The 142,312-nt window shown below is 39.1% G+C and overlaps 1 protein-coding gene across 1 annotated transcript; it reads left to right on the forward strand.

Annotated features, from left to right (window-relative positions):
- Positions 1–48,465: 48,465 nt before the first annotated feature.
- Positions 48,466–113,949, forward strand: LOC128662332 (vitelline membrane outer layer protein 1). The gene is made up of 3 exons (XM_053716134.1): positions 48,466–48,653; positions 72,074–72,186; positions 113,574–113,949. Exons 1-3 carry the CDS (start codon positions 48,489–48,491, stop codon positions 113,860–113,862), a joined length of 567 nt encoding a protein of 188 aa, XP_053572109.1. The 5' UTR covers positions 48,466–48,488; the 3' UTR covers positions 113,863–113,949.
- The last annotated feature ends 28,363 nt before the right edge of the window (positions 113,950–142,312 follow it).

Below are 142,312 nucleotides of genomic sequence, written 5' to 3' on the forward strand. Positions count from 1 at the left end.
ACTACAATAACTAATGTACAGGACAAAATGAATTCAGCATTAAAAAACATCCACAAAGCCATGCACAAACAGGACAAATTGTGGTGGAATCACCATTTTTTTGAAAAGTACCTTGAGCATAAACTTATACCTAGAGGCTTACGGATCCAACTTTTCCCGGCATTTGAATTTCGAAATCCTAGTTATAGCACCGAATGGGAAGAAGCACTCAGCGAGTGTTCCGTTAAACTAATGAAGATTTTAATAAAACATGATAAGTCAGAATATGACTTACTGGAAACGGAAATACAAAAACAAAATCAGATGCTGAAGGAGTTTGAAACAAATAAAGATTTCGAAAATATGTACAATAAATACCAACAAGAACTGGAAAAATATGAACAGGAAATCAAACAAACAAAACAAGGGAAACTAAGCAGAGACAAATCTGATTATGAAAATAAAAAGGTATACAAGTGGAAAAGAAAAACTAACACCAATTCGAACAGACAATCACGAGTAAATGTGATTCAAAGCGACATCTCAGATACAGAAGGTGAGGAATCTGAAAATACTGATACAGAAGGTGAACCGGGTACATCAACTTCGATCTCAAACACACTACCTAATCGAAATAAACGGAAGAATTTTTTAGAGGACAATGCCTCTTCAGAATTAAGCACACCAGAAGAGGCAGGAGGAAAAACAAAAAGACAGATGAGAAGCCGCTCACAGAACAGAAACAAAAAACAGGGACAAACTCCGTACCGGAGACCGCCGAGCCCATTCTCTCAAATCAAGATGAAACAATGAGGATAATTAATTTATCTGATAAAACTTTAACCATTCATCACAAGAATGTACTTTCAAAGGGTTTGTCCTTTTGTCCTACACCAACGATGGACAAATTTGATATAATTAAAGACCTACAACTATTCTTGCGAAAACTAACTCTCAAAAGACTATACAACAAAACGGCAGATCCTTCCAATACAGATGATTGGACAGAGGAAGAACAGAACTGCCTTGAAACCTTGGAAGAATTGTTAAAAGAAAATGAACCTGCCAAACAAAAACTATGGAGAGAGAGAATCACAAACAAATCCAAATACATGCCAAAATCACAGGACTGTCCCCAAATAGAGGTCTTTAACCAATTAGTCTGTTCTAAGATAATGAAAATGGAAGAAGTCCAGACACCAAAGAATTTAACAAAACAAGAACAAAAAGCTTTGGCAGAAATGAAAAAATGGGATGATGTCATCATTAGAAACTCTGACAAAGGCGGTAACGTAGTGATCTGGCCTGTCACACTATACCTCCATGAAGCAGAATCACAATTAAATGATAAAACCTGTTATCAAAAATTAAATTACAATCCAACACATGAGTATCTATTAAAATACAACAAATTAATAGACTCTGCCAAAAAACAAAAAATCATAACATCTAAAGAGCACTCCTTTCTAAAAAATTCTGAACCAACAACTCCAACCTTCTATCTCATTCCGAAAGTGCATAAGAACATCAAACGCCCTCCTGGACGCCCAATCATTTCAGGAATAAACAGCATTACAGAAAAGGCGAGCCAGTACGTTGATTTTAGACTCAGGGAATACTTACCACAACTGAGTTCTTATGTACAGGATACCAGAGATGTCCTAAACCACCTATTAAATATCCAGGTAACTTCTTCCACTTGGTTAGTGACTGCAGACGTTGAGTCGCTTTATACCTGCATTCGTCACAATCTGGGTTTACAAGCAATAGATTATTTTTTGAAGATGGGTTCCGAAGAAAATATGGAACATGATAAATTCATTCTTGAATTATTAAACTTTGTCTTGACCCATAACTCATTCACATTCAACCATCAATTCTATTTGCAAATCCGCGGAACAGCCATGGGGACTGCCTGTGCTCCCACATATGCCAACCTATTTTTGGGTTGGTGGGAGCAGAGTACAGTCTTTTCTGATACCAATGACAAATTTTTACAGCACATACCATTATGGCTGCGGTATATTGATGATGTGCTGTTCCTCTGGGAAGGTTCAAAGTTTGAACTAGATGCATTCCTCAAAGTGTTAAACAACAATAAATTTAACATTAAATTAACTCATGAAGCTGATCAAAAATCAATTACCTTCTTAGACCTTTTGATAACCAAAGACGAACAAGGAAACCTATCCACAGATGTACATCGGAAAAAAACAGCGACAAACAGTCTTTTACAAAGTGCTAGTGCACACGCACCTAATACCATAAGAGCACTCCCGACTGGAGAATTCCTACGAATGCGAAGAAACTGCTCAAATGAATCCAACTATAACCAAAGAGCAAAGGAATTAAAAGAAAGACTAATGATACGTGGGTATAGTAAAAGGTCTATCAAAAAGGCAGAATTTAGGGCGAGGAAGACAGAAAGAACCACCCTACTCGAAACCAAACCCAAAAAATCAGACAACAAAGTCAGATTTATAACCACCTACAACCCAAATTCCAAAGCTGTCACAAATGTGATTAATGAGCATTGGCATATTCTAAAATCAGACCCAATCTTGGGAAAGCTACTGGATAATAGAGTACAGGTGGGCTATAGACGAACTAAAAATCTAAAAGACCTGGTGAGTCCAAGCCATTTCCAAGGCCCAAAAACCAGAAATGCCCTTAAACCAGGTACATACAAATGTGGTACATGTAGTACCTGCAGCTTCATGTTGAAAATCGATACTGTCACTGATAGATTTGACAAAAAGCATAAAATCAACAAACACATCAATTGTCACACTGAAGGGGTAATCTATGCCCTTCAATGCAAATGTAAGAAATACTATGTTGGAATGACATCAAGAAAAATAAGAACCCGTCTTCAGGAGCACCTGAGGAATATTAAAAACGCTGACAAAGACCTCGAAGAAGGTAAAAAAATCACTTCAGTGGCTAGACACTTTCTGAAGCACCACCAATCTAAACAAAATGAAGTGAAATGTTTTGGTCTCCAGAAAATTTCTCTAGGTATACGGGGAGGTGATCTGGAGACAAAACTATTACAAGCAGAAACAAAATGGATATTTCTGCTAAACAGTGTCCAACCACACGGACTTAACGAAAATAACAATTTCAGCTCCTTCCTTTAAGAGGCAACTTAAAAGAACCCTTTTAAAAAATAGGGTAGAGCTTAATAATAAGAAATATACACAGCTAAACTTTAATAATATTACATAAGTTTCCTGTATTAATTAGACCTGCCTGTTTATGGTAGATGATAAAAGATAAACTCACACTAGTAGAAATTATAACTAGCAGTTATGTGGTATGACATAGTCCAGGTGGAAACAACAGGGCTACAGTAGATCAATAAATATAACATATAGGATGGCTAAAGCCATAATCAATTGAGACTATGAAGTTTCAAAAATATAATTCACCATAAGAAAATATAATCACCAAAATTAGGATCAGTTATCAGTTGATAGCAGTGTGATTTACTGTGAAACAAATCAGTGAGATATGTATTTACTGAAAAATCACTGATACATGTATATATGATTTTGGATATCTCTATCAAAAATCATCAAACTTCCACTTGTTTTTCACAAGACACTTGTTTCAATTGTGATCCTCTTTTTCACTCTCCTCTTTTTCCCTTTTCATATCCTGCACAAATTGACACTTAGTGACAATACTGTCACCACTTTTCAGGTCTCCATCACTATTATCACCTCACCGTCATTTATATTAAATAATACACATTTAATACATTTTCTAATTATTCCCTTAGGATATTATAAGACTGAGGTTTTCTTTTAGCACAGGACCCGAATTTATTTATGGTTCATCAATAGACCTATTCACCTCACATCAGTCAACACCTATTCACCTCACACCAGTCAACACTCACCAAAATTCTGAATTTAATTTAATAGTAGTTCATATCAATATTAAAGCTAAGTACACAAATATACTTTTACACAGTGGTTAATAACTATTTCACATCCAGTGTTATGAATAGAATATACATATCACTTCACAATGAATTTACATGTTAACAAAGAATATATAACACGTTACAATCAGTTCACTTATTGGAATAACAAATAAGTGATCTGCGATATACATCTGTTATCTTAAATCCTATATTAAGCCTTAAATTATAAAAACAACATCTAATGAAAAATAATTTTTTCTTGTCATATCATGAACATGATACTGTTAATATGTCTGTTATAATGATAATAATTAATTCACATAGCCCTCCATAAACTTGAAATAATCTAGTGTTAGGAACCCAGGAGAACTGAAAATGTAAATATTTCCTACTTCGTTTTAATCCGTGTTACAAACCTATGTGATCTAATGAAAGAGGATAAGATTTGACCAAATCAGCGGTCAATAGTTGTCTCTCAAAAAACTACATTACCCAGAATCCTTTGAGGACACATGCTATGACATCAGCACGCGAGGTCCAATCAACCCCCCATGAGGCGGAGCTAACCATTTACCGGGTTTATAAGGCGTATGCAAACAGTGCAATCGCGATAACCCTTTGACAAAGCCGTGTTAGACGGCGAAACATGTTAGGGAGTTAGGGAAATGGTGAGGAGTCATTGCGAACTCCTGTGTTTTAGATGCTAACTTGGTATGGTGCTATTAGGGTAATTCTGCATTTTACTAAGGCTATGTATGGATATCATAATTAACTAAACAGGGGTTTCTCTAGATATTAGAGACTGGCTCTGAATACTACACAAATAGGCTACCTTCTGTTCTCAAGCCCCGGTTGGGAGCGTAAATATTCTAACGGTCACTGAAAATTTAAAGATCAGGAAAGCGCCAAATTGCATGTAAACAAGTATCGGGTACCACCCGCTGGTGTAAGCTGGCAATATACTTAATCTATGCCGTTACAATATCATAAGGTATTAACCAAACAATACTCTTGATAAGTCAGAAGCAAGATACATATATCCAGTAAAGCATATAACAAAAAGTGGATAGTCACAGCCAGCTCAAATTTGAAGGCTAAACAATTTATATAACAAATCATATGTCAATTAAAATAATGACAACTGAGATGCGCAAATTTGTAAAGTGATAAGTTGAAACACCTAAACACTTATTTGCAAAAACTGATTTAACTGTTTAGTAAAACTCTCATATGAAGCAATGTTATCACAGAGCGCATGTACCTTCTCAAACAGCTCATTTTCAAAATATCTATACAGTCGTTAATTAGCAATATTTTCGTAACTGTTGGTGAATAAAAACTGAACTGTTGAAAAAGTGTTATATGAATTAAGTCTTAAAATATATATTCTAAGTCCGGCTGACTGATACAGAAAAATGTAAAATATGCACTGTCAATATAAAAGCTAAGATTCTCAATGCAACAAATGTTCACACAAACACAGTTGAACGAATCATAGTACAAACCTAACAGGTATTCTTACACTAACTTAAGTGGGATCTCTATTTCTGATCTAACCACATTATAGCAACCTAAGGGGTGTAATGTAATAAATGATCATTTTGCTACATAACGGAATTTTAAATCTTACAAGTGTATCTGGTAGTTAAAATTACAAAATCGAATCTCTAGTCATAAATAAATATAACCACTTTCTGATTTAACCACATTATAGCAACCCAAGTGGTGCAACCCAATAAAGAATTTTGGTATACGATACTGTAATATACCCAAATGCAAATTAGCATATATCAGTAGGGCAGATACAGAAGTGACTGTTATTAAGATCCACATAACTAGTGTTTCGATACATTATTGTTGCTATACTCCACACTTCAGTTATTAAATCTGTTATAGTAGTGAATCCGAGGATACAGTATATCCAGTAGGAAGTAACAGTGGACAATTGCTGCACATATTTTAGACATATCATTTGGGTATCGAATCAGGCTATATACTCATCATTGACCAGTTCCAAATTCGTGAGAATATACTATCCCCTGTTAGTTATATTTACACTCATAATCCGCCTAGGAGGAGTTAATTTTTTAGCAACCCTCGCAGCGGTCCTACAAGCCCAATACACTGTTTGTCCTATTTCAATTATAGCACCATCCAGGTTAAGTGTTTTTAATTTTTCTTGTTTTCCGCAAAAAATTTTTAGCACTGTGTAACTAATAAATGTTAAGTTTTAATTTAGCTTAGTGTTAGCATAATTGGAGACCAGTACTGTCTCTTTAACACTCTACCACATTAAGATCGAGATATATAATCATTTACTATTCTGCTCTTGAGTGCTATAAGTGTACCCCTTTTTTGGTGGTTATTCCTTTAACCACTTTTTGTTCTAAAATTTGTATTTAGTACACAGCACCATAGACTCTGTTATTAAGAAAAATTGACCTGGAATACACTCCAGAGTACAGTATTTTAAGAGATCTAGAGCATCTTTTCAATTCACACAAGTAGTGCCATTGGTTCTTCTTTTTTGTTCTATAGTGATATACAAACCTGGTATACAGGGTTCCCTACCAATAGAGCACACTTTTGAACTATTCTAAGAAATAAGAGATTATAATCAATTGTGGTTAAATTAGACAAACTCAGGTCTCCAAACCATAATGGCGTCCAAATGGGAGGCTGACAGACTATCCAGACAGCAAAAGAGAGAGGCTGACCTAAATGAGGTCTTTAAAAATCCTCAAACTACAATAACTAATGTACAGGACAAAATGAATTCAGCATTAAAAAACATCCACAAAGCCATGCACAAACAGGACAAATTGTGGTGGAATCACCATTTTTTTGAAAAGTACCTTGAGCATAAACTTATACCTAGAGGCTTACGGATCCAACTTTTCCCGGCATTTGAATTTCGAAATCCTAGTTATAGCACCGAATGGGAAGAAGCACTCAGCGAGTGTTCTGTTAAACTAATGAAGATTTTAATAAAACATGATAAGTCAGAATATGACTTACTGGAAACGGAAATACAAAAACAAAATCAGATGCTGAAGGAGTTTGAAACAAATAAAGATTTCGAAAATATGTACAATAAATACCAACAAGAACTGGAAAAATATGAACAGGAAATCAAACAAACAAAACAAGGGAAACTAAGCAGAGACAAATCTGATTATGAAAATAAAATGGTATACAAGTGGAAAAGAAAAACTAACACCAATTCGAACAGACAATCACGAGTAAATGTGATTCAAAGCGACATCTCAGATACAGAAGGTGAGGAATCTGAAAATACTGATACAGAAGGTGAACCGGGTACATCAACTTCGATCTCAAACACACTACCTAATCGAAATAAACGGAAGAATTTTTTAGAGGACAATGCCTCTTCAGAATTAAGCACACCAGAAGAGGCAGGAGGAAAAACAAAAAGACAGATGAGAAGCCGCTCACAGAACAGAAACAAAAAACAGGGACAAACTCCGTACCGGAGACCGCCGAGCCCATTCTCTCAAATCAAGATGAAACAATGAGGATAATTAATTTATCTGATAAAACTTTAACCATTCATCACAAGAATGTACTTTCAAAGGGTTTGTCCTTTTGTCCTACACCAACGATGGACAAATTTGATATAATTAAAGACCTACAACTATTCTTGCGAAAACTAACTCTCAAAAGACTATACAACAAAACGGCAGATCCTTCCAATACAGATGATTGGACAGAGGAAGAACAGAACTGCCTTGAAACCTTGGAAGAATTGTTAAAAGAAAATGAACCTGCCAAACAAAAACTATGGAGAGAGAGAATCACAAACAAATCCAAATACATGCCAAAATCACAGGACTGTCCCCAAATAGAGGTCTTTAACCAATTAGTCTGTTCTAAGATAATGAAAATGGAAGAAGTCCAGACACCAAAGAATTTAACAAAACAAGAACAAAAAGCTTTGGCAGAAATGAAAAAATGGGATGATGTCATCATTAGAAACTCTGACAAAGGCGGTAACGTAGTGATCTGGCCTGTCACACTATACCTCCATGAAGCAGAATCACAATTAAATGATAAAACCTGTTATCAAAAATTAAATTACAATCCAACACATGAGTATCTATTAAAATACAACAAATTAATAGACTCTGCCAAAAAACAAAAAATCATAACATCTAAAGAGCACTCCTTTCTAAAAAATTCTGAACCAACAACTCCAACCTTCTATCTCATTCCGAAAGTGCATAAGAACATCAAACGCCCTCCTGGACGCCCAATCATTTCAGGAATAAACAGCATTACAGAAAAGGCGAGCCAGTACGTTGATTTTAGACTCAGGGAATACTTACCACAACTGAGTTCTTATGTACAGGATACCAGAGATGTCCTAAACCACCTATTAAATATCCAGGTAACTTCTTCCACTTGGTTAGTGACTGCAGACGTTGAGTCGCTTTATACCTGCATTCGTCACAATCTGGGTTTACAAGCAATAGATTATTTTTTGAAGATGGGTTCCGAAGAAAATATGGAACATGATAAATTCATTCTTGAATTATTAAACTTTGTCTTAACCCATAACTCATTCACATTCAACCATCAATTCTATTTGCAAATCCGCGGAACAGCCATGGGGACTGCCTGTGCTCCCACATATGCCAACCTATTTTTGGGTTGGTGGGAGCAGAGTACAGTCTTTTCTGATACCAATGACAAATTTTTATAGCACATACCATTATGGCTGCGGTATATTGATGATGTGCTGTTCCTCTGGGAAGGTTCAAAGTTTGAACTAGATGCATTCCTCAAAGTGTTAAACAACAATAAATTTAACATTAAATTAACTCATGAAGCTGATCAAAAATCAATTACCTTCTTAGACCTTTTGATAACCAAAGACGAACAAGGAAACCTATCCACAGATGTACATCGGAAAAAAACAGCGACAAACAGTCTTTTACAAAGTGCTAGTGCACACGCACCTAATACCATAAGAGCACTCCCGACTGGAGAATTCCTACGAATGCGAAGAAACTGCTCAAATGAATCCAACTATAACCAAAGAGCAAAGGAATTAAAAGAAAGACTAATGATACGTGGGTATAGTAAAAGGTCTATCAAAAAGGCAGAATTTAGGGCGAGGAAGACAGAAAGAACCACCCTACTCGAAACCAAACCCAAAAAATCAGACAACAAAGTCAGATTTATAACCACCTACAACCCAAATTCCAAAGCTGTCACAAATGTGATTAATGAGCATTGGCATATTCTAAAATCAGACCCAATCTTGGGAAAGCTACTGGATAATAGAGTACAGGTGGGCTATAGACGAACTAAAAATCTAAAAGACCTGGTGAGTCCAAGCCATTTCCAAGGCCCAAAAACCAGAAATGCCCTTAAACCAGGTACATACAAATGTGGTACATGTAGTACCTGCAGCTTCATGTTGAAAATCGATACTGTCACTGATAGATTTGACAAAAAGCATAAAATCAACAAACACATCAATTGTCACACTGAAGGGGTAATCTATGCCCTTCAATGCAAATGTAAGAAATACTATGTTGGAATGACATCAAGAAAAAAAAGAACCCGTCTTCAGGAGCACCTGAGGAATATTAAAAACGCTGACAAAGACCTCGAAGAAGGTAAAAAAATCACTTCAGTGGCTAGACACTTTCTGAAGCACCACCAATCTAAACAAAATGAAGTGAAATGTTTTGGTCTCCAGAAAATTTCTCTAGGTATACGGGGAGGTGATCTGGAGACAAAACTATTACAAGCAGAAACAAAATGGATATTTCTGCTAAACAGTGTCCAACCACACGGACTTAACGAAAATAACAATTTCAGCTCCTTCCTTTAAGAGGCAACTTAAAAGAACCCTTTTAAAAAATAGGGTAGAGCTTAATAATAAGAAATATACACAGCTAAACTTTAATAATATTACATAAGTTTCCTGTATTAATTAGACCTGCCTGTTTATGGTAGATGATAAAAGATAAACTCACACTAGTAGAAATTATAACTAGCAGTTATGTGGTATGACATAGTCCAGGTGGAAACAACAGGGCTACAGTAGATCAATAAATATAACATATAGGATGGCTAAAGCCATAATCAATTGAGACTATGAAGTTTCAAAAATATAATTCACCATAAGAAAATATAATCACCAAAATTAGGATCAGTTATCAGTTGATAGCAGTGTGATTTACTGTGAAACAAATCAGTGAGATATGTATTTACTGAAAAATCACTGATACATGTATATATGATTTTGGATATCTCTATCAAAAATCATCAAACTTCCACTTGTTTTTCACAAGACACTTGTTTCAATTGTGATCCTCTTTTTCACTCTCCTCTTTTTCCCTTTTCATATCCTGCACAAATTGACACTTAGTGACAATACTGTCACCACTTTTCAGGTCTCCATCACTATTATCACCTCACCGTCATTTATATTAAATAATACACATTTAATACATTTTCTAATTATTCCCTTAGGATATTATAAGACTGAGGTTTTCTTTTAGCACAGGACCCGAATTTATTTATGGTTCATCAATAGACCTATTCACCTCACATCAGTCAACACCTATTCACCTCACACCAGTCAACACTCACCAAAATTCTGAATTTAATTTAATAGTAGTTCATATCAATATTAAAGCTAAGTACACAAATATACTTTTACACAGTGGTTAATAACTATTTCACATCCAGTGTTATGAATAGAATATACATATCACTTCACAATGAATTTACATGTTAACAAAGAATATATAACACGTTACAATCAGTTCACTTATTGGAATAACAAATAAGTGATCTGCGATATACATCTGTTATCTTAAATCCTATATTAAGCCTTAAATTATAAAAACAACATCTAATGAAAAATAATTTTTTCTTGTCATATCATGAACATGATACTGTTAATATGTCTGTTATAATGATAATAATTAATTCACATAGCCCTCCATAAACTTGAAATAATCTAGTGTTAGGAACCCAGGAGAACTGAAAATGTAAATATTTCCTACTTCGTTTTAATCCGTGTTACAAACCTATGTGATCTAATGAAAGAGGATAAGATTTGACCAAATCAGCGGTCAATAGTTGTCTCTCAAAAAACTACATTACCCAGAATCCTTTGAGGACACATGCTATGACATCAGCACGCGAGGTCCAATCAACCCCCCATGAGGCGGAGCTAACCATTTACCGGGTTTATAAGGCGTATGCAAACAGTGCAATCGCGATAACCCTTTGACAAAGCCGTGTTAGACGGCGAAACATGTTAGGGAGTTAGGGAAATGGTGAGGAGTCATTGCGAACTCCTGTGTTTTAGATGCTAACTTGGTATGGTGCTATTAGGGTAATTCTGCATTTTACTAAGGCTATGTATGGATATCATAATTAACTAAACAGGGGTTTCTCTAGATATTAGAGACTGGCTCTGAATACTACACAAATAGGCTACCTTCTGTTCTCAAGCCCCGGTTGGGAGCGTAAATATTCTAACGGTCACTGAAAATTTAAAGATCAGGAAAGCGCCAAATTGCATGTAAACAAGTATCGGGTACCACCCGCTGGTGTAAGCTGGCAATATACTTAATCTATGCCGTTACAATATCATAAGGTATTAACCAAACAATACTCTTGATAAGTCAGAAGCAAGATACATATATCCAGTAAAGCATATAACAAAAAGTGGATAGTCACAGCCAGCTCAAATTTGAAGGCTAAACAATTTATATAACAAATCATATGTCAATTAAAATAATGACAACTGAGATGCGCAAATTTGTAAAGTGATAAGTTGAAACACCTAAACACTTATTTGCAAAAACTGATTTAACTGTTTAGTAAAACTCTCATATGAAGCAACGTTATCACAGAGCGCATGTACCTTCTCAAACAGCTCATTTTCAAAATATCTATACAGTCGTTAATTAGCAATATTTTCGTAACTGTTGGTGAATAAAAACTGAACTGTTGAAAAAGTGTTATATGAATTAAGTCTTAAAATATATATTCTAAGTCCGGCTGACTGATACAGAAAAATGTAAAATATGCACTGTCAATATAAAAGCTAAGATTCTCAATGCAACAAATGTTCACACAAACACAGTTGAACGAATCATAGTACAAACCTAACAGGTATTCTTACACTAACTTAAGTGGGATCTCTATTTCTGATCTAACCACATTATAGCAACCTAAGGGGTGTAATGTAATAAATGATCATTTTGCTACATAACAGAATTTTAAATCTTACAAGTGTATCTGGTAGTTAAAATTACAAAATCGAATCTCTAGTCATAAATAAATATAACCACTTTCTGATTTAACCACATTATAGCAACCCAAGTGGTGCAACCCAATAAAGAATTTTGGTATACGATACTGTAATATACCCAAATGCAAATTAGCATATATCAGTAGGGCAGATACAGAAGTGACTGTTATTAAGATCCACATAACTAGTGTTTCGATACATTATTGTTGCTATACTCCACACTTCAGTTATTAAATCTGTTATAGTAGTGAATCCGAGGATACAGTATATCCAGTAGGAAGTAACAGTGGACAATTGCTGCACATATTTTAGACATATCATTTGGGTATCGAATCAGGCTATATACTCATCATTGACCAGTTCCAAATTCGTGAGAATATACTATCCCCTGTTAGTTATATTTACACTCATAATCCGCCTAGGAGGAGTTAATTTTTTAGCAACCCTCGCAGCGGTCCTACAAGCCCAATACACTGTTTGTCCTATTTCAATTATAGCACCATCCAGGTTAAGTGTTTTTAATTTTTCTTGTTTTCCGCAAAAATTTTTTAGCACTGTGTAACTAATAAATGTTAAGTTTTAATTTAGCTTAGTGTTAGCATAATTGGAGACCAGTACTGTCTCTTTAACACTCTACCACATTAAGATCGAGATATATAATCATTTACTATTCTGCTCTTGAGTGCTATAAGTGTACCCCTTTTTTGGTGGTTATTCCTTTAACCACTTTTTGTTCTAAAATTTGTATTTAGTACACAGCACCATAGACTCTGTTATTAAGAAAAATTGACCTGGAATACACTCCAGAGTACAGTATTTTAAGAGATCTAGAGCATCTTTTCAATTCACACAAGTAGTGCCATTGGTTCTTCTTTTTTGTTCTATAACAATTTTTTTTTATTTGATTGCATTTGGCGGTGAAATGGTGGCATTAAATATACCAAAATGGGCCTAGATCAATACTTTGGGTTGTCCACTACACTACACTTAAGCTAAAATTAACTCTACAAGCTCCCTACATGCTCCCTAATTAACCCCTTCACTGCTGGGCATAAAACACGTGTGGTGCGCAGTGGCATTTAGCAGCCTTCTAATTACCAAAAAGCAACGCCAAAGCCATATAAGTCTGCTATTTCTGAACAAAGGGGATCCCGGAGAAGCATTTACAACCATTTATGCCATAATTGCATAAGTTGTTTGCAAATAATTTCTGTGAGAAACCTAAAGTTTCTGAAAAAGTGAACAATTTTTTTTTATTTGATCGCATTTGGCGGGAAATGGTGGCATGAAATATACCAAAATGGGCCTAGATCAATACTTTAGGTTGTCTACTACACTACACTTAAGCTAAAATTAACTCTACAAGCTGCCTACATGCTCCCTAATTAACCCCTTCACTGCTGGGCATAAAACACGTGTGGTGCGCAGTGGCATTTAGCAGCCTTCTAATTACCAAAAAGCAACGCCAAAGCCATATAAGTCTGCTATAATGGCATGTCTGGCACACACTGTTGGGGCAAGTGTCCATCTGACCACTGATACCTGGTCTGCAAAGCATGGTCAGGGCAGGTATATCACCTACACTGCGCACTGTGAAGCGGGCGTAACCCTTACACGTAACCCTTACACTACCTGATCGATACAACATCATACCTGATGTTTTAAAGCACGTTATTCCAAACAATTTAGGAATGTTAGGTGATTTATGCCCTTTATGGATTAAAACCAGACTCTGCATCAACTATGTAATTTTCCATGGGAGTTTTGCCATGGATCCCCCTCCGGCATGCCACAGTCCAGGTGTTAGTGCCCTTGAAACAACTTTTCCATCACTATTGTGGCCAGAGTCCCTGTGGGTTTTAAAATTTGCCTGCCTATTGAAGTCTATGGCGGTTCGCCCGGTTCGCCGGTTCGCCAACTTTTGTGGAAGCTCGAGTTCTCCGTTTGCGAACCCAAATTTTTAAGTTCGGGACATAACTATCTAGGTATAATGCTTAGTATAAATCCATCACAATGGTACGCTCTTAATTTCCCCACTAATACTGTAAGACAAAATTAGAGAGTTGTATAAATTTACCTCTTTCCTTTTCAGCACAAATCACATTAATTAAAGTAGTTTTATTTCCCAAACTATTATATCTCCTTCAAAATTTGCCCCTCTTATTATCCAGGAAAGACATGTTTGTTTATTCATTTATGCTCCGAGTTTATATGGCAAGGCAAAAGACCACACGTATCTCTGATGAAACTATCTTTATGCAAAAGGGATGCTGGGATGGCTTTCTCGAATATTCGCTATTACAATTGAGCCACATTGTTTAAATTTGTGGTGGACTGGATCACTAAGAAGGAATATGTCACTTTTTGGCATATAGAATCAGATTTGTTTTTTCTATTTTACCTAAACGCAATTTTACATTGCCCTGTACCTAAACTGCCGTCCAATATTAATAATATGGTATAATTTGCCAATATTATTCGAGTTTGGATATTATTCGAGTTTGGCATAAAATGTGCTTAGAAGTGGGCTCTATACCATTTACCTCTATTTATTTACCTATCTCTGGGAATTCAGAGTTTTCAGCTGGACTACGTTCACTGACTTTTCAAGAAAGGAATAACCAAGGTCTTTCTTATATTATCCAGGTGCTTGAACCATTAACGTTTCATATGAAACCATTCTATCAGATAGTAGCAGAATATGGAATTTCAAGATCAGATTTTTTTGCTTATCTTCAACTACGTCATTAGAAGAAACAATTAAAGTCTATAAGAAAGGGAACTTTTCCATTTCCAAGTTGTATGCTACCCTTGTACGCTTTTTAGGACAGCAATAAATGAATGTTCTAGTACAAAAATGGAATAAGCTTTTCCCAGAGGTAAGAAAGATGATATTCAATTAAGCTTTTCATTGACCAAGAAAAAAAAAACCTCTAGTGCATGTAAAGAATCACAATTTAAATTAATGAACATGACATATATTACCCCACAAAAAATAATAAGATGGTACTCAATCGGGAATGTATGTTACAAATGTAGTGCCGATCAGGCGGATCTTCTACATTGCTTCTGGTGGTGTCCGAAGAAACGGCAGTTTTGACTGAAAATTTATTTTTTGCTTAACAAATTCCTAGACTTTCAGCTTAGGCTTAAATCCCAATACATTTTTTTTTCTTGTCAAACCAGATACAAAGCTTAAGAATATCCCTTTAATTAATACCGTAATTAAAATAGGACGTATTTTGATTTTAGAAAAATGGAAGGCTATAGCTGCACCCAATATTGCAGAGTTTGTCAAACGAATAGAAACACAAATGATAATAGAACAATATAATTTGCCAATTTTGAATAAGAAACAGATAGAACTTTTTTTTGCTAAATGGTTAAGGGTTATCCAAACATTGTCAATGGGAGCACAAAGACAAATGATTTCTCCCTTTCGTCAATCTGCTATTTAACTAAATATTCTTAATGATAATTTTCCAGTATGGGTCTAATTAGTTAAGACGCAACAAGCTTTGTGGTTTTTTGTTTTTTGTTGTTGTTTTTTTTCCCCTCCCGTCTTCTCGGTATATACTGGGTAAAGCCTGTCTTTAGTCCTTATTCATTCATAAGGTTATTTTGTACGATTTTAAATATGTATGGGGACTACATAAAGTTTGTGATATAATATGTACATGTGGTTTGTATAAGGCCAATTATTTTATATAAAATATGTACCTGAATTATAAGGTTACTGGCTTGATATGTGATATGGGAAATGTGATTTGATAAATGTAGCCAGAGTATCTAAGTTTGTTTAGCATGTAACAACCTCCAGGATTGGTTGGTTAGAGTGAAATTTGTCGGGATTACAGTATTGTGTTCATTTATTGTCTTTTCCTTTCTGTAATGAATTATTGTAAGAAAACATAATAAAAAGAAATTTAAAAAAAGTAGGCAATCCAAGGGATCAGCAGTTCAAGAGTTAAGCAGGAGAGTAACCAGTAAAAAGCAGAGTACAGCAACAATTAGGCAAAGTATCAGAAGTTCGGGGGTTAAACAGGAGAGTGGTCAGAGACAAGCAGAGTTCAGCAACATTTAGACAGTCTAATAATAAAGCAATAACACAGCAGTTCAGGAATAATAGCACCCAGGAAGCACAAGACTAACCTATACTTGGGCAATGTAAGTAAGGAAAGAAAGTACTTACATAGACCAAGGTTCGCACCAAGGGGAACGTCCAGGTATGTTCAGAGCGGTGGTGATGTCAGATCTAGTTCTCCCAGAGCACCACAGCGTCCATGGCAATGGGCCATGGCAACAGGAAGGAGCCGCCTGCATCCATGGCAATGGCCACAACGGAATGGAGCGGCATGACACAAACCAGCTAAACTTTAATTTATTAGTCTCTATCTGATTTAAATGAGTTTTTTTTTTTTTAGAAAAACAATACTTGCTTTAAGTTTTTAAGATGGTTTATTATTGATTTTCTTTTTATCAGGGAGGTAATTCCCCCAACATTCCAAGATATTAAATTTAACTTATTCAGTACTTAAGGATTGATACATTTGCAACCAAGAAAAAGAGGAGAGAGCAAAAAAAGCAAGCGAAAAGATATCCATATTAATACCAAACTTAAAGCTTCATACTATATTTTAAACCACGTTATCAGAGCTGTGTGCAAGAAGGAAACATCTAGGCCCCCATTACATATGCAGCGTCGCCCACAAAAGATTTTGGTATCACATATACGGCGTAACATAGAAGTTATGCTCGTATATTTCACCCGTCGGGCGTAGTTTTTCTACCCATAGACTAACAGAGAAAAGATGCGCAATTTGGTATCCAATATCCAGCGCAAGGACTTACGTGGCGAAAATGGAGAAATCTTACTCCATTTTCACCTTGCCATAAAAAGCAGCCGTAGCAAGCCTTGTGCTGAGTATGGGAGCACCGTAACTCCCTAAAATGCCTGCAAAAAAAAAACTAACACCTAACGCATGCACAATGTCTATCTACCTGTCAACCGCAATCCCCCACCGCAATAACTAATAAACTCTATTAACCCCTAAACCGCCATAACCCACAACGCAATAAACCTATTCTAGTATTAACCCCTAAACCGCCATAGCCCACATAGCCTATTAAATCTATTAACCCCTATCCTGGCCCCCTTACACCGCTGCCACTATAATAAAGTTATTAACCCCTAAACCTAAGTCTAACCCTAACACCCCATAACTTAATTTTTATTTAAATAAATCGAAATAATATTACTATTATTAACTAAAGTAGTCCTATTTAAAACTAAATACTTACCTGTAAAATAAACCCTAAGATAGCTACAATATAATTAATAATTACATTGTAGCTATTTTATTATTATTTTTATTATTATTATTCTTTATTTATAAAGCGCCAAGAGATTCCGTAGCGCTGTTCATAGGTAACAAATATAAAAGGACAGTACAATATGAGACACCAGACAAAATTTAACAAACAAATACAGGAGGAATTGGGAGCCCTGTTCCCGTGGGAACTTACAATCTAAATGGGTAGGAGGGTGAGAAACAGGAGGTGGGGACTGCAAAGGTGGGAATGATGTTAGTGTGAAGTTAGATGAGGGCAACTATTAGGCAAGTGGAATTCATTAGTTACTGATTTGGTGATAGGCTTCCCTGAACAAGAAGGTCTTTAGAGAGCGTTTAAAGGAGGAGAGGTTGGGGGAAAGTCTGACAGCTCGAGGAAGTGCGTTCCAGAGGGTTGGTGCCGCACAAGAGAAGTCCTGTAGTCTAGCATGAGAGGAGGTGATGGTAGAAGAGGCAAGGAGTAGATCGTTGTTGGATCTTAGGGGAAGGGCAGGAGTATATTTGTTGATGAGTGAGGACAGGTATGGGGGGGGGCTGCATTGGTAAGGGCTTTGTAGATCAGAGTAAGAATTTTGAATTTAATTCTGCTGTGAATGGGGAGCCAGTGAAGGGACTCACAGAGGGGTGCGGCAGATACAGAGCATCGGGAGAGGTGGATTAGCCTAGCAGAGGCATTTAGGATGGATTGAAGGGGGGAGAGGTGGGAGAGAGGAAGGCCAGTTAGTAGGTTGTTACAGTAGTCAAGCCAGGAAATTACTAGGGAATGGATTAGCTGTTTAGTAGTTTCAGCACTCAGAAAAGGACAAATTTTGGAGATATTGCGTAGGTGGTTGCGACAGGATGAAGAGAGCGATTGGATGTGGGGAATGAAGGACAGATTGGAGTCAAGTGTAACTCCTAGGCAGGAGGTGATGGGGAGATAGTGGTGTCACCGACAGTGATAGTAAAGTTAGAAACTAGAGTATAATTAGTTGGGGGGGTAAGAAGAAGCTCAGTCTTGGACATGTTGATTTTTAGGTGGTGAGAGGCCATCCAGGAAGAAATGCCAGATAAGCAGTCGCTGATGTGGGAAAGGACAGAAGGAGAGAGTGCAGGGGTGGATAGGTAGATCTGAGTATCATCAGCATAGAGGTGATAGTTGAAGCCATAGCTACTGATAAGTTTACCCAGTGAGGAAGTATAAATAGAGAAGAGTAGAGGGCCTAGAACAGAGCCTTGAGGTACTCCAACAGACAGAGGCAATGGAGAGGAGGAGTCGCCAGCAAATGAGACAGAAAATGACCTATTAGAGAGATAAGAGTGGATCCAGGAGAGGGCAATGTCACAGAGCCCAAGGGAGCTGAGAGTCTGTAGGAGGAGGGGATAGTCAACAGTTTCAAAGGCAGCAGACAGGTCAAGTAAAATAAGTATAGAATAGTGGCCATTGTTTTTAGCAGAAAGAAGATTGTTAGTAACCTTGGTGAGGGCAGTCTCAGTTGAGTGTTGTGGACGGAAGCCAGATTGCAGGGGGTCAAGCAATGAGTTGGAGGATAGGAAGTGTGTTAGGCGATCGAAAACTAGTTTTTCCAGGACTTTAGAAGCTAGTGGAAGTAGTGATATGGGGCGGTAGTTTGCAGGAGAATTGGGGTAGAGGGAGGGTTTTTTGAGGATGGGGGTGACCTTTGCATGTTTGAAGGATGATGGAAATGAACCAGTAGTAAGGGATCGGTTGAATTTGTGAGTAAGAGCTGGGGTGAGGGTAGAGGACAGAGAAGGTATTAGATGTGAAGGGATAGGGTCAAGGGGGCAGGTAGTGAGGTGTGAGGAAGATATAAGGGAACTCACTTCATTCTCAGTGGTTGGGGGGAAGGTACTGAGAGTGTTAGAGAGGGTGACCGGGGGCAGAGATGAAAGGTTGCAGTCTTGTGGTGGGATTTTAGGATTTATTTTTATTTTACAGGCAACTTTGTATTTATTTTAACTAGGTACAATAGCTATTAAATAGTTAATAACTATTTAATAGCTGCCTAGTTAAAATAATTACAAATTTGCATGTAAGATAAAAACCTAACCTAAGTTACACTAACTAACCTAAATAAATTAACTACAATTATCTAAAATTAAATACAATAAAATAAAATAAACTATAGTACAAAAAAACACTAAATTACAGAAAATAAAAAAAATTACAAGAAGTTTAAACTAATTACACCTAATCTAAGCCCCCTAATAAAATAAAAAGCCCCCCAAAATAATAAAATGCACTACCCTATACCACATTACAAATAGCCCTTAAAAGGGCTTTTTGCGGGGCATTGCCCCAAAGTAATCAGCTCTTTTACCTGAAAAAAAAGAAATACAACCCACCTACATTAAAACCCACCACCCACACACCCCTACTCTAAAACCCACCCAAACCCCCCTTAAAAAAACCTAACACTAACCCCCTGAAGATCACCCTACCTTGAGCCGTCTTCACCCAGCCGGGCCAAAGTCTTCATCCAATCCGGGCGATGATGTCCTCCATCCGGAAGAAGTCTTCATCCGATCGGGGCAGAAGAGGTCCTCCATCCGGCAGAAGTCTTCATCCAAGCGGCATCTTCTATCTTCTAACAAGGAGCGGCTCCATCTTCAAGACATCCAACGCAAAACATCCTTCTCGGCCGACGGACTAACGACAAATGAAGGTTCCTTTAAATGACGTCATCCAAGATGGCGTCCCTCGAATTCAAATTGGCTGATAGAATCCTATCAGCCAATTGGAATTAAGGTAGGAAAAATCCGATTGGCTGATTCAATCAGCCAATCAGATTGACCTTGCATTCTATTGGCTGTTCCGATCAGCCAATAGAATGCGAGGTCAATCCGATTGGCTGATTGGATCAGCCAATCGGATTGATCTTCAGGGGGTTAGTGTTAAGTTTTTTTAAGGGGGGTTTGGTTGGGTTTTAGAGAAGGGGTATGTGGGTGGTGGGTTTTAATGTTGCGGGGGGTTGCATTTCTTTTTTTTCAGGTAAAAAGCTGATTACTTTGGGGCAATGCCCCGCAAAAAGCCCTTTTAAGGGCTATTTGTAATGTAGTATAGGGTAGGGCATTTTATTATTTTGGGGGGCTTATTTATTTTATTAGGGGGCTTAGATTAGGTGTAATTAGTTTAAACTTCTTGTAATTTTTTTTATTTTCTGTAATTTAGTGTTAGTTTTTTTTGTACTATAGTTTATTTTATTTAATTGTATTTAATTTTAGGTAATTGTAGTTAATTTATTTAATTAATTTAATGATAGTGTAGTGTTAGGTATAATTGTAACTTAGGTTAGGTTTTATTTTACAGGTAAATTTGTAATTATTTTACCTAGGTAGCTATTAAATAGTTATTAACTATTTAATAGCTATTGTACCTAGTTAAAATAAATACAAAGTTGCCTGTAAAATAAAAATAAATCCTAAAATAGCTACAATGTAATTATTAATTATATTGTTGCTATCTTAGGGTTTATTTTACAGGTAAGTATTTAGTTTTAAATAGGAATACTTTAGTTAATAATAGTAATATTATTTAGATTTATTTAAATAATAATTAAGTTAGGGGGGTGTTAGGGTTCGACTTAAGTTTAGGGGTTAATAACTTTATTATAGTGGTGGCGGTGTAGGGGGGCAGGATAGGGGTTAATAGATTTAATAGGCTATGTGGGCTATGGCAGTTTAGGGGTTAATAATAGAATAGGTTTATTGCGGTGTGGGCTATGGCGGTTTAGGGGTTAATAATTAGGCTTATTTCGTTGTGGGGGGTTGTCGGTCTAGGGGTTAATAAATGTATTATTAGGAGTGAGAGGGGGATTGTGGATATAGGGGTATACATGTCGGGCTTTTTTAGGGAGGCGTTTTAGACAGTTACGGGAGATTTACAATTTTAGTTACTTTTATTAGGTGCCGGCAGTTTCTAAAATGCCGTAAGTCACTGGCGACTCCAGAAATTTCTACTTACGCTTATTTCTGGACATCGGTAGTAGTGATGTCGCGAACCTTAAAATTTCGTTTCGCGAATGGCGGACTCGAACTTCCGCTACTGTTCGCGAACCTGCGAACCGCCATTGACTTCAATAGGCAGGCGAACTTTAAAACCCACAAGGACTCTTTCTGGCCACAATAGTGATGGAAAAGTTGTTTCAAGGGGACTAACACCTGGACTGTGGCATGCCGGATGGGGATCCATGGCAAAACTCCCACGGAAAATTACATAGTTGATGCAGAGTCTGGTTTTAAGCCATAAAGTGCCTTAATTACCTAACATTCCTAAAAAAAAATTTGAATAACGTGCTTTAAAAATCAGGTATAACGTAGTATCGATCAGGTAGCGTAAGGGTTACGCCCGCTTCACAGTGACAGACCAAACTCCCCGTGTAACGCACCTCAAACAACTGCAAACAGTCCATTTGCACAACCACGAGTTAGATAGATTTGATAGTTAGATACATACATTACATAGATCAATAGATGCAATATACATATGATAGATACAAATTACATAGATCAATAGATGCAATGTACATTTGATGATAGATACGAATTACATAGATCAATCGATGCACTATACATTTGATAGATACGAATTACATAGATCAAAAGATGGAATATACATTTGATAGATACAAATTACATTGATCAATAAATGCAATTTATATTTGATAGATACGATTGATAGTTAGACAGATTTGATAGATAAATAGATAGATTTGATAGATATATGATTTCCCTGACAGAGTATAACAATAAGACATGCGGTCTGGGACCCGTGGTGTGTTAAGTAGTATTAGTCTTAGCAGTTTACTACCTGTTACTCCCCCTACCGGGGGAGGTCTATATGGCCTGCATTTTTGGAACAGGGAGATGGAAGAAGATGATTGGTCTGTCCTCCTACGTCAAATTTGGCCTAAACACAAGTGGCTGTCTCAAATCAGTCCGGCCACGAGATAGATAGATTTGATAGATAGATATACATAGATTGATAGTTAGATAGAATCGATAGAAGATAAATAGATCGATTTGATAGATATATAATTACCCTGACAAAGTATAATAATAAAACATGCGGTCTGGGACCCATGGTGTGTTAAGTAGTATTATTCTTAGCAGTTTACTACCTGTTACTCCCCCTATCGGGGGAGGTCTATATGGCCTGCATTTTTGGAACAGGGAGATGGAAGAAGATGATTGGTCTGTCCTCCTACGTCAAATTTGGCCTAAACACAAGTGGCTGTCTCAAATCAGTCCGGCCACGAGATAGATAGATTTGATACATAGATATACATAGATTGATAGTTAGATAGAATCGATAGAAGATAAATAGATCAATTTGATAGATATATAATTACCCTGGCAAAGTATAATAATAAAACATGCGGTAATAGTAATATTCTTAGCACTTCAATCCCTGTAACTCCCCCTATCGGGGGAGGTCTATATGGCCTGCATGATTACCCTGACAAATTATAACAACAAGACATGCGGTCTGGGACCCATGGTAACTAGGTTGTGTTATGTAGTACTATTCTTAGCACTTTAATCCCTGTAACTCCCCCTATCGGGGGAGGTATATACGGCCTGCCTGATTACCCTCACCAAATATAACAACAAGACATGTGGTCTGGGACCCATGGTAACTAGGTTGTGTTAAGTAGTACTATTTTTAGCACTTTAATCCCTGTAACTCCCCCTATCGGGGGAGGTCTATACGGCCTGCATGATTACCCTGACCAAATATAACAACAAGACATGCGGTCTGGGACCCATGGTAACTAGGTTGTGTTAAGTAGTACTATTCTTAGCACTTTAATCCCTGTAACTCCCCCTATCGGGGGAGGTCTATACGGCCTGCCTGAATACCCTGACCAAATATAACAACAAGACATGCGGCTGGGACCCATGGTAACAAGGTTGTGTTTATATTAGTACTATTCTTAGCACTTTAATCCCTGTAACTCCCCCTATCGGGGGAAATCTATATGGCCTGCCTGATTACCCTCACTAAATATAACAACAAGACATGCGGTCTGGGACCCATGGTAACTAGGTTGTGTTAAGTAGTACTATTCTTAGCACTTTAATCCCTGTAACTCCCCCTATCAGGGGAGGTCTACACGGCCTGCCTGATTACCCTCACCAAATATAACAACAAGACATGCGGTCTGGGACCCATGGTAACTAGGTTGTGTTTATATTAGTACTATTCTTAGCACTTTAATCCCTTTTACTCCCCCTATCGGGGGAGGTCTATACGGCCTGCCTGATTACCCTCACCAAATATAACAACAAGACATGCGGTCTGGGACCAATGGTAACTAGGTTGTGTTAAGTAGTACTATTCTTAGCACTTTAATCCCTGTAACTCCCCCTATCGGGGGAGGTCTATACGGCCTGCCTGATTACCCTCACCAAATATAACAACAAGACATGCGGTCTGGGACCCATGGTAACTAGGTTGTGTTAAGTAGTACTATTCTTAGCACTTTAATCCCTGTAACCCCCCCTATCGGGGGAGGTCTATACGGCCTGCCTGATTACCCTGACCAAATATAACAACAAGACATGCGGTCTGGGACCCATTGTAACTAGGTTGTGTTTATATTAGTACTATTCTTAGCACTTTAATCCCTGTAACTCCCCCTATCGGGGGAGGTCTATACGGCCTGCCTGATTACCCTGACCAAATATAACAACAAGACATGCGGCTGGGACCCATGGTAACAAGGTTGTGTTTATATTAGTACTATTCTTAGCACTTTAATCCCTGTAACTCCCCCTATCGGGGGAAATCTATATGGCCTGCCTGACTACCCTCACCAAATATAACAACAAGACATGCGGTCTGGGACCCATGGTAACTAGGTTGTGTTAAGTAGTACTATTCTTAGCACTTTAATCCCTGTAACTCCCCCTATCAGGGGAGGTCTATACGGCCTGCCTGATTACCCTCACCAAATATAACAACAAGACATGCGGTCTGGGACCCATGGTAACTAGGTTGTGTTTATATTAGTACTATTCTTAGCACTTTAATCCCTTTTACTCCCCCTATCGGGGGAGGTCTATACGGCCTGCCTGATTACCCTCACCAAATATAACAACAAGACATGCGGTCTGGGACCAATGGTAACTAGGTTGTGTTAAGTAGTACTATTCTTAGCACTTTAATCCCTGTAACTCCCCCAATCGGGGGAGGTCTATACGGCCTGCCTGATTACCCTCACCAAATATAACAACAAGACATGCGGTCTGGGACCCATGGTAACTAGGTTGTGTTAAGTAGTACTATTCTTAGCACTTTAATCCCTGTAACTCCCCCTATCGGGGGAGGTCTATACGGCCTGCCTGATTACCTTGACAAAATATAACAATAAGGCATGCGGTCTGAGACCCATGGTAACTAGGTTGTGTTAAGTAGTACTATTCTTAGCACTTTAATCCCTTTTACTCCCCCTATCGGGTGAGGTCTATATGGCCTACCCGATTACCCTGACAAAATATAACAACAAGACATGCAGCCTGGGACCCATGGTAAGGTTACTTCCTTTTGCACAATAGAGTACAGGTATGGCATCGATTTTAGGAACCCGGAGATAATTTTTAGGAACCGGGAGATGGAAAAAAATGCTTGGACACCCAGTACAGGTCGTTCTCCTTCAGCCTTTTTAGACGAGGGTCCAGGACCCTCAACAGAAACAACAGCATGAAACACCACATATGCCATCCTTTTGAACAATAGAGTACAGGTATGGCATCGATTTTAGGAACCCGGAGATAATTTTTATGAACCGGGAGATGGAAAAAGATGCTTGGACACCCAGTACAGCTCGTTCTCCTTCAGCCTTTTTAGACGAGGGTCCAGGACCCTCAACAGAAACAACAGCATGAAACACCACATATGCCATCCTTTTGCACAATAGATTACAGATATGGCATTGATTTTAGGAACCCGGAGATAATTTTTAGGAACCGGGAAATTGAACAAAAAACCATGCTTGGACACCCAGTACAGGTCGTTCTCCTTCAGCCTTTTTATACGATGGTCCACGACCCTCAACAGGCACAACAGCATGAAACACCACATATGACATCCTTTTGCACAATCGAGTACAGGTATGGCATCGTTTTTAGGAACCCATAGATAATTTTTCGGAACCGTGAGATGGAAAAAGATGCTTGGTCGGTCCTCCTACTTCAAATTTGGGGCACTGCACGTGCAATCTACTGTGCCACCAGATATGAGTGGTGTGTTAATGACTGAGTACTATTCTTAACAGTTTCATCACTGTTATGTGCCGTTTTTTGGTTTGGGTTTTGTAGCCACAGTGCAGCACCAGAGGCCAGAAAAATTAGGCATGTCCAAATGCCTGAAAAATTTGGTATTGTTGCAGCCGCTGCTGTAGCAGTGGCCAGAAAAATTGATGTTTGTAAAACAGGTAGAAAGTGCCCTAAAACCTTGGGGCTTGAACACTAGTTGTTGGCGGATAAGTCACGCAAGTCATCCTGCATTCTAAGAAAAAATACGCCAGCGTGTGTACCATTTGTAGCCCAAGGCAGCTCATCTCATCATCAGGCCTTTTTTACTCAAATGTATTGCCCAATGTCAGTCCCTTCGGGATCCATCCCTCATTCATTTTAATAAAGGTGAGATAATCAAGACTTTTTTGACCTAGGCGACTTCTCTTCTCAGTGACAAAACCTCCTGCTGCACTGAAGGTCCTTTCTGACAGGACACTTGAAGCGGGGCAGGCCAGAAGTTCGATTGCAAATTGGGATAGCTTAGGCCACAGGTCAAGCCTGCACACCCAGTAGTCAAGGGGTCCATCACTCCTCAGAGTCCAGAGATCCGCAGTTAATGCTAGGTAGTCTGCTACCTGTCGGTTGAGTCTTTCTCTGAGACTGGATCCGGAAAGGCTCTGGCGATGCATAGGAGTTAAAAAGGTCCGCATGTCCTCCATCAACAACACGTCAAGAAAGTGCCCTGTCTTTGCCGCCGTGGTCGTGGGAGGAGGAGGAGGATTACTTTCATCTAGTCCCCTGTTAGATTCCCGTTCTGCTGTGACATCACCCTTATACGCTGTGTAAAGCATAGTTTTTAATTTATTTTTTAACTGCTCCATCCTTTCCGACTTGTGGGAATTTGGTAACATTTCAGTCACTTTATGCTTATACCGGGGGTCTAGTAGCATGGACACCCAGTACAGGTCGTTCTCCTTCAGCTTTTTTATACGAAGGTCCCTCAACAGGCACGACAGCATGAAAGACCCCATTTGCACAAGGTTGGATGCCGAGCTACTTATGTCCCGTTCCTCGTCCTCAGTGATCTCACTGAAGGTATCGTCTTCCCCCCAGCCACGTACAACACCACGGGTACCAGATAGGTGACAACAACGAGCACCCTGGGATGCCTGTTGTGCTTGGTCTTCCTTCTCCTCCTCCTCAAAGCCACATTCCTCCTCTGACTCCTCTTCCTCACAATCCTCTTCCTGCGTTGCCGTAGGTCCAGCAAGCGATGCTGATAAGGCTGTTTCTGGTGGTGATGGACACCACAACTCTTCCTCTTCACGCTCATCTACGGCCTGATCCAGCACTCTTCGCAGGGCATGCTCCAGGAAGAAAACAAATGGTATGATGTCGCTGATGGTGCCTTCGGTGCGACTGACAAGGTTTGTCACCTCCTCAAAAGGACACATGAGCCTACAGGCATTGCGCATGAGCGTCCAGTAATTTGGCAAAAAAATCCCCAGCTCCCCAGAGGCTGTCCTAGCACCCCGGTCATACAAATACTCATTAACAGCTTTTTCTTGTTGGAGCAGGCGGACGAACATTAGGAGTGTTGAATTCCAACGTTTCGGGCTGTCGCAAATCAAGAGCCTCACTGGCAGGTTGTTTCAACGCTGGATATCGGACAAGTGCGCCATGGCCATGTAGGAACCCCTGAAATGGCCACACACCTTCCTGGCCTGCTTCAGGATGTCCTGTAAGTCTGGGTACTTATGCACAAAGCGTTGTACAATCAGATTACACACATGTGCCATGCACGGAACATGTGTCAACTTGCCCAATTTCAATGCCGCCACCAAATTACTTCCATTGTCAGAAACAACCTTGCCAATCTCCAGTTGGTGCGGAGTCAGCCACTGATCCACCTGTGCGTTCAGGGCGGACAGGAGTGCAGGTGCGGTGTGACTCTCGGCTTTCAAGCAAGTCAACCCCAAGACGGCGTGACACTGCCGTATCCGGGATGTTGAATAGTACCTGGGGAGCTGGGGGGTGCCGTTGATGTGGAGCAAGACGCAGCAGCAGAAGAGGACTCAGCCGAGGAAGAGGATGGAGTAGGAGGAGTAGAGGAGGTAGCAGCAGGCCTGCCTGCAAGTCGTGGCGGTGTCACCAACTCCTCTGGAGAGCCACGCATTCCATGCTTGGCAGCCGTCAGCAGGTTTACCCAATGCGCAGTGTAGGTGATATACCTGCCCTGACCATGCTTTGCAGACCAGCAATCAGTAGTCATATGGACCCTTGCCCCAACGCTGTGTGCCAGACATGCCATTACTTCCTTTCACACAATCGAGTACAGGTTTGGGATTGCCTTTTGTGAAAAGAAATTTCCGCCAGGTACCTTCCACTGCGGTGTCCCAATAGATACAAATTTTTTGAAAGCATCAGACTCCACCAGCTTGTATGGTAAAAGCTGGCGGGCTAAGAGTTCAGACAAGCCAGCTGTCAGACGCCGGGCAAGGGGGTGACTTTGGGAAATTGGCTTCTTACGCTGAAACATGTCCTTGACAGACTCCTGACTGTGGGCAGATGACCAGGAACTGCTACGTAAGAGAGACTGAGTGGAGGATGGTTGAGAGGGGGCAAGGAGGACAGCAGTGGTTGACGTGGCTGAAGATGCTGGACCAGGAGGAGGAGGGCGGCTTTGAGTTTGTGTGCTGCTTCCTCTAATGTGTTCTTCCCATCGGCGTTTGTGATGTGAGACCATGTGCCTTCACAAAGCAGTTGTACCTAGGTGGGTGTTGGACTTCCCACGACTCAGTTTCTTTTGGTTGCAAATGGCATCGCAAATGGCATCGCTGTTGTCAGAGGCAGACACACAAAAGAAATGCCACACTGCTGAGCTCTGCGATGACGGCATTCTGGTGGTGTCAACAGCATGCATTGATTGGCGTCGGCGTGCTGTCTGGCTAACCGCGGGTGCCGATGCATGCTGTCTGACTGTGCCACTAGCTCCTTGTGATGACCTCCCCCTGCTTCCAACTCGTCTCCTCCTCTCTGTCTCCCCATCTGAACTTTCCCCCTCTTCTTCTTCTCTTCTAGCGGGCACCCACGTGACATCCACGGACACATCATCATCAACCGCTTCACTTGTATCTGACACATCAACAAAAGAAGCAGCAGCGGGTACAACATCATCATCATCATCACACCGTACCTCCATGTCTGTAATGCTGCCTGACTGAGACATATCACTGTTATCTACATCCTCTGTCAATGATGGTTGCGCATCACTCATTTCTTCCAACTGATGTGTCAATAACTCCTCTGACAGATCAAGTGAAGCGGCTGTGGTGCTAGTGTTGGTGGTGGCAACAGGCGGGCGAGTGGCACTGGTCACTTGAGAGGTGCCCAAAGCACAGCTGGAGGTGGATGGTGCGTCAATGTTAGGACTAGGAGCGGAAGCTGTAGAAGATTGGGTGTCCTGTGTTAGCCATTCAACTAGGTCCTCCTCAGAACTTTTCGCGTCCCTGGCACCTGGCCTCTGAACAATGTGCATATTTGTAGGGTCTAAAGGAATCACAGCACCACGACCACGACGGCACCTGCGGGGTGGCCTGCCTCTGCCTGTCATTTTTTTAAAAAATGCACACTTACAATACTATTAAACAAATTATGAGTGGTGGCACTGGGAAAGTGGGCACAGTATACGCTTTGAGCCTGACACAAAAAAGCAGACTGATGTTTCAAAGTCAAAATTTTTTATTTTTTAAATATTAAAAGTACTGTGACAACAAATATGATTGGTGGCACTAGTTGGCTAGTGGGCCTGGCACACACGCTGGCAGGCAGGAAACTGCAATTCAATTGCACTAGCAGACTGATGATTCACAGTCAAAAAAGTTTTAATTTTAAATATTAACACTACTGTAATAACAAATATGATTGGTGGCACTAGTTGGCAAGTGGGCCTGGCACACACGCTGGCAGGCAGGCAACTGCAATTCAATTGCACTAGCAGACTGATGATTCACAGTCAAAAAAGTTTTTATTGTAAATATTTACACTACTGTTATAACAAATATGATTGGTGGCACTAGTTGGCAAGTGGGCCTGGCACACACGCTGGGAGGAAGGCAACTGCAATTAGATTACACTAGCTAACTGATGCTTCACAGTCAAAAAAGTTTTTTTTAAAAATATTTAAAATATTGTTATAACAAATATGATTGGTGGCACTAGTTGGCAAGTGGGCCTGGCACACACGCTGGCAGGCAGAAAACTGCAATTCAATTGCACTAGCAGACTGATGATTCACAGTCAAAAAAGTTTTAGTTTTAAATATTAACACTACTGTAATAACAAATATGATTGGTGGCACTAGTTGGCAAGTGGGCCTGGCGCACACGCTGGCAGGCAGGCAACTGCAATTCAATTGCACTAGCAGACTGATGATTCACAGCCAAAAAAGTTTTTATTTTAAATATTTACAATACTGTTATAACAAATTTGATTGGTGGCACTAGTTGGCTAGTGGGCCTGGCACACACGCTGGCAGGCAGGAAACTGCAATTCAATTGCACTAGCAGACTGATGATTCATAGTCTAAAAATGTTTTATTTTAAATATTTACAATACTGTTAGAACAAATATGATTGATGGCACTAGTTGGCAAGTGGGCCTGGCACACACGCTGGCAGGCAGGCAACTTCAATTAGATTACACTAGCAGACTGATCTTTCACAGTCAAAAAATATTTTTTTTAAATATTTACACTACTTTTATAACAAATATGATTCGTGGCACTAGTTGGAAAGTGGGCCTGGCACACACGCTGGCAGACAGGCAACTGCAATTAAATAACAATAGCAGACTGATGTAAAAGTTTTTTTTTTTAAAAGTTACACTAATGTTACAACAGATATGAGTGATGGCACTCAGGATAGAAGTAGGCACAGTATGTGCTGGCAGCCTGACACACAGGCTGGCACTAGTGGCAGGCTGGCCTGGCAACTAAAATTAAATAACACTAGAAGACTGATGTAAAAGGTTTTTTTTACAAAATTTAAACTAATGTTACACCAGATAGGAGTGGTGGTGGACTGGCACTGAGGATGGAAGTAGGCACAGTATATGCTGGCAGCCTGACACACAGGCTGGCACTAATGGCAGCCAGGCTGGCCTGGCAACTAAAATTAAATAACACTAGAAGAGGACTGATGTAAAAAAATTTTTTTTAAAAAAATTACCCTAATGTTACACCAGATATAAGTGGTGGAAAAAAGAGCTATTACTCACACTATATGATGTGGGCCTGACACACAGGCCTGATGGAAAATGAAATTAGATTACACTAGCAAAATGATTTAAAAGTGATTTTTTTTTAATTTACAATAATGTTAAGCAGATATGAGTGGTGGCTGGCACAGCAATTAACCACAGTATATGCTGTGTGAGACTGACACACAGGCCTGATAGAAAATGAAATTAGATTACACTAGCAAAATGATTTTAAAGTTGTTGTTTTTTTTAATTTACACTAATGATTGTTAAGCAGATATCAGTGGTGGCACAGAGCAATTAAGCACAGTCTATGCTGTGTGAGCCTGACACACAGGCCTGATAGAAAACGAAATTAGATTAGACTAGCAAAATGATTTAAAAGTTTTTTTGTTTAAATTTACACTAATGTTAAGCAGATATGAGTGGTGGCTGGCACCGACCAATTAACCACAGTATATGCTGTGTGAGCCTGAGACACAGGCCTGATAGAAAATGAAATTAGATTACACTAGCAAAATGATTTAAAAGTTTTTTTAAAAAATTTACAATAATGTTAAGCAGATATGAGTGGTGGCTGGCACAGCAATTAACCACAGTATATGCTTTGTAAGCCTGACACACAGGCCTGATAGAAAATGAAATTAGATTACACTAGCAAAATGATTTAAAAGTTTTTTTGTTTAAATTTACACTAATGTTAAGCAGATATGAGTGGTGGCTGGCACACAGCAATTAACCACAGTATATGCTGTGTGAGCCTGAGACACAGGCCTGATAGAAAATGAAATTAGATTACACTAGCAAAATGATTTAAAAGTTTTTTTTTTTTTAAATTTACAATAATGTTAAGCAGATATGAGTGGTGGCTGGCACAGCAATTAACCACAGTATATGCTGTGTAAGCCTGACACACAGGCCTGATAGAAAATGAAATTAGATTACACTAGCAAAATGATTTAAAAGTTTTTTTGTTTAAATTTACACTAATGTTAAGCAGATATGAGTGGTGGCTGGCACAGAGCAATTAACCACAGTATGTGCTGTGTGAGCCTGAGACACAGGCCTGATAGAAAATGAAATTAGATTACACTAGCAAAATGATTTAAAAGTTTTTTACTTTAAATTTACAATAATGTTAAGCAGATATGAGTGGTGGCTGACATAGCAATTAACCACAGTATATGCTGTGTAAGCCTGACACACAGGCCTGAAAGAAAATGAAATTAGATTACACTAGCAAAATGATTTAAAAGTGTTTTTGTTTAAATTTACACTAATGTTAAGCAGATATGAGTGGTGGCTGGCACAGAGCAATTAAACACAGTATATGCTGTGTGAGCCTGAGACACAGGCCTGATAGAAAATGAAATTAGATTACACTGGTAAAATGATATAAAAAAATTTTTAAAAAAAATTACAATAATGTTAAGCAGATATGAGTGGTGGCTGGCACAGCAATTAACCACAGTATATGCTGTGTAAGCCTGACACACAGGCCTGATAGAAAATGAAATTAGATTACACTAGCAAAATGATTTAAAAGTTTTTTTGTTTAAATTTACACTAATGTTAAGCAGATATGAGTGGTGGCTGGCACAGAGCAATTAACCACAGTATATGCTGTGTGAGCCTGAGACACAGGCCTGATAGAAAATGAAATTAGATTACACTAGCAAAATGATATAAAAGTTTTTTTTTTAAAATTTACAATAATGTTAAGCAGATATGAGTGGTGGCTGGCACAGCAATTAACCACAGTATATGCTGTGTAAGCCTGACACACAGGCCTGATAGAAAATGAAATTAGATTACACTAGCAAAATGATTTAAAAGTTTTTTTGTATAAATTTACACTAATGTTAAGCACTAATCACAGTATATGCTGTGAGCCTCACACACAGGCTGACAGCCAGGCAAATGCAAATACAAAAAAACAAAAACAAAAAAACAACTGAAGTTCTAGCCCTAAAAATGGCTTTTTGGGGTGCTGTCCTTACAGCAGAGATTAGATGAGTCCTTCAGGACTGTAGTGGACACTAAATACACTAGCCTAGCTATCTATTTCCCTATAATGTCCTCTCACTAAGAAAGCAGGATCGTAATGAATCTAAAATGGCTGCTGCCCAGGAGCTGGGAGGGTCTGTGAGGGAGTGTCTGCTGCTGATTGGCTCAAATGTGTCTGAAGGCTGTGAGATACAGGGTCAAAGTTTCCTCAATGATGACGAATAGGGGGCAGATCGAACATCGCATATGTTCGCCCGCAGCAGCGAACGCGAACAAGCTATGTTCGCCGGGAACTGTTCTCCGGCGAACTGTTCGCGACATCACTAATCGCTAGTTTATCCGACTTACGGCACTTAGGAAATGCCAGCGAAATATATGTAATTGCCTGATGTGCGAGGTGAGGTAAACCTGCGCCGTATATCGGATCGCGCCCCTAAAGCTTATGTTTGTGATATGCAATGCAAAAAAAAAAATGCATGATGCATGCTCTCAAGTAAAAATATCTCATGCAAGCATAGGGTGTGTGTGTATATATTTGTGTGCGAGTGTTCTGTATTCAGCTGATTTGTTTTTTTACTGTTTATTTTTTTTTTTTTTCAATATTGTGATTTTAAGTTTTTATGCTGAATGTTGCTATCCTTTATTGAAGGAGCTGCAATGCGCTGCTAGGAGCTAGCACATATATGTCAATGGCAAGAGGCATATATGTGCAGCAAGCAATCAGCAGCTAGCTGGTCCTGAGCCTACCTACGTATGCTTTTTAACAAAGGATACCCAAGTTACAAAGCATATTAGATCATAGAAGTAAATTGGACTTTACTGTCCTTTCAATTATTTATAATGTCAATCAAGTGCCATCTTTAAATTTCCATAAATAAAATGATTGTGTTGTGTAGTGATTAATCAAGACCATATTAGCTGTAGCTATAAGTTGTAAAAGTAATTTTCATTGTGTCTTTATTAAGTTATGCTTGTTTATACTTTTACAATGTTTTACTGGATCATAGGTGGATACGACACTAAGGGCCAGATAACCTATTAAGCGATATTGTTTGCGCGCAAGTGATATTGGGTTTTCGTGTTTGCAAACAAGTAAAAGTGCGCTCATATGACAAGTTGAAAGAAAACACAATCGCTTGAGCATAATTGAAGCTAACGTTCATCGGGACAGCATGTCCTCAGAGCTGTGGTTAACTGTTTGGCGAAGCAAAAAAGTGTCAGAAAACACATAAAAAATTCATTAGAAAGTACAGTTACACTCATAATAACACTATTTAATAAAAATTTGTTTAAAAAAAAATTGCACAATAAAGTTATAAGGGCTCAAAGATATGAGATCTCAGGTGTTTTTAATATAGCGATACATACATATACATGTCTAAATATGTATATGTACAGTATGTATATACTGTATATATATATATATATATATATATATATATATATATATGTACATATGTATTTATGTATTTATATGTGTATATATGTATTTATATGTGTATATATGTATTTATGTATTTATATGTGTACATATGTATTTATATGTGTACATATGTATTTATATGTGTACATATGTATTTATATGTGTATATATGCATTTACAGACATATATACATATATAAACACATAAATAAATATGTATACATAAAGACACATACAGTAAGTGCATTGGAGCCCTTTGCAGTTAAGTAGATGAAAACATGTTAAAACATATGTATGCAATATTCAGATTTAATAAAGTGTTGTACTGTGTATTTACTGTAAATATTTCACATTCCAATGTTCTGTACATAGCAGACTATGTATGCAACCCGATGCACACAAAAAGTTTACTTCTAGCACAGTTAGCGCTCTAGCAAAGTAGAGCTCCACTCATAATGTGGCGTTAGGCCTAAATCACAATTTATCGGCAGCTGCTTTTTCTGCTCTTTTTTTGGCTGAAAAGGTTACTTTTTGATTTGGCGCAATCACAATAACGTGTTTCCTGCTCTTTTGTGCACTCGCAAACAGGTTATCAGATCCTCGCTAAAAGCCCTATTTCTCCTATGGGGCTGAAACATTCTTGGCGATCACAATCCATTTTCAAGTCACTTTTCAAAAATGTTTTGAGCCCAGTTTTGACTTTTCTAATTCAGCACCTCTAGGCACTTGATAAGTTCTCGAAAGCACATGTTTAACATTTTTAACATTATTGCATGTCTATTTGCAAACAGTCTATTATCTTGCACATATGTAAATGAAATGGCCACAGGAGACATTCTAGAGGTCTATAAACATATGTGGTATCAATTCATTTAAACTCCATTTATCCCTTTTGGAGAGGCTGTATACAGTGGACAGAGCACGCATTTACATGGGTATAGGTTCATGTGATATACTGTACAGCTAAGGGAATCTAAAGGAAAAGTCACTTTAGGACACCAACATCTACAAATGGCTTGTTTTTCATTTTTATTTTATTTTTTGATTGTAAATAACACTTGCACTGTCGTGCTTAATCGCAACTTTTATAGGAACCTATTGTATTCTGTTTCCATCCGCACCACTGCTAAACCATCTAAATGCTTATTTTAGATTGTAAGGATGGGCAGACTGTGTCCCATTTTTCTATCTCTATATGGCTGTTTTGGACAATATTTTATTCTATTTTTTTTAAACCACCATTTCCATTTTGGCGTGAACTGTGAACAAATCCAAACTCATTCACAAGAGTGCCAATTTTACTTAACTCACTGCTCGTTCCAGTTTACAAGTTCAATAATGTGTGCACTGTTGTGAAGGAGTTTGGACTACAAAACCCGCTCGCCAAGGTGCTATCTCATTTAAGTGTATCCTTGGCAGTTACAATGTCCCCACATATAAAATAGAACAGAGCACAACTCTGATTTAAACGTATTTATTTTTATAACTAGGCCATAAGCCTTCCCAGAGGGCAGTCTATTTAAAATAAACTACAAAACCCAAAGCTAATTTTACAAAAAATAAAAAAGTGAAATTACAGAAAAAAGTAAACAAAGCTATCCAAAATAAAATGTTTAACCCTAAACTAATAGCCCAATAAAAATAAAAAATACCCCCCGAAATAAAAACACTCCTAATCTAATACTAAACTACCAATAGCCCTTAAAAGGGCTTTTGTAGAGCATTGCCCTAAGTTAAACAGCTCTTTTACCTAAAAAAAAAAACAAGTACCTCCTAACAGTAAAAATCCCCACCCACCAAACCCCCCAAATTAAAAAAACCTAACACTAAAAAACTAAACTACCCATTGCCCCTTAAGGGGCATTTGTATGGGCAGCTTTTTTACTGCCCTTAAAAGGGCAAGCAGCTCTTTTACAGCCCAAAAAACCCTAATCTAAAAAAAAGCCACCCCAAAAAAAAAAAAAAAAAAGTCTAAGACTAAGTTCCAAATAGGTACTCACCATTCCTGAAGTCCATCAGATAAGGTCTTCTTCCAGGCAGCTTCATCATCTTCTATATTCATGCCGAGCTAAGGCGGCACGGAGCGGAGGTGCAGAGCTGGCTTCCCTGATGCGCGGATCCAGAGCGGAGGTCCTCAGCGGCGGTTCTCAGCAGCGGTCCTCAGTGGCATGGAGACTCCTCTTCATCCGATTTCCATCATACACTGAAGATTGAATGCAAGGTACCGCATTCAATTTGGGGTACCATGCATTCCTATTGTCTGAAATTTTGAATTCAGCCAATAGGATTAGAGCTACTGAAATCCTAATGGCTGTTCAAGTCAGCCAATAAGATTTCAGTAGCTCTCATCCTATTGGCTGATTTCAAAATTTCAGCCAATAGGAATGCAAGGTACTCCAATATAAATGGGGTACCTTGCATTCAATCTTCAGTGTGCGGCGGACGATCGCATAAAGAGGAGCCTCCACGTCGCAGAGGACCACCACCGATGAGGACCACCACCGTTGAAGACCGCCACTGAGTATCCACGTATCGGGGAAGACAGCTCCGCACCTTCGCTCCAGATAAAGATAGAAGATGATGGAGCCGCCGGACTTCAGGAACGGTGAGTACCTATTTGGGGCTTAGTCTTAGGCTTTTTTTTTTCGCAGTTTTTTTTTTTATTAGGGTTTTTTGGACTGGAAAGGAGCTAATTGCCCTTTTAAGGGCATTAACAAAGCTGAGTGCCCTTTTAAGGGCAATGCCCATAAAAATACCCCTTAAGGGGCAATGGGTAGTTTAGTTTTTTTAGTGTTAGGTTTTTTATTTTGAGGGGTTTGGTGGATGGGGTATTTTTACTGTTGGCGGGACTTAGTATTTTTTAAATGTAAAAGAACTATTTAACTTAGGGCAATGCCCTACAAAAGGCACTTTTAAGGGCTATAGGTAGTTTAGTTTTAGATTAGGGGGTGTTTTTATTTTGGGGGGGCTTTTTTATTTTCATAGGGATTAGGTTTATTCTTTTTATTTTTGATAATTTTATTTTTTTTCTGTAATGTTAGACTTTTTTATTTTTTGTAATTTTAGATTATTTTTTGTAATTTAATGTTAGATTTTATTTTTAAATTAATGTTAGGATTTTTTATTTTAATTGTTAGACTTTTTAATTTTTTTGTAATTTTAGATTAATTTTTTGTAATTTAATGTTAGGTTTTATTTTTAAATGAATGTTAGGATTTTTTATTTTAATTGTAACTTACTAGTAATTGGGGTTAAATTAGTTATTTGGGTTGGTGGTTTAGGAGTTAATAGGTTAATTAGGTTTATTGTGATGTGGGGGGTTGTCGGTTTAGGGGTTAATAGGTTAATTAGGTTTATTGCGATGTGGGGGTTGGCGGTTTAGGGGTTAATATTTTAAATATGTTATTTGAGTTGTTTAAATTGTGGATTAGGGGTTAATTACTTTATTATTTTGCGATGTGGGGGTTGGCAGTTTAGGTGTTTATATTTCTTGCAGGCGCTTAGGTGTTTTTTTTTTTGTTATACTTTGTGCAGACGGTTAAGTTTTTATATTATTTTGTGCGGGCGGTTACGCGTTTCTGTGTTATTTCGTGCGGGCGGTTAAGTGTTTTTTCATTAATATTTTGTGCGGTTGCGTGTTTTTTTCTTAATGCTGCTTCGTTTGCCTACGCTGCATCCAGGTGGATTCAGAAAATGGCAGGGTGCTTTGCTGCATCCAAGTGGATTCTATTGGCTTGAGGATAGAGATGGGTTAATGTGTTTATATTCAAATTCGAATGTTAGAATGAATGTTATTGTAGAAATTCGATTTACATAAAAGAATATTGATAAGAACGAATACTCTTAAAAATTCGATTTTCGAATGTTATTTACAGTTTTCGATGTCACATTCGAATTAGAATGTCACATTTGAATTTGAATGTCACTTTCGTATTTGAATATTACATTTATAAAACACAATTGTAGACTAGAAACACTATTTCGAATTTGAATGTCACATTCGAATTTGAATATTACATTTATAAAACACTGTCGGCTAGATTTAGAGTTCTGCGGCCAAAGGGATGCGTTAGCTACGCGTGCTTTTTTTCCCCCTCACCTTTTAAATACTGCTGGTATTTAGAGTTCACAGAAGGGCTGTGTTAGGCTCCAAAAAGGGAGCGTAGAGCATATTTAACGCCACTGCAACTCTCGATACCAGCGGTGCTTACGGACGCGGCCAGCTTCAAAAACGTGCTTGTGCACGATTCCCCCATAGAAAACAATGGGGCTGTTTGAGCTGAAAAAAAACCTAACACCTGCAAAAAAGCAGCGTTCAGCTCCTAACGCAGCCCCATTGATTCCTATGGGGAAACACTTCCTAAGTCTGCACCTAACACCCTAACATGTACCCCGAGTCTAAACACCCCTAGCCTTACACTTATTAACCCCTAATCTGCCGACCCCGCTATCGCTGACCCCTGCATATTATTATTAACCCCTAATCTGCCGCTCCGTACACAGCCGCAACCTACATTATACCTATGTACCCCTAATCTGCTGCCCCTAACACCGCCGACCCCTATATTATATTTATTAACCCCTAATCTGCCGCCCCAAACGTCACCTCCACCTACCTACAATAATTAACCCCTAATCTGCCGACCGGATCGCACCGCTACTATAATAAATGTATTAACCCCTAATCCGCCTCACTCCCGCCTCAATAACCCTATAATAAATAGTATTAACCCCTAATCTGCCCTCCCTAACATCGCCTACACCTAACTTCAAGCATTAACCCCTAATCTGCCGACCGGAGCTCACCGCTACTCTAATAAATGTATTAACCCCTAAAGCTAAGTCTAACACTAACACCCCCCTAAGTTAAATATAATTTAAATCTAACTAAATAAATTAACTCTTATTAAATAAATTAATCCTATTTAAAGCTAAATACTTACCTGTAAAATAAACCCTAATATAGCTACAATATAAATTATAATTATATTGTAGCTATTTTAGGATTAATATTTATTTTACAGGCAACTTTGTATTTATTTTAACCAGGTACAATAGCTATTAAATAGTCAATAACTATTTAATAGCTACCTAGTTAAAATAATTACAAAATTACCTGTAAAATAAATCCTAACCTAAGTTACAATTAAACCTAACACTACACTATCAATAAATAAATTAAATAAAATACCTACAATTACCTACAATTAAACCTAACACTACACTATCAATAAATAAATTAAATACAATACCTACAAATAAATACATTTAAATAAACTAACTAAAGTACAAAAAATAAAAAAGAACTAAGTTACAAAAAATAAAAAAATATTTACAAACATTAGAAAAATATTACAACAATTTTAAACTAATCACACCTACTCTAAGCCCCCTAATAAAATAACAAATCCCCCCAAAATAAAACAATGCCCTACCCTATTCTAAATTAAAAAAGTTCAAAGCTCTTTTACCTTACCAGCCTTTAAAATGACCTTTTGTGGGGCATGCCCCAAAGAATTCAGCTCTTTTGCCTGTAAAAAAAACACATACAATACCCCCCCCAACATTAAAACCCACCACCCACATACCCCTAATCTAACCCAACCCCCCCTTAAATAAACCTAACACTACCCCCCTGAAGATCTTCCTACCTTGTCTTCACCATGCCAGGTATCACCGATCGATCCAGAAGAGCCTCCGATGTCGTCATCCAAGCCCAGGCGGGGGCTAAAGAGTGACATCCATCCTCCGGCTGAAGTCTTGATCCAAGCGGGCAGAAGAGGACATCCGGACCGGCAAACATCTTCATCCAAGCCGCATCTTCTATGCTCTTCAATCCGAAGACGACCGGCTGATCTTCAAGACCTCCAGCACGGATCCATCCATCTTCACTGACGACTTCCCGACGAATGACGGTTCCTTTAAGGGATGTCATCCAAGATGGCGTCCCTCGAATTCCAATTGGCTGATAGGATTCTATCAGCCAATCGGAATTAAGGTAGGAAAATTCTGATCGGCTGATGGAATCAGCCAATCAGATTCAAGTTCAATCCGATTGGCTGATCCAATCAGCCAATCAGATTGAGATTGCATTCTATTGGCTGTTCCGATCAGCCAATAGAATGCGAGATCAATCTGATTGGCTGATCGGATCAGCCAATCGGATTGAACTTGAATCTGTATTAGGTTTAATTGTAGATAATTGTAGGTATTGTATTTAATTTATTTATTGATAGTGTAGTGTTAGGTTTAATTGTAACTTAGGTTAGGATTTATTTTACAGGTATTTTTGTAATTATTTTAACTAGATAACTATTAAATAGTTATTAACTATTTAATAGCTATTGTACCTGGTTAAAATAATTACAAAGTTGCCTGTAAAATAAATATTAATCCTAAAATAGCTACAATATAATTATAATTTATATTGTAGCTATATTAGGATTTATTTTACAGGTAAGTATTTAGCTTTAAATAGGAATAATTTATTTAATAAGAGTTAATTTATTTAGTTAGATAAAAATTATATTTAACTTAGGGGGGTGTTAGGGTTAGGGTTAGAATTAGCTTTAGGGGTTAAAAAATGTATTAGAGTAGCGGTGAGCTCCGGTCGGCAGATTAGGGGTTAATGCTTGAAGTTAGGTGTCGACGATGTTAGGGAGGGCAGATTAGAATTAATACTATTTATTATAGGGTTATTGAGGCGGGAGTGAGGCGGATTAGGGGTTAATAACTTTATTATAGTAGCAGTGCGGTCCGCTCGGCAGATTAGGGGTTAATAAGTGTAGGAAGGTGGCGGCGACGTTGGGGGGGGCAGATTAGGGGTTAATAAATATAATATAGGTGTCGGCGGTATTAGGGGCAGCAGATTAGGGGTACATAGGGATAACGTAGCTGGCGGCGGTGTACAGAGCGGCAGATTAGGGGTTAAAAAATTTAATAGAGTGGCGGCGATGTGGGGGGACCTCGGTTTAGGGGTACATAGGTAGTTTATGGGTGTTAGTGTACTTTAGAGCACAGTAGTTAAGAGCTTTATAAACCGGCGTTAGCCCAGAAAGCTCTTAACTCCTTGTTTTTTTCTGCGGCTGGAGTTTTGTCGTTAGATTTCTAACGCTCACTTCAGCCAAGACTCTAAATACTGGCGTTAGAAAGACCCCATTGAAAAGATAGGATACGCAAATGGCGTAGGGGGATCTGCGGTATGGAAAAGTCGCGGCTGTAAAGTGAGCGTTAGACCCTTTCCTGACTGACTCCAAATACCAGAGGGCGGTAAAAACCAGCGTTAGGAGCCTCTAACGCTGGTTTTGACGGCTACCGCCAAACTCTAAATCTAGCCGAGTATTAGACTAGAAATACTATTTCGAATTTGAATGTCACATTTGAATCCAATATCACATTCGAATCCAATATCACATTCAAATCAAATATCACATTTATTAAACACAGTTGTAAACTAGAAATTTGAATTTTTTTTTATTTTTTTTTTTATTTATTATTTATTTTATTGATAAGACAACAGAGTCAAAATACAAAAGTTGGATACTCTCATGTATCCAGTACAGTATGACAATCATTAAATATACATTGTGGATATTAAGGGTGCATAAGTGACCATTCTTATATTTTATAATGTGGAATAATAGTTTCAAAGAAATGCCAGTTGACATAGAGGCGGTTGGGGGAAAGGACAAAAAAAAAAAAAAAAAAAAAAAAAAAAAAAGTTTTTCTTTCCCTCCTCCCCCACCCCCGTCCGCCTCCCTCCCCCACCCACTCCCCCATTCCCCCTGAGCTGATAAGGTCTATTACTCATTACTCAGGGCCCTTCGCCCTTTACTGTAGCTGAATATTAATAATTTGTTCTATATTTGCAATAAATTCTTTACCCTGACTTAAGACAAGATCTTTCCATTCCTTTAGATATGAATTGTCTTTCTTCCTTTCTAGCCTATAATCATGGGCTGCTATTATTGCCGTGTCAATAAGAAGCTTTTTGGCTTCCTTAATCGTAGGTACCCGGGGTCTAGACCAATTGCTGAAAAGAAGCTTTCTAAGGTTCAGTATTGCTAGTAGAATAAATTTCTTCTTGTTCCCCCATAATGGACAAGGGGATAGTAAAATTATAGAGTTTATTGAGAATACTATTTTAGTACTTGTTATTTGTGAAAGAAAATATGCTACCTTGTGCCAGAACTGATTGACCTTCGGGCAATCCCACAGTAAATGTCCCAAGTCTGGATCGTTTAACTGACATTTAATACAGACATTTTTAACCTTACTATTCCACTTGGCTACCCGCCGCGGGGTAAGGTAATCTCTATTAAAGATCCTGAATTGCGTTTCTCTCAAATAAGTTGAGTTAGAAATAGAAAACGTTGTCCTTAAACTATTACTTAGTCGCTCTGATAGATCCGGTAAATTTATTGTTCTCTCCCAGTGGGACCTTGCTCGTTCTAAATATTTATTTGTTTTTACAGAGCTTAAGATCTTATAAATAGAGGATAAAGAACTTTTCTCCCTTTTTAAATAATCCATTAATGGATGATCTTGAAAGATCTGAGGAAACAGGTAAGATAATTTACGGGTATAATCTTTGGCTTGTAAAAAATAGAACATTTGATTTTTCTGTACTGTAGGAAAGATATTTTGAAATTCCAGAAAATTATAAAATTTTCTAGACTTAAAATCATAAAAGTCTGCTACCACAAGGGTTTTATTAGGTGACCATAAACTGAAAGTTTTAACTGAATTACCTAATGGAAAATACCAATTACCTTGAATAGGTAGCCATTTAGAGACTGCAGTAGAGTAGCCACATAGCTTCATGGTCTTTCTCCATGCTCCTAAGATATCTCTAAGTAAAGGGTGGTTGGCAATTGACTTACCCAAGATCTTATTTGGTGCATGTAGTATGAAACCGATGGAGTGGGGGGCGCAGATCTGTTCTTCTAAATACTTAACTGATAATTTGAATGACTGGAAGAGCCAGTCTACTGGAAATTTTAGTAAGGTTGATAGATTATACCATTCCAAGTTAGGTAGTGCTAGCCCTCCTCCCGGATACGGTTGGTATAATGAATCTAATTTTATTCTTGGTTTTCTCCCGCTCCACAGGAAATATCTCAATGCCTGGTTAAAACGCCATAGATCTATTTTTTTTATGAGGAGAGGAAGCATTCTACATGGATACAGAATTTTAGGAATTATAAACATTTTATAAAGGTTAACTTTCCCCGAGATTGAGACCGGCAGAGCTGCCCAATTTCTCAATTTTATCATAGTTTCGCGAAGAACCGTGAAAATATTATCTCGATACCAGTCATCAGGATTAACAGAAAGTTTCAGGCCCAGGTATTCCAATACCTTGGATTCAATGAATTCATAGGACTGGTGTTTGTGACATTTATTCAACCAAATTACCTTTGATTTTGCCAGGTTGGTTTTATAACCAGATACGTTACCATAGCCCTTCAAGAGATCTAGGACTGGATTGATCGTATCTTTCGGGTTACTGACGTACAAAAGTAGATTGTCAGCAAATAAAGATACCTTTAGTACCTCTTTACCAATATTAATTCCTATGGGAAGTTCCCTCAACTTAATTGCCAGTGGCTCCAGAGCTAGGTTAAATAATAGGGGGGAGAGTGGACACCCCTGTCGCGTGCCTCTTGAAAGTGTAAAGGGTTGAGTTAACTCATTATTGATCATAATCGATGCCTTAGCATCCGAATAGATATTTCTAATAAAGGTACAGAACTTTTCCCCGAAACCATATCTAGCCATAGCTTTGAACATGAATGGCCATTCCACTCTGTCGAAGGCCTTCTCTGCATCCAAAGATAGTAGGAAGGCCTCCGGCAGAGCAGATCCGCCATTACTGTAATGAGAGAGAACATGAAGTATTTTCCTCACATTTTTCTCAGATGTTCTTCCGCTCACAAATCCCACTTGATCCTCATGTATAATTTTAGGTGCGATAGACTTCAGTCTTTCTGCCAGGATCTTCATTAAAATCTTGTAATCAAGATTAAGCAGGGATATCGGTCTATAGGCTGTAAGATCCAACGGATCTTTATTGGGTTTAGGAATCAATATAATGTTTGCCCTTTTGAAATCATCCGAAATTTTGATATTTTCTTCGAAGTAACATTTATATAGGTCTCTTAAGACTGGAGTGATTTTTTCTAACAGTATTGTATAAAACTCTAGTGGTAGGTTATCTGGGCCTGGTACCTTACCTCTAGCTAAAGATTTAATAACCCCTATTATCTCTTGATCAAGTATAGGCTTTTCCATGGCTTCCAGGTCTGGTCCCGGTACCCTTGGCATCTTTGAAGACTCTAGAAATCGATCAATCTCCTCAACTTGAGGTTGTTGTGATGCGTAGAGGTCTGTAAAAAAATTACGGAATAATAAAGCGATTTGCTCCTGATCAGAAAATATATCATTATCCTTTCTGATCGCCACAATAGATTTTCTTTGAGTTTGTGTCTTAAAAATAGAGGCTAACAGCTTTCCTGCTTTATTACCGTATCTTTTGAATTTAGCTGCTTTGATATGTAGTGATTCCTGGGCTTGTTCTAATAGAAAATTATCTCTTTGTTTTTTATTGAGTAAATAATTTTCTCTGTTTACTAAAGTTGGATTCTTTATAAAGATAGCGTAGGCCTCTTTAAGTCTATTTGATAGATCATGTTGTTTAGCAGTTTTTTTTTTTTTAATCTGGCCATGTATGATATTATTTCTGCTTTTAAATATACTTTAGCCGTTTCCCAAAAGATGGGAGTATTGCTTCTACAATGAGCATTAAAAGAGCAATACTCTTCCCAGGCATTTACCAAGAAAGACTTAAATTTATCTGAATTAACTAAGTAAACTGGAAAAAAAAAGGAATTAAACGTATATTGTTTCTTAATTTGAATATGTAGTGTTACAGGGGCATGATCAGAGAGCGTAATTTCCAGAATTTCACATTTAGAGACTCTAGAAGCCATAGCTTCAGATATTAAAAATAAGTCTAGTCTAGACATAGTACTGTGGGACTTAGAGTGACATGTAAACTCCCGAAGATTGGGATTAGTGTCCCTCCAGATGTCTATAAGATGAAGTGGTTGAGAAAGTAAACTAAAGATTTTTTCTTCATACTTAAGTTGAGACTTAGTATAGTTCTTTGTTTTTTTACTTAAGCCTAATCTGATTCTATCAATATTTGAATTCGGGGTTATATTGAAATCTCCTGTTATAATTATCTTGTCTTTTGCGAATTTCAAGATATTCTTAAATAGCCGAGTCCAAAATACTACATCTGGGCTATTAGGCCCATATAAATTAACTATTAGATAGCTCTGGTTATGAATCTTTATTCTAACCATTATATATCTTGCCTCTTTATCTTTCACTACCTTAATGACCTCATGACCAAGATTTTTATGGAACAAAATTATAACCCCTCTAGCTGCTTTCCTATATGAGGAGAAGAAAGTTTGTGAGAAACCACGTACCTTAAATTTGTTATGTTCAGCCTCGGAGAGATGAGTCTCCTGTAGGCAGATTATGTCAAGAGCCTTTTTACTTAAGAAGTTTACCACTGCTTTCCTTTTAATAGGGGAGTGGATCCCTCCCACATTCCATGAAATCAACTTTATCTTCTAACTAAGAAGTGGACTTTACCCCTAAATTAGAAATAGTGAATAGCTCGAAAGGGGGCCCCGGAGGGGTGGGGAGGGGGTACAGGGAGGGGGGGAGAGACGGAGAGAAAGAGAGAGAGAGAAAAAAAAAAAAAAAAGGGATATATACTTTTCAATTTGACAAGTATCACTGAGATTCAATAGGGACCAAATATTTACAATTATTAAAGAAACACCTTTACCTAAGTGATAATATAATGCAAACAGAAACAAAAACAAAAAAAGAAAAAAATGATGTTTAAACCTTAGGCCATTTCTATCATATAACATCCATCTTGTAAATTCGAAGAAATGGAACAAAGTGCCTATGCTTTCATTAATTGAACCTGTGCTATATATTTTAAATTCTAGGTTATAAATCTCTTTGTGCATTAAAAGATCGGTTATAAATATAAACATGACATAAACTATTGGTGTATCATCCTTAAGCCATTCAAAAATAAAAAAGTTTAAATCAGCTTCACACCTGTGTAGCAATTTGAATATTACATTTAAACAACACAGTATTAGACTAGAAATACTATTTCGAATTCGAATGTGACATTCGAATTCAAATATTACATTTAAAACTCAGTATTAGAAATACTATTTCAAATTCGAATGTGACATTCAAATGTAGCATTCTAATTCGAATATTACATTTATTAAACAAAGTTGTAGACTGTAAACATTCTATTATTCGAACGAATATTTTCGAATTTTATTGAAAAATTCGAAAATGAAAATTCAAAAATAGAATGTTAGAATGTTATATAAACATTCGAAATTCTATACAAATGAACGAATGTCTCAAAATTCGTTTTAAATTTTGAATTTTTAGAAACATTTGCCCATCCCTACTTGAGGATGTGTGCGCAACTGGCGACAGTTCCACAAACAGTTTTTAATGTTGCAAGGCAATAGGTTCAGGATTTATAGTTTTAGTAATATTAAAATCCAGTAAAATAAGTTAATATATGTCCTGTCCATAGAAATCCATATTGGCAATCTTGTTTACAGTCTGAATCAAAATGGAAATAGTGCTTTAAAAAAACAAAATTAGAATAAAATAAAGTCCAAAACAATTCTTGTAAAAGTTGAAAAATGACCATATAGCGATAGAAAAATGGTACCCGTCCTGACAACCTAAAATATGCATTCATATGATTTAGCAGTGGTGCGGATGGAAATGGATTACATTAGATTCCTATGAAAGTCGCAATTAAGCGATTCCCTTTAAAAACCTGATTTAATTGACAATCACAACAATGCAAGTGTGATATACAATCAAATAATAAAATAGAAATGATAAACACGCCATTTGTAGATGTTGGTGTCCAGAAGTCACTATAGAAGTATGACCATCATGCCAAGATACATATGGCATTCATATATTTACTGATTGTTGAAGATGTTTTCTGATGGCAATAGGTTAATGACACAAATGCAAATGACTATTTGTGTTGCAGTGAGAACAAAGGGGTTACTTGAATAGAGCTTTCCTGTAACCTTAAGAGGTGTGAATAGACTATTGTATCAGTCAGTTTCTGGTGACCTCCCGGTTTCTATTTTAGGTACTTAACACATGAAAAATATTTTTCAGGAGTTTTTTCCATTTAAAACCCTATTTGCAGTGACACCGTTTTAACAAACAAAACAAAATAGCATATTTTCAGTAGCAAATTGCCGGTAAATTGTGATCAAGGCCTTAAACAGTTAAACAAACTGGCTATTAGATTTTTATAAAGCATTATGAAACAGCTTAGTCTATAATACAGCTCAGACAGAGCAAAAACACATCAGAGGTTTGTAATCAAGCTTATATCAGTACCTAAATACTTCTGTTAATTTTAATATAAAATAAAAAAGCATTGCCACCAAAACCGTTTTTTTTGTTTTTACACATAAACACCCACATAATTTTTTTTTTAGTATTCCTGGTACACATATTATAGAAAGATAAAATGTGCCTTCAGGCATGTGTCTATATTAAGGATGAGTAAGATGGGCAGAAATGTTTTCATTGACAGTCTGTTATAATTTTGTTCATGATTAATAGAGTCTTGTCATTTTGTTTATGATTAATAGAGTCTTGTCATTTTGTTTATGATTAATAGAGTCTTGTCATTTTGTTTATGATTAATAGAGTCTTGTCATTTTGTTTATGATTAATAGAGTCTTGTCATTTTGTTTATGATTAATAGAGTCTTGTCATTTTGTTTATGATTGACAGAGTCTATTGTCATTTGCTTTATAAATTGCACTTTTCGTTTGAGAAACCTATACATACTGCTAAGCATATATCCAAAAGAGTTTTTCAAACTTACACAATGATCCAGGCTTTCCTATCCCTCTTTCTACTCTCTCTCTTTTCCCAAGGATATGAAGCTTGGAGTCCCAGGACCATCAGTGTCTCTAATGGAGGAAGATGGGGAAACTGGGGGTCAACTAATTGGTGTCCCTCAGGTTCTGTGGCCAGAGGATTTTCTGTTAAGGTGAGAACTCCATAATATATTTTATTATTAAATACATTAGTAACACATTATTAATACCCTAGAAACCTTTAATATATATATATATATATATATATATATATATATATACAGTATATATATATATATATATATATATATATATATAATATATATATATATATATATATATATATATGTATATATATATATATATATATATATATATATATGGGACACACAAAATCAAACTAAATTTTCATGATTTAAATAGAGCATCTGATTTAAAATTTTCCAACTTACTTCTATTATGAAATTTACTTTGTTCTATTGGTACCCATGCACTATATGGCAGTATAGTTTACAACAATATTTTCAACTTAGTTATACAATGGTGAGCACTGCAGAGAACACTGCTGGCAATAATGTATAAACTTGTTAAAATAATTTTGCAAACACTGCTGCCATAAAGTGCTCAGGATATATGTACACCTCTGAGTATACTTAGGTATGCTCTTCAACAAAGGATACAAAAAAACAAAGTAAATTTAACTATAGAAGTAAAATTATTTAAAATGGCATGTTCTGTCTGAATCATGGAAGTTCCATTTCTAATTTCATGTTCAAATAGCACTGTGTGGCAAAACAACTGCATGCAAAATAAAATGAGTATATAAGGCTTTCATTTTGTTAGCAAATTCTCCACTGAAAAGTTCTTAGTATGTTTATCTTGTCTGTGACCAATAAGGGACAGATATACATGAAACCCTACACTGATCAAACAGTCACTGTGCAGAATGTTGCACATTGAGGACTAGAGTACAAGTGGTGAGCAAATTAACGCTCCTGCTTGCACGTTAACTCCATCAGTAGTAAGCTTTTTGCGTATGTCGGGTAGCGCACTTATTACTAGTTGAAAGTAAAACATTTTCGCACAAGCAATAATCAGACGCACGCAAAAAGCCAAACTTCTATTATCACAGCGTGTTAACGTATTCCCCCATAGTCTTCAATGAAGCGTGAAAAGTGGAGAAATACCTAAGTCGTGTGCAAACACGATCGTGTTTACTTAAGTGCACTAATCCGAATTTAAATATGAATATTTCACATTCCAATTTTCTTTATATAGCAGAATATGCTGTATTATTATTTTGTATTATTATTCTTATATAAATATTCCTATATATATATGATGGGTTTTTTGTTGGTAAAATAAATATCTATGTATATAGGTGTAGTTATATAAAGATATATGTAGAATATCTATTTAAAAATACTTAGAACACATTCCCCTATGTAAAGAACATTGGAATGCAAAATATTTACAGTAATTACATAATTTTACACTTTCTTAAAAATGTATATTGTTGTGAATATTATCCTTATTATTATTTTTATTATTATTTCAGTAGTGTACCCGCAAAGTGTATTATGTGTTTAGACACAATAAATATGATGTAACCTCTATATCATTCTGATAATGTAACTCATATATATATAATAGCGGTTACCAACTTTGCAGGGGCAATGTGTGCAATTTAATAACACTCTGAATTATATCATTTGCAAAGGATAATAGATATAAATGCTGAATCCTTTTAGTTCTGATTTGTCTATTAATTAAACTGAGACCAGATCAATAAACCAACTTAGTTTATTAAAAGAATTATTGGAAATAATAAGCAATATTTGAATAAAGCAAATCAATAAGCAAACATCATTACAATGATTTAATGATTATCAGGTTAAAACTAATTAAAACAATCACTAAATTATTTTATTTGCAGTAGCTTGTGTGTATAATAGAGAAACAGAAACTTTTGTTATTTAAATTCTCAGCATAGCTGGCAAGAATCAGGTAAACTAATAACCCTGGCAAACCATAAGAAAATGATATTATTACCAAATTCCTGACCCAGTGTTATTGTCGACAGATAAGACCAGGTTAACAGGAATTACCAAACAAAAATATTTGTGACTATAAAGGGCAAACCAGAATACCTAATTCAATAATAAAACTTTGAATATAAATAATATATCTGTATGTGTACCTGAATATATACGTAAATACACATGATCAATTGTACCCCTATATTTTATAGCACAGACATATGTGATTAATATGCAATATCAAAATGGTGAATTATACTGGACAATTGTCCTGACAATATTGAGTAAACATGTTTTTAGCTACTTGACTGCAAAGGGCTCCAATGCACTTATTTATATATGTATATACTAGTGTTAAATCCCATGTACACGGGCCAAAATGTTTAAGGAAAGAAATATACCTATCCCTCTATAAATCTATCCCTCTATCTCTATCCCTATCCCTCTATTCATCTGTCCCTCTATCCATCTATCGCTAGCCCTATCCCTCTATTCCTCTATCTCTAGCCCTATCCCTCTATGTCTATCCCTCTATCTATTTATCAATTTATCCCTCTATCTCTATCCCTATTCCTCTATCTCTATCCATCTATCCCTCTATCGTTATCTTTATTCCTCACCGTCTGTATTGATAAAAAATCTGCCATTATATGCAGGCGGAGCAAATATTGTGCTCCAGCTCAATATGCGACAGATGCCTGGAGCTTCCTGAAACTATCTCACGCCTGCGGTTAAAGCAAGGTATGTTTGTCCTTGTGCAGTCTGCATGACTGCATCGGACAAACATACTTGGCCTTTTATAATATAGGACTAGTGTTAAATGTTTTAAGGAAAGAAATATACCTATCCCTCTATCTATCTATCTATCTATCTATCTATCTATCTATCCCTTTCCTGTATCACTATCCCTTCATCTCTATCCCTTTATTCATCTATCCCTCTATTTCTATCCCTCTATCCCTATCCCTCTATCTCTATCCCTTTATCCATCTATCCCTATCCCTCTATCTCTATCCCTCTATCCCTATCCCTCTATCTCTATTCCTCTAACCCTATCCCTCAATCTCTATCCCTCTATCTCTGTCCCTCTATCCCTATCCCTCTATCTCTTAATCCCTCTATCTCTATCCATCTATCCATTGATCCCTCTATCTCTATCCCTCTATCCATATCCCTCTATCTCTATCCCTATCCCTCTATCAATCTATCCCTCTATCCCCTATCCCTCTATCTCTATCAATCAATCTATCTCTATCTATCTATCCCTATCCCTCTATCCATCTATTCCTCTATCCCAATCCCTATATCCTTATATCCCTCTATCCATATCCCTCTATCCCTATCCATCTATCCCTATCCCTCTATACATCTGTCCCTATCCTTCTATACATCTATCCCTATCCCTCTATCCATCTATCCCTATCCCTCAATCCCTATCCTTCTATCCATCTATCCCTATCCCTCTATCCCTCTCCCTTTATCCTTTTATCCCTCTATCCTTCTATCTCTCTATCCCTATCCCTCTATCCATCTATCCCTCTATCCCTATCCCTCTATCTATCAATCTATCTATCTATCTATCTATCTATCTATCTATCTATCTATCTATCTATCTATCCCTATATCCATCTATCCCTCTATCTCTATCCCTATATCCATCATTCCCTATACCTCTATCTCTATCTATATCCCTCTATCTATATCCCTATCTTTCTATCCCTATCCCTCTATCCATCTATCCCTATATCCATCTATCCCTTTCCCTCTATTCCTATCCCTCTATCTCTATTCCTATCCCTCTATACCTATCCCTATCCCTCTATACCTATAGCTCTATCTCTTTATTTTTCTGCAATGTAGGATCCCCCTAATCCTCTAACCTTCCTGATACCCCTGCAAACAGTTCTCTAAACCTTCCCCCTCTAACTATTGCCACTATCTTAGGTACTGGCAGCGGTCTCCCAGTACCTATAAACCCCTTTTATGAAAAAAAAAATTAACTTTTTTTTCTTATTTTTTCTGTAGTGTATATATATACATATTTAGACGTGTACATATTTATCTCTATGTTAAAGCTCTTTGCGTTTTTTTTCTAACACATGAGACTTCATATTTTCGAGCCCTTATAAGTTTTTAATGCAATATCTTTTTAAAATAAATTTTATTAGACCGTGTTAATATGAGTGTAACTGTACTTTTACGTGTATTTTTGTATTTTTTTGTGTTTTGTGCAACTTTTTAGTTGTGCGTAACAGTTAACCAGAGCTCTGACGTTGCACTATCCATTGTGCTCAAGTGATCGCATTTACTTTTAACTTGTAATATGAGTGATACTTCCAACGCACACAAAGAGCAACCCCTTTCACTCATGCGCAACACATTTTTACTAGATTTAATTTAATATTTAACATATTTTAAGGAAATACATTTTACACTATTTTTTTTCTAAATATTTAAACTACTAATATAATTTAAAAAAAAAAAATACAATATTCATCGGTTAATGTTTGCCTTGAATGCATCATTCTATCTAGCAATACATTATTTTATGTTTTATTGTTGTATCGTTATTCACCAAAATAGCTGTGAAAATTGGGCAGTGTGTGCCCTCTAGGGTTGCCAGGTTTCCAACCATACAGTGCAGTATTTTTATCAAGCTGTCTAGTAACATTTTCACAAAAATACTGGACACAAATTAATTTTAGTTTAATGTAAAATGCCTCCTGTGCCTCAATGCATTACAAATAAGGAGCATAAAGAAATGATAAACAGACAAGGGGGTCAAATCACTACTGTTTATGCATGGTGCAGCAGCTGATGTGTTCAATGACTGATGTGTTTGTTACCGGCAGCCATGGGGTAAAATGACTGCTTACTATGTGAATTTCTACTATTTTATATGCTTTAAGGTTTTACCTCTCTGTTATACTGTATAGACTATAAGGAATGGAGATCAAATTGTATTACATTTTGTATGAACTTTGCTCCAGGGAAGACACTTGGGGCACGCTCATATATTTGGCGACTGGCCCAAAGCCCAGCATCAGCAATTCGTAGTCATATCAATCGATCACGTACCCGGCGCAGCAGACAAGTTACGCGCATATATTTTACACGTTGGGTGCAGTTTTTACTCCCATAAACTAACATAAAACTGGTGTCGCCAGTCGGTATCACATATCCAGCGCAAGGACATACGTGCGCAGAATTGAGATATTTTACTCCATTTTCTGCTCGTCACACATAGGCAGGCGCAGCAAGCTTTGTGCATAGTAAAAAAAGCACTGTCATTCCCTGGAAGCCTTATCAAACACCTAATGCATGCGCAATATCCACCCCCCTAAACCGCCAAACCCCACATGGCAATGTCTAATAAAAGTTATTAACCCCTAATCCATTATCCCCTCACAACGCAAACACCTAATAAAACTATTAAACCCTAATCTGCCTTCCCCCCACAATGCAAAGTATCTAATAACCTATTAACCCCTAAACCACCAACCCCAACAACACAAAGTATGTAATTAACCTATTAACTCCTAAACCGCCAACCCCCACAAAGTAAAGTATCTAATTAAGCTATTAACTCCTAAGCCGCCAAACCCCACAAAGCAATGTATCTAATTAAACTATTAACTCCTGAACTGCCAACCCCCACAAAGCAAAATATCTAATTAACCTATTAACTCCTAAACCGCTAAATCCCCACAAAGTAAAGTATTAAACTAATAACTAAGCCCCCAAACCTAACACCCCATAACTTAACCCCAATTAAAATACAATGAAATAAAACTGAAAAGATACTAACTACCTTAAGAAATAATAACAACTTACAAAAAATAAAAAACCTAAATTACTAAAAAAAAAAACTACCATTACAGAAAATAAAAAACTAACATTAGAGAAAATAAAAAACTAACATTAGAGAAAATAAAAAAAATAATATTACAAAAAATAAAAAAATTACAAAAAATAAAAAAACCTAACATTACAAAAAATAACAAACGAAATTATCCAAAATAAAAAAGTAATTCCACATTCTAATACACCCGTTTAAAATAAAAACCCACCTTAAAATAAAAAACCCTAATCTATCAATAAACTACCAATAGCACTTAAATGAGCCTTTTGTAGGGCATTGCCTTAAAGTTAAAAGCTCTTTGCAAATGAAATAAACAAATTACCCCCTAACATTACAACCCTCCACCCCGCCCCAATCTCCCAAAATAAAAAAATACTAACTAAAAAAAACCTTATCTACCCATTGCCCCAAAAACTGCATTTGCACGGGCATTGCCTAAAAGGGCATTCAGCTCTTTTTTAGCCCATGAAAAATTACAAAAGCCCTCATCTATTTTTAATACTAACCCCAAAATAGGTACTCACCATTGATGAAGTCTGGCGATACATCTTCTTCCGGGCGGCGAAAGGTCTTCATCCAGGCGGCTCCATCTTCATCCATCGTGGGACCATCTTCTATCTTCATCTCGGTGGCGGCGGGTGCTCTGACAAGGACTTCTGCACGATTGGTCCTCATCCAGGCAACACGGAGGTCCTCTTCATCCGATTACCTGCCGCACACTAAGGATTAAATGCAAGTTTTCCCTTTTATATAGGGGTACCCTTGTATTCCTATTGGCTGAAAATTTCAAATCAGCCAATAGGATGAAAGCTGCTTACATCCTATTGGCTGATTTCACTTTGAAGAATCAAAGTCAAATGAGCCAATAGGATCTAAACAGCTTTTATCCTATTGGCTGATTTGAAAATTTCAGCCAATTGGAATGCAAGGGTACCCTCATATAAAAGGGGTAACGCATTCAATCTTTAGTGTACGACTTGAGACCACATGAAGAGGATCTCTGTGTCGCCGATGACCTCTGCGACTCCGCCTCCACCACTGGGATGAAGATAGAAGATGGACCCGTGGCCAGGATGGAGATTGAAGAAGATGGTCCCGCGATGGATGAAGATGAAGCCGTCTGGATGAAGACTTTTCACCGTTATGATGAAGATGGATCGCCGCACTTCATCTATGGTGAGTACCAATTTTGGGGTTAGTGTAAGGTTTCTTTTTTTTTTTGCGGGGTGTTTTTTTTTTTTTTTAAGATTAGGGCTTTTTTTTATTATGGGTTATAAAAGAGCTGAATGCCCCTTTAAGGGCAATGCCCATAAAAATGCTCTTTTTGGGGCAATGGGTAGATTAGGGTTTTTTTTAGTTAGGTTTTTATTTTTATTTTGGGGGTTTGGGGGGTTGTAATGTTAGAGGGTAATTTGTTTATTTTATTTGCAAAAGAGCTGTTAACTTTAGGGCACTTTAGGAAACAGTTGAATATTCTATATATTTAGGTAAAAAGCTTTTATTATGATTTATTGTAAACTGCAAATACATTATTCTAAAAGATGCAACAGTTGGAAAATGAAACTAAAACATAACATACTATGACCCCTTGTGGTTAATGTGCTAATTACAATCAATTACTTTTTTACTGAGTCACATTATTATTATCAGTTATTTGTAGTGCACCAACAGGTTCCACAGTGCTAAGGACATGGGTCTAATAAAAAAGGTGACAGTTATAAGAGACAAAGGAATAGAGGGCCCTGCCAAGAGTTTCACTGTTGAAAATCTTCTATTATGAAATTGTTCTACAAAGCAGCTAGACTCGTAGGCTTACATGCTAAGGGTGTTCAAGGGGATAGCTAAAGGAGGAGAGGAACTAAAATAGGAAAATCGTAGTGTATATTATATGCATCCCTAAACAGTAGAGTCTTTAAGGAGTGCTTGAAAGTTTGAAAACTAGGGGAGAGTCGTTTAGAGCAAGGCAGAGAATTCCACAAAATTGGAGCCAGTCTGGAAAAGGTTGGTAGACAGGAATGTGAGGAGGTAACAAGAGAGGAGGAGAGAAGGAAGTCATGAGCAGAGTAAAGGGAACAAGAGGGCAATTATCTGGAGACTAGGTCGGAGATATAGAGGCCCATTTATCAAGCTCCGTATGGAGCTTGAGGGCCCGTGTTTCTGGCGAGTCTTCAGACTCGCCAGAAACAGCAGTTATGAAGCAGCGGTCTAAAGACCGCTGCTCCATAACCCTGTCTGCCTGCTCTGAGCAGGCGGACAGGAATCGCCACAATTCAACCTGATCGAGTACGATCAGGTTGATTGACACCTCCCTGCTGGCGGACCATTGGCCGCGAGTCTGCAGGGGACGGCGTTGCACCAGCAGCTATTGTGAGCTGCTGGTGCAATGCTGAATACGGAGAGCGTATTGCTCTCCGCATTCAGCGATGTCTGTCAGACCTGATCCGGCCTCATAGGGTGGAGTAGTGTCATTGAGAGCTTTAAAATTTAGAGTAAGGATTTGATGTTTTATTCTGGAGGTTAGCCAGTGAAGGAATTGGCAGAGAGTTGCAGCAGATGGGAGTGACGTGTAAGGAAGATCAGTCTGGCAGAAGCATTTATTATGGATTGCAAGGGAGATAGAAGGCAGCTAGGGAGGCCAGAGTGGATGGAGTTGCAATAGTCAAGGCGGGAAATGATTAGAAAGTGGATTTTTAAGGTGGAGGCGGCAAGAATTGGCCAAAGACTGGCTATGGGAAGTGCAAGAGAGATCTGAGTCACATTTGACCCCAAGACATCTATCAACAGTTAGAGAAAGTTGTGGGGTAGGGATTTTGGAAGAATGGGGGAAAATAAGGAGCTCAGTTTTTGAGAGATTTAGCTTAAGGTAGTGAGAGGACATCCAGGATGAAATATTAGAAAGACAGTTAGTGACACGAATTAGTAAGGAAGGGGATAGGGCTGCTGCAAAGATGTAGATTTGGGTATCATTAGCATACAAATGGTATTTAAACCCATGGGACGGTATAAAGAAACCTAAGGATGATGTATAAATTGAGAAGAGAAGGGTACAGAGCCTTGTGGTACCTCAACAAAAATTGGAAAATGGTCAGAGGATGTGCCAGGGAAGGTAACACTAAAGGTCCGGTTAGACAGGTAAGAGGAGAGCCACAAGAGAGCTGTGTCACAGATGCAGAAGGATTGGAGGGTTTGGAGCAAGATAGTGTGGTCAACCCTGCCAAAGGCTGCAGACAGATAAAGAAGGATTAACAAAGAAAAGGGACCTTTAGATTTTGCTGTAATTAGGTCATTAGTAACTTTAATGATTGCAGTTTCTGTGGAGTATTATGGGCGAAATCCAGATTGCAATGGATCAAGGAGGGAGTTTAATGTGAGGCAATGTGAGAAACATGTATATATGAGCCTTTCCAGAAGTTTTGAAGTGAGAGGGAGTAGGAAAATAGGGCTAAAGTTGGATGGGGATGATGGATCAACTGAAGATTTTTTGAGGATAGGTGTAATTAGTGCATGTTTAAGGAATGAGGAAAATATACCAGTGCTGAGGGAGAGATTAAAAATATGTGTGAGGATAGGAGTAAGAATAGGAGAGAGGGAGATGGAGAGCAGTAATTGTGAGGGGATGGGATCAAGGGGACAGGTAGTGAGATGAGAGGAGGATATAAGGGCAGAAACTTCTTCCTCAGTACTGGGAGCAAAAAAGCTGAGTCTGTGGCTTTGCCGGTTTTGGACATTGGTTATTGGTTGAGGGGGTAGGAGACTGGTAGTGTGTTGGGAGTTGATATAGTTTATGATTGAGTCTTTTTTGTTGGTGAAGTGTTTGGCAAAATCTTGAGCTCAGAGAGAAGTGGAAATAGGAGGTAAGGGTGGGTGGAGAAGGGTGTTAAAAGTGGAGAACAGACGTTTTGGGTTTGAAGAAAGAGTAGAGATAAGAGTAGAGAAGTAGTCCTGATTGGAGAAGTTAAGGGCAGAATAGTAGGAGTTTAGGATGAACTTGTAATGAAGGAAGTCAGCTGAACAATGGGATTTTCTCCAATGTTGCTCAGCAGTGCAGGAACATCTACGTAGGTAGCGTGTCATAGGAGTATGCCAGGGCTGAGAATGACTATGTGACTTTTTAGCTATGGTAGAATGTGCAAAATTGTCAAGGACCACTGTAAGAGTGGAATTATAGTGACAGATAGATTGTCCAGGGCAGGAAAAGTAGGAGATGGAAGAAAGCAAATGTTTTAGACAGTTTGAAAGATGTTGCCGATCAAGTGACTTAACACTCCTGTGGAATTTGGTGTGAGGGCTAGAAGGAGGGAGGGCAGTAGAAAGTGCTGTGATATTACAAGTTAAGAAATGATGGTCAGAAAGAGGAAAGTGGGAATTTGTGAAGTTTGAGAGAGTGCATTGATAGCTGAAAATCAGATCAAGGGAGCGTCCATATTTGTGAGTGGGAGAGTCAGACCATAGTAACAGACCGTAAGAGGAAGTGAGCTGGAGTAGTTTTTTTGCAGCAGGGGCAGCGGGATTGTTAACAGGGAGATTGAAATCCCCAAGTATGAGGGCAGGGATGTCTGAGGAGAGTAAATAAGGTAGCAGGGATGCAAAATGATCAATAAATTTAGTTGAGGAGCCAGGGGGAGAGAATAAGCGAATCATGTGGGTTTTGAAGGAAGAAAATGTGAGGGAGGAGATGGGTTGTATTTGTTGAAAGGTGCAATGAGAGGAAAGTAAAATACCTATGCCACCTCCTTACCTGTTTCCGGGCCTCGGGGAATGGCTGAAGTGTAGACCCCCATGTGACAGTGCAGCAGGGAAAGCTGTGTCTGAGGAAGAGAGCCAGATTTCTGTGAGAGCCAGAAGGTTGAGGGAGTGGGATATGAAGAGGTCATGGATAGAAGTTAGTTTTGTTGCACACAGAGCAAGAGTTCCAGAGCGCACAAGTGAATGGGGTGTTTGTTTTAGCTACAAGAGGAACTTGTATAAGGTAAGAGTTGTGGTGTTTAGGTCGAAAGTAAGGCATACATGGGTGGACAAATTTATTAAGTTGTGGGGGACCAGGATTAGGGGATATATCACCAGCAGTGAGTATGAGTAAGAGGGAGAGTGACATAAGATAAGATACAGATTTGCAGTATTGAGAGTGTCTTTTAAATGTGGAACAGGGAGAAGAGAGAGTTTAGCAATATATGAAGTTCATGAGAGCAGAAGTGAGGTGTGGATAAAAGGAATGGGCTGATGAATGTAGCAGGTGGTGAGGAAAAAGGAGTAAATAAAATGTATAGTTTATTAAACAGACAAAAAGGTAGCAAAGAGGAGCATGATGATATGAAACATTTTGCAAAAATGGAAACAATGAGATACATAAAACACAAACTAACAAGAGTACTTCCCTTTTGTCTTGCCCCTTGGCCAATCCTTGTTAAATTCTTGTATAATTTTTACATTAATGCCTCACTTAGAAAATGTTCACTTCGTAAATGCTATTGTGACAGTGCACATTATTGTTTTCTATTTGTATTTGATTTGTGACATAGAAAGTAGTGTTTCCATGCACTTTAATCTCAGAATCTAATTATGTTTCAAACAGGTTTTTAAACCTGTACCTGCCCTAACAACATCTAGAGATGCTTAAACCCTACAAATGTGCCTGGCGAAAACGTGCCCAATAATTTACAAACATTCTACCCAAAGATCTGCTAGACCACACCCACTATATTTCCCTGACACCCTAGACCTGAGGACAGGGGGAATTCTTTGTTTTGGAAATATGCTGTGTGGCAGCCACAGACATTAAACTGTTGAGAAAAACAGAAAGAGAATGGTTATAAATGACCATACTATTGGTTAAACTCCTGTACATGAAGCTCTCTTTAAATCCCTTCTCTTATTATAACCTATTACTAGGGTTGCCAGGTGTCCAGTATTCATCCAGACAGTATTTTAGCAGGCTGTCCAGTAAAATCTATACAAAAATAAAGGACAATTAAATTTCCAGTATTTTTAAAGTCCCATAGTGACACTGTGCACTTTCTATTATATGTATTACTGGTAGCATAGGTAGGATCATCAAGGGACCAAATCACTACTATGTATGTGTGTTACTAGTATTCAAAAATGTGAAACTATTGGAGTGTATGTTACTGGCAACAAAGGGGATAAAATGACTGCACAGCTGTGAAAAATATACATGGTAGGATCAAGGGTGTGGTCTAAGGTTGAGCATTTGCGAGGATTCTCCCTTACACTCATAAGTGGTCCATTATTTTTATGGAGCACAGCTGGCAACCATACCCATTACAGAAGCCATTTGGTAAAGCTCTGCATCTTTATACTGGGCACCATCTTGATACACATATATTGTAGCTTCCTGAAGCATTACTGACTTCCTGACGGCTGTGCTTTACACTTTAAAAATGCTTACATTTATTAGAGTTACATTTTTGCATTTTTTACATTGTTTAATTTATATTACAAATATAAAAAGCCCTCTGGAATAATACAGAGAAATGCAACCATTGCAAAAATATACAGCTCCTGCTGTGTATTGTGATTACTAAACTGAAGTGCATGGCAATATCACTGATCTGTGAATATGCACAGCTTCTGTCACTGGGTACAAGAATACTTAAATTCCAAGATGGCGGTGGTGGCGTGCAGTGTGAAGATGCAGAGCTTCTGTCACTGGGCACAAGAATACTTAAAGGGACATTAAACACTAAATAAATGCTAGATAGAATGATGAATTCAAAGAAAAAATTAGTTTGAGAATAACATGTAGATGTATTTCTTAAGTTTCATTAGCTATTTAAATAGTGACAAAATAAGTGTAAAGTTTTAGGGGCATATTTATCAAAGCATCAATCTCAGTGCATTTGTCGGCGTCAATACGCTCACCAGACATCGCTGCCGCGGATCCACATACGATCCCCTTATTTATCAAAATAACCATCAAAAACACGCACAGTCATCGATGTCACGGTTATTCTGGTTTTTCCAAACTTTATACCATTTGATTACTGTCCATGAACAAGCACATTTCTCTAAAGCTAGTCTTTTATTTTTCATCTGTTATTGTCCAAGAAATAGCTACATTTATACCTCATCAAACAATATCTCATAGGAAGTTATTTTTATATTCATTTGTTATATGATTATGATACTTTCACATAAATTAATGTGTATTTGTATTTCTAGAAGTCATGATATGCTTGTAAATGATTATTAATGCTAGAATTTGTACATATATCTTTGCACATACTTGTGTATATATATATATATATATATATATATATATATATATATATGTGTGTGTGTGTGTGTGTGTGTGTGTGTGTGTGTGTGTGTTATGTCTGAAATCTTTTGCAAACATATTTACATGTCCCTAAGTTCCTTTTTTTGTTCTAAACAATGTTGTCTGTCATATATCTGGTTAATTTATACCACTATATGTATATATTGTAAATGTATTATTATTCTGAGCAGGAATAATTGCGAATATAACATGTAATCAGGATATCATATGTATTTATTTGCAATCAATGGATATTTTAAGAGCTGGGGCAGTTTTCTCTCTGCACCTGTATAACCCCTCCTGATTGCAATCTAGTTTTAAAAAACACCCCTACACAGGTGTTATAAAATGGGCTGGCATATATGATGATATTTCTTACTGAAAAAGAAATTCAAGAGAAGGAAAAAATACACTGAAAATAGCATGACAGTAAAGAGGTGTTTTTAATTTCTGCTGTATCGGAATCATGACAGTTTAATGTTAGGTGGGCTATCCCTTTGAGTTATCATCTTAAGATTATATTGAATTATTATTATTATCGGTTATTTATAGAGCGCCAACAGATTCTGCCGCGCTAACATCAATTTGAATTTTAAAATCCTTGTCTAAAATATTACACTGTGTCCTAATGTCAGCATCAATGTTTATCTTTAATACTAATTTCACATATACATACTTTCAAAGTATAATACACAATGTAACAATACACAATATAACAAACGGCACTTACAAGTTCTGATGAGTGATCAATGACACAAGTATCGAGCAATTTGATCCGTTAGTTATAGTTTATAATGTACTAGTAATAAAGCCTGTACACACAGGCCATTTTTTGTAGTACAGCGGCCCCACCCCTTGCTCTCCCTCCCTCTCTTTTGCTCTCTCTCCCCCTCTCTTTTGCTCTCTCTCCCCTCTCTTTTGCTCTCTCCCCTTCTCTTTTGCTCTCTCTCCCCCCTCTTTTGCTCTCTCCCCTCTCTTTTGCTCTCTCTCTCCCCCCTCTCTTTTGCTCTCTCCCCCTCTCTTTTGCTCTTTCCCCCCTCTCTTTTTCTCTCTCTCCCTCTCTCTTTTGCTCTCTCTCCCCTCTCTTTTGCTCTCTCTCCCCTCTCTTTTGCTCTTTCTCCCTCTCTCTTTTGCTCTCTCCCCCTCTCTTTTGCTCTCACTCCCCTCTCTTTTGTCTCTCTCCCCTCTCTTTTGCTCTCTCTCCCCTCTCTCTTTTGCTCTTTCTCTCCTCTCTCTCTTTTGCTCTTTCTCTCCTCTATCTTTTGCTCTTTCTCTCCTCTATCTTTTGCTCTCTCTCCCCTCTCTTTAGCTCTTTCTCCCCCTCTCTTTTGTTCTCTTTCTCTTTCCCCTCTCTTTTGCTCTCTTACTCTCTCCCCCTCTCTTTTGCTCTCTTTTTGTCCCCCCTCTCTTTTGCTCTCTCTCCCCTCTTTTTTGCACTCTCTCCCATCTTTTGCTCTCTCTCTCTCCCCCCTCTTTTGCTCTCTCTCCCTCTCTTTTGCTATCTTTCCCCCTCTCTTTTGCTCTCTCTTCCCCCTCTCTTTTGCTCTCTCTATCTTCCCCCCCTCTTTTGTGCTCTCAGACCACGCCCACTCCCACCCAACCACGCCCACCCATGCCCTGTCACACCCCATCCACACCCAGTCATGCCCCAATCACGGCACTCCCGTCAGCCACATCCCTGACCACGCCCGCTCCACTCGACCACGCTCATGACCACGCCTCCCACAATGGCCGCTTTCACCTGCTCTGATGTTAATCCTAAAGGCCAGGTATGTTTGTCCTCACGCAGTCTCTACTGCGCATGACTGCATCTGACAAACATACCTGGCCTTTTATTATAGAGGATATTTGAATCAGATTGGCTGATGTCATAAATCATGTGATTATGCATATTCCAATCAAAAGTGGTTGAAAAATTCACTAGTGTGTGGGTTGTTTAGGATTTTGCGTCATAATTGGTGTGAAAAGTGTTGAGTCAAATTTGGCGCGAAGTGGAGAGTGGGACTTGTATTACATAGCTTAAACATGGTACACATAGATTTTTCCAAAAATAAAAAGGAAGTTAGCTATATTATGTTGTGTATTTATTTCATTTTTATCTCTATATCTATTAGTGCAACAAGTTTGGGGGAAACTTTGCAGCAAATTTGGAGAAATAATATTGTCCCCTTGCTTTGTAATGAGAGACAAAGTTGTAACATAATACAGTAGTAATGTATTTTTCATTTTTATCCCTATATCTACTAGTGCACCAAAATGTGGAGCAATAATATTGTTTGATTTAGAAAGGGTATACAATTTTAATAAAGTTTCTAGTTTACTTTTATTATATAATATGCTTCATTCTCTTGCAACATCGAACATAAGCTTTCTGTGTATTCAGACTCCCATTAAGTTCTATGGCATCTGCAACCTCAATGGTGGCGGATTGAAAACTAGGTACGCTGAGTCAAAATAGACGCAATCGTAAATGTAGAATTTTTGATAATTTAGAGGTTCAAATAGTGTCGATTAGGAGGGCGAATTAACAGAATTCTGCTTGAATACCACTGTTTCCAACTCGAATAACACAAGCATAGATCTGCGTCGGATTGAGATCGCGGGATCATATATTACGTCACAAATTTCAACATATGCTGATCTTGACGCTTTGATAACTACGACAGATCAATCTCGCGACAAATACGATGCAGAATTCAAGTGTATTTTCAGTTAACGCTTTGATAAATAGGCCCCTTAGTGTCTATAAAACAATGGGAGTTGCTTACGTTACCTTCTCTGCTGTGGCCAATTAGGGACAGTTATACATAGGTCACTAGAGTGTGCATCCAATGGCTGTGTTGAATATAACATTGTTCTGCACTTCCACTTCTAACAAGAACTGAAAAGCTCACAATTTCAGATTGAAATTACAGGAAAAGGGGACAAAAGAAATCATTAAAGTATATTGCAGAGTTTAATATATACAATTTTCCATTTTATATTACCATCTCAAAGTGTTTAATGTCCCTTTAAATTCCAAGATGGTGGTGGCGGCGCACAGTGTGAAGATGCAGAGCTTCACTAAGCTGCACATGTGAAGTGTTAACATAGCTTTGAGGGCAGCTGCAGGCACAAGAGGAAACACAATAGTGTGGTTATCCTGCTACTGTAGTTGTACCCAGCAGTTTAATGTATCTATAATTTTACCATAGAACCTTGCAGTATTTTGAACTGTGTGCAGCATTTAAACGGTAGATCTTGTGTAAATGCACTTCTAGGAAGGAAGTTTAATAATCCCAAACAGTATTCTTTTTGTCTTTTTAGTCACTCTTCAAACCTTTGGCCCACATGTTAAATGTATTCATTATTAAATCAACTTCATGTTCACATTTTAATACATTCTTTATCAGTTCAATTTCTCTGCTGTTTACACTTCTAAAGCTACATTTGGCAAAATGACTCTAGAGCTTTTTTTTAATATTCCGTCCAGGATGTCATATAACTGATAGTGGTCAATGGTAGCTTATCACGTGTCTTCACTGGCTACTTTTTCCTTTGGAGAGCTTTTCATTTGAGCATAGTAACGATATTTACATTTTAAAATACTAATATGCTTTTTTGAAAGATTTAGATATGCTTGTGTCTTTGGAACATATCTCTATTGTTCAGCTTTCAAGTTCAGAGTTGCCTTTTGTTGTAAAAACTCACTGTAGATTTTTTTTGTTTTTTAAAAAAAGGGCATTGAGGTTTTGTTTTTACTTGTTGCATCTGAAAGAGAACATTTTAAAATGAAATACGGTGCATATTTTAGATATTGGATTTTCTGGTGCTGAGAATAAATACATTTGTTTCCCCCTGTCAATGTGGTGTGTCACTAGCCACTAATAGAGCTGTGGGTGTCATTGAGTGCTGGTTCTAAGGAGATATATTATTATTATTTTTCTTTATTTATAAAGCGCCAACAGATTCCGCTGCGCTGCCCATGGGTACATGGATAAAAGTACAACGGAGAAACAATACAATAAAAGACTAAATTTTACAGACAAATACAGCGGGAATTGAGGGCCCTATTCCCGTGAGAACTTACAATCTAGATCGAAGGTGTCATGTATCCCTATTTATTACTATAGCACCCCAAACCCCAGAAGTACCAACTACAACGAATTTGCAAGGCATTGCGTTTGTTACATGCCCAGTGCTCTTCATAGGGCTATTAGAGGTGAAGATATTTAGCTTTGCCCCTACACATTTTATGATTTAGGGCCAACTCTAGTGCTGTTCTTATTAGCCAATGAGCTGTTTGGGAGGGGTCAGGTAGGGATCAGGGTGTGGGAGGTGTCAGGGGGAGGGTAATCTCTACATTAAAGCTACCATTACCCTCACAAGCTACATGAACACCTTCACTGTCTGAAAAAATATAAATGTGGTACACAGCAATTAGTGGCATTTTAATAACCAAACACCAATGGCAAAGCAATACATGTCTGCTATTTCTGAACAAAGAGGATCCCAGAGAAGTTTTTACACTTATACGTGTCATGATTACACAAGTTGTATGTAAACAATTTCAGTGAGGAACGCAAAGTTTGGGAAAAAGTTAAAGATTTTTTTATATGATGGGCCTAGATCGATATCTTGGTAGGTAAATAAAAAAAATTAAAAAAAACACGGCTCTATTTCTGTTTAAATGGAGTGATAGCAAAAATGCTAAAAATGCTCTGGTATGCTGTTTCTCATAAACTGTGATGTAGTGACTTTCCCAGAACCTTTCTGGGACAGATAGGTGAGGGGGACTTGTGGATGGTGGCCCACCAGAATTTATTGGAAGTACCTGCAGTACGAAGGACAGGGTCACAGGTGGGAACTGGGTGGGACAAGGTATGTCTTGCAGAGTTGGTTTGGGTCAGGGCATGCTGTTGACAAAGCCAGGGCAGGCCCAATGTTCTGATGGTAAGTCTGCAGGAGGGACAGAGAGCAGACCCTCACAACACATGACAATCCTGCAATATCTGAAAGGGCTGAGAGCTATGATTCTGCAGTGAGCCAATCTGTCCTCTGCCTTTCAGTTTGCCACCCCAACAACCTCCCTGATCCAACCAGGTCGGCTTTAAAGGGACAGTCTACACCAGAATTTTTATTGTTGTAAAAGATAGATAATCCCTTTATTACCCATTTCCCAGTTTTGCATAACCAACACAGTTATAATAATATACTTTTAACCTCTGTGATTATCTTGTATCTAAGCCTCTGCAAACTGCCCCTTTTTCAGTTCTTTTGAGAGACTTGCAGTCTAGCCAATCAGTGCCTGCTCCCAGATAACTTCTCGTGCACAAGCACAGTGTTATCTATATGAAATACATGAACTAACACCCTCTAGTGGTGAAAAACTGTTAAAATGCAATCTGAAAGAGGTGGGCTTCAAGGTCTAAGAAATTAGCATATGAACCTCCTAGGTTAAGCTTTCAACTAAGAATACCAAGAGAACAAAGCAAAATTGGTGATAAAAGTAAATTGGAAAATTGTTTAAAATGAAATGCTCTATCTGAATCATGAAAATTTATTTTGGCCTAGACTGTCCTTTTAACATATTTTTCAATATTTATTGTTAACATTTGCAAAACTTGAATGGTGACAAGAGCTCCCAGAATCCATGATGGTAATCTCCAATGACATCATTAGTCACATGACTGATTACATCATAAGGTATTCCCTGCCTTACTAGGAAGTGCAATACAGATTATATATTAGGAGATTTTTTCCACTACAAAGGGTCAACTATAATTCCATGGTTACTACTCACAGTGCTATTGCATTTGCTTTTGTACTGGTAGCTATCTTCAAAGCGGTTCTATTTTAACCTCTTTAGTGCTAACGACGGCTCTGAGCCATCGCAAATTGTCTCACTCAGGTGCTAACGACAACTCAGAGCCGTCGCTAGCACGCTCCCACCTTGAGGGAGATCTGGAGGCTTCCACCCGTTCCTACCCCGACAATCGGGCCTGTATAGTGACAGGCATTGCTGGGGCTTCACGTTTTGCGTCTAACCTTTCCAACGGTATAAGTCTTGGGGATGTGTAGAAAAAAAAAAAAAAGTTAAAAAATGTTTTATGTAAAAACATAAAAAATAAAAATTCAGCTTAGCACCCAGGTAAGGAAGTGCTTAGCACTAAAAGGGTTAAACCCTTACAGGTGTCAGTCGGTGAAGCTCTGCATCTTCATGGAGGACGCTACCATCTTGGAGCTTAAAGGGACAGTTTACACCTGAATTATTATTGTTTAAAAATATAGATAATCCTTTTATTACCCATTCCCCATTTTGCATAACCAACACAGTTATATTAATATACTGTATGTTTTACCTCTGTAATTACCTTGTATCTAAGCCTTTGCAGACTGCCCCTTATCTCAGTGCTTTTGACAGACATGCAGTTTAGCCAGATCAGATTCCTAAATAACTCCACGGGAGTGAGCACAATGTTATCTATATGACACACATGAACTAGTATTGTCTAACTGTGAAAAATTTTCAAAATGTTTTGAGCTAAGAGGCGGTTTTCAACGGTTTAGAAATCAGTTTGAGCCTACCTAGGTTCAGCTTTTGAAAAATACCACCAAGGGTACAAAGCAAATTTAATGATAAAAGTAATTTGGAAAGTTGTTTAAAATGTCATACCCTATCTAAATCATGAGAGTTTAACCCCTTAAGGACCAACAACGTACAGGGTACGTCCTACAAAAAAATGTCCTTAACGACCAAGGACGTACCCTGTACGTCAGTGGTGTTTCCAAGCGGTGGAAGCGATCCTGATCGCTTCCAGCCGCTTTCATGTTATTGCAGTGATGCCTCGATATCGAGGCATCCTCCAATAACATTTCTTAGCCACCCGATGCAGAGAGAGCCACTCTGTGGCCCTCTCTTCATTGGCCATCAATGGCTGCGATAGTTGGTGGGTGGGAGCCGATGTCGGAGGCAGGTGGGCAGCCATCGATGGTAGGCTGTTAGTCAGAGGGGGTGGGCGTGTGCACGGGGGTGGGAGGGAACGCTACACTATGAAACAATAATTTTTTCCAATACAGTGGGGGAAAGGACTGTGGACGGTGGGAATTTTGGCCTAAGGGATCTGGGAAGGGGTGGGGGGTTGGATATTGAAGGGGGCAGCTACACTACAGAAATGTTTTAATTTATATAAATAAATACCATGTTTTATGGCAAACTGGGAAAATTGCCAGTACCCAAGATGGCGCACAATAAGATAGAGGGGATAGTTAGAAAGCTGTTTGGGGGGGTTCAGGAATGTTGGGTGCTATGAGGGGATCCTACACAGCAGAATTATGTTGGGGTTTTTTTAAAAACAAAAACACTTTTATTTACTTTCTGCCTGTACTTAAGATGGCAGGAACAATTGTGGGGTGGGAGAGGGAAGAGAGCTGTTTGGGAGGGATCAGGGGGTGTGATGTGTCAGATGGGAGGCTGATCTCTACACTGAAGCTAAAATTAACCCTGCAAGCTCCCTACAAGCTACCTAATTAACCCCTTCACTGCTAGACATAAGACACCTGTGATGCGCAGCGGCATTTTGCGGCCTTCTAATTACCAAAAAGCAACGCCAAAGCCATATATGTCTGCTATTTCTGAACAAAGGGGATCCCAGAGAAGCATTTACAACCATTTGTGCCATAATTGCACAAGCTGTTTGTAAATAATTTCAGTGAGAAACCTAAAATTTGTGAAAAAGTTTGTGAAAAAGTGAATGATATTTTTTATTTGATCGCATATTGCAGTGAAATGGTGGCATGAAATATACCAAAATGGGCCTAGATCAATATTTTGGGTTGTCTACTACACTACACTAAAGCTAAAATTAACCCTACAAGCTCCATTAAACCCTTCACAGCTGGGCATAATACACGTGTGGTGCGCAGCGGCATTTAGCTGCCTTCTAATTACCAAAAAGCAATGCCAAAGCCATATATGTCAGCTATTTCTGAACAAAGGGGATCCCAGAGAAGCTTTTACAGCCATTTGTGCCATAATTGCACAAGCTGTTTGTAAATAATTTCAGTGAGAAACCTACAATTGTGAAAAATTGTACGTTTTTTTTATTTGATCGCATTTGGCGGTGAAATGGTGGCATGAAATATACCAAAATTGGTCTAGATCAATACTTTGGGTTGTCTACTACACTACACTAAAGCTAAAATTAACCCTACAAACTCCCTAATTAACTCCTTCACTGCTGGGCATAATACACGTGTGGTGCGCAGCAGCATTTAGCGGCCTTCTAATTACCAAAAAGCAATGCCAAAGCCATATAAGTCTGCTATTTCTGAACACAGGGGATCCCAGAGAAGCATTTACAACAATTTATGCCATAATTGCACAAGCTGTTTGCAAATAATTTCAGTGAGAAACCTAAAGTTTGTGGAAAAAATTGTGAAAAAGTGAACAATTTTTTTTATTTGATCGCATTTGGTGGTGAAATGGTGGCATGAAACATATATATATATATATATATATATATATATATATATATATATATATATATATAGATATAGATATATATATACACACATGTGAAGGGATATTCAGGGATTCCTGACAGATATCAGTGTTCCAATGTAACTATCGCTAATTTTGAAAAAAAGTGGTTTGGAAATAGCAAAGTGCTACTTGTATTTATTGCCCTATAACTTGCAAAAGAAGCAAAGAACATGTAAACATTGGGTATTTCTAAACTCAAGACAAAATGTGGAAACTATTTAACATGGGTGTTTTGGGGGGTTGTAAATGTGTGTGAACAGATTTTGGGGGCCAAAGTTAGAAAAAGTGTGTTTTTTTCAATTTTTTCCTCATATTTTATAAAAAAAAATGTATAGTAAATTATAAGATATAATGATAATAATGGTATCTTTAGAAAGTCCATTTAATAGCGAGAAAAACGGTATATAATATGTGTGGGTACAGTAAATGAGTAAGAGGAAAATTACAGCTAAACTCAAACACCACAGAAATGTAAAAATAGCCATGGTCCGAAACGGACAGAAAATGTAAAAGTGCTGTGGTCATTAAGGGGTTAATTTTGACTTGACTTTACGTATTCTTGCATCCGGTGAAAGAAGCAGTGCAGATTCACAAATCAGTGAAACTGAGGACTTTTTGACAGCTCAATTTTGCACTTCATGCTAATGTGCATGAAGAGCGGCTTATTGTTAAGGATATTTTTTATTTGTTTTAATAAATGTTATACAACTTGTAAACTATATAAAAGAAACTGCAAAATGTAAAGCTCCCACTCTGTATTGTGCTAACGTGAAGTGCACAATCAAGTTGTATAAAAGCTGACGTCACTGATTTGTGACTGTGAGTAGCTTCTGTCACAGGGTTATAGAATAACTAATAATAACTAAGCTCTGTTGTCCTGTGTGGATATTCACTATACTTATTATCCCACTTTTCCTGTAATTGAAAATTAAGACATTCCAATTCTTAAAACCCTGCTTCATATCTGTCCCTAACTCGTTTCAGCAGAGATGCTCAGATAAGAAACTGCTAACAAAATGACCATGGTTACCCTTGTCTACTACTATAACAAGTCTGAATTGGCTTCTTTAAATAAGGCAAGGGGTGCGTGGAGCTAATCTAGTCAAAAAAATTCAAACTCATCTAGTATGCAAGACTGCAACAAAACCGAACCTCAACGCTGCTACAGGCTTGATACCGGCACTCTTCCTTCACGGGTGGGCACAATGCGATGCAATTGTTTGGGGCATGACTGAATGTCCTGACGTGGTGCACGCTGACGGCTGAGCACACCGTAGTACAGAGATCAAGGAAAACCACGTTAAAGCAGCACTCTTTAGGGAAAGTTAAAAGTCAATTTTATTTGTATCCTTTAAAACAGCACATTGCAAACATATTGAGGGTTATACGCAAGACATCCTTACTCGTTTCGTGCGTTTTGTGCCTGCTGGCACTTAGTCCTATGACTAAGTGCCAGCAGGCACGAAACGCGTAAGGATGTCTTGTGTATAACCCTCAATATCTTTGCAATGTGCTGTTTTAAAGGGAGCACTAAAGAGTGCTGCTTTAACGTGGTTTTCCTTGAAGACTGCAAAAAAACTTGTAATTACTGTCCCTTTAAGTCAACATTTTACCCACTTTATGAATTTGCTTGTTGTGTATAATAATATTAAAAAAATAATTATATCAATTATTATCACGTTCATTTGTCATAGAACTCTTGTAATCTAAACAGACTAAAGAAGTTTTGTTCTGGTACACTATCCTTTAAGTCAACATATTCTAAGTATACAACGTGTATTATGTATAAAAATGGGGGGGGGGGGAATCTTAATATTCATGAAATTAAATTGTTTTTATAAAATGTTAACGTTTATTTCCCAATTTTATTTATTTTATGTCTGCTGACACAGGTAGAGCCGACACAGGGAAGAGGAGACGATACTGCTTTGAATGGAATACGTCTACATTGTGTTGATCGCGAAAATAATCAGAAACAAAATACTATCACTTCTAAAGAGGGGCCGTAAGTCAATAATTAAAACAACTTAAAACATATTTGCTTGCTTCCTATTGCAAATAAGTAAAAGAAACAATTTAACGCTTCCATGCACATGATGAGAATGGGTCGTCATGATGATCTCTGCCTGCGAATGTATGACAACTCTCTCCTAATCGTCGTTCTGAATCTATTGTCAGTGATCCCCCGCACTGTAGTCCAAGATCATTGGTGGTGTAGTGGGCGGCATCCCCCAAGGCTAGATGGGAGTGCCGGTGCCCACATGGAAGAAAAATATATTTGAAATATATTTTTGGTATATTATTTCGTAATATATTTTAATTATTAAAATTTTGACCACATTCAATATATTTCAAAAATATATTTCTATATATTTGTGAATGTATTATTGAACATATGTTCAGAATGCCATAAATATATTACAAAGTGTATTTCGGGAATGTATTCTGAAATATGCTTTGACTGTATTCTGGAATATATGTTAACTGTACTTCAAAATGTAGTTAGAAATATATTGCCGCAGCCAAAAAAATATTTCAGTGTATTTCTGAATGCATTCTGAAATATGCTGAGAATATATTCTGGAATATATGTTAAATGTACTTCAGAGTGCATTTAGAAATATATTGTCGCAGCCATAAATATATTTCAAAGTGTTTTTCAGAAAGTATTCCGAAATATGCTGTGACTGTATTCTGGAATATATGTTAAAATGTACTTCAGAGTGCATTAAGAAATATATGGCAGATAAATTTAAAAAAAAACAAAATGTATGCTTACCTGATAAATGTATTTATTTCTTGACACGGTGAGTCCACGGATCGTCAATTACTGTTGGGAATATCACTCGTGGCCAGCAGGAGGAGGCAAAGAGCACCACATCAAAGCTGTTAAAGGGACACGAAACACAAAAATGTTCTTTCATGATTCAGATAGAGAATACAATTTGAAACAAGTTTCCAATTTACTTCTATTATTTAAATTTGCTTCCTTCTCTTGTTATCATTTGCTGAAAGGTTTATCTAGGCATGTTCATGAGAAGCAGAGAAACTAGGTTATAGCTGTCGATTGGTGGCTGCATTTATATATATATATATTGAATGTGATTGGTTCACCCATGTGTTGAGTTAGAAACTAGTAGTGCATTGCTGATCCTTCAACAAATGATACCAAGAGAATGACACAGATTAGATAATAGAAGTAAATTAGAAAGTTGTTTAAAATTGTATTCTCTATTTGAATCATGAAAGAAAAATTTTGGGTTTCATGTACCTTTAAGTATCACTTCCCTTCCCACAACCCCCAGTCATTCGACTGAAGGAAAAGGAGAGAAAGGAAATAACACAAGGTGCAGAGGTGCCTGAGGTTTATATACAAAAAACTGTCTGAAAAACAGGGACGGCCGTGGACTCACAGTGTCAAGAAATAAATAAATGTATCAGGTAAGCATAAATTTTGTTTTCTTTCTTAAGACACGGTGAGTCCACGGATCATCAATTACTGTTGGGAATCAATACCCAAGCTAGAGGACACAGATGGTAAGGCAGGGCAAGACAGGTATCCTAAACAGAAGGCACCACTGCTTGCAGAACCTTTCTCCCAAAAGAAGCCTCAGCCGAGGCAAAAGTATCAAATTTATAGAATTTAGAAAAAGTGTGCAAAGAAGACAAAGTCGCAGCCTTACAGATATGTTCTACAGAGGCCTCATTCTTGAAGGCCCAAGAATAAGACACCACCCTAGTGGAATGAGCTGTAATTCTCTCAGGAGGCTACTATCCAGCAGTCTCATAAGCCAAACGAATAATGCTTTACAACCAGCAAGAAAGAGAAGTGTCAGTAGCTTTCTGACTATTACGTTTTCCAGAAAAGCAAACAAACAATGCAGAAGACTGCCGAAAGTCATTCGTAACCTGCAGATAAAATTTCAGAGCCCACACAACGTCTAAGTTGTGCAACAAATATTCTTTAGAGAAAAAGGATTAGGATAGAGAGAAGGAACAACAATTTCCTGATTAATATTTCTGTTCGAAACAACCTTAGGAAGAAAACAGAACTTGGTACGGAGAACTGCCTTATCTGCATGAAATTTGGTATAAGGACAATCACACTGCAAAGCTGAGAGTTCAGAAACCCTCTGAGCAGAAGAAATAGCAGTAAGATATAAAACCTTCCAAGATAATAACTTGATATCTATGGAATGCATAGGCTCAAACTGAGCCTGATGTAAAACTTTAAGAACAAGGTTTAGGCTCCAAGGTGGAACAACTGATTTAAACACAGGCCTTATTCTGACCAGGGCTTGACAAAAAGATTTTACATCCGGCATATCCGCCAGACGCTTGTGCAGCAGAATGGATAGAGCAGAAATCTGACCCTTGAGGGTACTGAGAGATAACCCCTTCTCAAGGCCTTCCTGGAGAAAAGATAAGATCCTTGGGATCCTGACCTTACTCCAAGAATATCCTTTAGACTCATACCAATAAAGATATTTACGCCATATCTTATGGTAAATCATTCTAGAACAGTCTTGCGAGCCTGAATCATGGTCTGAACGACCGACTCAGAAAACCACGCTTAGATAGAAATGAGTGTTCAATCTCGAACCAGTCAGCTTTAGAGAAACCAGATTTGGATGAAAGAAGGGACCCTGAACTAGAAGGTCCTTCCTCAGAGACAGTCTCCCAGACGGAAGAGACAACATCTCCATTAGGTCTGCATACCAGATCCTGCAAAGCCATGCAGGGGCTATTAGAATCCCTGACACTCTCTCCTGTTTGATACGAGCAATGGAAGAAGAGCAAACAGAGGAAACAGGTATGCCAGCCTGAAATTCCAAGGAACAGCCAGAGCACTTATCAGAGCGGCCTGTGGAACCATTGATCTAGAACGTACCTTAAAAGCTTGGCATTCTGCAGAGACGCCATCAAATCCAGTTCCGACATGCCCCATCTGAGGGTTAAACTGGAGAACACCTCTGGATGGAGTTCCCACTTCCCGGGATGAAAAGTCTGTCCATATAGAAAATCTGCTTCCCAGTTGTCCACTCCTGGAATGTGGATGGCAGATAGACAGCAATTGTGAATTTCCGCCCACTGAACAATCCAAGTCACCTCCTACCGGCTAGGGAACTCTGAGTTCCTCCCTAGTGGTTGATATAAACCATTGAGGTGATATAGTCATAGTTCGGCTGAAACCGAGCTATCAGAGCATTGCAAATCGCTCTCAACTCCAAGATGTTAATGAGGAGAGCAGACACATCCAAAACCATAATCCCTGTGCCTTAACAGAACCCAGACTGCTAACCAGCCCAGCAGGTTGGCGCCCATGGTCACATCACCCGGGATGTCTCCAGAAGCACACGCCCTGAGACAGATACTCCTGAAAGACCACTAAGGAAGAGAGTCTCTTGTCGCTGATTTAGATCTATCCTCTGAGACAGATCCGAATGTTCTCCATTTTATGGAAAATAGCAAAGGAAATGATGTCCATGGAAACCATAAGACCAATTCCCTCCATACATCGAGTCACTGAAAAGTGAAGGAAAAACAACTGCAGCTAGAGCGCAATTCCCAACCTCCTGGTTGCAAGATGGCTAAGTTATCTACCGGACCACTAGAGCTTGCTGTGGGCCGGAGAATAGACTGCAGAGAGAGGAGAAGGAATTAATCCTTAATTATATGACCTCTGTTAGACATAGTCTCTGGATAGAGAATCTAATAAGGTCCAAGTCTACCACACCTTGTGTTACCAGGTGAGCTCCCATGCTGGTACTGACCAGGCCTGGCTCCACTTAACTTCCAAGATCAGACGGAAGTGGGTATCCATTAAATTAGATAAGACAACAAGTAGGCAACGTTTCGGGATGAATAAGGGATAACATCCCGAAACGTTGCCTACTTGTTGTCTTATCTAATAAATATTAGATTATGCTGTCACCTGTCTGATTTTTCTTGTTATATACTGTTGGACCTTGAGCAGTGGTCCTGGTGGTGACGTGCATTTATCCCTGAGTGATGACATCCTTTGGCTTTTGATATCCATTAAATTACCCTAGTAGATGGGACAAGGGAACTCTTTCCCAGATTCATTCCAATCCATGGGAAAGAAGATTGACAAGATCTCTTAAAGAGAGATTGCTCAAAGGAAGGATGACACCTGAACCAAATATTGTCCAGAAAAACATCCTTGTCATACCCAAAGACCTAAAAGTCTCTCTTAGAAATTTGAGAAGATCCCGATCAAGGGAACAATATATCCTTCAGATTTATGCTTGTTATGAACAGGCCCTTATGAACCAAAGGAGAAAGGATACTACTTTGAAAGTCAAAACCTGAGTTACTTGAGGTAAATACCTAGATCCCGTTCCCAGACTGTGACAAACGGAACCCCTTGAAAAACATTAAGAACTAAATTTAAACTCCATGGCGGAGCAATAGATTTAAATACAGGCTTGATTCTGATTAAAGCCTGACAAAAAGCCTGAACGTCTGGCACATCTGACAGATGCTTATGAAGCAAAATTGACAAAGCAGAAATTTGTCCTTTTAAGGAACTATCTGATAATCCCTTCTCCAATCCTTCTTGGAGAAAGGACAGAATCCTAACTTTACTCCATGAGTAAAGATATTTACGCCATATCTTATGGTAAATCTTTCTAGTGACCGGCTTGCGAGCCTGAATCAGAGTGTTAATAACCGACTCAGAGAAACCCCGCTTAGACAAAATCAAGCGTTCAGCTGCAGAGAAGTTAGATTTGGGTGTTGGAATGGACCTTGGATGAGGAGGTCCTGTCTTAATGGCAGTTTCCACTATGGCAGAGACGACATGTCCACCAGATCTGCATACCAGGTCCTGTGTGGCCACGCAGGAGTTATTAGAATCACTGAAGCCCTCTCCTGTTTGATCCTTGCAATCACACGAGGCAGGAGAGGAAAAGGTGGAAACACATAGGCCAGGTTGAACGACCAAGGTACTGCTAGAGCATCTATCAGGACCGCCTGGGGGTCCCTTGATCTGGACTCATAAAGAGGAAGTTTGGCATTCTGTCGAGATACCATAAGATACAGAGATGGCAAGAATGAGTCTCCGCCCATCGGATTATCTTTGAGACTTCTATCATTGCTAGAGAACTCCTTGTTCCCCCCTGATGATTGATATATGCCACAGTCGTGATGTTGTGCGATTGGAATCTTATGAATTTGGCCGCAGCCAACTGAGGCCATGCCTGAAGCTTGTTGAATATTGCTCTCAGTTCGACAATATTGATTGGCAGTTGAGACTTCAGGGAATTCCAGACTGCACCCCAGCCCAGGAGGCTGGCGTCCGTCGTTACTATAACCCAAGATGGCCTGCGAAAGCACATCCCCTGAGACAGATGGTCTTGTGACAACCACCACTGAAGAGAATCTCTGGTCTCCTGGTCCAGATTTATCTGAGGAGACAAATTTGCATAATCCCCATTCCACTGCCTGAGCATGCACAGTTGTAGTGGTCTGAGATGAAAGTGAGCGAAAGGGATGATGTCCATTGCTGCTACCATTAGACCGATAACTTCCATACACTGCGCCACCGTTGGTTGGTGAAGGGACTGCAGAGTTCGGGAAGTATTTAGAATCTTTGATTTTCTGACCTCCGTCAGAAATATTTTAATGTTTACAAAGTCTATCAAAGTTCCCAGGAATGGAACTCTTGTTTGAGGGACTAATGAACTCTTTTCTATGTTCACTTTCCAACCGTGAGTTCTTAGAAATGACAACATGATGTCCGTGTGAGATTTGGACATATGATAGGTTGACGCCTGGATCAAGATATCGTCCAGATAGGGCACCACTGCTATACCTCATGGCCTGAGAACCGCTAGAAGGGATCCTAGAACCTTTGTGAAGATCCTGGGAGCCGTGGCCAACCCGAAGGGAAGAGCCACAAACTGATAATGTTTGTCATGGAAGGCAAATCTTAGGAACTGATGATGATCCTTGTGGATAGGAATGTGAAGGTATGCATCCTTTAGGTCCACAGTGGTCATATATTGACCCTCCTGAATCATTGGTAAGATTGTACGAATGGTCTCCATCTTGAACGATGGGACTCTGAGAAACTTGTTTAGACACTTGAGGTCTAAAATTAATCTGAAGGTTCCCTCTTTTTTGGGAACCACGAAGAGATTTGAGTAGAACCCCTGCCCCTGTTCCAGCTTTGGAACTGGGCAAATTACACCCATTGTGTAGAGGTCTTTTACACAGCGTAAGAACGCCTCTCTTTTTGTCTGGTCTACAGACAAACGTGATAGATGAAATCTCCCCCTGGGGAGACAATCTTTGAATTCCAGCTGGTACCCCTGAGTCACAATCTCCAATGCCCAGGGATCCTGTACGTCCCTTGCCCAAGCCTGAGCAAAGAAAGAGAGACTGCCCCAAATAGATCCAGTCCCTGATCGGGGGCTGCCCTTTCATGCTGTCTTGGTAACAGCAACGGGCTTCTTGTTTTGTTTACCTTTATTCCAGGCCTGGTTAGGTCTCCAGACCGACTTGGATTGAGTAAAGTTCCCTTCCTGCTTGGCAGCGGAACCGGGAGTTGAGGAAACACCTCTAAAATTTCAAAAGGAACGAAAATTATTTTGTCTACCCCTCGTCTTGAGGGATTTGTCCTGAGGTAGGGCGTGTTCTTTTCCTCCAGTAATGTAAGAAATTATTCCTTACCTTTGAAGGGAATAGTTAAAAGCTTAGATTTAGACGATACGTCAGCAGACCACGACTTTAGCCATAACGCTCTGCGTGCTAGAATGGCAAATCCTGCATTCTTCGCTGCTAACTTTGCAATCTGAAAAGCAGCGTCGGTAATAAATGAATTAGCCAATTTAAGAGCCTTAATTCTGTCCAGAATTTCCTCTAAGGGAGTCTCTACCTTCAGAGACTCCTCCAGGGCGTCAAACCAGAAAACCGCTGCCATAGTTACTGGAACAATGCAGGCTGTAAGCTGTAGGAGAAAACCCTGTTGAACAAATAATTTCTTTAGAAGACCCTCTAATTTCTTATCCATAGGGTCTTTAAAAGCACAACTGTCCTCAATGGGAATAGTTGTACGCTTAGCTAGAGTGGATATAGCTCCTTCTACCTTAGGGACAAGTTGCCAGGATTCCCGCATTGCATATGATATCGGAAACATTCTCTTAAAGTTAGGAGGGGGAGAAAACGGTATACCTGGTCTATCCCATTCCCTCTTAACGATTTCTGCAATTCTTTTAGGAACTGGAAATACATCCGTGTAAGTAGGCATTTCTAAATATTTATCCATTTTACACAATTTTTCTGGGGGAATTGTGATAGGATCGCAATCGTCTAGAGTTGCCAAAACCTCCCTGAACAACAGGCGGAGGTGTTCTAATTTAAATTTAAAGGACGGAGTGTCCGAGTCTGTATGAGGTTTGGGGTTTCCTGATTCTGAACATTCTCCCTCATACAAAAAAACCCTAACCACCACATCAGAGCATAGTGAGGATGCATCGGAAATAGGCACTAAAGCATCAGAAGGTTCAGTGTTTGCATCAACACCTGACCTGCTGCGTTTAACCTGCAACCCTGGCAGTTTAGACAGTACCTCTGTAAGGGTATTAGACATTACTGGCGCCATATCTTGTAAGGTAAAAGAAGTAGACGCACTAGAAGTACTTGGCGTCTCTTGTGCAGGTGTTATGGGTTGAGACACTTGAGAATCATTAGGAGGCATGTCCTGGTTCTCTTCAGACTGAGAATCATCTTTAGACCCACTTTCATTACCTAAAATATGATCTTTAAAGTGTAAGGCCCTTTCAGTACAAGAGGGACACAATGTAAGGGGGGGTTCCACAACGACTTCTAAACACATAGAACACTGACTTTCTTCAATGTCAGACATGTTGAACAGACTAATAAAAACAGAACCAGTCTTGTAAAATCTTTATTATTAGAGAAAAACGATTTTGGAAAAAACGTTACTGTACCTTTAAGGAAAAAAAGTGTACACAGATTCTGCAAAAGTGCCCAAACGTTATACAAAATGACAAATTTTGCTAAGGAAGGTACCTATTGTGCTATATGATATTGCACCCCCAGTAAGGAACAATTTTTAACCCTTGTGACGAACTTTAAGGCCCACCAGAAAAAAACGTTACTTTGCAAAACGTTTACTCTAACTGCACCTCGCCACAGCTCTGCTGTGGTGCCTACCTGCCCTTCAGTGTCAAAAGGAACGTTCCGGCAGACAATAAAACAGCCTGTCTAACACCCGGAGTAAACCTCTGTAAGCTGTCTCCTCCGGCTCTCACTGCGCGCTAAGGCGCGAAAATTAGGCCCTGCCCATCTTCTACGATGGGAGTTGAGCATACCAAGCCGCATGGGAAGCGGTTTCTAGTAAAGCCATGCTTATTAAAACAAGTGCCATGTGGAACCCCCTTACAATAAAAACATAGCAGCCCTTATGTAATGTCTGCCAGGTTGTTCAAACATACAGTGTCTCACAAGAAAAAATACTCAATTTTCCATATTATGTGTAAAAAACAAACTTTGTCCTTTATATGTCATTTTACACAGGGGACTAGTCCCATTCTGTCCGGACTACTGCTTACCCCTCTAGTATGCACATTCATGTCTGTCAATTCTGAACCGGGTCTTCTCAGAATGAAAATAGACTGCACATACCTCAAAGCTGCTTGCAGCAACAAACCGTTCCCCACACTGAAGATTTCTCTGTATTCCTCAGACATCTTGTGGGAAATAAACATTGATTCAATTACAACTGCTGAAACCATCAGACTCAAGGCAGAATTCTTCTTCCATGTTCTGCCTGAGGAAAAATAGTACACTCCGGTACCATTTGAAAATAAAAAAAATCTTGCTTGAAGAAACTAAAAACTAATAATAATAATATCACCTCTTAAACTTTACCTACTTCCTATGAAACATAGGCAAAGAGAATGACTAAGGGGAGGAGTTAAGGGAGTGGCTATATAGCAGCTCTGCTGTGGTGCTCTTTGCCACTTCCTGTTAACAGGAGGATTATATCCCACAAGTAAGGATGAAAAACGTGGACTCGGTACATCTTGTAAAAGAAAGGAAAACTTTCCTGTAGTCTTACTCTTTTGACGTGTGGTAGAAAAACCTATTTTCTCCCGAAAAGTCAGAGGAAAATTATGGCTGACCAAGTCCATCTCATCCTAGAAAGGAAACGCCAGAAGCGTGGATATGGAGGAAACATAAAATATTGAACCTGCAACTGCAGAAATAAAAAGCCTTGATTGTACCATTAAGCTACAGGTAGGCTTCTCAGCTAACCAAGATTTTAGCCACAAAACCCAGCAGGCTAGTACAGCAAGTCTAAAAAGAGAAGGCATTGTTCTAAATGAACAATTAAACCTCCAGCTTCTTATCCATGGATCCGAAAAGGAGCTAGCTATCCTCCACAGGGATCTAAGTTCTCTGAGCTATATTAGAAAGCTCCCTTCTACTAAAGACACTGAGCATTCTAAAGGAGTCACCGACAGGAAATCCTTAAAAGGACGTGAGACAAGGAGAAAAATTTCCCTAGTTTCTTATATATACGGTATATATATATATATATATATATATACGGTATATATATATATACGGTATATATATATATATATATATATTCCTGTGAAAATCCCACAGCACATCTAGAACACTTCCACATAGGAAGGAAAAACATAGAACTGACAAGTTCACAAAACTCCAAAGGGTTGACAACAACAGGGGATCGGTGTCGTCCAAGTAGCTAAAACCACCTATAGCATATCACAAGGTGTTGAAGCATACATCTGAAGGATACCACTTCAGAAACAAATGAAGAAATTATACTGTCCATATCTGAGATTTCACCCTCAGAAACTACTGGCAAATCCTCCTCACCAAACTTAGAAGAAGACAAAGCTGCGTATCAGAAACCTTATTATCTGAGACTTTAAATGTCCTCTTGCATTTTCCCTGTAGAAAAGGAAAACAGACCAGAGTCTGTTCAATCCAACTAGTGAGCCTTTTGTTATTGGATTCAGTCCAGATCATGCAGCCCAGATCATGATGTCATCAGTCGACTGAGTTCGGCAGTCATTTCAAACTGGCCAGAAATATATATTAATTTTAAAATAACTTTTTAACTGTTCCTGCTACATGATTTAGAAAGGGTGTAGGATGCTATTTGCAGCTTAATCTGAGGTAAGACTTTAAGATGACTAAGGTGTACACTGTCTCTTTAAATAACCATCAGGTAAAATATGCATTCAGACCTTCATTTTTTCAAGCTGAGCCCTGAACTTACGTAGATTGAAAATGAACACTGAAAATAATGCGTTTATATACAATATTTCTCTACATGTTTCTTTGCTGAATAATTTAAAGGACATTAAAACTTGCTAATGCAGCCCTGCTTGATTTAGTTATGTGCACTTAAAGGGACAGTCAACAACAGAATTTTGTTGTTTTAAAAGATAGATAATACCTTAATTACCCATTCCCCAGTTCTGTATAACCAACACAGTTATAATTATACACGTTCTGTGATTATCTTGTATCTAAGCCTCTGCAGACTGCCCCCTTATTTTAGTTCTTTTGACAGACTTGCATTTTAGCCAATCAGTGCTCACTCCTCAGTAAATTCACGTGCAAGAGCTCAATGTTATCTATATGAAGCACATTAACTAATGCCCTCAAGTGGTGAAAAACTGTCAAAATACATTTAGATTAGAGGCGGCCTTCAAGGTCTAAACAATTAGCATATGAACCTCCTAGATTTAGCTTTCAACTAAGAATACCCAATGTTTACATGTTCTTTGCTTTTTTTGCAAGTTATAGGGCCATAAATACAATTAGCACTTTGCTATTTCCAAACCACTTTTTTTCAAAATTAGCGCTAGTTACATTGGAACACTAATATCTTTCAGGAATCCCTGAATATCCATTGACATGAATATATATTTTTTTATTTTTTTTTAGAAGACATCCCAAAGTATTGATCTAGGCCCATTTTGGTATATTTCATGCCACCATTTCACCGCCAAATGCGATCAAATAAAAAAAAATGTTCACTTTTTCACAAATTTTTTCACAAACTTTAGGTTTCTCACTGAAATTATTTACAAACAACTTATGCAATTATAGCATAAATGGTTGTAAATGCTTCTCTGGGATCCCCTTTGCTCAGAAATAGCAGACATATATGGCTTTGGCTTTGCTTTTTGGTAATTAGAAGGCTGCTAAATGCCACTGCGCACAATACGTGTATTATGCCCAGCAGTGAAGGGGTTAATTAGGGAGCATGTAGGGAGCTTCTAGGGTTAATTTTAGCTTTAGTGTAGTGTAGTAGACAACCCCAAGTATTGATCTAGGCCCATTTTGCTATATTTCATGCCACCATTTCACCGCCAAATGCGATCAAATTAAAAAAAACGTTAATTTTTTCACAATTTTAGGTTTCTCACTGAAATTATTTACAAACAGCTTGTGCAATTATGGCACAAATGGTTGTAAATGCTTCTCTGGGATGCCCTTTGTTCAGAAATAGCAGACATATATGACTTTGGCGTTGCTTTTTGGTAATTAGAAAGTCGCTAAATGCTGCTGCGCATCACACATGTATTATGGCTAGCAGTGAAGGGGTTAATTAGGTAGTTTGTAGGGAGCTTGCAGGGTTAATTTTAGCTTTAGTGTAGAGATCAGCCTCCCACCTGACACATCCCACCCCCTGATCCCTCCCAAACAGCTCCCTTCCCTCCCCCACCCCACAATTGTCCCCGCCATCTTAAGTACTGGCAGAAAGTCTGCCAGTAATAAAATAAAAGTTTTTTTTTGTTTTTTAAACAAAAGCATATTTACATATGCTGTGTTTAGGATCTCCCCTTAGCCCCCAACCTCCCTGATCCCCCCAAAACAGCTCTCTAACCCTCCCACTCTGCCTTATTGGGGGCCATATTGGGTACTGGCAGCTGTCTGCGAGTACCCAGTTTGCACAAACAAATGTTTATTTTTTATTTTTTTTATTTTTTTTTCTGTAGTGTGGCTTCCCCCCCCCCCCCACGGACCAACCCCCACCACCTAAATGACACCTAAGGGGTTTTTTTTTACATTATAGGTCCCACTTTTATTTTGTTTTGGGACATATTTTTTCTGTAGTATAGCGGTTCCCGCCCCTGCCCCCTCGTGCACGTGTGCGTGCCCGTGCGCTCCCCCGGACTTCCCCGCCCACGATCCCGCCCCCCTCCACATGACCAGGGCCATCGATGGCCGCCACCCACATCCCACATAGGCTCCCACCCACCAACGATACCGGCCATCGATGTCCGGTGCAGAGAGGGCCACAGAGTGGCTCTCCCTGCATCGGATGGCCGTAAAAGGTTATTGCAGGATGCCTCCATATCGAGGCATCACTACAATAACCGGAAAGCAGCTGGAAGCGAGCAGGATCGCTTCCAGCTGCTTTCCACACCGAGGACGTGCAGGGTACATCCTCAGGCGTTAACTGCCTTTTTTCTGAGGACGTACCCTGCACGTCTTCGGTCATTAAGGGGTTAAAGGATCACGAAACACATCAAAATAGCATAAATAAATGACAATGCAAAAGCACTTTTTGCATTTCAAATGAGCAGTAGATTTTTCCACATATTAAAGTTAATTAAATTTTCCTTCCTAACGCATCATGTGACCATCAGCCAATCACAAAATGCATATACGTATATCCTGTGAATCTTGCACATGATCAGTAGGAGATGGTGCCTCAGAAACTGTGCATATAAAAAAATTGTGCACATTAAGATAATGGAAGTGAATTGGAAACTAATTTACAATTGTGTGTTCTGAATCTGAATCATAAAAGTTTAAATTTTGACTTTATGGTCCAGTGATTGTATAAAAGTACCGTACTAAAGGTGAGTGTTAATCCTTTTTCATACTAAAGGTTCTGCTATTTTGCTTACCTTAAAGGGACAGTCTAGGCCAAAATAAACTTTCATGATTCAGATAGAACATGTAATTCTAAACAATTTTCCAATTTACTTTTATCACCAATTTTTCTTTGTTCTCTTGGTATTCTTAGTTGAAGCTTAACCTAGGAGGTTCATATGCTAATTTCTTAGACCTTGAAGGCCACCTCTTTTCAGAATTCATTTTAACAGATTTTCACCACTAGAGGGTGTTAGTTCACGTATTTCATATAGATAACACTGTGCTTGTGCAGGTGAAGTTATCTGGGAGCAGGCACTGATTGGCTAAATTGCAAGTCTGTCAAAAGAACTGAAATAAAGGGGCTGTTTGCAGAGGCTTAGATACAAGATAATCACAGAGGTTAAAACTGTGCTGGTTATGCAAAACTGGGGAATGGGTTATAAAGGGATTATCTATCTTTTAAAACAATAACAATTCTGGTGTAGACTGTCCCTTTAACATCATCAGCGACAGATTCATCCTGATGATGTTAGTTCTTCAAACCTCCTTTTATAAATCCTTTTTGTGCTGAAGTTTTTTTCTTTTTCGGCAACAAGGATGTTTAGTTCTTTTGTTAGTGAATATTCTCGATCTAAAAATAAAAAGCATATTTGCGACAGCTGACAGTTTTTTTTTAGAATTCAGTCTGTTATTGAAAGTCATATTCAATGTGTTTTACTACAAGTTAAGATCAACATAAGCATTGCAGTATTGTAACATCATCTGTTCACATCTCTTAAGTGAACATCTATAGGTGAGGCACTAAGAATTAGGAAAAATAATTATACAAGAAGTCAACAAGGATTGAACAAGGGACAAGGCAAGTTCTGTTGTAATTCTGTGTTTTGTCCCCTATTTTGTTAAAATGCTTACTATCTTTTAGATATGTGCAGCATCGAAAAATTTGGTTCGGATCGATTCGGACCGATTCGAATTTCGGTTCGGATCGATTCAAATTCGGAAGAAATCGAATGAATTTGTTTCGGATTCATTCGGATTCTTTCGGATTCATAAAAAATTTGGTTCGATTCGGTTCGAATCGATTCGGAATTTCGGGATTTCGGTAAGTGTTAAGGGGATATGCTATGTATTACACTAGTATACTGTACAATACTAGTGTAATACACAGCCATCCGAATCCATGCGAATCTACCGAATAAATTTGAATCGATTCGGATATATTTCGGTAGATTCGGCACTACCGCAATTCGGAAATTCGAATCAATCCGAATCTCCGAATTCGACAAATTCGTCCAAATTTCGATTCGGACCGAATCGAATCGCACATGTCTACTATCTTTAAATTCCTCTTTGCCACCTTCTGTCTCTATAAAAAAACTACTTTATTCAATTAATCCAATCCCCTCACCACCTGCACTGCTCATTAGCCCATCTCTCTTAACCTCACCTTACTTTTGTATTCACAAACTTCACACATTCCTAAAGACTCTATATCCCCCTCGCACCTCATTCCAAAAACATCTCATTACTGCAAATCTGCATCTCCTCTCATGTCATTCTCCCTCTTGTTCATACTAGCTGCTGGTGACATCTCTCCTAATCCTGGTCCCCCCCACAACTTCCTAGCCTTGCACAACCATGTGTACTTTTCAATAGACTTAAAAAAAAACTCTGGTAACCTTAACCTCATTCCTCTTGCATCTAAAGCCTCCACTCCCTTCACTTGTGCACTCTTGAACTCTCGCTCTGTTTACAACAAGCTCACTTCTATCCATGACCTCTTCACCTCACATGCTCTCAATCTTCTGGCTCTCACAGAAACCTGGCTCTCTCCTTCACACACAGCTTACGCTGCTGCACTGTCACATGGGGGTCTTTACTTCAGCCACACTCCTAGGTCTGGCAATAGACAAGGAGGTGGTGTTGGTATTTTACTTTCCTCTTGTTGCACCTTTCAACAAATACATCCCATCTCTTCCCTCACATTTTCTTCATTCGAAACACACATGATTTGCTTATTCCCTCCTCTCTCTATACGCATTGCAGTCATATAGCGCCCCCCTGGCTCATCAAATGTATTTATAGATCACTTTGCTGCCTGGCTACCTTTTTTCCTTTCCTCAGACACCCCTGCCCTCATTCTTGGCAACTTCAACCTCCATTTTGACAACCCCACTGCCTCCTCTGCAAAACAACTTCTGCAATTCACTTCTTCTTTCTGCCTGTCTCAATGGACTGACTCTCCCACTCACAAAGATGGTCACTCACTTGATCTGATTTTCAGCTATCGATGCATGATCTCAAACATCGCAAACTCCCCTTTTCCTCTTTCGGACCATCATTTCAAGGGCTGGATTGGGCCGCCTGGATACCGTGAAAAATCCCAGTGGGCAGTCAGAGCAGCAGCTGCAGTGGAGACTGGAGAGCAGTAATTGCCACTTGCCAGCAAGCAAGCACAGTTTATGTGAGGGAGTGCACTAGTGCAGCGGCAGAACCGCCAGCAAGCAGCACTCAGCACTACCACTATGACTGCACACACGCAGACTGACATCCGGAATCAGATGTGACACTGACTGAGCAGCTGAGGTGGTTGGGAGCAGAGCGGCGCAGGCGCAACCCACAGTCACAAATTGCTCAGCCCAAGTCAGCTGACAGCTTGTAGTTGCATAGGTGATGCGGCAGTGCCACAGCTGCTCACGTCACGCTCCACCTCCCGCCTCCCAGGCACTGACTGTGACTGTCTGTCACTCACACTGGGTGAGGAGGGAATATGGCAGGGGTGGGCCGGCCCGGCTAGAACCATTACGTCAGTCGTCACACACAAGTCGTCACACACAAGTGACATAGTCAGGAGGGAACCTAAAAGAGGCCACGTGGGACGGCAGCCAGCCAGTTACCGGTAACGGTAATACGGATCATCATCAGTGATCATGACACAGACCACAAGTGCACTAACGGTACAAAAAGAAAAATTAAAAATGAAAGGTATGAATGTTAATATAAAATACTGAGTTTAGACTTAGGAGAAAGCGAGAAGGGGCACCATTATGTATATGTATTCAATAGGGTAATAAGACTGTACTGTACAGTAGTGGAATGGCACATTTGTAATTGTATATTTGTAAGTGTTGATTTAAATGATTTAAATCAACAGTAACACATATACATGACTCTTTAGTCTGCCCTATTATCCACCTATCATTATCTGCCCTGGTGGTCAAGGCTGCTTCTGCCTTCTTCTTCTGAAAACAGTGCAAAAGAAACCCTTATATAATAATTCTATTGACTTATGAAATGATACCTCAGTAGGTTAGTAGCAGTGTTAGTGTAGCACCGTTGTTAGGGATTGGTGGGGAGATCGGTTGATGCGTTGCCTGCATTTGATTTATGCAGGTTTTATATGTGAGATAAAACCAGGGGGCATAGTTGGCTTGGCTGAGCTGGAGGGGGGCCGGTGCTGGGCCAGTCTATACAAATTCCAAGGGCCGGTCTGATTTCCCAGTCTGGCCCTGATCATCTCCTCACTTGTAACATCACATCCCTCCCTACAACTCTCCCTCCTTCTACCCCTCACAACAAACTTCACAGAAGCATCAAGTCATTAGATCAGAAACAGCTCGCTAGCTCTCTCAAACCTCTCCTCTCTTCCATTCCCTCCTTTTCCTGCCCTGATGAATCTGCCACTATAACTCCACCCTTACATCGGCCCTTGACAATCTAGCCCTACCTACCATAGCTTGGCAATCATACACTTATCCTCAGCCCTGGCATACTCATCTGACACGGTACCTACGCAGATGTTCCTGTACTGCTGAGCGACACTGGAGAAAATCTCGGAGTTCAGCTGACTTTCTTCACTACAAGTTCATCCTGAACTCTTACTATTCTGCCCTTAATCTATATAAGCAACATTACTTCTCTACTCTTATCTCTACTCTTTCTTCAAACCCAAAATGTCTGTTCTCCATGTTCAATACTCTTTTCCGCCCACTCCCACCTCCTACTATAATTTCTCTCTCAGCTGAAGATTTTGCCAGTTACTGCAATAACAAAATAGACTCCATCAGAAATTAAATCATCTCTCAACATGCTACCGGTCTCAAACTCCCTAAAAACATCACTATCATCCAAAACCCACATAGCCATAAATGTATCTATTTTGCCCCTTTTACAGAGGAAGAAGTTTCTGCACTTATACTATCCTCTCACCTCACTACCTGTCCCCTCGACCCCATCCCCTCACAGCTACTCCCTGCCCTCTTTTCTACCCTTACCCCTATACTCACGCACATCTTCAACCTCTCCCTCAGCACTGGTATATTTCCCTCATCTCTTAAACACGCACTTGTCACATCTATCCTCAAAAAAACCTTCTCTCGACCCAACCTCCCCATTCAACTACCACCCTATTTCCCTACTCCCTCTTGTCTCAAAAAGCTTCTCAAAAAAGCTAGTATATGTACGTCTATCCCATTTCCTTACACTAACCTCCCTCCTTGACCCACTGCAATCTGGATTTCACCCCCACCACTCCACTGAGACAGCAATTGTTAAGATTACCAACAACCTACTTACAGCAAAATCCAAAGGTCACTTCTCTCTGCTTATCCTCCTTGATCTGTCGGCAGCCTTTCCTACTGTCAACCACCCTCTTTTTCTCCAAACTCTCCAATCCTTCGGCATTTGAGACACAGCTCTCTCGTGGTTATCTTCCTATCTGTCTAACCGTACCTTTAGTGTAGCCTTCTCTGGGGCATCCTCTACCCTTTTATTGCTTTCTGGTGGGGTACCGTAAGGCTCTGTCCTTGGTCCCCTTCTCTTCTCAATCTATACATTATCTTTAGGTTCATTTAATAAAGTCCCATGGGTTTCAATAACATTTGTATGCCAATGACACCCAAATCTATGTCTCTGCACCAGACCTATCTTCTTCCTTGCAAACCAGTGTCACTAACTGTCTTTTTTTCATATCTCATCTTGGATGTCCTCTCACTACCTTAACTCCTTAGTGACCAGACCACTTTTCCATTTGTTGACCGTTTGGGACTAAGGCTATTTCTTTCATGTAATTGTCAAGAGTCCATGAGCTAGTGACGTATGGGATATACAATCCTACCAGGAGGGACAAAGTTTCCCAAACCTCAAAATGCTTATAAATACACCCCTCACCACACCCACAATTCAGTTTTACAAACTTTGCCTCCTATGAAGGTGGTGAAGTAATTTTGTGCTAAGATTTCTATGTTGATATGCGCTTCTCAGCATTTTGAAGCCTGATTCCTCTCAGAGTACAGTGAATGTCAGAGGGATGTGAAGGGAGTATCACCTATTGAATGCAATGGTTTTCCTCACGGGGATCTATTTTATAGGTTCTCTGTTATCGGTCGTAGAGATTCATCTCCTACCTCCCTTTTCAGATTGACGATATACTCTCATATTCCATTACCTCTACTGATAACCGTTTCAGTACTGGTTTGGCTATCTGCTATATGTGGAAGTGTGTATTTTAGTAAGTATGTTTTCATTACTTAAGACACTCTCAGCTATGTTTTGGCACTTTATGTATTTATATAAAGTTCTAAATATATATATTGTACTTATATTTGCCATGATTCAGGTTTTCAGTATATTTCCTTTTGCAGACTGTCAGTTTCATATCTGGGAAATGCATTTTTTAGGAAAATGTATTTCTTACCTGGGGTTTAGTCTCTTTTTTTAAATATTTTCATTATTTAAGACCCCATTCCTATATGCCTCTTGCCTTTTTCTCCATCAGAGGACTATGCTGTTTGCATTTTTTCCCATTGCTGAAACTGCCATATAAGGAAATTGATCATTTTGCTTTATATGTTGTTTTTTTCTCTTACATTTGCAAGATGTCTCAATCTGATCCTGTCTCAGAAATCGTTGTTGGAACCCTGCTGCATGATAACAGTTCTACCAAAGCTAAGTGCATTTGTTGTAAACTTGTGGAGGTTATTTCTCCAGCTGTGGTTTGTAATAGTTGTCATGATAAATTTTACATGCAGAGAATGTATCCATCAGTAGTAGTTCATTACCTGTTGCTGTTCCCTCAACATCTAATGCACAAGATATACCTGTAAATTTAAAATAATTTATTTCTGATTCTATTCAGAAGGCTTTGTCTGACATCCCGCCTTCTAATAAACGTAAAAGGTCTTATAAAACTTCTCATAAAGTTGATAAAATTTCAAATGACCGGCAAAATGCTGCATTATCCTGCTCTGATGAGGATCTATCTGGTTCAGAATATCCTACCTCAGATATTGACACTGACAAATCTTCTTATTTATTTAAAATGGAGTATATTCGTTCTTTGTTAAAAGAAGTGTTGATTACATTGGATATGGAGGAAACTAGTCCTCTTGATATTAAAACTAGTAAATGTTTAAATTCTGTTTATAAACCTCCTGTGGTTACTCCAGAGGTTTTTCTAGTTCCTGATGCTATTTCTGATATGATTTCTAATGAATTGAATAGGCCTGGTACATCTTTTATTCCTTCTTCAAGGTTTAAAAATGGTATCCATTGCCAGCAGTTACTTTAGAGTTCTGGGAAAAGATCCCTAAAGTTGATGGGGCTATTTCTACTCTTGCTAAACGTACTACTATTCCTACAGAAGAAAGTACTTCTTTTAAAGATCCTTTAGATAGGAAACTTGAATATTATCTAAGGAAACCTATTTATATTCAGGTCATCTTCTCAGGCCTGCAATTTCTTTGGCTGATGTTGCAGCTGCTTCAACTTTTTGGTTGAAAACTTTAGCGCAACAAGTATTGAATCCTGAATTGTCTAGCATTGTTAACTTGATTCAACATGCTAATAATTTTATTTGTGATGCCATTTTTGATATCATCAAAATTGATGTTAAATCTATGTCTTTAACTATTTTAGCTAGAAGAGCTTTGTGGATTAAATCTTGGAATACTGACATGACTTCTTAGTCCAGATTGCTATCTCTTTCTTTCCAAGGTAATAAGTTATTTGGTTCTCAGTTGGATTCAATAATTTCAACTGTCACTGGGGGAAGGGAGTTTTTTGCCTCAGGATAAAAGACCTAAGGGTAAATCTAAAGCTTTTAACCGTTTTCGTTCCTTTCGACAAAATAAGGAACAGAAACCTAATCCTTCCCACAAGGAATCTGTTTCCAATTGGAAGCCTTCCTCAAATTGGAATAAATCCAAGCCATTTAAGAGATCAAAGCTAGCCCCCAAGTCCACATGAAGGTGCGGCCCTCATTCCAGCTCAGCTGGTAGGGGCAGATTAAGATTGGACCAATTTGGTTCAAAATCAATGGATTCAGAATATTGTCTCTCAGGGGTACAGAATAGGATTCAGAGTAAGAACGTCTGTGAGAAGATTTTTTTCTCTCACAAATTCCAGCAAACCCAGTAAAGGCTCAGGCTTTCCTGAAGTGTGTTTCAGACCTGGAGTTATCAGGGGTAATAATCATGTCAGTTCCGTTTCAGGAACAGGGTCTTGGGTTTTATTCAAATCTATTCATTGTCCCAAAGAAAGAAAATTCATTCAGACCAGTTCTGGATCTGAAAATTTTGAATCGTTATGTAAGAGTACCAACTTTCAAAATGGTGACTATAAGGGCTATTCTGCCTTTTGTTCAGCAAGGGCAATATATGTCCACAATAGACTTACAGGATGCATATCTTCATATTCCAATTCATCCAGATCATTATCAGTTTGTGAGATTCTCTTTTCTAGACAAGCATTACCAATTTGTCGCTCTTCCTTTTGGCCTAGCGACAGCTCAAAGAATCTTTTCAAAGGTTCTTGGTGCCCACTCTCTGTAATCAGAGAACGGGGTATTGCGGTGTTTCCTTATTTGGACGATATCTTGGTACTAGCTCAGTCTTTACATTCTGCAGAATCTCACACAAATCAACTAGTGTTGTTTCTTCAAAGACATGGTTGGAAGATCAATTTACCAAAAAGTTCCTTGATTCCTCAGACAAGGGTCACCTTTTTAGGTTTCCAGATAGATTCAGTGTCCATGACTCTGTCTCTAACAGACAAGAGACAATTAAAATTGCTTTAAGCTTGTTGGAACCTTCAGTCTCAATCATTCCCTTCAGTAGCTAGGTGCATGGAAGTTTTAGGTCTCATGACTGCAGCATCGGACGCGATCCCCTTTGCTCGTTTTCATATGAGACCTCTCCAGCTTTATATGCTGAATCAATAGTGCAGGGATTATACAAGGATATCACAATTAATATCCTTAAATCCCAATGTTCGACTATCTCTGACTTGGTGGTTAGATCACCATCGTATAGTTCTAGGGGCCTCTTTGGTTTGTCCAACCTGGACTGTGATCACAACAGATGCGAGTCTTTCAGGTTGGGGAGCTGTTTGGGGATCTCTGACAGCACAAGGCATTTGGAAATCTCAAGAGGCAAGATTACCTATCAATATTTTGGAACTCTGTGCAATTTTCAGGGCTCTTCAGGCTTCACCTCTGTTGAAGAGAGAACCATTCATTTGCTTTCAGACAGAAAATATCACAGCTGTGGCATATGTCGATCATCAGGGTGGGACTCACAGTCCCCGAGCTATGAAAGAAGTATCTTGAATACTTTCTTGGGTGGAATCCAGCTCTTGTCTTATTTCTGTGGTACATATTCCAGGTGTAGACAATTGGGAAGCGGATTATCTCAGACGTCAGACTTTACATCCGGGGGAGTAGTCCCTCCATCCAGATGTGTTTTCTCAGATTGTTCAAATGTGGAGTCTTCCAGAAATAGATCTGATGGCTTCTCATCTGAACAAGAAACTTCCCAGGTACCTGTCTAGGTCCAGGGATCTTCAGGCTGAAGCAGTGGATGCGTTGACACTTCCTTCGTGTTACCAACCTGCTTATGATTTCCCGCCTCTAGTTCTACTTCCATGAGTGATCTCCAAAATCATCATGGAACAGTCGTTTGTATTGCTAGTAGCTCCAGCATGGCCTCACAGGTTTTGGTATGCGGATCTTTTTCGGATATCCAGTTGCCAACCTTGGCCTCTTACATTAAGGCCGGACCTTCTGCCTCAAGGTCCGTTTTTCGTTCAGGATCTCAAATCATTAAATTTGAAGGTATGGAAATTGAACGCCTAGTGCTTAGTCATAGAGGTTTCTCTGACTCAGTGATTAATACTATGTTACAGGCTCGTAGATCTGTTTCTAGAAAGATTTATTATCAAGTTTGGAAGACTTATATTTCATGGTGTTCTTGTCATAAATTCGCTTGGCATTCTTACAGAATTTCTAGAATTTTACAGTTTCTTCAGGATGGTTTGGATAAGGGTTTGTCTGCAAGTTCCTTGAAGGGACAAATCTCTGCTCTTTCTGTCTTATTTTACGGAAAGATTGCTAAGCTTCCTGATATTCACTGTTTTGTACAGGCTTTGGTTCGTATCAAGCCTGTCATTAAATCATTCTCTCCTCCTTGGAGTCTTAATTTGGTTTTGAAGGCTTTACAGGCTCTTCCATTTGAGCCTATGCATTCTTTGGACATTAAACTACTTTCTTGGAAAGTGTTGTTCCTTTTGGCCATCTCTTCTGCTAGAAGAGTTTCTGAATTATCTGCTCTTTCTTGTGAATCTCCTTTTCTGATTTTTCATCAGGATAAGGCGGTTTTGCGGACTTCATTTAAATTCTTACCTAAGGCTGTGAATTCTAACAACATTAATAGAGAAATTGTTGTCCCTTCCTTGTGTCCTAATCCTAAGAATTCTTTGGAGAAATCCTTACATTCTTTGGATGTGGTAAGAACTTTGAAATATTATGTTGAAGCTATTAAAGATTTCAGGAAGACTTCTAGTCTATTTGTTATCTTTTCTGGTTCTAGTAATGGTCAGAAGGCTTCTGCCGTTTCCTTGGCATCATGGTTAAAGCTTTTGATTCATCAAGCTTATTTGGAGTCGGGTCAAGCCCCGCCTCAGAGAATTACAGCTCATTCTACTAGATCAGTCTCCACTTTGTGGGCTTTTAAGAATGAAGCTTCAGTTGATCAGATTTGCAAAGCAGCAACCTGGTCTTCTTTGCATACATTTACTAAATTCTACCGTTTTAATGTATTCGCTTTTTCTGAAGCAGTTTTTGGTAGAAAAGTTGTTTCAGTTTGATTCTTCTGCTTATGTTTTAAGTTTTTTCTTTTCATTTCATGAGAATTAACTTATATTTTGGGTTGAGGATTATTTTTTTCAGTGAAAAATGGCTGTTTTTATTTGTATCCCTCCCTCTCTAGTGACTCTTGCTTGGAGTTCCACATCTTTGGTATTGCTATCCTATACGTCACTAGCTCATGGACTCTTGCCAATTACATGAAAGAAAACATCATTTATGTAAGAACTTGCCTGATAAATTAATTTCTTTCATAATGGCAAAAGTCCATGAGGCCCACCCTTTTTATGGTGGTTATGATTTTTTTGTATAAAGCACAATTATTTCCAAATTCCTTTGTTGATGCTTTTTAGTCCTTTCTTATCACCCCACTACTTGGCTATTCGTTAAACTGAATTGTAGGTGTAGTGAGGAGTGTATTTATAGGCATTTTGAGGTTTGGGAAACTTTGCCCCTCCTGGTAGGATTGTATATGCCATACGTCTCTAGCTCATGGACTCTTGCCAATATGAAAGAAATGAATTTATCAGGTAAGTTCTTACATAATTATGTTTTTTACATTTCTGCAGTTTTTGTGTGTAGCTGTAATTTTCTTCTTACTCATTTACTGTACCCGCACATATTATATACCGTTTTTCTCGCCATTAAATGGACTTTCTAAAGATACCATTATTTTCATCATATCTTATAATTTACTATATAAAAAAAATGAGGAAAAAATGGTAAAAAACACACTTTTTCTAACTTTGACCCACAAAATCTGTTACACTTCTACAACTAACATAAAACACCCATGCTAAATAGTTTCTAATTTTTGTCTTGAGTTTAGAAATACCCAATGTTTACATGTTCTTTGCTTTTTTGCAAGTTATAGGGCAATAAGTACAAGTAGCACTTTGCTATTTCAAAACAATTTTTTTTTTCAAAATTAGCAATAGTTACATTGGAATACTGATATCTATCAGGAATCCCTGACTAACCCTTCACATTTATATATTTTTCAAAAGAAGAAAACCTAAGGTATTAAACTTGGGGTATTTTGACTCTTTTCATGCAACCTATTTGGGTAATTTCTGAAGTCGGCCAATGCAATTTACCCCATCAAATCATATATTTTTGAAAAGTAGACACCCTAGGGTATTTGAAATGCAGGTATTTAAACACTTTCCATGCACTAATTCAACCATCAGTCTTTGTCAAACTTTTGGGTAGTCATTTTTTGGTGTTATTTTTTACACACATTATACTTTAGGCATGCATTCTTAGTTCCTGTTATGTGTTACTGCAAAAAAAAAAACACCTCAATATGTGTTCAACAACATCTTCTGATTACAGTGATACCACCCATAAATAGGTTTGTTGGGTTCTCAGGGGGCTAAAAGGCCTTATTTTTAGGGGGCACATTCTAGTTTTCCAACTTGGAATTTTCACATCTGTCATCATGCACCCATGTCCTATTTTGGGTAATTTCTGAAGCCGGCCAATGTAATTTACTCCCATCAAACCCTAGGGTATTGGAAATGCTGGTAATTTAACAATTTACATGCACTAATACAACCACCAGTCTTTGTCAAACTTTTGGGTAGTCATTTTTTGTGTAATTTTTCACACACATTGTATTTTAGGCATGGATTCTCAGTTCCTGTTATGTGTTACTGCCAAAGAACACCCCAATATTTGTTCAGCAAGATCTCTTGAGTACAGTGATATCACCTATGCATAGGTTTGTTGGGTTAGTTGGGGTTTGCAATGCCAAACTTCTGACATGTGTTTGTGATTTTTTCAAATTTAACATATCTTCTTTGACTATCTTCTTTTGTGGGCTTTTTTACATACCCCAATTTATTTGCTTATATTTCAGAAGGTGAGACCCCAAGGTATAACCCATTTTTATTTATTGACATGAAAGTTTATATTTTTGAAATGTTGACACCCCAAGGTTTTGTATATGGTGTGCTTTGATGCCTTTGATGTAATCGTTTTAGCCAAAAAAATTAGAGAAAGTGTATAATGGTAATTTTTCAATTTTCATGTTTACACACACATTGCTTTTTGACTATGATTTAGGAGATACTGTTGTAAGTTATTGCAAAAAAACATAGGTTTGCCAGGATTTTGGTAAGGTTCACCACCCCGGGGAGCAGGTGCATCTTGGTACAAAATCCCCGAAATGATCTGGAGCTGAAACTGTAAAAAAGTATGTTCCATTCGGGGGTTTGCTTTTTTGAACAACAAAAAAGCATTGTGGGTTGCAATCTGCATTAAGTAAATTGCAACCTTTTTGTACCATGCCCTTGTCTTCCACATAATTAGGTAGGGCTGCAGCAGCTGATCTGCCAGAACAACCCCACCCATATGTCGGTTATAAGACTTGATGCACACCGGCTTCCTTATGATCTCAGCTCTGCCACGTACAGAGACCACCACCGTCCTCTCTGTGTGGATGGTGGTAAGAAGGTATACATCTTCTTGTCTCTGTACTTAAGTGCCAACAGCTCCTCTTGTTGCAGAGCTGAGGTCTCCCCCCTTCATAGCCGGGTGCGTGCAAGTTGTCCTGGGAAACCTGCGTGGTTCTTTTTACTTGTACCACAAGCTACTGTATCAAAGCAATACAGTAGCTTGAACAAAAGGACACTTGTATAATAATTATCTAAGTACAAGTGATACCTTTGTTCATTAGGGGTAATATCAGGTCCAAGACAATCTTGCCAGTGGTTCCCATATGTTCTGGGCAACCTGGAGGGTCAAGGTGGCTATCCTTTCCCTCATACACCCGGAAGGCCTGAGTATACCCAGTCTCACTCTCACAGAGCGTATACACCTTTACCCCATACCTGAAGCGCTTGGAAGGAATATACTGCTTGAATCCCAGCCTTCCTTTATACTTCATCAGGGATTAATCAACGCATATATTCCTTCCAGGTGTATAAGCCTCTGCAAACCTGGCAGAAAAGTGGGTAATAAGGGGGCGGATTTTATACAGCCTGTTCCCTAATACATCATCGCCCAGAAACACTTCCAGAAACTATTGGGGGCTAAATCCTGCAACATCCATATTGATGCCAGGATTTGCTGTGAAGGGTGGGATATCTGGCCTCTGAAGATGAGGCGTTACCCACTCTTCAGCGGCAATGGCAGCAACATGCCTCCTTCTGGCAGGGGGGCTAGCAGGGGGCTAGCAGCCACAGATACATCACTATCAGTTGAGACTGCATCTAATGATGTATCTGAGCATATGGTAGGGTCAAAATTGGGGTCTGAGTCAGACATAGAGGCATCTGACTCAGATTCAAGGATGGCATACGCCTCCTCAGCACTATATGTTTTCTGTGAGTAGAGATAAGCCTCATGTAAGAATAAACCTGAGTATGCCTAAAAATATATATACATACACGCATGCATATATATATATATATATCAGGCGCAAGAACTAAACTTGCTACACAGATGTAAATTAATTTTCATACATGTATATATACACACAGATAGGCTACTCCCAATAGTTGATTAAATCATACTCAGCATTGAGTCCAAAAGGGATTTTGGTGGAAAGTTTAAATATCCACAGCATTTCACGTTTCTCAAGTAGTCTTTGTCTATCCCCGCCCCTTTTAGGATGTGGTATAAAGTCAATGGCTTGCCATCTAAAAGAAGAAGCCTCTTTGTTGTGTTTAATACAAAAATGTTGGACTATAGGTGAAGATGATTTCCCTACTCTAATTGTGGACAGATGTTCCCTAATCCGCGATCTTATGTCTCTTGTCGTAAGTCCAACGTATTGAACATTGCACAAAATGCAAGTAATGAGATAGATGACGTACTGTGAAGTACAGTTTAGACAATAGTTAATATCAAATGTACGTTGGGTGACTGAAGATGTAAATGTGTCTGATATAATGACATAGTCACAGGGTTTGCATCTGCTGCTCCCACAACTAAACATACCTTTAGATGTTAGCCATGTACTCAGTGTACCCAGTGTACAATACCCAAGCTAGAGGACACTGAATGAAAACAACGGGTGGGTACAAAAGGCGGCCCCTTCGAAAGGCACCACAGATTGAATTACTCAACACCTAAAATAATTTAAGTACAATGACATGGAAGAAAACCCGAGGCCAGGTAACTGCACATCAGTTACACCACCGGCAAAGACGAACTAGAGACCACTCAGACCTAGAGTACGTCAGGCCCAAACAACCTCCGAGGCATCCACCCCATGGGTCACAACTCCCAAGAAGGTACCTGGCCAAAGATAAGGACTGCATCTGCCCCCCAAAAGGGAACCAGAAACTAGGAGAATTCAAAGGAACTTTCCCCAGTCAACACCTAGAGAACAACCCATGGTTGTCTGACAAAGAAAACGCCCAGGGAGACAAACTCCCTAGAACACAAGGACCGAAAAAGAAAGGATCCATACACAGGGAAACATGTCCCAAAAAGGACTTGAGGAACCCCTCATGTCCCTAATCCCATACCATACCCTAAGGTACTCCAGGACATTCATGAGTCCCCCGATGCCCCATAACATATCTAGACCTGGAGGCTAGATAGGCAGAAACAACAGAAACAGGATAACTATCCCAGCAGCTAGAAAAGAGCTCTCCAAGAGAAACTCAAACCGCCTGAACAGGAACTCTCAAAGACCAGCCTCCAATAGGAAGACTGACCCTATTGATAACTCAAACCTCCTAAAGGTGCTTCAAAGCTTGTTAGCATCTGGACAAAAGCATTTAGCTGTAACTGGATACACCATCACTGAGCAAATAGCTGTAGATGTTTCCAACTGCAAACCTCCTAGGGCTTACAGCCCTCCGAATAGCTGCTCCAAGGAGCGCCCCCATCCGGCACCAGACACCATTAGAAAGAAAGAGGACTTCCAAAATCCTCCCTCAAAGGAGAGGACCAACAGCAGAAAATGGTCAACACTGCATAGAGTAACCAATCCCCAACCTTCCCTCCAGGATAATGGTCCCAGCCCAAAGGCTAGCCAAAAGACAGAAGACAAGAGTCCCAGACTACTGGAAAAGAAAGAAAGGATCAATGAGGAACAAAGTTCCCTGTTAGACCGCTGCTACAAATGGCATGCTATCGTGAGTCAGGATAAACATTGTGCTCGGGTACGAGAACCCGTACACGCCGTCATAGGCAAAAAGGGCAGACTTTCCAAGGGAAGAAGTTCCCCAAAAACCTCAACATCCATATATCGGATATACGCAGTAGAAGCCGCCACGGGAGCAAACCCTCAGCCTCCCGCTGCAGGAATGGAGGAACTAGATACTACATCACAGCTCCCCTTCCAGGATCCTGAAACGCAAGAAGGGGAAAAAAACCTGCAAGGCAAGACCAAGGATCCCCAGTACTCCACAAATACTAAGGTAACTTTGAACCCGGAGAGCCCAAACCCTACTCTGGAAGAGAAGGGAAACAATGAAAAAACACCCTACCATAGAGGTGAGACCCCCAGTTGAAAAACATCTCGAGTCTACAGGAACATCATAAATGCACCAGAAGACCAGTAGGGACCTGTCAGAAAGACCTAAAGCCTAAGCCACAGTCAGATAGGCATCTCTCACAGAGCCCCAGCCCATACGAAAAGGGCCCGCGGGACCACAAACATCAAATGCGAAACCGAATCGTCCACACCCATCCATAGAGAGACATGGGCCAAGGCCAGGGTCCTCGATAATGGTCGATCAAAAGATCCAATTTCTGGAAGAACCCTAAGCTGCCTCCTCCAAGGAGGAGCACACCTCTAAAGTTCGTAGACTTGGCGATCTAGAAATAGCCTTAAAACTAAGAGTCACAAAGGACTCCTGAACAGTCTGAGAATCAGCACCCAGTGCAAATGGATGGCAGGCGGCAACACATGATACACACAGACAGGGTAACATCAATACCCGAAGGCAAATGATAACTCAGGGCCCTGCTCGCCGTCTCAGAGAATTAACATAAGGCACCACCCATGGAACCCCAAACGGAGCATCAAGGAAAAATGGATAACTTGCCTGACCCTCGAAATACGGCCATCCGTACCCAAACTCGACACTTCTAATGACAAGCCCCAAGGCTAGTGTAAAATCAAGGACGCAATACACCTGAATGTTGAAGACCGTAGTCTGACCAAAGCTATTAGAATGGAATAGACAACAGTCAGAGATCCTGAAGGAGCTATTATTCAAGGAAAACTACCTTGAGCAGGCAAACGTTGGAGCCGTAGCTCCCACAGAAGGCAGGGAACCCCTGCACCCCACCTCTCCGAGTAATATAACTCGGAACAGAAGAAGACAAACATGCCCGCACACCCGACCAGATGATCCACCCAAAAGAGGGAAAGGATGAAACTCTGCCACTGCAAGAAAGAGCGCAATAGGCTAAAGAGTCAACGTCCAGAAGAACCTTGAGTTCTGAAGACCTGAAGAACCCTGAAGTCATCTGCAAGAAGCAGATTCATAGCCCAGGCGAGTAGCCTGAACCGACCAACCTTAGATTGGTGCGTACAACCCTCCGTCCGGAGAAGTTGCATATAAACCACAGGCCTCATACTTCTGTAGGATCCGAACCCGCAGTCCATAGAATAGGCCAAGAGGTATACTCAGCACAAAGGTAACATGAACCCTGGTAACAGCTGAAAAATTGTCCAACCAGTACCAGCCTGGTATAAGGACACTCTGGAACTGTTCAAGGTCCAAGTAAAATGTATCCCAAAGGATCGATAAATGAACTAGAAAATGAAAAATTCTTATATTCAACAAGTGCGCAACTCCAGAGGGAGTGCCCACGCAACTACTAGTCGCAAGTATCGGTTCAAGAGAAAAACATTCATAAAAACGAAAATCTAACAGACCTGAGCTTAAGGAAAAAACAAATTAAACACATCCATCTGGATCACAAATAAAATGAAGGCAGCACCCATCGGGTGAATGTCCAAGGTGAATGAGAACGACAACAGGACCAGCCGATTAGAGGCCCCATTCACCCAAGCTCAGAAATGGAACCGAAAAAATAAATAAACATAAAATGAAGACGATAAGGAGATTGGCTTCATCCCCTAACGTCATATCCATTTTGCCATCCATCTTCTAAGGCCTCGGGTCCCTCTGCCCACTAGGACTGGAATCCTCTAACATTGCCAAAACATGTCTTAAAAGAACCCGAAGGCGAGCCAGCCTATAACGGAAGGCAAAATCATCCCTTGCCGGATCTACTGGAGACCTCGGCTCCGAGATTGGGGCCAATGAGGCCTCAGGGGCCAACATTTCCCCAGAAGGCTGAACTGAATCGGGTGATCCCATGCTCGATGGGCCTAGGTCAACGGAACATGGACAGTATCGTAGAAATACTTCACTTGGGAGATATAAATATGACAGCGCTATAGAAATGGCCATGCGGAACCGTGCCGTAACCTTCGGCGGAAACAAGCCACTCTCCGGAGAAGGAGTGAAAGCTATAGGGACACCTGCATGCGTAGCGGGAAAAGAGTCTTGGGCATGCACCTCATTGGTCATGGAAACCTCGGGGGTGGATGGCTCAATGCACTCTAAGCTCCCAGATTCAGGAGAAGAGAATACTCTAGAACGGCACCCGGAACATAACTGATGGGCATTGATTACCCGGGCCATTTCATATTTATCACAAGACACATCCTCCGTATCGGAGGCATACGTGTCGCATATATCAGAATCCTCCATAATCTTGGGATTACAAAACGACATAACTAACTGGCACACTTTGACCCCCCCAATGGCTGGGGCACTTACCACCTCCTGTGAACCAGACAACCCACGAGCTAGATTCTCTCGGTCGCACACAGTCAGCATACGGAAATGAAAAAAAATCAACGTAACTGCACCCATCACGAGGTGCACCGTGCCAGTCACAAAAAAGGGAACGCAATCTTGAGAGATTGCGTCATTAAAAGAAGGCCGTTATGGTCCGTAAAAGCTGGGAGCCTAAGTATAGCTACACATTGCAGATAGAACCACATAACAAACATGATTAAAGCCCCCCTGTTCAATAACCCCCTCAGGAGATATTAGCCCATGATTCTTCATTTAAGATAAAAAGAGTCCCACTGGGACCCTACCTTGTTCTTTAACAATACATCTCATATTGAAATAAAATGAAATGATCTTACCGGAATCTACGCCATGGAACAGGAACATGGCCCTTCAAGTGTGACAGATAGAAGCCTCGCTTCTGACATGGACTTGAGGGAAGAAAGGTAGGCAGCGAAACTCATCAATGCTGATTACTAAGGAGCTGTTAATATGAGTCGGGATGGGTTCGCAGGAAAACTCTCCCTGCATCTCCAGACTCTAACTTTCATCCATGCTCTCACTGAGAGGCTGATAGGATTACTTAAAACTCCAGTCCCATTGCGATGAGTACTACCCTCCATAAGAGACTATCTCAAACTTCTGACACTTCTCTGCCAACCTCCTGTAACAAAAGGCAAAGAATGACTGGGGGATGAGGGAAGTGGGGGAGGTATTTAAGCTTTTGACTGGGGTGTCTTTGCCTCCTGCTGGTGGCCAGGTTCTGAATTCCCAAAAGTATTGAATGCCGCTATGGTCTCTTCCATTTTAAGAAGAAAATATATATTTTTTTAAATATATTTTTGAGATTAGTATCTTAACTGTTAGTAGAATACATACATATAAGATATATTAGTGATAGTTTACCATCACTTTACTCTCAAGCACATCTGGCATAGGAAGAATAACTTTACAGTACTAAACCAAGCAAGCAAGGGTTAAATGAATAACCCTTCAGCATCTGCATAACATGACACTACAAAGCACCCTAGGTTATCCTACACAGCCTAAAATTAGACAGATTCTACCTCAATATGTTTAACTTGCTATGTTGGGGCTGATGAAATGGAAAATAATAGTAGAGGAATTGTTTTCTATTTTTGCTAAAACACTATTGAAAGTTTCACAAGCACATGGCATTTTATGAGGTAAATAATCATTGTTTTATCTTTGCTGCAGTCACTATGGGCAGTGGGTTAAAGTGTTAGAAAAGTCAGTGTTTTTAAATCCTCAATATCGTCATACAACTACATTATAAATATTGCCAGAGTGTAAATGCATCTATTATTTCAATCCTTACCTTCATATTTTAATTTTCAAGAAGCCACTTCACACTTTGGTATGTGAATAGCTGACAGCCCCGTGAGCAAGCTAGTGAAATGGGTGTAAGCTATCGACCAATCGTATTTCCTGTAATGTGTGCAATGAATATTCATGATGGCAAAGCGTCTCCACACTAACACACAAAATTCCCGAGTGTTCTATGTAGAGCCACCCGTGAATGGCTTTGCATAATGAGGTAAACAGAGGGAGTGCAAATGATAGAAAACATATAGCGTTTTTTTCTTATTAAAACAAAAAAAAATTAAGGCAATATTACGAATATCAAGGTATATATCTGTTGTTTTGAAAGCTTGATTTTTTTTTAATAGACTTCTAGACATTCCCCAGTAAATCTGTATGTTTTTGTATATTCTGTGAATTCCAGTCACAGCATATGAAAAGTCTGATGTGTTAAGCCCCTGCTAAGCAAAGCCTCCGTAGTCAGTATACAAATAGGGGAAATGCCACGTGTTACAAACACTATTGAGAAGCCTGATATTCTCACACATTGTATTCTATACCCTCTCTGGTAGTTTATACTGCATGGCTTCCCCTTACCTGATACATGGCAAATTCACTGCATTATATACACTCCCTACTATTATATACACCTGATGGCTTCCCCCTTAACCGACACATGGCAAACTCACTGAGAAGTGTCTGGCTGCAGACTGGAGCTCCAGTCCACTCTAGAAAGGAAACATGTGACCTCCATTCAAACATTTTTTGTTTTTTTTAAATCAACTTTAATGTAACAACCAATAGACAATAATTCTGAAAACTAAAAATTTTGCAGCTTTCTTGTTGTTAATGTTCACTCGCAGGGTTTATACTTAATTTTCATTGATAAGGTAACCACTGTGAATGAACATTAAGAACAAGAAAGCAATATGTACAAGGCTGAAGTTGGCTTCTTATTCAGTCAGCTTCTTATTCTGAAACTAATTGCAATTTGCAAAATAAAGCTTTATAAACAAAATATCTACAGTTATTTTTGGTTTAAATAAAATAATACATTTTTCAAAAACCTAAACAAACTTACATTTTATTTAAAAAAAATCATCTTATATGTTATATTGCAATAAACAGATGGCAAATGGCACAATTTTGGTTAGGTTTTTAATAAGTTATTCAATTTTAAAAGCAAATATGCCATTTGTTTGTGCTGATTCATGCTGCAAACTCAGCACAACAAATGCAGACATCCCAACCTGCAAAAACTCATTTCAGGGAGGTCCCCCCACCGCAATTATACATTCATGTGTATATATGTAGAAAAAATGGTGGTGATAGACTAAACTACTACTGTATATATATATATATATATATATATATATATATATATATATATATATATATATATATATATATATATATATATATATATATATATAAAATAGTTCCCCTAAAGTGTGACTCTTTATTAATATATATATATATATATATATATATATCCATAGTTCCCCTAAAGTGTGTGACTCTTTATTCTGACTGACTAAAAAGCATGTCAAAGGTGCCAAGGAGTGATAGAAGATTCAAAAAGAGGTCCCAAAACAACTGTCACATAAATTATAAATATGCCATGCAAATCATCAACAAAGTGACAATATTAAATTATTTTACACCTTTATTTTGTATGCCTGTCATTTTCAATTCAGTACTTACCTAACTTTCTAGATTTGGGTTCTTATTTGAACTTTGAGGATGTTAAAATCCAGTTGATTAAGTCTTGTTAGTTACCAGGCTAGATGCGTATAACATAAAACAGTACTATTAACGACAAGATCTGACATGTGTCCATCTTACTTCAATCCTTTGACCGCGTCTGCACTAACTACTAGCTGTACCGGGTGGTTACCACAGCAACACAGGAAGTGGACCAGTGAAGCAGCCAATCACGAAAACGTAGAACTCGCACAGTGAGAGTACTCTGCCTTGTAACAGAGAGCATGCATAACGATTTGTTTTGTGTTGTCAGATATCACACAAAAAATTGTTATGCACGCTCTGTTAGCTGAAGAAATAATATTAATAAATTACCACTTGACTTGGGTTCAGCTGCCTTCCGGGAGAGTTCAATTCATTTGCGTGCGTCAGGGAGGAGGTATTTGAATGCGGGAGACTCCCGGAGCTTCCGGGAGACTTGGGATGTCTGCAAATGCTATATTTGTTTTTAAAATGTACAGTAATACTGTGTGGTGCAAAGTGGGCGGAGTTTGATCAAACATAATGCTCAATAATTCCAAAACAAAACTGGCACTAATGTTTGTTTTTGCGGCACAAATCAGCATAAACAAATGGTATATTTGTTTTTAAAATGTAGTAACGTGGAGTTCAAAGTGGGCAGAGTTTGATCATATACAATGCTTAAAGGGCCAGTAAACCTACCACATAATGTTATATAATTCTGCACATAGTGTAGAATTATATAACATTAGCTTAGCGCTAGCGTTCTAAAACAAAGTATTGAAGAGTTATTTACCTACGAAAATTAATTTTACATTGCGCCATTAAACTCAATGTAGCATGCTACCATTATCAGACCTGAGCGGGAGCGAGCTACATTGAGTTTAGTGGCGAGATTGGGCCGGCTGTTGCCGCGATGTGGTTAGGAAAAAAAACATACCCGCTCAGTAGAGCCAGGAGCGGCGTTTTGTAAAATTCATTTTCGTAGGTAAATAGCTCTTCAGTACTTTGTTTTAGAACTGTTTTAGAACGCTAGCGCTAAGCGGTAAATAGCTCTGCAGTACTTTGTTTTAGAATGCTAGCGCTAAGTTAATGTTATATAATTCTGCACTTTGTGCAGAATTATATAACATTATGTGGTAGGTTTACTGGCCCTTTAATATCTCCAAAATGAAACTGGCACAAATGTTAATTTTTGCATCACAAATCAGCTCAAACACAGCACAAATTAATGTTATATTTTTATTCATTTTTTGAAAACATGGAGTGCCAACTTTACACAGCTGAGGTGAACTGGATAGCAGGTTCTCTGACAAAAAACAAACAAAAATATATTTAAAAAAATATATGTAAAAATTACGTTTTTAGATGTTACATTTTTTTTTATTATCAAGTATTTGTAGAGCGCCAACAGACTCCGCAGGGCTAAACATAGGCATGGTATACATGTTAACGTTTATAGGGATCAAATGAATAGAGGGTTCTGCCGAGAGTTGCACTGTTGTAGTCAGCTCTGAAGGTGATCTGCAAACAGCTGGGCTCCAAAAAATATTTGGCATATATATTTTAAAATACATTTTCAAATATATCTGTTTGGAAAATACATTTTAATTAAATTTTTGGAATGCAGTTACAAATATATTTAACAATATATGTTTAAATTGCTTTTTTAGATGTTAAAAATATCTGTCAAATATATTTTAAAAATACATTTTTAAATATATGTGCTTGGAAATGACATTTTAATTACATTTTTGGAATTCATTTACAAATATATTTTAAAAATATATGTATAAATGCCCTTTTTAGATGTTAAAAAAATATCTTGCAAATATATTTTAAAAAATACATTTTCAAATATATGTGCTTTGAAAATACATTTTAAGTACATTTTTGGAATGCAGTTACAAATATATTCATAAATATATGTTTAAATTGTTTTTTTTAGATGTTAAAAATATCTTTGAAATATATTCAAAAATGTATGTGTTTGAAAAATACATTTCAATTACATTTTTGGAATGAATTTACAAATATATTTTAAAAATATATGTTTGGAAAAAATATTTGTAAATATCTTGTAAATATATTCAAATATCCGGCAAATATTGCTGGCTGCAAGTAATATAGCAAGCAATATAATATTATGATTGTGTGTGAGTGTACTATATATATATATATATATATATATATATTTTTTATAATAGCAACTATTTGCACTACTCTCATAGATGTGACCCGCTCATTCAGATTTCCTGATTTATTTGAATATTTATCAGGAAAAATTGTGCTCGGGGGGAAATATACATGAATTGTCATTTGAAAAGATCTGTGGGACAAAAACTTTGCCCACACTAGTTTTCCTTTTTCCAGCATTGGAAAAGGGAAACTAGTGTGGGCAAAGTTTTTGTCCCACAGATCTTTTCAGATAACAATATATATATATATATATATATATATATATATATATATATATGTTGGAATTGTGAAAAAAAACAAGGCTGATATTTTACCACATAGGTATTTAATAAATTTTTGGTGTGATATATTTTGTAATATATATATATATATATATAAAAAACTATTTTACGTAACTGGTCTGTGAACCTCCATTTGAATAACCCACGAGCCGCCACTGATAAATATAATAATGGTTTATTCTGAATTTGCTGGGCTTGTTGAAAAAATATATATATAATTTGTGTGGGTCACTCACAGACCTTTGACTCATAATAGTGTTAGAATTTAACCCCTTAATGACCACAGCACTTTTCCATTTTCTGTCCATTTGGGACCAAAGCTATTTTTACATTTTTGTGGTGTTTGTGTTTAGCTGTAATTTTCCGCTTACTCATTTACTGTACCCACACATATTATATACCGTTTTTCTCGCCATTAAATGGAATTTCTAACAATACCATTATTTTCTTCATATCCTATAATTTGCTATAAAAAAATTATAAAATATGAGGAAAAAATGGAAAAAAACACACTTTTTCTAACTTTGCCCCCCAAAATCCGTTACACATCTACAACCACCAAAAAACACCCATGCTAAATAGTTTCTAAATTTTGTCCTGAGTGTAGAAATACTCAATGTTTTCATGTTCTTTGCTTTTTTTGCAAGTTATAGGGCAATAAATACAAGTAGCAAACCACTTTTTTTCAAAATTAGAGCTAGTTACATTGGAACACTGACATCTTTTCAGGAATCCCTGAAGATCCCTTGACATGTACATCCCAAAGTATTGATCTAGGCCCATTTTGGTATATTTCCCTTTAGGTTTCTCACTGAAATTATTTACAAACAACTTGTGCAATTATGGCATAAATGGTTGTAAATGCTTCTCTGGGATCCCCTTTGTTCAGAAATAGCAGACATATATGGCTTTGGCGTTGCTTTTCAGTAATAAAAAGGCAGCTAAATGCCGCTGTGCACCACACGTGTATTATGCCCAGCAGTGCAGGGGTTAATTATGGAGCTTGTAGAGAGCTTGTAGGGTTAATTTTAGCTTTAGTGTAGTGTAGTAGACAACCCAAAGTATTGATGTAGGCCCATTTTGGTATATTTCATGCCACCATTTCACCACCAAATGCGATCACATAAAAAAAATCGTTCACTTTTTCACACATTTTTTCACAAACTTTAGGTTTCTCACTGAAATTATTTACAAACAGCTTGTGCAATTATGGCACAAATGATTGTGAATGCTACTCTGGGATCCCCTTTGTTCAGAAATAGCAGACATATATGGCTTTGGCGTTGCTTTTTGGTAATTAGAAGGCCGCTAAATGCCGCTGCGCATCACACGTGTATTATGGCTAGCAGGGAAGGGGTTAATTAGGTAACTTGTAGGGAGCTTGTAGGGTTAATTTTAGCTTTAGTGTAGAGATCAGCCTCCCACCTGACACATCACACACCCTGATCCCTCCCAAACAGCTCTCTTCCCTCCCCCACCTCACAATTGTCCCCGCCATTTTAAGTACTGGCAGAAAGTCTGCCAGTACTAAAATAAAAAGTATCTTTTATTTGTTTTTGGGGGGTTTTAAGCATATTTACATATTCTGCTGTCTAAGATCCCCCCTTAGCCCCCAACCTCCCTTAACCCCCCCCAGCAGCTCTCTAACCCTCCCCCTCTACCTTATTGAGAGCCATCTTGGGTCCTGGCAGCTGTCTGCCAGTACCCAGTTTACAATAAAATAGATTTTTTTTTCTGCAGTGTAGCTTCCCCCCAAAGACCAACCTCCAAGATCCCTTAGATTGTTTATACATCCATTCCTTCCCCCCTTTCTCCTACTTTTTAACATAAAATGTTTCTGTAGTGTAGCGGTTCCCACCCGCTACCTCCCCGTGCACGCGCCCACCTGCCACCCCACCGTGCACGCCCCCGGCGACCCCACCCACGATCCCACCCCCTCTTACTGGAAGAAGCCATCGATGGCCACCCACCCGCCTCTCACATTGGCTCCCATCCACCAAGGATTGCAGTCATCGATGTCCGGTCCAGAGAGCACCACAGAGTGTCTCTCTCTGTATTGGAGGGGTAAGAAAGGTTATTGCAGGATGCCTCGATATCAAGGCATCACTGCAATAACTGGAAAGTGGCTGGAAGCGATCAGGATCACTTCCACTGCTTTCCAAGACCGACGACGTACGGCGTACGTCCTCGGTCGTTAACTGTATTTTTTTTGAGGACATACGCCATACGCCGTCGGTCATTAAGGGGTTAAGCAGCAAAAAAAAAAAAAAAGCTAAAATTGGCTTAGCACCCGTCTAGGATGTGAAAAAGACTTAGCAGTGAAGGGGTAACAAGATGTAGAATATGCAATATATGAGATGCAGTAGAGTTGTAAGGTAATAAGTATTGCAGAGGAATTAGAGTAAAGGTTATTAACCTGTGCAAACAATAAAATGGCCTTTTCTGTAAACAACACATAGAGATTGATTTATCATGCCCCGTATTGTGCAGAATGTGTCTGCTTCCACGCGAGCCTACAGGCTCGCCGGAAACAGGTGTTAAGAAGCCGCGAATGTGCAGGGGGCGGCATTGCCAAGGATTTCACTAGAAATGCTTGTGTAATGATAAATGCAGACAGCGTATGCTATTGGCATTTATCGATGTCGGTCGGATCATGTCCATCCGACAAATGATAAATTGGCCCCATAGTATTTTAATCAGGGAAGCAAGAATGGGCTCTGCTTCAACCAATTCAAATCAATTGAAGTTACCTTTTCAAACTGTTTGAAAATCCCATGGTGACACATTTATCTTTTTAAAATTATTTTGGGCCAAACAATATCTGCTATACCTTGCACGGGTACCATTTAATAACGTTATTCCAATCAATCCAAACCATTAATAATTATTGTTTAAAAATGATTGCCATATTAACGACAGATAAGCTATTTGCCATGTCAACGTGATCACAATCAGCCATTTTTAATTATTGGTTTGGTGAAAAATGATTCTTCAATAAACATGTGCCAGGCTGATTACAATCCAAATTTTCAATATTTAAAGGGATATGAAACCCAAATTTTTTCTTTCACGATTCAGATAGAGCATGCAGTTTTAAACAACTTTCTAATTTACTTTTATTATCAATTTTTCTTTGTTCTCTTGGTATTTTTTGTTAAAAAGCAGGGACGTATACTTAGGAGCTGGCCCATTTCTGGAGCACTTTATGGCAGAAGTTTTGCAAGAATGTTATCCATTTGCAAGAGCACTAGATGGCAGCACTATTTCCTGCCATGTAATGCTCCAGATGGCTACCTAGGTATCTCTTCAACACAGATTATCATGGGAACGAAGCAAATTTGATAATAGAAGTAAATTGGAAACTTATTAAAATGGTATGCTCTGTCTGAATCACAAAATAACATTTTTGATTTTTTATGCCTTTAACGATACAGTAGCAGACCATTTTTATTTTTCACAGCTAAATGTTTGGTTAGGGGTTCATGAATATTTTCAGAGGATAATGAAGATAGGAGCTCCATATTTAGGGATCATGTAGCTTTTCAGAGAACAGTGGACATAGGACATTTCTCTGTCTACAGATCAGGCATTTAAAGAGACCGTCCAAAATAAACTTTCATGATTCAGATAGAGAATGTAATTTTAAACAATTTTCCAATTTACTTTTATCACAAATTTTGCTTTGTTCTCTTGGTATTCTTAGTTGAAAGCTAAACCTATGAGGTTTATATGCTAATTTCTAAGCCCTTGAAGGCTGCCTCTTCTCTCAGGGCATTTTGACAGTTTTTCACCACTAGAGGCTGTTAGTTCATGTGTGTCATATAGAAACCACTGTGCTCCAGAGTACAAGTAGTAAGCAGGCACTGCAACGAGGGTTTCTTTTTTTAAAAATAAAAAGTATCCTTTATTGAAAAAACAAGGTTAAAAAGATTTTAACCAGCTACAAACGCTGGATGACACGCTAAAAGAGACAAATGGCAGGAGTGTGTGAGAGACACTATTAGCTGTCTGACTAGTTTTGCGTCCCTCTTGGACGCTTATTCATAGACTCATATGAATAAGCGTCCAAGAGGGACGCGAAACTAGTCAGACAGCTAATAGTGTCTGTTAATGAGTGGGAAGGCGGACAGCGCCCAGGACTATATACCGGCTACACTATTAGGAAGACCCCCTATTGGGTCTGAAAGAGATAGCAGTGAAGGGTAAATAGGAGCGCCTGGGGCTTAGGTATAATCAGGAATCACACTTTCAATTAAAAATATATAAAGCAGTTTATTACAACATACCCGAATAAAAACAGAAAAAGTTAGAAATAATAGAATAGATTCAACCTTCTAGTGGTTGAACTAAGTTACTAGGAGCTAATAGTGTCTCTCACACACTCCTGCCATTTGTCTCTTTTAGCGTGTCATCCAGCGTTTGTAGCTGGTTAAAATCTTTTTAACCTTGTTTTTTCAATAAAGGATACTTTTTATTTTTAAAAAAAGAAACCCTCGTTGCAGTGCCTGCTTACTACTTGTACTCTGGATCTGGATTTGTGGCTTGGTTTCGCCACTGCTACGGCACTCCGTTTTCCAGGTGGGTTGAACTTGAAATCAGTTAGACCGGTGTCATTTCCGGTCTCTCAGCCGGCTCCACGGTTGTTGCCAGACACGCTGCACGCTTCTCAGCATCAAACCACTGTGCTCATGCACGTGGAGTTCAGGTGAGCCAACTCTGATTGGCTAAAATGGATGTCTGTCAAAAGAACTGAAATAAGGGGGAAGTTTGCAGAGGCTTAGATACAAGGTAATCACAGAGGTAAAAAGTGTATTTATATAACTGTGTAGGTTGTGCAAAACTGGGGAATGGGTAATAAAGGAATTATCTGTCTTTTTAAACAATAAAAATTCTGGTGTAGACTGTCCCTTTAATTAAGTGGATGATATTTTAAATCTCTGCTATTGGTTTCTTTTCATCAATTGAAGAATTTTGGATTATTTATGTAAAAATCTAAGCAAATCTTTATTTTCTTGACCTACAGGTGGGGATACTGGTCCTCAACTTTCTGGTGTCTTGATAGCCATCTTATCTCCTTCAGCTTAAGAGTAGAGCCACCCCAAGGAGACGGTGATGACACAGCAGCTAACAACATCAGATTTACATGTTTAAACAATCATAACATTGAGGGTTCTGGGCATTCATGGGGTACTTATGGACCATGGAGCTTGAACTGTAAGGACGGTATTTGTGGCATCCAGACCAAAGTGGAAGATTCACAAGGACGTGGAGATGACACAGCCCTCAATGATGTTCAGTTTTACTGCTGTTGAAACTTATTTGTCTACTGTACTCTTCATAACAAATTATTAAATACAGTAGATATAAAAAAAGAATAAACATCCATATTAAAATCCAAATGTTCAAAATTTGTCTGCAGATATGTGCCATGGTGAAATAATTGGTAAATGATATTTTGTTAGATAAACATTACCTAGATAAAGTTTACCTTTAAGGTTTGTTCAAAATATTTAATCTTTTGTAGCGCATCACTTTTGTACTCATGCAGTGTTACACGTATGTACTCATGCAGTATTACACATAAGTACTTATGCAGTGTTACACGTATGTACTTATGCAGTATTACACGTAAGTACTTATGCAGTGTTACACGTATGTACTCATGCAGCGTTACACGTATGTACTTATGCAGTATAACACATATGTACTCATGTAGTGTTACACGTATGTACTCATGCAGTGTTATACGTCTGTACTTATGCAGTATTACACATATGTACTTATGCAGTGTTACACATATGTACTCATGTAGTGTTACACGTAAGTACTTATGCAGTATTACACATATGTACTCATGTAGTGTTACACGTATGTACTCATGCAGTGTTATACGTCTGTACTTATGCAGTATTACACATATGTACTCATGCAGCGTTACACGTATGTACTTATGCAGTATTACACTAAGTACTTATGCAGTGTTACACGTATGTACTCATGCAGCGTTACACGTATGTACTTATGCAGTATTACACATAAGTACTTATGCAGTGTTACACGTATGTACTTATGCAGTGTTACACGTATGTACTCATGCAGCGTTACACGTATGTACTCATGCAGCGTTACACGTATGTACTTATGCAGTGTTACACGTATGTACTCATGCAGCGTTACACGTATGTACTTATGCAGTGTTACACGTATGTACTCATGCAGTATTACACATATGTACTTATGCAGTGTTACACGTATGTACTTATGCAGTATTACACGTAAGTACTTATGCAGTGTTACACGTATGTACTCATGCAGCGTTACACGTATGTACTTATGCAGTATTACACATATGTACTCATGTATTGTTACACGTATGTACTCATGCAGTGTTATACGTCTGTACTTATGCAGTATTACACATATGTACTCATGCAGCGTTACACGTATGTACTCATGCAGCGTTACACGTATGTAGTCATGCAGCGTTACACGTAAGTACTTATGCAGTGTTACACGTATGTACTCATGCAGCGTTACACGTATGTACTTATGCAGTGTTACACGTATGTACTCATGCAGTATTACACATATGTACTTATGCAGTGTTACACGTATGTACTTATGCAGTATTACACGTAAGTACTTATGCAGTGTTACACGTTTGTACTCATGCAGCGTTACACGTATGTACTTATGCAGTATTACACATATGTACTCATGTAGTGTTACACGTATGTACTCATGCAGTGTTATACGTCTGTACTTATGCAGTATTACACATATGTACTCATGCAGCGTTATACGTATGTACTTATGCAGTATTACACGTAAGTACTTATGCAGTGTTACACGTATGTACTCATGCAGCGTTACACGTAAGTACTTATGCAGTGTTACACGTATGTACTCATGCAGCGTTACACGTATGTACTTATGCTGTATTACACGTAAGTACTTATGCAGTGTTACACGTATGTACTCATGCAGCGTTACACGTATGTACTTATGCAGTGTTACACGTAAGTACTTATGCAGTGTTACACGTATGTACTTGCGCAGTTTTACACATATGTACTCATGCAGTGTTACACGTAAGTACTTATGCAGTGTTACACGTAAGTACTTATGCAGTGTTACACATATGTACTCATGCAGCGTTACACGTATGTACTTATGCAGTATTACACGTAAGTACTTATGCAGTGTTACACGTATGTACTTGTGCAGTTTTACACATATGTACATAAGAGGTTTCAGAGGCAGAACAAGATAAAGACAGGCTCCAGGTAAATATGTTATTTCCTTTCCATGTTCTTTCTTCCCCAGACATAATTGGTGGCAGAATCGCTCTGTTTGCTCAAAATTGGGCTTCAATTACTGCAGATCCTTGAGTTCTTCAGGCAGTAACTAGCATTCACATAGAATTTATTTCCCTTCCAGTTCAAATTAACATTTCCTCATCCCATCCCAAGAAGACAAAATTTTGGTCCAAAACGAAATTTCAAACCTTTTTTTCCAAGCAATTCTCCCCGTACTTCAGCCTCACAATATTTATTTAAGCAACTTATTTCTGGTAAAAAAGGAAAACAATCAATTTAGACCAGTTATAAATTTAAAATCCCTAAATGCTGCTGAGAGAATGTTTAAGAGAAAACGATTGGTTAGTCCATTTAGATCTCACAGATGCTTACTTAACTGTGCCCATTGGCCAAGAACATTGGAAGTTTTTGACGTTCTGTTGGGAGGATCAATTTTGGAATTTCACCTGCCTCCCCTTCGGCCTGTCCTCCGCCCCTTGGATTTTCAGCAAATTGCTCAAGCCTGTGGTGGCTTGGTTCAGACTTTGGGGTGTTCGTCTGATAATTTACTTAGACGACATCTTAAAGGGATACTGAACCCAAATTGATTCAGATAGAGCAGGCAATTTTAAGCAACTTTCAAATTTGCTCCTATTATAAATTTTTCTTTGTTCTCTTTCTATCTTTATTTGAAAAAGAAGGCATCTAATCTAAGAAGCCAGCCATTTTTTCGTTCAGTACCCTGGACAGGACTTATTTATTGGTGGGTGAATTTATCCACCAATCAGCAAGAACAACCTAGGTTGTTCACCAAAAATGGGCAGGTTCTAAACTTACATTCTTGCTTTTCAAATAAAGATACCAAGAGAATGAAGAAAATTTGATAATAGGAATAAATTAGAAAGTTGCTTAAAATTGCATGCTCTATCTGAATCACGAAAGAAAAATTTGTGTTCAGTGTCCCTTTAATTATGGACCAGAATTTTATCTCTCTTCAAAATCATTTGTTTTCCACAATAACCTTATTAGAATCCTTAGATTTTATTGTGAACAAACAGAAATCAATCCTTTCTAAAACCAGATCCTTCATTTACTTTGGTTTTCAGATAGATAATATTCTCTCTACCTTGAGTCTTCCTTCAGACAAGGTGAAGAAAGAAATTTCCAAAATGTTATCCAAAGATTCGGTCCCTATCAGAACTATAGCCAGAATAGTAGGTTTACTATAATCCTCTATTCAGGCTATATATCCTGCCCCTTTACATTATCACGAGCTTCAGAGATTGAAGATTCTTCATTTGAGGAAAGGTTTTTCTTATTCTCAGCTTTCTTGGTGGCTTTTCTATTTAGAGGCTTGGAATGGGAGAGCCATTTTCGGCAAGACTCACGATTTTATCATAGAATCTGATGCAAGTCGTTCAGGCTGGGGAGCTCGTTGTGGTCCCTCCATTACAGGTGGCAAATGGACTCTGGAAGAGAAATGTTTTCATATCAATTGTTTAGAATTATTGGCTGGCTCGTTTGCAGTCAAGAGTTTTGCCAAATGTTCTTCTCCAGTTTTCATTCTCCTGCGTATGTACAATATTTCTGTGGTGCAGTATCTAAATCATTTGGGAGGGACCAAATCCAGAGATCTGTCCAATATCACCAAATATTTTATTCATATCTGTTTGGACAGGAATATTTTGGTCAAGGCAGAATATATAACAGAACAATCAAATTCAGCTGCGGATTGGGGCTCCCGTCATTTGACAGATTTCAGCAACTGGAAATTAGACAGGAGCCTTTTTCTCTCTCTTCAGTCGCTCAGGGGTCCCTTTTGTTTGGATCTTTTTGCATCCAGGATCAATTTTCATATTCATCCTTATTTCAGCTGGCGTCTGGATTCGGATGCAGCGGCCATAGATGCATTTCTTCATCCGTGGCCATTTCAGGGAGTATATGCATTTCCTCCTTTTTCAATGATCCTAAGGACAATTTCGACTCTTCGCAGGGATATTCTGTCCTTAACGATAGTGACCCCCTTTGGCTGACCCAGACGTGGTATCCCTCCCTATTGGAGATGTCCATCAATATTCCAATTCTGTTTACTCTTCTTCCCCATCTTCTCACAGATCCAGAAGGCAATTTTCACAATCTAGTTCTCCAAGGCTCTCTCCACCTAGTGGCATGGACGATCTCAGGGGACCCTGGACTCTCCAAGGCCTTTTGGATGGAGCTAAATCGCTCATGCAAGATTTTGGGCCCCAGGTACTCGTAGATACTACTTTGCCGTCTGGTCTAAATGGACTAGCTAGGGCTTTGCGGAGAGACTTGGATCTGAGTGATATTATTAACTATCTGTCTCATCTTTTTTATTCAGGTCTAGCTTATAGATCCATTAACATTCATTGTTCTGCCATTTCTGCTAGGCATAACCTGATTAATAATCTCAATGCTCAAAGCTATTAGATTAAAATGCCCCCCAGTCCCTAAACATTAATTTTTCTGTGATGTGGATCTAATTTTTTCTCTCTTCAAATCTTGGCCTGATAATGCTTCTTTGTCCCTAAAACAACTTTCTGCTAAGCTTGCTACTCTTCTTTGTTTAATATCTTTTCGAAGAGCTCTAGATTGGAAGGCAAAACGTTTATCTCCAGAGGGAGTTACCTTTTCTCTGTCTCGTAGAACTAAGACTCTTTCTACTTCTATTTTTTATCCCTACTTTCCTTCTGAACCTTTTTTTATGTGTGGTTGAATGTTTAAAAACTTATGAATGCAGAACTTTGTCTTTCAGAAAACCTTCTGATAATCAACTTCTTATTTGTTTTATTCCTCCTCATGCTCCTATCGCTTCAACTTCCATTGCCGGGTGGGTTAAATTGGTTATGAAAGAAGCTGGGATTGACATTTCTTTTTCAGCTCATTCGGTCAGAGGTTGTGGAGCTTCGAAAGCCTTTTTGAAGTCTGCTCTCCTCCAACAAATTTTGACTGCTGCCAATTGGTCTTCAGATTCTATTTTTTTTTTTTTTGTTTGAATAATTTTTTTATTGAGGTTAAGAAGAAAACATTACATTCATGTAATACTATAAAAAGCATAGGAAACATGAGACATTAATACAAATATGCAGTCAGAGTTGTTTCATCACAAATACATTCCTATAGACATAGTAAAATAAAAAAAAAGAACCTCACTTTTTTTCTGTTAATTTAAAGCCTAAGTATGAATATAGATAAATATATATATATATAAATAGGTGACCTCCATTTTAAAAAGTCAACAAAAGCAAAAATAGAAATATACCTATGCGGAATAATCACTCCTAAAAGGTCCTACAATTATTATAAATTGCCTACAAACATTACTAGTAAAGTTATGAGTACCTGTACATATAAGGAAGACAAGAGAAGATGGTCTAATACAACACAGCTACATTTAGGTGATGTAAGATTATAGTAGTCTTAATAAATTATATTCTCAGAATCTTATGCCACCCAGGGCCCTTGGGTTGGCACCAGACTCCAATACTACTCAGACAGGGATACGTACCATACATCTTTTAAACCAGTATCTACCTCTATAATTGTATTAGAGTAAAATATATGGATCCTATTTCTAGTTCAGATCATTCCATATCAGATAAATAGTAAATAATCTCTATCAAAAAATAATACAGGCTATGGTATCAATATATGTAGCTGTAGGAACATAACAATAAATTTGTTGTGAACGTAAAAAGGAGGCTTAAAATAAGAAATTAAAGAAACCTAATATCAGGTACGGTATATATCAAGGGAAACCGCAATGAAGATCTCCGGGTAAAAAACGCAGAGTTCTATATGAGTGGGGGTAGGAGTCTAGTTAATTTGCTATGTAAAATATCTTGTATAACTGTTATAATGCCTTTTTATAAGGAGGGAGCTATTGGGCTTATTACAATGCGTTAGTGGAGTTACTAGCGGCTAGGCAGACGAAAAACAATAGACTAGATTCACAGTTTTGAGATGGAGAGCAACAAGTTGTCAAAAAAAAAAAACTTCCCTCTAGATTTTGCATAACAACACTGACATGAGCTGTCCTGTCTCATAGACATATATAGCAAACATAGCATAATTGTGTACATAAATCTTACATTAGTGATGTACTATAAGATACTTAGTGCTATAGATATATACCTGAAGACACATATAGTAGACCACATATATGAAAAGAATATAAGTATTGTGTAGTCCCCTGTTTTCCAGTTAGTGAATTGAAAGGTATACTACCCATATTAAGGTTCACTAGAGACCTGGCTGAGAGTGGCAGTAGCTTAATAAAACAGATTTAACATTAGGGAAGGACATTAGTACATTTTCAACTGAGTAAGAATAGCGCTAATGGTCCACTATCATACATGCAGCTATAATGTAATCCCAAAAGCCTCGTAGTAAAGTGAACATGATTATAAATGGCCTCATACCCTAGTAAACCCTCCTATGCAGTATATTTCTTACAAGCATTTGTCCAACAGGAAATATAAAACCTAAACTTACGATATGAGATCAGTAAAGTAACAACCTTCAAATAAAGTAAAATAAACAGTTCATAAAATAATCAACTTTAGATGTGTAAATATGCGGTTCTCTAAATCCTGACTGAAGGATTTCTAATGACACAAAATAGGCGAAAAAAGCAACAAAAGAAGGGTAATATCAAAGCTGCCTTTACTTAGTATAAGTCCACCTATTTAACATCTCAGAGAAGAGAAGTGGATTACCCCCATAGTTCGTCATCCAAGTCCCCATTATTCAATCTTATATGCCATCATCAGGGCCTGTAAATCTAACTGCGAAGGCTTCGGGTAAGTATGTAACGGCACAAAGGGATCTTGGTTACGAGAGCACAGTAATCCACTACATATTCATAAGTAAATCAGCCAACCCCTACTTTAAAAACTGTGGAGCTTCGGAGGTGAAAACGTAGCACCTGATGATCATATCTGTGATGTGCATAGCATCCTAAACGGAGATAGAAGGCTGCAGATCTGCGTGCAACTCTCTCTTAATAGGGGATGAAGACAGTGCCGGAAATAGCAATTTCGTATCATACCATCGCGTGGGAGTAATAATGATAGCGCCACTATTATTGTGGTGTTCTAGGGCTTCCGGGAGGTATTCAATGTCCCGTTCTGGGTGTGGTTGGCTAATTGTGGAGGACTCACTTTTCCTCGATCCATTCTCCGGTAAAAAAGCTAAGGCGTTTTCTGGAGCTTGTGGTAAATCACGTTGCATGTCAGCATGCTCAGCCCCTTTCCAGGCCTCCATCACACTATCCATATTATGGCTGCTGAACTTCTCTGTCATTCCCGTCGACTCACCAACTCCTTGTACAAGGAAATCATCAGCAATCATTGGAATAACTGCAGCTAGACCATTACACAAGATGGGAAAAGGCTGCTCCTCAGGGGCCCCGTCACATGGCGCCATAAAGTATATCAAAAATCTTTGCCAAAAAGTCCTTGCACTTCACAAGCAAATATCACTAATCTTCAGTCATATATATTTTGCAGATTGATGTGGGCTGAATGGTCCAAAGTATATTTAGAAAAGTTATATAGCCGGAGCTATACTGACATGCGACCGTTCAGTTCCAGAGCTTGCTCCGCCCCCCTTCAGATTCTATTTTAAACAGTTCTACTTCAGACCCATTCAACATGCCTTGCTTAATTTATTTTCTTAGTTGCTTTAAACTTGCAAAATAGGAGTCTCTGGTCTTGTAATAAAATTCTGATTATCCTAGCTTGAGAAGGTGTAATCTAGATTTTATTAAAGACACAGAGACGCTTCAGGTTGCTCCAAGTGCATATATCCCTTGAAGATGGGCATATATACTGTAATGAGTAAGAGCAAATTCATTGTTAATTGCATACATTGTATGGTCTTGCTGATGTGTGATATTGGAATATTGCATACCGATTGTAAAATACTTTGAACCTCAGTAAAAACTTTGTTGAATAAAAGACAATGCAATCGCACAGTCTGAGTTTAAAAAAAAAAAAAAAAAAAAAAAAACGAGTATTTTCCCACCTTATGTTTTTTTTCCACCCTTTAATGGTTACATATTATTAATGAATTTTGTTATGACAGTTTCCAACTGAGCAGAATCCTTTTCTCCTTTCCGGATTCTTACCTTCAATGCAAGAGGATCATCTTCCTTCTGACGGATCTTGGTCAAGGTTTCATTCTGCAAGCAAGATTTTCACTTCCAAGTTGTATCCAAGCCAAGTCTTCAGCTTCTTCTTTATTTGTTTACTGTTATGTATTTTGGGACTGTTTAGACTTTTTTTTTATTGAAGTTCACAGATTTGTACAAGGCAAATAAATATCAATATAGAGAATTTACAACTGGTGTACTTGATATTTTGAGCATTACAGAGGCAGTAAACATATGAACATGCGAACACAAGGATGAAAACAAAATCTTGACAATTATGTTTAACAGCAACAACATTTTTGTTGCGTCGGAAGTAAAATTTTAAAACACAAAAAAGCCTCATTTAGCTATATTAACACAATTTTACACGTTATGGTGCGTTGCTCTTGATACATTATATGAAGAACAAAAAAAAAGAACTAAACCTGTTTCCCTGTTTAGAATTTTTATTGTTCTCTCAAATTCCTCCATCGTGAGCATCAGACAAGAAAGAGGAGGTTTGATTGCATATTGGTCAGTTTATGGACACTACTCCTACTTTGATTGGTCACTTTTTTCCTGGTGTCATAAGCTAGATCCCTAATTCATTTTAAAAATGTGCCCCAATTGCCCCCAAAATAAAGTGTGTTGTAGTTTTTATTAAATAAAAAATTGTAACATTTTTAATTTTTATTAAAATAATTTCAAAAAGCAGTTATTATGGGTTAAAGTGTGTGGGTGTGTGTTGTTAGAAAAAAAACGGCATTGAAAAGTGTGTTCTCTATAAATATATATGTATATGCTTATATACATACTGTATACAGTATATTTAGGTGTTAATATGGTAAAATATTAACACATAAATAGATATGTTTATATTCATATATATTTAAATTTGCTGCCCATTGCTGCGCAACTTGCCCCCTTCGCTGCGCTAGGTTTTCATGCCGTGTCTGATGGTTTGAGAACAAGGCATTCCATACAATGTGAACGCAAGGTTGGATTGCGGGCTACTTCTAATACTAGCGCACAATTGCGTGCGTTTGTATTGCGAGTGGAGTGCAAATGTTGCGCTCGCAAAAGTGCAATTTTGCGCTCCACTTGTAATCTGGCCCTATATTTGGCTAGATTAATTATCGTTGCTAGACGGAGGCTTTTTGCTCACATTGGGTTGCACTCGTATTATGAGTTGAAAAGAATAAGTTAGCACATGCAAGCAAAAACCTAATGCGCACAAAAGTAGAACTTTGAATATCACAACTGTGTTAACGTATTTTCCTATTGGGTTCGATTTATCATATGTCGAGAGGACATGATTCGTTGTAGCAAATCATGTCCGCCCGGCATTCAACATTGCACAAGCATTTCTTGTGAAATGCTAGGTCAATGCCGCCCCCTGCACATTCGTGGCTAATCGTCCGCTAGCAGGGGGTGTCAATCATCCTGATCGTATCAGATCGGGGTTAATTGCAGTCCGCCACAAGAAGTTAAGGAGCAGCGGTTTTACGACCGCTTCTTCTTATTTAGGTTTCAGCTGGACCTGAAACCTTGAGCGTAGAAAGCAGCATTCGCTGCTTAATAAATCTACGCCATAGACTTCAATGGAGTGTACAAACACCAAAAAAAAAAACAACTATCACCCATACTTGCGAGATAACCCGATTGTGTTAATTCAAGAGCGCTAAACCCGACATGAATTAGGAATATTTCACATTCCAATGTCCTTCACATAGAAGAATATGTTCTATTTATTCTTAAATAAATATTTCTAAATATGTATAATGATGTTTGTTATAGATATATATATAAACATATAGAGTATATATATATATATATATATATATATATATATATATATATATATATATATTTAAAAATATTTAGAACATTTTCCCTAGGGTAAGAACATTGGAGTTTAAAATATTTACAGTCAAATACACAGTTAAACACTTTATAAAATATGAATATTGCATAAGTATGATTTTTTATGTTTTCAGCTACTTGACTGCAAAGGGTTTCCTATATATATATATATATATATATATATATATATATATATATATATATATATATATATATATAGGGGCCTAGTTATCAAGCCGTCAACCTCAAATACGCTGGAATTCCGCAGCGTATTTGTGGCGAGGCTGATTCGCCTTAGTTATCAAAGGCTAGAGACCGGCAAAAGTAGAATTTTGTGACGTACGCTTCGATCCGCCGGACTCAGTCCGACACAGATCGATTCTTACGTCACTCCACATGTTCCGCACACAAGTGCGGCACAATCTGACTACTTTTGCTAGTTATCAAAAAACTAGCAGGTACGCTCGGCACTTTTCCGGCCTCCAGGCGACGGATCCCATAGGAATCAATGGGAGTCTGACCATAGCGAAAGTACAAGTTCGCTGCTGCCCAACATCCCATTGATTCCTATGGGAAACGTCTGCACCTAACACCCTAACATGTACCCCGAGTCTAAACACCCCTAAGCTGTACCCCCCTACACCGCCGCAACTAAATAAAGTTATTACCCCCTAAACCGCCGCTCCCGGAGCCCACCGCAAGCTATACTAAACATGTTAACCCCTAAACCGCCGCTCCCTGACCCCGCCGCAACTATAATAAATGTATTAACCCCTAAACCGCCGCTCCCGGACACCGCCGCAACCTACATTATACCTAGTAACCCCTATCCTGCCCCCCCTATACCGCCGCCCTCTATAATAAAGTTATTAAGCCCTATCCTGCCGATCCCGGACCTCGCTGCAACTAAATAAATAGTTTAACCCCTAAACCGCCGCTCCCGGACCCCGCCGCAACCTATATTAAACTTATTAACCCCTAATCTGCCCCCCCCCCTACACCTATAATACATTTATTAACCCCTATCCTGCCCCCCCTACACCGCCGCCACTGTAATAAAATTATTAAACCCTAAACCTAAGTCTAACCCTAACCCTAACACCCCCCTAACTTAAATATTAATTAAATAAATCTAAATAATATTTCTATTATTAACTAAATTAATCCTATTTAAAACTAAATACTTACCTTTAAAATAAACCCTAAGATAGCTACAATATAAATAATAATTATATTGTAGCTATCTTAGGATTTATTTTTATTTTACAGGCAAATTTCAATTTATTTTAACTAGGCACAATAGCTATTAAATAGTTATTAACTATTTAATAGCTTACCTAGCTAAAATAAAATGAAATTTACCTGTAAAATAAATCCTAACCTAAGTTACAATTACACCTAACACTACACTATACTTTAATAAATTATTTCTATTTAAAACTAAATACTTACCTGTAAAATAAACCCTAAGATAGCTACAATGTAATTAATAATTACATTGTAGCTATTTTAGGATTTATATTTATTTTACAGGTAACTTTGTATTTATTTTAGCTAGTTAGAATAGTTATTAAATAGTTAACTACCTAGCTAAAAGAAATACAAAATGACCTGTAAAATAAAGCCTAACCTAAGTTACAATTAAACCTAACACTACACTATCATTACATTAATTAAATAAATTAACTACAAATAACTACAATTAAATACAATTACATAAACTAACTAAAGCTAAGTTACAAACATTTAAAAAAATATTACAACAATTTTAAGCTAATTACACCTAATCTAAGCCCCCTAATAAAATAACAAAGCCCCCCAAAATAAAAAAATTCCCTACCCTATTCTACATTAAAAAAGTTCAAAGCTCTTTTACCTTACCAGCCCTTAAAAGGGCCTTTTGTGGGGCATGCCCCAAAGAAAACTGCTCTTTTGCCTGTAAAAGAAAAATACAACCCCCCCAACATTAAAACCCACCACCCACATACCTCTAATCTAACCCAAACCCCCCTTAAAAAAACCTAACACTACCCCCCTGAAGATCATCCTACCTTGAGTCGTCTTCACTCAGCCGAGCCACCAATGGAACCGAAGAGGAGATCCGGAGCGGCAGAAGTTATCCTCCAAGGGGCGCTGAAGAAGTCTTACATCCGATGAAGTGATCCTCCAAGCGGCGCTGAAGAAGTCTTCCATCCGGGCGATGTCATCTTCCAAGCGGCGCTGAAGAAGTCTTCCATCTGGGCGATGTCATCTTCCAAGCGGGGTCTTCAATCTTCTTTCTTCAGGATCCATCTTCATCCCGCCGACGCGGAACATCCTTCTTTCCCGACGGACTACCGACGAATGAAGGCTCCTTTAAGGGACATCATCCAATATGGCGTCCCTTCAATTCCGATTGGCTGATAGGATTCTATCAGCCAATCGGAATTAAGGTAGGAAAAATCTGATTGGCTGATTGAATCAGCCAATCAGATTGAAGTTCAATCCGATTGGCTGATCCAATCAGCCAATCAGATTGAGCTCGCATTCTATTGGCTGTTCCGATCAGCCAATAGAATGCGAGCTCAATCGGATTGGCTGATTCAATCAGCCAATCAGATTTTTCCTACCTTAATTCCGATTGGCTGATAGAATCCTATCAGCCAATCGGAATTGAAGGGACGCCATCTTGGATGACGTCCCTTAAAGGAGCCTTCATTCGTCGGTAGTCCGTCAGGAAAGAAGGATGTTCCGCGTCGGCGGGATGAAGATGGATCCTGAAGAAAGAAGACTGAAGACCCCGCTTGGAAGATGACATCGCCCGAATGGAAGACTTCTTCAGCGCCGCTTGGGAGATGACATCGCCCGGATGGAAGACTTCTTCAGCGCCGCCTGGAGGATCACTTCATCGGATGGAAGACTTCTTCAGCGCCCCTTGGAGGATCACTTCTGCCGCTCCGGATCTCCTCTTCGGTTCCATCGGTGGCTCGGCTGAGTGAAGACAACTCAAGGTAGGATGATCTTCAGGGGGGTAGTGTTAGGTTTTTTTTAAGGGGGGTTTGGGTTAGATTAGGGGTATGTGGGTGGTGGGTTTTAATGTTGGGGGGGTTGCATTTTTCTTTTACAGGCATGCCCCACAAAAGGCCCTTTTAAGGGCTGGTAAGGTAAAAGAGCTTTGAACTTTTTTAATGTAGAATAGGGTAGGGATTTTTTTATTTTGGGGGGCTTTGTTATTTTATTAGGGGGCTTAGATTAGGTGTATTTAGCATAAAATTGTTGTAATATTTTTTAAATGTTTGTAACTTATTTTTTTTATTTTTTGTAACTTAGCTTTTTTTATTTTTTGTACTTTAGTTAGTTTATGTAATTGTATTTAATTGTAGTTATTTGTAGTTAATTTATTTAATTAATGTAATGATAGTGTAGTGTTAGGTTTAATTGTAACTTAGGTTAGGATTTATTTTACAGGTAATTTTGTATTTCTTTTAGCTAGGTAGTTATTAAATAGTTAATAACTATTTAATAACTATTCTAACTAGCTAAAATAAATACAAAGTTACCTGTAAAATAAATATAAATCCTAAAATAGCTACAATGTAATTATTAATTACATTGTAGCTATCTTAGGGTTTATTTTACAGGTAAGTATTTATTTTTAAATAGGAATAATTTATTAAAGTATAGTGTAGTGTTAGGTGTAATTGTAACTTAGGTTAGTTTTTTTTTTACAGGTACATTTCTCTTTATTTTAGCTAGGTAGCTATTAAATAGTTAATAACTATTTAATAGCTATTGTACCTAGTTAAAATAAATTGAAAGTTACCTGTAAAATAAAAATAAATCCTAAGATAGCTACAATATAATTATTATTTATATTGTAGCTATCTTAGGGTTTATTTTAAAGGTAAGTATTTAGTTTTAAATAGGATTAATTTAGTTAATAATATAAATATTATTTATATTTATTTAATTAATATTTAAGTTAGAGGGGGTGTTAGGGTTAGTGTTAGACTTAGGTTTAGGGGTCAATAAATTTATTACAGTGGCGGCAGTGTAGGGGGGGCAGGATAGGGGTTGATAAATGTATTATAGGTGGCGACGGTGTAGGGGGGCAGATTAGGGGTTAATAAGTTTAATATAGGTTGCAGCGGGGTCCGGGAGCGGAGGTTTAGGGGTTAAACTATTTATTTAGTTGCGGCGAGGTGCGGGATCAGCAGGATAGGGGTTAATAACTTTATTATAGAGGGCGGCGGTATAGGGGGGCAGGATAGGGGTTACTAGGTATAATGTAGGTTGCGGCGGTGTCCAGGAGCGGCGGTTTAGGGGTTAATACATTTATAAGAGTTGCGGCGGGGTCTAGGAGCAGCGGTTTAGGGGTTATTAACTTTATTGAGTTGCGGGAGGCTCCGGGGGCGCCAGTATAAGGGGTAGAACAGTGTAGTTACTGTGGGTGCTTAGTGACAGGCTAGAAATAAAGCTGTAAAAAAGCCGAAGAGAAGCGAGATCGGATGAGTGATAACTCTCACAGTCCGCTGCTCATCGCCCCGTACTTGGTGCGCGGCTTTTTGACAGATTTATTGATAACTTAGGCAAATTTTTTCAGGTCTGCGGCGGCGATGGTAGGCGAGCTTAGGCGGGCGTATTGGGCCGGCGAAGGCAGGAAAGTTGACACGTTGAAAACTAGGCCCCATAGTCTTGATATGAAGACAGCACTCACTGGATTTGTATAAAACTTAGCTTTTATTGTATAAAGTTCATAAAAAGTCCCATGATGTTTCAGTGCCACTGCCTAACTGGTCCTTTCTCCAATGGATTCAACCTATATGCAGGAAGATGTTATAACCTGGATGCAAGAGAACAAAGAAAAATTGATAGTAGGAGAAAGTTGCTTAAAATTGCAGGCTCTACCTGATTCAAGAAAGAAAAACTGTGTGTTTAATATCCCTTTAACAAGGACAAGACATTGCTGTTTTTTATATAATATGTGATGTCTGCTATAAAATATATAGAGAGATATGTTAGCTGGTTCAAACACACACATCACACAAGTCTGTTGTATTAGTTTATGTATATTCTTATTTGTGAAAGAGCTCATTTGTATCAATTTTCTTTTATTGAATTTATCCCCAGTAGATTGTATTTTGCCCTTAGCCACTTTCATTTTGTTTAGAAGAAAAAACTAATTAATTCCTTATTTAATATAAGTAATACACAAGTTGCATCTTTCAGCTTCAGTTGGGGACTGCTGCAAAAGCAGAGGTAGCAAATGCAACAGGAACTTTAATAGAGAAAAAGGTAGAATTCTGGAGAAGGTGAATATATACACAATTCAGCAAATCTGGCACATATGAATATTTGATAAAGAAAAATTTGAGTGTTAAACTGTGATAAATGAAACATTAACATATTGGTAATTGGTACCAATTGGTTAGATCTACAGCTACCATACAGGAACACGGGTTGGTGGTCTGAGAGTAGATCTGCAGCTGGTAAACAGGAACACAGGTTGGTAATCTGAGAGTAGATCTGCAGCTGGTAAACAGGAACACAGGTTAGTAAGGTGAGAGTAGATCTGCAGCTGGTAAACAGGAACACAGGTTGGTAGTCTGAGATTAGATCAGTAAAATGGTAAAGATGAACACAGGTTGGTAGTCTGAGAGTAGATTTACAGTTGGAAAACAGGAACACGGGTTGGTAGTCTGAGAGTAGAGTTGCAGCTGGTAAACAGGAAAACAGGTTAGTAATCTGAGAGTAGATCTGCAGCTGGTAAACAGGAACACAGGTTAGTAATCTGAGAGTAGATCTGCAGCTAGTAAACAGGAACACAGGTTAGTAATCTGAGAGTAGATCTGCAGCTGGTAAACAGGAGCCCAGGTTGGTAGTCTGAGACTAACGTTGCAGCTGGTAAACAGGAACACAGGTTGGTAATCTGAGAGTAGATCTGCAGCTGGTAAAAAGGAACACAGGTTGGTAGTCTGAGAGTAGATCTACAGCTGGTAAACAGGAACACAGGTTGGTAGTCTGAGAGTAGATCTGCAGCTGGTAAACAGGAACACAGGTTGGTAGTCTGAGAGAAGAGTTGCAGCTGGTAAACAGGAACGCAGGTTGGTAATCTGAGAGTAGATCTGCAGCTGGTAAACAGGAACACGGGTTGGGAGTCTGAGACAAGAGTTGCAGCTGGTAAACAGGAACGCAGGTTGGTAATCTGAGAGTAGATCTGCAGCTGGTAAACAGGAACACAGGTTGGTAGTCTGAGAGTAGATCTACAGCTGGTAAACAGGAACACAGGTTGGTAGTCTGAGAGTAGATCTGCAGGTGGTAAACAGGAACACAGGTTGGTAGTCTGATAGTAGATATGCAGCTGGTAAACAGGAACACAGGTTGGTAGTCTGAGACTAAAGTTGCAGCTGGTAAACAGGAACACAGGTTAGTAATCTGAGAGTAGATCTGCAGCTGGTAAAAAGGAACACAGGTTGGTAGTCTGAGAGTAGATCTACAGCTGGTAAACAGGAAGACAGTTTGGTAGTCTGAGAGTAGATCTGCAGCTGGTAAACAGGAACACAGGTTGGTAGTCTGAGAGTAGATCTGCAGCTGGTAAACAGGAACACAGGTTGGGAGTCTGAGAGTAGATCTGCAGCTGGTAAACAGGAACACAGGTTAGTAAGGTGAGAGTAGATCTGCAGCTAGTAAACAGGAACACAGGTTGGTAGTCTGAGATTAGATCAGTAAAATGGTAAAGATGAACACAGGTTGGTAGTCTGAGAGTAGATTTACAGTTGGAAAACAGGAACACGGGTTGGTAGTCTGAGGCTAAAGTTGCAGCTGGTAAACAGGAACACAGGTTTGTAGTCTGAGACTAGAGTTGCAGCTGGTAAACAGGAAAACAGGTTAGTAATCTGAGAGTAGATCTGCAGCTGGTAAACAGGAACACAGGTTAGTAATCTGAGAGTAGATCTGCAGCTAGTAAACAGGAACACAGGTTAGTAATCTGAGAGTAGATCTGCAGCTGGTAAACAGGAAGACAGTTTGGTAGTCTGAGAGTAGATCTGCAGCTGGTAAACAGGAACACAGGTTGGTAGTCTGAGAGTAGATCTGCAGCTGGTAAACAGGAACACAGGTTGGGAGTCTGAGAGTAGATCTGCAGCTGGTAAACAGGAACACAGGTTAGTAAGGTGAGAGTAGATCTGCAGCTAGTAAACAGGAACACAGGTTGGTAGTCTGAGATTAGATCAGTAAAATGGTAAAGATGAACACAGGTTGGTAGTCTGAGAGTAGATTTACAGTTGGAAAACAGGAACACGGGTTGGTAGTCTGAGGCTAAAGTTGCAGCTGGTAAACAGGAACACAGGTTTGTAGTCTGAGACTAGAGTTGCAGCTGGTAAACAGGAAAACAGGTTAGTAATCTGAGAGTAGATCTGCAGCTGGTAAACAGGAACACAGGTTAGTAATCTGAGAGTAGATCTGCAGCTAGTAAACAGGAACACAGGTTAGTAATCTGAGAGTAGATCTGCAGCTGGTAAACAGGAGCCCAGGTTGGTAGTCTGAGACTAACGTTGCAGCTGGTAAACAGGAACACAGGTTGGTAATCTGAGAGTAGATCTGCAGCTGGTAAAAAGGAACACAGGTTGGTAGTCTGAGAGTAGATCTACAGCTGGTAAACAGGAACACAGGTTGGTAGTCTGAGAGTAGATCTACAGCTGGTAAACAGGAACACAGGTTGGTAGTCTGAGACTAAAGTTGCAGCTGGTAAACAGGAACACAGGTTGGGAGTCTTAGAGTAGATCTGCAGCTGGTAAACAGGAACACAGGTTGGTAGTCTGAGAGTAGATCTAACGCTGGTAAACAGGAACACAGGTTGGTAGTCTGAGACTAAAGTTGCAGCTGGTAAACAGGAACACAGGTTGGTAGTCTGAGAGTAGATCTGCAGCTGGTAAACAGGAACACAGGTTGGTAGTCTGAGAGAAGATCTGCAGCTGGTAAACAGGAACACAGGTTGGGAGTCTGAGAGTAGATCTGCAACTGGTAAACAGGAACACAGGTTGGTAGTCTGAGAGTAGATCTGCAGCTGGTAAACAGGAACACAGGTTGGTAGTCTGAGAGTAGATCTACAGCTGGTAAACAGGAATACAGGTTGGTAGTCTGAGACTAAAGTTGCAGCTGGTAAACAGGAACACAGGTTGGTAGTCTGAGAGTAGATCTGCAGCTGGTAAACAGGAACACAGGTTGGTAGTCTGAGAGTAGATCTGCAGCTGGTAAACAGGAACACAGGTTGGTAGTCTGAGACTAAAGTTGCAGCTGGTAAACAGGAACACAGGTTGGTAGTCTGAGAGTAGATCTACAGCTGGTAAACAGGAACACCGGTTGGTAGTCTGAGAATAGATCTGCAGCTGGTAAACAGGAACACAGGTTGGTAGTCTGAGAGTAGATCTACAGCTGGTAAACAGGAACACAGGTTGGTAGTCTGAGAGTAGATCTACAGCTGGTAAACAGGAACACAGTTTTGTAGTCTGAGAGTAGGTCTGCAGCTGGTAAACAGGAACACATGTTGGAAGTCTGAGAGTAGATCTAGGGCTGGTAAACAGGAACACAGGTTGGTAGTCTGAGAGTAGATCTGCAGCTGGTAAACAGGAACACAGGTTGGTAGTCTGAGACTAAAGTTGCAGCTGGTAAACAGGAACACAGGTTGGTAGTCTGAGAGTAGATCTGCAGCTGGTAAACAGGAACACAGGTTGGTAGTCTGAGACTAAAGTTGCCGCTGGTAAACAGGAACACAGGTTGGTAGTCTGAGAGTAGATCTGCAGCTGGTAAACAGGAACACAGGTTGGGAGTCTGAGAGTAGATCTGCAGCTGGTAAACAGGAACACAGGTTGGTAGTCTGAGAGTAGATCTACAGCTGGTAAACAGGAACACAGGTTGGCAGTCTGAGACTAAAGTTGCAGCTGGTAAACAGGAACACAGGTTGGTAGTCTGAGAGTAGATCTGCAGCTGGTAAACAGGAACACAGGTTGGTAGTCTGAGAGAAAATCTGCAGCTGGTAAACAGGAACACAGGTTGGGAGTCTGAGAGTAGATCTGCAGCTGGTAAACAGGAACACAGGTTGGTAGTCTGAGAGTAGATCTACAGCTGGTAAACAGGAACACAGGTTGGTAGTCTGAGACTAGAGTTGCAGCTGGTAAACAGGAACACAGGTTGGTAGTCTGAGAGTAGATCTGCAGCTGGTAAACAGGAACACAGGTTGGTAGTCTGAGAGAAGATCTGCAGCTGGTAAACAGGAACACAGGCTGGGAGTCTGAGAGTAGATCTGCAGCTGGTAAACAGGAACACAGGTTGGTAGTCTGAGAGTAGATCTGCAGCTGGTAAACAGGAACACAGGTTGGTAAGCTGAGAGTAGATCTACAGCTGGTAAACAGGAACACAGGTTGGTAGTCTGAGAGTAGATCTGCAGCTGGTAAACAGGAACACAGGTTGGTAGTCTGAGAGAAGATCTGCAGCTGGTAAACAGGAGCACAGGTTGGGAGTCTAAGAGTAGATCTGTAGCTGGTAAACAGGAACACAGTTTGGTAGTCTGAGAGTAGGTCTGCAGCTGGTAAAGAGGAACACAGGTTGGGAGTCTGAGAGTAGATCTGCAGCTGGTAAACAGGAACAAAGGTTGGGAGTCTGAGAGTAGATCTACAGCTGGTAAACAGGAACACCGGTTGGTAGTCTGAGAATAGATCTGCAGCTGGTAAACAGGAACACAGGTTGGTAGTCTGAGAGTGGATCTACAGCTGGTAAACAGGAACACAGGTTGGTAGTCTGAGAGTAGATCTGCAGCTGGTAAACAGGAACACAGGTTGGGAGTCTGAGAGTAGATCTACAGCTGGTAAACAGGAACACCGGTTGGTTGTCTGAGAATAGATCTGCAGCTGGTAAACAGGAACACAGGTTGGTAGTCTGAGAGTAGATCTACAGCTGGTAAACAGGAACACGGGTTGGTGGTCTGAGAGTAGATCTGCAGCTGGTAAACAGGAACACAGGTTGGTAATCTGAGAGTAGATCTGCAGCTGGTAAACAGGAACACAGGTTAGTAAGGTGAGAGTAGATCTGCAGCTGGTAAACAGGAACACAGGTTGGTAGTCTGAGATTAGATCAGTAAAATGGTAAAGATGAACACAGGTTGGTAGTCTGAGAGTAGATTTACAGTTGGAAAACAGGAACACGGGTTGGTAGTCTGAGACTAGAGTTGCAGCTGGTAAACAGGAAAACAGGTTAGTAATCTGAGAGTAGATCTGCAGCTGGTAAACAGGAACACAGGTTAGTAATCTGAGAGTAGATCTGCAGCTAGTAAACAGGAACACAGGTTAGTAATCTGAGAGTAGATCTGCAGCTGGTAAACAGGAGCCCAGGTTGGTAGTCTGAGACTAACGTTGCAGCTGGTAAACAGGAACACAGGTTGGTAATCTGAGAGAAGATCTGCAGCTGGTAAAAAGGAACACAGGTTGGTAGTCTGAGAGTAGATCTACAGCTGGTAAAAAGGAAGACAGGTTGGTAGTCTGAGAGTAGATCTGCAGCTAGTAAACAGGAACACAGGTTGAGAGTCTGAGACAAGAGTTGCAGCTGGTAAACAGGAACGCAGGTTGGTAATCTGAGAGTACATCTGCAGCTGGTAAACAGGAACACAGGTTGGTAGTCTGAGAGTAGATCTACAGCTGGTAAACAGGAACACAGGTTGGTAGTCTGAGAGTAGATCTGCAGGTGGTAAACAGGAACACAGGTTGGTAGTCTGAGAGAAGATCTGCAGCTGGTAAACAGGAACACAGTTTGGGAGTCTGATAGTAGATCTGCAGCTGGTAAACAGGAACACAGGTTGGTAGTCTGAGACTAAAGTTGCAGCTGGTAAACAGGAACACAGGTTAGTAATCTGAGAGTAGATCTGCAGCTGGTAAAAAGGAACACAGGTTGGTAGTCTGAGAGTAGATCTACAGCTGGTAAACAGGAAGACAGTTTGGTAGTCTGAGAGTAGATCTGCAGCTGGTAAACAGGAACACAGGTTGGTAGTCTGAGAGTAGATCTGCAGCTGGTAAACAGGAACACAGGTTGGGAGTCTGAGAGTAGATCTGCAGCTGGTAAACAGGAACACAGGTTAGTAAGGTGAGAGTAGATCTGCAGCTAGTAAACAGGAACACAGGTTGGTAGTCTGAGATTAGATCAGTAAAATGGTAAAGATGAACACAGGTTGGTAGTCTGAGAGTAGATTTACAGTTGGAAAACAGGAACACGGGTTGGGAGTCTGAGACTAAAGTTGCAGCTGGTAAACAGGAACAAAGGTTTGTAGTCTGAGACTAGAGATGCAGCTGGTAAACAGGAAAACAGGTTAGTAATCTGAGAGTAGATCTGCAGCTGGTAAACAGGAACACAGGTTAGTAATCTGAGAGTAGATCTCCAGCTAGTAAACAGGAACACAGGTTAGTAATCTGAGAGTAGACCTGCAGCTGGTAAACAGGAGCCCAGGTTGGTAGTCTGAGACTAACGTTGCAGCTGGTAAACAGGAACACAGGTTGGTAATCTGAGAGTAGATCTGCAGCTGGTAAAAAGGAACACAGGTTGGTAGTCTGAGAGTAGATCTACAGCTGGTAAACAGGAACACAGGTTGGTAGTCTGAGAGTAGATCTGCAGCTGGTAAACAGGAACACAGGTTGGGAGTCTGAGACAAGAGTTGCAGCTGGTAAACAGGAACGCAGGTTGGTAATCTGAGAGTAGATCTGCAGCTGGTAAACAGGAACACAGGTTGGTAGTCTGAGAGTAGATCTACAGCTGGTAAACAGGAACACAGGTTGGTAGTCTGAGAGTAGATCTGCAGCTGGTAAACAGGAACACAGGTTGGCAGTCTGAGAGAAAATCTGCAGCTGGTAAACAGGAACACAGGTTGGGAGTCTGAGAGTAGATCTGCAGCTGGTAAACAGGAACACAGGTTGGTAGTCTGAGAGTAGATCTACAGCTGGTAAACAGGAACACAGGTTGGTAGTCTGAGACTAAAGTTGCAGCTGGTAAACAGGAACACAGGTTGGTAGTCTGAGAGTAGATCTGCAGCTGGTAAACAGGAACAGAGGTTGGTAGTCTGAGAGAAAATCTGCAGCTGGTAAACAGGAACACAGGTTGGGAGTCTTAGAGTAGATCTGCAGCTGGTAAACAGGAACACAGGTTGGTAGTCTGAGAGTAGATCTACAGCTGGTAAACAGGAACACAGGTTGGTAGTCTGAGACTAAAGTTGCAGCTGGTAAACAGGAACACAGGTTGGTAGTCTGAGAGTAGATCTGCAGCTGGTAAACAGGAACACAGGTTGGTAGTCTGAGAGAAGATCTGCAGCTGGTAAACAGGAACACAGGTTGGGAGTCTGAGAGTAGATCTGCAGCTGGTAAACAGGAACACAGGTTGGTAGTCTGAGAGTAGATCTGCAGCTGGTAAACAGGAACACAGGTTGGTAGTCTGAGAGTAGATCTACAGCTGGTAAACAGGAACACAGGTTGGTAGTCTGAGACTAAAGTTGCAGCTGGTAAACAGGAACACAGGTTGGAAGTCTGAGAGTAGATCTGCAGCTGGTAAACAGGAACACAGGTTGGTAGTCTGAGAGTAGATCTGCAGCTGGTAAACAGGAACACAGGTTGGTAGTCTGAGAGTAGATCTACAGCTGGTAAACAGGAACACAGGTTGGTAGTCTGAGAATAGATCTGCAGCTGGTAAACAGGAACACAGGTTGGTAGTCTGAGAGTAGATCTACAGCTGGTAAACAGGAACACAGGTTGGTAGTCTGAGAGTAGATCTACAGCTGGTAAACAGGAACACAGTTTTGTAGTCTGAGAGTAGGTCTGCAGCTGGTAAACAGGAACACAGGTTGGAAGTCTGAGAGTAGATCTAGGGCTGGTAAACAGGAACACAGGTTGGTAGTCTGAGAGTAGATCTGCAGCTGGTAAACAGGAACACAGGTTGGTAGTCTGAGACTATAGTTGCAGCTGGTAAACAGGAACACAGGTTGGTAGTCTGAGAGTAGATCTGCAGCTGGTAAACAGGAACACAGGTTGGTAGTCTGAGACTAAAGTTGCAGCTGGTAAACAGGAACACAGGTTGGTAGTCTGAGAGTAGATCTGCAGCTGGTAAACAGGAACACAGGTTGGGAGTCTGAGAGTAGATCTGCAGCTGGTAAACAGGAACACAGGTTGGTAGTCTGAGAGTAGATCTACAGCTGGTAAACAGGAACACAGGTTGGCAGTCTGAGACTAAAGTTGCAGCTGGTAAACAGGAACACAGGTTGGTAGTCTGAGAGTAGATCTGCAGCTGGTAAACAGGAACAGAGGTTGGTAGTCTGAGAGAAAATCTGCAGCTGGTAAACAGGAACACAGGTTGGGAGTCTGAGAGTAGATCTGCAGCTGGTAAACAGGAACACAGGTTGGTAGTCTGAGAGTAGATCTACAGCTGGTAAACAGGAACACAGGTTGGTAGTCTGAGACTAAAGTTGCAGCTGGTAAACAGGAACACAGGTTGGTAGTCTGAGAGTAGATCTGCAGCTGGTAAACAGGAACACAGGTTGGTAGTCTGAGAGAAGATCTGCAGCTGGTAAACAGGAACACAGGTTGGTAGTCTGAGAGAAGATCTGCAGCTGGTAAACAGTAACACAGGTTGGGAGTCTGAGAGTAGATCTGCAGCTGGTAAACAGGAACACAGGTTGGTAGTCTGAGAGTAGATCTGCAGCTGGTAAACAGGAACACAGGTTGGTAGTCTGAGAGTAGATCTACAGCTGGTAACAGGAACACAGGTTGGTAGTCTGAGAGTAGATCTGCAGCTGGTAAACAGGAACACAGGTTGGTAGTCTGAGAGAAGATCTGCAGCTGGTAAACAGGAACACAGGTTGGGAGTCTGAGAGTAGATCTGTAGCTGGTAAACAGGAACACAGTTTGGTAGTCTGAGAGTAGGTCTGCAGTTGGTAAACAGGAACACAGGTTGGGAGTCTGAGAGTAGATCTACAGCTGGTAAACAGGAACACCGGTTGGTAGTCTGAGAATAGATCTGCAGCTGGTAAACAGGAACACAGGTTGGTAGTCTGAGAGTAGATCTACAGCTGGTAAACAGGAACACAGGTTGGTAGTCTGAGAGTAGATCTACAGCTGGTAAACAGGAACACAGTTTTGTAGTCTGAGAGTAGGTCTGCAGCTGGTAAACAGGAACACAGGTTGGAAGTCTGAGAGTAGATCTAGGGCTGGTAAACAGGAACACAGGTTAGTAGTCTGAGAGTAGATCTGCAGCTGGTAAACAGGAACACAGGTTAGTAGTCTGAGAGTAGATCTGCAGCTGGTAAACAGGAGCACAGGTTGGTAGTCTGAGAGTAGATCTATAGCTGGTAAACAAGAACACAGGTTGGTAGTCTGAGAGTAGATATGCAGCTGGTAAACAGGAACACAGGTTGGTAGTCTGAGATTAGATCAGTAAGATGGTAAAGAGGAACACAGGTTAGTAGTCTGAGAGTAGATCTACAGCTCTTAAACAGGAACGCAGGTTGGTAGTCTGAGAGTAGATCTGCAGCTGGTAAACAGGAACACAGGTTGGTAGTCAGAGTAGATCTGCAGCTGGTAAACAGGAACACAGGTTGGTAGTCTGAGATTAGATCAGTAAGATGGTAAACAGGAACACAGGTTGGTAGTCTGAGAGTAGATCTGCAGCTGGTAAACAGGAACACAGGTTAGTAGTCTGAGAGTAGATCTACAGCTGGTAAACAGGAACGCAGGTTGGTAGTCTGAGAGTAGATCTGCAGCTGGTAAACAGGAACACAGGTTAGTAGTCAGAGTAGATCTGCAGCTGGTAAACAGGAACACAGGTTAGTAGTCTGAGAGTAGATCTACAGCTGGTAAACAGGAACACAGGTTGGTAGTCTGAGAGTAGATCTGCAGCTGGTAAACAGGAACACAGGTTAGTAGTCTGAGAGTAGATCTGCAGCTGGTAAACAGGAACACAGGTTGGTAGTCTGAGAGTAGATCTACAGCTAAGAAAACAGGAATACGGGTTGGTAGTCTGAGAGTAAAGTTGCAGCTGGTAAACAGGAACACAGGTTTATAGTCTGATTCAAGAAAGAAAAACTGTGTGTTTAATATCCCTTTAACAAGGACAAGACATTGCTGTTATTTCTATGATATGTGATGTCTGCTATAAAATATATAGAGTGATATGTTAGCTGGTTCAAACACACACATCACACAAGTCTGTTGTATTAGTTTATGTATATTCTTATTTGTGAAAGAGCTCATTTGTATCAATTTTCTTTTATTGAATTTATCCCCAGTAGATTGTATTTTGCCCTTAGCCACTTTCATTTTGTTTAGAAGAAAAAACTAATTAATTCCTTATTTAATATAAGTAATACACAAGTTGCATCTTTCAGCTTCAGTTGGGGACTGCTGCAAAAGCAGAGGTAGCAAATGCAACAGGAACTTTAATAGAGAAAAATTTAGAATTCTGGAGAAGGTGAATATATACACAATTCAGCAAATCTGGCACACATGAATATTTGATAAAGAAAAATTTGAGTGTTAAACTGTGATAAATGAAACATTAACATATTGGTAATTGGTACCAATTGGTTAGATCTACAGCTACCATACAGGAACACGGGTTGGTGGTCTGAGAGTAGATCTGCGGCTGGTAAACAGGAACACAGGTTGGTAATCTGAGAGTAGATCTGCAGCTGGTAAACAGGAACACAGGTTAGTAAGGTGAGAGTAGATCTGCAGCTGGTAAACAGGAACACAGGTTGGTAGTCTGAGATTAGATCAGTAAAATGGTAAAGATGAACACAGGTTGGTAGTCTGAGAGTAGATTTACAGTTGGAAAACAGGAACACGGGTTGGTAGTCTGAGACTAGAGTTGCAGCTGGTAAACAGGAAAACAGGTTAGTAATCTGAGAGTAGATCTGCAGCTGGTAAACAGGAACACAGGTTAGTAATCTGAGAGTAGATCTGCAGCTAGTAAACAGGAACACAGGTTAGTAATCTGAGAGTAGATCTGCAGCTGGTAAACAGGAGCCCAGGTTGGTAGTCTGAGACTAACGTTGCAGCTGGTAAACAGGAACACAGGTTGGTAATCTGAGAGTAGATCTGCAGCTGGTAAAAAGGAACACAGGTTGGTAGTCTGAGAGTAGATCTACAGCTGGTAAACAGGAACACAGGTTGGTAGTCTGAGAGTCGATCTGCAGCAGGTAAACAGGAACACAGGTTGGGAGTCTGAGACAAGAGTTGCAGCTGGTAAACAGGAACGCAGGTTGGTAATCTGAGAGTAGATCTGCAGCTGGTAAACAGGAACACAGGTTGGTAGTCTGAGAGTAGATCTACAGCTGGTAAACAGGAACACAGGTTGGTAGTTTGAGAGTAGATCTGCAGGTGGTAAACAGGAACACAGGTTGGTAGTCTGAGAGAAGATCTGCAGCTGGTAAACAGGAACACAGTTTGGGAGTCTGATAGTAGATCTGCAGCTGGTAAACAGGAACACAGGTTGGTAGTCTGAGACTAAAGTTGCAGCTGGTAAACAGGAACACAGGTTAGTAATCTGAGAGTAGATCTGCAGCTGGTAAAAAGGAACACAGGTTGGTAGTCTGAGAGTAGATCTACAGCTGGTAAACAGGAAGACAGTTTAGTAGTCTGAGAGTAGATCTGCAGCTGGTAAACAGGAACACAGGTTGGTAGTCTGAGAGTAGATCTGCAGCTGGTAAACAGGAACACAGGTTGGGAGTCTGAGAGTAGATCTGCAGCTGGTAAACAGGAACACAGGTTAGTAAGGTGAGAGTAGATCTGCAGCTGGTAAACAGGAACACAGGTTGGTAGTCTGAGATTAGATCAGTAAAATGGTAAAGATGAACACAGGTTGGTAGTCTGAGAGTAGATTTACAGTTGGAAAAAAGGAACACGGGTTGGTAGTCTGAGACTAAAGTTGCAGCTGGTAAACAGGAACACAGGTTTGTAGTCTGAGACTAGAGTTGCAGCTGGTAAACAGGAAAACAGGTTAGTAATCTGAGAGTAGATCTGCAGCTGGTAAACAGGAACACAGGTTAGTAATCTGAGAGTAGATCTGCAGCTAGTAAACAGGAACACAGGTTAGTAATCTGAGAGTAGATCTGCAGCTGGTAAACAGGAGCCCAGGTTGGTAGTCTGAGACTAACGTTGCAGCTGGTAAACAGGAACACAGGTTGGTAATCTGAGAGTAGATCTGCAGCTGGTAAAAAGGAACACAGGTTGGTAGTCTGAGAGTATATCTACAGCTGGTAAACAGGAACACAGGTTGGTAGTCTGAGAGTAGATCTGCAGCTGGTAAACAGGAACACAGGTTCGGAGTCTGAGACAAGAGTTGCAGCTGGTAAACAGGAACGCAGGTTGGTAATCTGAGAGTAGATCTACAGCTGGTAAACAGGAACACAGGTTGGTAGTCTGAGAGTAGATCTACAGCTGGTAAACAGGAACACAGGTTGGTAGTCTGAGAGTAGATCTGCAGCTGATAAACAGGAACACAGGTTGGTAGTCTGAGAGAAAATTTGCAGCTGGTAAACAGGAACACAGGTTGGGAGTCTGAGAGTAGATCTGCAGCTGGTAAACAGGAACACAGGTTGGTAGTCTGAGAGTAGATCTACAGCTGGTAAACAGGAACACAGGTTGGTAGTCTGAGACTAAAGTTGCAGCTGGTAAACAGGAACACAGGTTGGTAGTCTGAGAGTAGATCTGCAGCTGGTAAACAGGAACACAGGTTGGTAGTCTGAGAGAAGATCTGCAGCTGGTAAACAGGAACACAGGTTGGTAGTCTGAGAGTAGATCTGCAGCTGGTAAACAGGAACACAGGTTGGTAGTCTGAGAGAAGATCTGCAGCTGGTAAACCAGAACACAGGTAGGGAGTCTGAGAGTAGATCTGTAGCTGGTAAACAGGAACACAGTTTGGTAGTCTGAGAGTAGGTCTGCAGCTGGTAAACAGGAATACAGGTTGGGAGTCTGAGAGTAGATCTGCAGCTGGTAAACAGGAACACAGGTTGGGAGTCTGAGAGTAGATCTACAGCTGGTAAACAGGAACACCGGTTGGTAGTCTGAGAATAGATCTGCAGCTGGTAAACAGGAACACAGGTTGGTAGTCTGAGAGTAGATCTACAGCTGGTAAACAGGAACACAGGTTGGTAGTCTGAGAGTAGATCTACAGCTGGTAAACAGGAACACAGTTTTGTAGTCTGAGAGTAGATCTGCAGCTGGTAAACAGGAACACAGGTTGGAAGTCTGAGAGTAGATCTACGGCTGGTAAACAGGAACACAGGTTAGTAGTCTGAGAGTAGATCTGCAGCTGGTAAACAGGAACACAGGTTAGTAGTCTGAGAGTAGATCTGCAGCTGGTAAACAGGAGCACAGGTTGGTAGTCTGAGAGTAGATCTATAGCTGGTAAACAAGAACACAGGTTGGTAGTCTGAGAGTTGATATG

This window comes from Bombina bombina, chromosome 6, assembly GCF_027579735.1.
Source record: "Bombina bombina isolate aBomBom1 chromosome 6, aBomBom1.pri, whole genome shotgun sequence".
Classification (NCBI taxonomy): Eukaryota; Metazoa; Chordata; class Amphibia; order Anura; family Bombinatoridae; genus Bombina; species Bombina bombina.

Bases quoted from the DNA above. Each gene is read 5' to 3' on its own strand.
- LOC128662332 (XM_053716134.1), top strand. From the start codon at position 48,489: ATGATCCAGGCTTTCCTATCCCTCTTTCTACTCTCTCTCTTTTCCCAA. The intron at 48,654-72,073 runs GTGAGAACTCCA...CTGCTGACACAG, and splicing joins CCAGAGGATTTTCTGTTAAG to GTAGAGCCGACACAGGGAAG. The intron at 72,187-113,573 runs GTAAGTCAATAA...CTTGACCTACAG, and splicing joins ATCACTTCTAAAGAGGGGCC to GTGGGGATACTGGTCCTCAA.